This window comes from Callorhinchus milii, unplaced genomic scaffold, assembly GCF_018977255.1.
Source record: "Callorhinchus milii isolate IMCB2004 unplaced genomic scaffold, IMCB_Cmil_1.0 Scaffold10, whole genome shotgun sequence".
Taxonomy (NCBI): Eukaryota; Metazoa; Chordata; class Chondrichthyes; order Chimaeriformes; family Callorhinchidae; genus Callorhinchus; species Callorhinchus milii.
The window spans coordinates 15925081-16054480 of record NW_024704751.1 but is presented as its reverse complement, the minus strand read 5'-3'; the positions used below and the strand labels follow the sequence as shown (position 1 = coordinate 16054480).

Genomic DNA, 129400 nt, shown 5'->3' with positions numbered 1-129400 from the left:
CATGGCAATCGGCAATATGTGACAGAGAGCGAATGTAGAGCCACTGTGAAATGTGTGAAGATTTATTCAATCATCTCATAAGACAATCCCCCGCCCCCACCCGCCGCCGGCAAAACTTGTTTCTTCACTATCCCAGAATCCTGCCTTTCAATATTTGGGTTTTATTGATCGGCGATGTCGTGGTCACGAACGGCAGGTCATTTGCTGTTGGTTCCCTTACCCCTCTCCCCCCCCCCCCCCCCATCCCTGTTTATACCCAGCTATAGTGTGTAAGGTATCTGTTATTGATTGGTTACAGTATATGCAATGTTAAAAGCCCGTGTGTGTTGCAGAGCAGTCGCAATCACATATGCAACAATTACCAGAGTTGAGCCAGGCCTGACCGAATCATCTCTGGTTTATCTGAAACGGGACTGGTACCTGGAGGGGGAATGGGGGAAGGGCGCGTGTCGGGGGAGGGTGGGTCATGTCCGGCGGGGTGGGGGAGGGGGAGCTGAAGCAGAAGCAGCCTCTCCTGACTGGTTGTTCAATCATGGCAGAGATTTTAATTTCTTTCTCCAGGTCCCTCTCTTTACCAAGAATGAATCGGTCTCCATTTAAACGTATTTCTCTCCCCCCGATTCTCCGTGCCCTTATTCACAATATTAGCCCCCTGGGGACTCTTGTGCAGCGACGTTTGATTCTAGGCAGCACTGTTAACAACTGAGCGATGGGATAGTGAGGGGCTGAATCATAACAGTCAGACAGGTAAATACAGACTGCGCACCTGATGCACACACTGATGCCTCCGCCTCTTGATGTTGCTCCTGTTCAGACTAATTCCATCCTGGTTTGGAGAGAGGGAGAGGGCACAGAATGAGTTGAAACAAATCCCTGGGAATTGATGTTATTTGGTCAGACCTGGCAAGGAATCAGCTTGTGTTGGAACTGGTATTTTTTTAAAAAAATAATGGTTTTAGACTTATTAGTTGGTGTAAAAGCTCACACAGTGCTTGAACAGGTTGGAATCTTTCCTTTAATATATTTCTGTTTATTTTTGTATATTGTAATGTATGATCCTTACAGCAATCAATGACTCAGGATAATGAGCTGTACTCAGGGACTGTATGAAGGTGTTTGTTAGACTTGTAGCGTGTCTAGTTTATACTCAAAAGTACAATGTACAACTCTTTGGCCGGATCTACCTCTTGAATTTTGTATGATAAGTTTTTGAATGACCTCTAATAATAGACATTCCTTTGTTTATCCGCATGTGTTAAGTTGTCAACCTGACTTCAGGGTGTGTTTTTATTCCTGATCTTGCTGTGTCAAACAGTCCTGGGTTTAAGGGAGTGCAACAGTTAAGATTATTCATCTGTTATCCATTCCACCCAAATTAGTTCTTGTGTGGTAAGAGAAATCGAGAGAATCTGCAGGGATTCATAAAAGGATTTGGAAATATCAAACCCTACAGGTCCCCGGGATGTGCTTTGAGTCGGAATTCTGCTCAGACATTATCTTATTTCCGGCCGCGATGGACTTAGCTGGGAATTGAGAGCTTGTCTAGGCGTGTGGCATACACAGAGTGGCTGTGTGGCAGAAATACATTATTAGCTGGTCTGGTGAAGGGTTAAATTCTACCCCTTGCTCAGTCTGTCATTGTTGCACTCTCTTCCCCAAATCTGTACAAACTTGGCTGTGTAAGTGCCATTATGCAATAAGTGGAAAATGTCTTTAGCTTAGCTTTTGTGGTGAGGTATGAAACCTGCAGTACACGGTTGTTGATGGAGGTCTGACATTCTGCTACCCTTCAGCCTGCAAAGCCGTTTGTGGTTTTCAAATCTAATGCCTTGGCCAGAATGGTGGAAATTACTTAAAATTCAGACTTCATATCGAAACCGGTTTCTTTTCAAAAACTTTGGGGGAACTGGCTTCTAAACTGAAACCAAACAAGAATTTCCCACACTTCTGCACCAACGTGAGATTCTCGCAGGCTGAGACTAGAGACGAGGCGGAGTGTGAGACCTCCGACTGTGTAACGAAAGCCAGTTTTAATGCCCTTTTATAATTTAGTGTAGCTGAGAGTGGACACAAATTGTCTATGCTTTCAGTTCAATTAACTATACAGATCTACCTCAGAATAGGTTTGATGTTGCTGTGATTAACACACAGAATTGTGTTAAGCAATAAGCAAATTCCTTGTGTTCCCTGATCTTTTAGTTGCTGCTGTGAATAAGATGGATGAATTTTTTTGTGCTAGTCTTGTATGTATCAGTATAGTTACTCACTAGAAACCCTTCTTAAAATGTGATATTTATATATATCGTGTTCACTTTTTTTAAAAAAAACATTGTTTACAGATCGATGGATGGAAAAACCCAAACCATATGAGATTGTATAAAATGACCATTGACAGGAGAATGTAGAAGTGTTGTTTACTGCTAGTAACCAAAACGGGGCAGCCTGGACAGGCAGAAGCGGCTGTTTCAGCCTCGAGTCCACAAAGGGCAAAAGCCCTCAATCATTGCAAGCCAGTGAGCGGTCAATAACTGTAACCCATGCGTTTTGGCAGAAGTGAATTATAACGAATTGACTTGAAATGAATATTGCATTAAAAAGAATTGTGTTTGTGTATTTCCTTTCCCCTCCCTTTATCTTGTGATTTTATTCTCCACTCTGTCCGTTAACCTAAAACCGCCCCCTGAAAGGTGTTTGGCCAAAACTCAATGTTCCGGGATGTGTTGGTCTAATCATTGGGTAAGAAAGGTATGGCACCTTCCTACACACAAATGTTTTAATGAGTAATTGTGGTCAAGTCTAGTGACTTTTCTGAGTTCCACATTTGCCCATTAAGTGAATAACAATTTCCTGGGTGAGGTGGAGGGGTGGTTGTTGACCAGGGCACTCGATGGAAGTCCTTTCTCTTTTCCAATGGAGTTGAAGGACTTTTAACATTCAACTGAATGGGCATAGAGGAGACCTCAGTATGAAATATTAACAGACACATAGTGCGGTGCTCCTCACACACACACACACACACCCCTGCCAAAGTAATGGGTCAGTAGGTCAGCCTGGACTATGCGCTCAAAGCCCAACTGTGGTGGTGTCCTGCTGGTAGTCAATCTGCATTACCATCAATAGACAGTAGAGGGTACTAACACTTAACAAAAAGACTGTCTTCAATAGTGTAGAGGTTCATCATAATCCAATCCATAATAAAGCATTATTACATTCTCTAATAATATTAATAATAATAATCCTTGCATTTGATATAGCGCTTTTCACGTCGGGAGGACGTCCCAAAGCGCTTCACAGAACACACTGTAAAGTGAATTGACTGTATATTTGTGGGCGAACACGGCAGCCAATTGCGCACAGCAATGTCCCACAAACAGTCATGGATTGAAAATGACCAATTTATTATTGTTTTGTTTTTTTGGAGGGATTATTATTAGGCTCTGTGTGGAGTAAGGAAACTTGCCCAAGGTTTCGCCCTGCCTGGAATTAAACTCAGGTCTCTCGCTTGCAAAGCGAGTGCTCTAACCACTGAGCTACAGGACTCCACCATATTGTACAAATAGTGCATGAAAACTCATCTGGTTTGCACTAATGTTTATCAAAATTTACAATAATTATCCTAGTCCTTTGATGTGCCTGAATGATCAAAAATCAGCAAAAGTGCTTCAAGTGTAGTGACCACATTATTAAAAGGAATGTGGTGACCCAATTTATGCACCCCACAAATATACTCCAGGCAGTAAGCCTCATATGTCCTTCCAGGGCGAGCATTCATATTCTAATAAACATCTCTGGAGTTTCCATGAATAATCTTTGGTTTGGATGCTCTTAAGCGTGGTGATGGGTTCCCACATGTGTTAGAAAAAAAACATAGTCATAGTCAAGTAGAAGATTGCAGGATACAGAGTTAGGAACTTCGTTGTCGGGTCAGGGAATGCCGTTGTAAGCTATTTAAAAGGTGCTGAAAAGTAATAAACTGAATAAGGCAGGTGATCAATCAAGAGTTTTATTTGAAATCACATCAACAACAGTTGACCAGCAGAAAATACAATTATTTTAATTAAACAAGTTACATCAATAGATGGCAGTAAAAATGATGAGCCACCGTGTCATTCTCCTCACATCTCTTGCTCTTATTGGCTCTGTTCTACATGCAAACGCTGCCCATCTTTATACAACTTTTTACATGCAATTGCAGTTTAACTGGAGTACGACCTGAGGATGAGTTTCCTGTTTTACTGCTAATGTTATGGCCCCAATCTATTACGTGTGTATCCTGTGATTAGATTGTTCCTTGTTTTACAACAGCTCCTTCCCTTATCTCATGTGAATTATTCCTTATCTTACCTGACCTTTCTTTCCTGATTGTTATCTGATTCACTAGCATTTTACTTCAGCATTTTAGTTTTGTCCCATCTTGTTTTGTGTTTTATCCTTGGCTACGTTTGGTGCAAAGCATTGTTGTTTGGCTCATGTCAAATAGATATGCCCTTCTGACATATCTTACACAACTTGCATTTACATAGTGCCCTTCATGTGGGGCAGAGTCTCAGTGTTTAACAGTGGTGGAGCCTGACTGAGGATGGAGGTGACCGTAAGCACGGTTGAAGAGGAATGTCTTCCAGATGTGATCTAAAAGAGGGGAAGGATGGGACATGGTGGAAGGTTTGGAGGAGAGAGAGTTCCAAAGCTTCTGGGCGTAGTGGCTGAAAGTGCGGCCATCGATGTTGGAGGGAACAACAACAACTTGGATTTATATAGTGCCCTCCACGCCGGGTGGCGTCTCAGAGCACTTCACAGTAACGGATCCCGGGGCGAAAGACAAGAACACAAGAATTAGGAGCAGAAGCAGACCATTCAGCCCCTCTAGCCTGCCCCGCCATTCAATAAGATCATGGCTGATCTATTCTAACTCCAGCTACTCGCCTTATCCCCATATCCCTTAATCCCTTTATCCACAAAAAATCTATCAATCTCAGCCTTGAATATGTTCAAGGACTGAACACCTACAGCCCTTTGAGGTAGAGAATTCCATAAATTCACTACTCTCTGAGAAGTTTTTCCTGAGGCTCACCCCTAATATTAAGACTGTGACCCCTGGTTATAGTTTCTCCAACCAGGGGAAAAAGTCTCCCATATGTATTCTGTCGTGCCCTTTAATAATCTTATAGGTTTCTATAAGATCTCCTCTCATTCTTCTATATTCTAGAGAATATAGGCCTAAATTGCTCAACCCATCCTCATAACTCATCCCCCTCGTGAGTTCTGGAGGTCAGAGCCAGCTGAGCAGAGGCCGTGGATTTTGGAGTAGGGAGGAAGCAGGTTATAAAGGGAAGGAGGTGCCAGGGCATGAAGGGATTTGTTGACGTGTGAGAGGATCTTGAAATTGATCCATTCTCTAATTGGGAGCCAGTGGAGGACTAGGAGGAGGACTGGTGTGATGGGGACGAATGTTCAGGAGAGAATGCGGGCTTGGGAATGATGGATCAATGTGGAGTCCTGTAGCTCAGTGGTTAGAGCACTCGCTTTGCAAGCGAGACACCTGTGTTCAATTCCTGGGCTAAACCTTGGGCAAGTTTCCTTACTCCACATACGCCTAATAATAATCCCTCCAAACCAAAAGAATTATAAATTGGTCAGTTTCAATCCCCGACGGTTTCTGCGAAGCTGCTGTGCGCAATTGGCTGCCGCGTTTTGCCCACAAACATACGGTCAATTCACTTCACAGCATATTCTGTGAAGCGCTTTGAGGCGTCGAGAAGATGTGAAAAGCACTATATCAAATGCAAGGATTGTTATTATTATCAAAATAGAGGTGGGATTTAGTCAATCTTATGAGACACAAAACTAAGGTCCCATCTGCCTGTTCAGGTGGATATTAAAGACCCCATGGCGCTACTCGAAAAAAGAACGGACTTTCTCCCGGTATCCTGGCTGACAATCTCCCAAATAAAATTGGTCACTCACTCCATGGCTGTTTGTGGGACATTGCTGTGCTCAAACTGGTTGCCGCGTTTCCTTCACAAAATACACAGTCAAATCCACTTCACCGTTTATCTTGTGAAGCGCTTTGATACTTCTCGACGACCTGATAAAATGCTCTATCAAATCAAGATTTATTATTATTATCATTGTTATTATCCTGTGAAGCGCTTGGAGACATCTCAACGGTGTGATAAGGTGCTACGTCAATTGCGAGGAGTTTTGTTGTTATATCATAATCTAAGCATCTCAATAGGTGTCTCTGGAGCTAACAGAGAGAGAGAGAGAGAGTAGCAAAAAAACGAAAAAAAAGAAGAATTATCTGAGCAAATGGCCCGCGGGGTAGGGTGCGGCCCGGGGGCCGGCGCCCGCCTGTCAGCTCCTCCCTCCCATCAGCACCCAATAAACAAAATAAGCAACTGGGGGTTAGGGTGATGGGGGGTGGAATCAGGTCGTTGTTACCCCCCTCCCCTCCCCGACACGCACACACACACTCTCTCCTTTCGCCCAACGCCTCATTACTGTCAGTCTCGTCCTTTAATTTGTCGCTTTAATGACATTTTATTTCGAATTAAATTTCTTGATCTTATTCTTGACTCCGATGCCTCTGAAGACTGATCAGAATTTGGGACCACGCTGGTGTGTGTGTATGTGTGTGTGTCTGTCTCTCCTTCGCTCAACTTATGCTTATATTATATTATATTATATTATATTATATTATATTATATTATATTATATTATATTATATAACTTACATAATAAAAAAACTTTAAAAAATATATATCATCATTAAAGAACCGCTTCAGTTAAACGGAATCATGAGATAATAACGATGCAATCTATATTCTAAGCCAATATCACCCCTTTAGCGGAACCCGATTCAAGCGTTCGTATTCGCAAAAAATCGTTGGCCAACATGGGCTATTCGTAAAATATAATATTTTTTTTCTTTGACCCACTAACGATCGGCGGGTGATTGCTTGAGGAAACGTGGTTGAAACTGCTCGGATTTGAGTTGCACATGAACCACAGCAACGAATTTACGAGCCCCCCAATAAATAATCGATCAGGATAATGATTAATTGATTAACCCTTTAAACGCCCGCAGCCTATTCCCCTGTTTCGATTGCTATACGTCAGTCACTTTTTTTTTATTTCGATGAAACCCCGGGTTCCAGCCGATTTGCTGCAAAAGGACGAATTCCGTTTAAATAATAATAATAATAATAATAATAATAATAATAATAATCCTTGATAAAAAAACTGGCCACAATCTCAGAGATGACACAAGTCGCTCTCAGTCTCACTGACCGCTTGTCCCACCCGGTGCTTCTCTCGCTTTGTACTGACCCCCACCCTTCCTGTGACACCCTGACCCCCACCCTCCCTGTGACACCCTGACCCCGCCCTGTGACACCCTGACACCCACCCTCCCTGTGACACCCTGACCCCCACCCTCCCTGTGACACCCTGACCCCCACCCTCCCTGTGACACCCTGACCCCCACCCTCCCTGTGACACCCTGACCCCGCCCTGTGACACCCTGACACCCACCCTCCCTGTGACACCCTGACCCCCACCCTCCCTGTGACACCCTGACCCCACCCTCCCTGTGACACCCTGACCCCCACCCTCCCTGTGACACCCTGACCCCCACCATCCCTGTGACACCCTGACACCCCCCCCTGTGACACCCTGACCCCCACCCTCCCTGTGACACCCTGACACCCACCCTCCCTGTGACACCCTGACACCCACCCTCCCTGTGACACCCTGACACCCACCCTCCCTGTGACACCCTGACCCCCACCCTCCCTGTGACACCCTGACACCCACCCTCCCTGTGACATCCACCCTCCCTGTGACACCCTGACACCCCCCTGTGATACCCTGACCCCACCCTTCCTGTGACACCCTGACCCCCACCCTCTCTGTGACACCCACCCTCCCTGTGACACCCTGTCACCCACCCTCACTGGAGAGAAAAATAACCTTTTTTAAAAAAAGATGAATTAAAGAGTCACATTTTAATTCCGTTGCAAACGGAATAAACGGCCCAATTCACCTTTTCACCTCAAATTTGTAATTCAAACGTTTTACTGACTCAGTCACTCTGTGGACAGACTTCCTCTCATGACCATAGGGGGAAGAGAAGCTTTGAATTTATTAAATAGGAATTTTTTTTCGTTAAAAAAGCCCATCACAGTCTCGTTCTCTGTGGGGTGACTGACTGGGGTGAATTATTTGACATTTTTAACGAAATTATTCTTTGTAACAATAATCATTTTATGTGAACCATTTATTTCAAATAATAAATAGATTGGTATTAGTGGTATTATATTACACTTAATTGAAACGACTTTAGTTAGAGAGAGAGACTGACTGACAGGGGAACGAAGCTTCCAGTTTCTCATCATAAAAACTTAGGGTTTTTAGGTAAAAACCACGCGCAGGTTGGAGAAAAATATTACATAGTGACTTTAAACTGAGTGAGAGAGATAGACAGAGAGATTCAGAACGAAGGAGAGAGGGGGAGTGAGGGATAGACAGATAGACAGAGAAAAAGAAATAGATCACAGAGAGAGGAGAGAGAGAGTGAGACACAGACAAAGACACACAGAAAGAATGAGAGAGAGAGAGAGAAGTTACAATTTTATAACCACTTATTCGTACCTCAAACCCTTCTTTTTTTTGTCCTAAACAAAATCATGAACTCTGACAAAACTAAAGACAGTATATTTAAATAAAATAAATACCGTCACTGCCGCCCACTGAACGGAAATAGAGAGTTTTATTCTGGGGATTTATTTTCTGGTTATAATTTTTCTCTGATCTATTTCCTCAGCTCAAATCCTGCTCTGAAATAAATCTGTTAAAGAAAAAAAATCGTCTCTCTGACTTCACTAATCAACCAACACCATCCGATTATCTCTCTCTACCGATAAATGTGATGGTCAAAGGAGTTTAATCTCAGAAAACAGTTAATTATTTCTGCATATTAATAGTAAAAGCAAAGTGTACACTGTCTCCACGTGTTATATACCAGAGGATACTCCGACAGACACACACATTTATCTCAAATGTATAAATATATTTTAAATGATGTCAAATATATAAAATATATGAAGAAATATCTCGAATAAACAGACAGAAAGATCTCAGTGTAGTTGTCACAGTGATGTCACAGTTGCTTTCTTTCTTTCTTTCTTTCTTTCTTTCTTTCTTTCTTTCTTTCTTTCTTTCTTTCTTTCTTTCTTTCTTTCTTTCTTTCTTTCTTTCTTTCTTTCTTTCTTTCTTTCTTTCCTTCTTTCTTTCTTTCTTTCTTTCTTTCTTTCTTTCTTTCTTTCTTTCTTTCTTTCTTTCTTTCTTTCTCTCTCTCTCTCTCTCTCTCTCTCTAAATACAGGATAAATACAGGATAAATACAGCACCCGAAATAAAGTGTGCGGGGACAGTCTGGTCCAAAAAACAAATACACAAATAAAATCCAACTTTACTGCGTGGAAGTTAGAAATCCAATAGGAAAATCCCACCCCCCCCCCAAAAAAAAAGATGAATTGCAAACCTGCTCAGAGAGCAGAGCCAAACCTGGCTGTGTGCAAAGAATAATAAACCTTCTTCGAGGTGGCACAGGTTTTGTTTTTTTTTATTCCGAGGAAAAAAACAGGGTTTTGTGCCAAACTCCACGCTTGTTTATCACACATGTGTGTGTGTGTTGTGTGTGTATGTGCTACATAAGCACAAGTGTCCTGGGCTGAAATGTCACACTCCAACACGTGCCAACAGGAGCCAAACTGTCCTGCCCTTTGGGGGGTGTGTGTGTGTGAGTGTGAGAGTGGGTGTGAGGTGGGGGTGATGGGGGTGGGTGGTGGGGTGGGCAGAAGACCCCATCTGTGAAATCCAGCACTGGAGCAACTCGTGCCCAAAGCAAACAATCTCCAGCAAAGGGGAAAGGGAATGTGACACAGTGCAGGAGGTGTTGATGTCAGGGAGGGAGATGTTTATGTATAATCAGGGATGGTCAGCTTTTATAACACGAGGGGCTGGAAATCGTTACCAGTCTCCATGGGGGGTGGGTGAGGGGGTGGGGGGGGGGTGTGGGGAGCACTTTTTTAAAAATGTTTTTAAATCCGCTACGTTTATCGGGGATTATGACTGCTTGGCCCTGCTTGTTCCTTCCCCCACTCCACTACCTGTCGCCTCCACTCAACTGGCTCCGGTCTCCGGCTTGTCCCTCGTGCCCCCCCTCCCCCCCCCGTTCCACCATTGGCGGCCATGCTTTCAGCCACTACGACCCAAAACTCTGCAAGTCTCACCCTCAATCGTTCCCGCTTTCCACATTTACAGCCTTTCCTCTTCGACCGTACTTACAGTGACCACCCCTCCTCACACCCACCCCCAGCCCCAGCTTTGCATCAGACTCCACAACTGTCTAGCACTCTGAGACGCTATCCAGCATGAGGGGTGCTATATAAATGCAAGTCGCTGTTGCGGTAAATATTGCGGTGGCATTACCACTGCTAACAACTTAATAACAGTAACAATAAAGAAACAACATTTTTTGGGGGAGAGAGAAACTCCATTCTCTTTTTGAATAGTGTCATGGAATCTTTAACGTCCACCTGAACAGGCAGACGGGTCCTCAATTTAACCTCTCCTCTCGGGACTTTTCCGCTTATTTCCTTACAAAATGATACCGTACAAAATGAGGCACCTCACAGAGGCAGTGAAAGAATTTGTTTTGAGGGTGATCGGAGTAAAATTTAAGTGAGGGACCTTTAATGTGCAGCTTTGAATAGGTGCAAATTATATCAATTAAAGCTTCACATTAAATCCAGGGACCTTTAAAGTGCAGCATATATAGGTGCAAATTTAGATTCCAGAACTGCTTTGGAAAAATGAGATCAGTGAGCTCTTTGCTCCTCACAGAGTGTGGTATTTTCCCGGTTAATGGATTTAATGTCAACAACAACTTGATTTACATAGCGCCCTTCACACCGGGTAGAGTCTTGGAGCGCTTGACAGTGCCAGAGACTGGCCCCGAGCCAAGCGAAGAGTGAGGGGTGAGGTGACCGTAAGCACAATCAAAAAGGAAGGTCTTCAGGTGGGATTTGAAAGTGGGGAGGGAGGGAGGGGGCAAGGTAGAGGGATTGAGGGAACGTCTCATCTGAAGGACGGCACCTTGACAATGCCAGACTTTTCCATCACTGCAATCCCATCTGTTGCTCTTTACTCTCTTTCTTTTTTTATATTCATCCAAATCCATTTTAATTACCGCTGTAGTAAATCAGGAACAGTCCTGTTTTCATAAAAGTCAAACTCTCGTTATCGTCTCATTTTTTAGTGATCTTTCTCCTTTACCCCCTCAAGAACTTTCATAATTGTAAAAACCTCACTATGCCCCCCTCACCCGCCAGCCTCTGAGTGGAGATATGACTGAATTCACTCTGTAGTGCGCGTCTTAGGGCTGTGACAAGTGAGGTTACAATTATAATCTTTGCATTTGATACAGCGCCGTATCATGCCACTTAGACAAATTCACTGTTGGGCTGTAAAGGTTTCGGCTGCGTGGCCTGCGGTCGGTTCACTTTACAGTATATTCTGGGGGCGCTTTGAGACGTCTGGAGGATGTGGGGGAGTGCTGTGTCAAAGCCAAGGATTAATATAATTATAAATGAATGAGTTAATGTGGTCTGGGAAAAAAAGGACAATGGCTAAGGTGATTAACTAACCTTAGCCATTGTCTAAGGTTAGTTAAAAGACTAAATGATTAACAGACATTTGGATTGAAAGACCGCATTGGAACCTTGTCGGTCTGAGAACGCTTCTTGAAACAAAGAGAAACAGGAGATACTTGTGGCCACTTATTGTTTAACATTCTCAGTCAGGATAACGCTATTATCTTGGCTGTGACAATGGGAAAGAAGTTTAAAGGTTTAAGTTTAAGATTGCTAAAGTTAAGATAGCAGGGGATAAAAAGTTTGAGAAACCAAATAGGAGTTATTGAGAGATGAGAACATGCCGTGTCTCCTGGCCAGCTCCCAGGAATGGCGAGTGGTATTTCTTTATTATTTGTGTTGTCCTGCATTTTTGTAACTGCTGCATTAAGATTTCCATTGGATAGTTATATCAGGTTAAAATAAAAACCCTTTCGAATGAAACATAGTCTGGTCTCGGTGTAAATTACAGAGAACCCAACACGACTGTGATTTTTGGGGCGAAAGGCGACAGCCAATTGCACACAGCATTTGCCCTGGTGTGAAGGGCTGGAGCAGTGTGTGGCAGCTGAGAAGTGTGTGGAGGTGTGTTACTGAGCTCCAGCCTGCGGTCACTTGCAGCAGTTAACTGGTCAGTGTTGTTCCTGACACTTGGCCTCTTGCTGTGCCACTATGGCGTAGGTGTTGGAAGTGCCCGTGTCTGTGCTCACAGCTGCATTTGGCTCCAGTGTTTACATCTCGGTGCCAATGCAGCATTCCAGCTGGTCAGCAGCCAATCCGAGTGCAGGGAGCAGCGTGGGGGGGGAAAGGGTGCCAGTGAGCTGAGAGAGAATAAAAAGAGAGAAGCAGAGAACTGAGTAGATTGAAGGAGGAAGCGACTTGAGTGCAGCTTAACACAGACTTCCAGAAGCAAGATCACAGCTATCACCAGCAAAGGAGAGATGGACCCTTCATGTGAAATGCAGAGAGCTCGATGGACAGCACCCATCGCCCCAGTCTGTCACGACCTGCAATGTCAATGCAGAGTGCATACAAGTCATCCGGCAACCAGCGCAAGGTGAGACCTTTGCTCTCCGCATGGGCATCAATCGTGACTATCAGTTACCAATGTTTCATTTCCTCTCCAGACACTCTGTAGAAGTTGCGGCAATGCCATCTGTATTGAAATCAGTCACTGTTGTTACAGCGCATACACTTCAGATGAGAAGTTAAACTGAGGTCCTCTCCGCCTGTTCGGGTGGACGTCGACAGTCCCTTGAGACGATTCAAAAGAAATAATGATAATAATCGTTGCATTTGATATAGCGCTTTATTAAGTCATTGAGACGTCTCAAAGCGCTTTACAGAGTATACTGTAAAGTGAACTGACTGTATATTTGGTGGGTGATGCAGGGCTTGGCTGTAATTGTGTGTCAGCCCACGAGCAAGTAATTACGGACATACTTGTGCTTGATCCAGGGTCTTAAGCCGTTAAAAACATCTCACAGCGTCTCACACACAGTTATTTACAATATTATAAGACAATGCAATGGTTAATCCATGCCAGTCAGGACTGAATGACGACAGTGATTAAACTGTTGTTTGTGGTTTGACAAGCAGAGGAAGTAGGAGGGGGTTGGGGGCAGGAGAAACATCCTTTCTCCTTCCAAATAGTGTTGCGGGATCTGATGTCTGCCTTAGTGGGCAGACAGGTTCACAATTTAATGTCTCATTGGAAGGAATCACCTGGAATGGCCATGAATTCCAATCCCAATTTAGAGGTCAACCCCAGAGTGTTCTGACTCCACAACAAGAGCTCGACTAAATGACTGTGATTGACAAGACAGCAGAGTGAGAGATTTCAGTGCTCAGGCTGGTTGTGGCGTTTGGGATCTTCTTAACCTTGACTTTTCCTGTTACTGTCTGCAGGGCTCCTGGTGACATGTGGAGACCGTGGCTGAACTCACTCCAAGACACTGAAAGAGGACCTCGCAGCCAACTCTCAGCAGTAAGTCTGATACAATCATTCGGTTGCTGTAATATTTAGCCTTCCACCTCCCTCCCCCACGTCTGTCCCCTCCTCCACCCATCGTTGGCAGCTTTTTATCACTAACCACAGGGATCTGGAACATCCTCTCCAAACTCCTCCACCTCAAAATCCTTCTGTTGGTTGGGCAATCGGAATGACTCCATGTTCCCATAGTTTTAACTCGAAGAGAAGGAGTTTCTCTTTCCCGGTGTCCCGCCCAACATTCCCCCCCAAATAAAATCAGTCATTTGTTCATGGCTGTGTGTGGGGAAATTAATGTACACAATTCTGCTAACGTTTGTCTACAAAAACACAGTCATTCCACTTTGCAGAAAATCCTGTGAATCGCTTTGAGATGTTCTTCCTACGTGATAAGGTTCTATACCAAATGCAAGGATTATTATTATTATTATTAACTCGAAGTTCTACTATTACAGATGTCCAGTTATCTTGGAAACCATGTCCCTCACTCATCAGAGGCAGACAAGAGCCCAGTATTCCAGCACCCAGTCAAGTAAGTGACCAAGTGATGACTTACATCCTGTGGGACGTCCTCCTGATGTGAAAGTCGCTATCCAAATGTAATTTGTTGTTGATGTTGTGAATGGACAATGATGAGACTGCGGTGGGTGAGGAACCCAAACCAGATCTCAGCGCGGAGTCTATAATAGATTGTGTGTGGAATCAGACAAATATTTGTAAAGGAAAAATACAAAAGGGGATGAAAGGGGAGGGAGGGTCTGAATGGAGAGCTCGCTCAGAGAGCTGGCAAGATGCATTGAATGGCTTCCTCCTGTAGTGTGAAGTTCTATGCTAGTTATCAGTTGCTTGCTGGATTTTTAATGTGAACTGTTTTCCTGCAGAATCCTTTGGCCGAAATCAAAGTGCTTTGATTATATGTATGAAGATGCCGCCAATTTGCTGGCCAATTACCCTGCCCAGGCAACCATCTCCTTCTACGAGGAGTCTGACAGCAATGAGGAGAGCGAGGAAGACGAGGAGAGCGAGCACACAGATTAATTCACGGGACCTTTCCTCCACCCCTGCTCTACTGTACAGACATAAAATGATTTACTTGTAATAAAGATTTTTAAAATGTATTTATGAAAATTTAACTTATTTTACAAATAAAAACCTTATAATCACAGCTGGCTGGACATTGTATCAAATGCAAACTATTATTTATGATTGATGCTCACTAGATCAGACTGCTGTCAGCACTCTTGAGATAGAACTTAGCATCATTCAGGGGAGAAAACCCAACGGACCAGGGTTTTAGCCTGTCAGACCATTGTAGGTGCAACCTCCACATCTGGGTTTGAATTAATCCGTAGAGAACTGTAGCTCAGTGGTTAGAGCACTCGCTTTGCAAGTGAAGAAACATGAATTTGATTCTCGGCAGGACGAAATGTTGGGCAAGTTTCCTTACTCCATATGCCTCTGTTTACCTAGTACTAAGTAGAAACTCAGTTGTTAGCCGATTGGCAGATCGCTTTTCCAGGGGTAATAACTCCTTCCAAAAAATTATAATAATAAATTGCTCACTTCAATCCACAACGGTTTGTGGGACGCTGCTGTGCGCACTTGGCTGCTGTGTTTCGCCCACAAAATATACAGTCAATTCACTTTACAGTATATTCTGTGAAGTGCTTTGAGACGTCTCAAAGACGTTATAAGGCGCTAAATCAAATGCGAGGATTATTATTAATCGTTTGAGCTATTGGCTCGGGCTGATGCTGAAAAGCAGTGCTGGGGGAAGCATCGCATTAGTGGAGGTGCTGTCCTTTGGATGAGACCTATGACGCTATTGGAAAAGAGAAATTAAGGCCAAAATCCTCCAGATAAATATCAGTTCAGGACTATCAGTAGGACCTTGTGATGTATTTTGGTCAATTAATTGCACTGTTGCTACACACTGCACAGGTTCCGGAATGCTTGTGCACAGCGACATCTTGCGGCAAGATACTGCACTGCCACCCAAGGTCTGGCTCAGAGAAGGAAATGCCATTGGACAGCGTCGCCTTGTGGTGAGAGAGGGGGTATTATTACATTATTTTCTTGGAACTTAATAATCCCAACAGGAACAGAGTTATCAATGACCCGATGACCGATCGATATTGGGACAGTCAAGGCTGAGTGCTCCGGAGTGTTTGGATTCGTGCTCTCACACCTCTCGACCCATTCCAACCACATTCACATGCCCCCCAAAAAAGCTTTATTGAAGCGATTAAAACATCCAAGATTTTATAACAGGTCGCACACAATAGCTGACTGAGCTCAAATGCTACAATTTAATTTTCTACTAGTCTGTTTAGGAACATCAACGTGATCTGTCTACACAACAATTCTCTCCCTTGTCAACTTTTTTGTCAAGTCGCTTCTGCCTGAATTTGCTGATAAAATCTACCTTCACCGCCTCTATGGGTATCGTTAACTGGAGCGGAACACCCGAGCAAAACCAGCCGACCATTCCGTTAATTAAAAGTGGGTCGAATTGGGTGTGGATTTTTAAGGAGTGGAGAACTGGCGGATTGTGACAGGCAACAACAGCATGGCACTCCAGACCCTCCCGCCCGTTAGCTGGGGTCGCTAGGTAGATCTACGCTTTGTGTACTCCTGGATACACATCTGGAAGTAGGCGTTGGTGTTTTGCTGCGGCTTGAACAGAATGATGTAGCATTTGGGAATGAAATACATTCCAACAATTCCGTAGGAGCTGCTGAGGATGACAACTGCCTGAATAATGGGGATATACCTCTGCGATGCGGAGAAAGAAATGAGTGCAAACAGGGACCAGGAGAAGATGAAGACAACCATACTTTGTGAAATCCATTTGCCCTCGTTGTAGTTTTTGGGCAAATCTTTTCCCAGGAAAGCAAAGAGGAAACAGAGCAAGCTGAGCAGAATGTTGTAAATATAGCTTTTAAGGAAGACAATAAACAGGTCACTGTTACAATGCAGGATTAACTCTAAATCAGAGAGGCTGTCTCTCCTCATGAAACTCGAAGGGTGGTTGATAAGCAGCATAAGAGAGTGAAAAACAGACACCATGGTGCTGAGCAGCACAAAGACATATTGGCCATTGTACTTTATCCAATAGGCATACGCTTTGGGCAGCCTGGAGGCCATTTTGAAAATGCACGCCAGCTGGAAAGATCTGACCAGGATACAGGAGAGGAAGACGGTGAAGCTCACAGCAAACACCGGCTGTCGCACCTTACAGACCAACTCACTGGGTAACCCAATGAAGGCAAGACACAGGAGGAGCCACTGACCAACGCCAGCAACATGACAAAGCACAGCTTCCCCCCAGCCGCCTTCACTATTGGGGTCTTCAGATTAACTATGAAAATAACAGTGATGGTTGCTTTGGCCAGGATCCCAGCGCCCGCCATGGCGCACAGGGCAATGGAGATGCCATCCTCCCAACGCAGGTAGACTATGGTCTTGTTGTAACACACACTGCTCTTCGAGGGAGCCCATTGCCACTTGAAGCACTCTACGCAATCTGTAAAACAAAGAGCAACGAGGCACTAGAGCAAACGGCCTGGAGAAGACAAGAACATACCGTGAGCTCTAACTCAGACCAGTGACCACTCCTGCTGGGATACTCCTTTTCCCTCACCACCACTCATCCCCCCAATCCCACTTTATCTGGGCCTCAGATAGGTACAGAAAGGAAAGAAAGACTGAGACACAGGCCGCCGCTGTTATTCAGAATCTCACTAGAGCCCAAACGCAGGGTGGGCACCTTGGAATCTCAGCCTGAACCCAGCACTTTGTGACCCAGAAACAAGAGCGTTGCCGACTCAGCAGTTTGACACAACAACAACAACAAATTACATTTGTATACGCTTTTCATGTCGGGAGGACATCCCAAAGCGCTGGACAATCGAAGATGTGCATCCGCTATTCGTAAAACCTGTAAAGCTATTAAATGCAAGGATGGGGGGATTTGGGTTCCCAGAACCTAGCGCTGGAGAGGACATGAGCTGCAGAGTTCTGAATAATCTGTAGCTTGTGGAGGAGATGAGGAGACACAAACCGTGGTTGCTTTCGAAGGTGTTCTTTGGGCAATCTGTACACTTGAAACAACAGTGGTGGAAACCATCCAGATTCTTCCTCTGACCCGGCTCACACTCACTGGAGCACTTTGAGGTGGGCATCTGTTAGAGGAGATGGTAGAACAATAAAAGTTATCAAATATAATACTAATTAACCCATTCCATCCAGTGCCTTATGGTGATTATTTCTGTGGTGATTATCATCGCCCAATGATGAGATGAAGAGGGGGGAAAAAAATTGATCTGTCTTTTCCTGATGCATTTGGATAAGGGAAGGACAGCAGGCAAATCTCAATGACTTTCTTCTTGACATTATCACTGCAACTTTAACATGCACCTGGTACAGGCAGCTGGGATGTCAACATCTCATTAAATGCAAATATTATTATCTGAAAGACAACCACTACAACAATGCAATTCTTCCCCCAGTACTAGACTGGAGCATCAGGCCAGGCTGTGAGATGCAGATAATCTACCTGAGGGAGTGGGTCTGATATTCTGTCCTGTGTATGGGTGCGTGTCTGGATGCACGTGACTGTGCTTACCAGCGTGTGTCTGCGTGTTTCCGTGTCTGTCTGTGGAAGGAGTAATGTGAAATGTACCTTCTTTAGACCAGGCGCCCAGGTGTTAAAGGGCTGGTTGATGACCACACGTCCTGGGTTAGGGGTGTAGGACCCGATCACTCTGAAGGGATCAATTGAACTTTTGTTTTCCCAGATGATGATATTGTATCCTGTCCGCAAGTTCCCATTTGCGTCAAAGTTAATTGTTCTGTTGTGAAGAGTGAAGTTTACTCTTTTCAAACTCTCCAGGAGCTGAAAGAGAATGAGGAGCGTTAAGTTTCTTCCAAGTTATAATAATAATCCTTGCATTTGATATATAGCGCCTTATTATGTCATTGAGATGTCTCAAAACGCTTCACATAATATACTGTAAAGTAAATTGACTGTATATTTTGTGGATAAAACGCGGCAGCCTCTTAAACACACCTTTAATTCTGAAGCTCTAACGTTCCTTTATGAATTACATTAAAAAAGAACAAATTTAAAATAAAATCTGAATTCAACAGATTGCCAACTGCCATAATAAATGTTCTGAAATGTTTTGGTCACTCAATCCACCACTATTGCTGTGCGCAGTTGGCTGCCGCATTTCACCCATGGAATATTCAGTCAATTCACTTTAAAGTATATTATTTGAAGTACTTTGAGATGTCCTGAGGATGTTATAAGGCACTGTATCCAATGCAAGGATTATTATGTTTAAAAAGTAAGTAAATCTAGATATTGAGTCGAGAGAGATGGTGCCCCAGGAAGCTGGTACTGTGTTTTTTTGGTCTGATACATATGGAAACCCATCACCGTGCTTAAGAGAATGAAAACCAAGCTGAGAATTCCATGCATCCCACCTACACATGGAAAACACAGAGATAGATTGTTGGAATGCGCACTCTCTCCCTGCTTACTAAATCCGGAAAGTATTAGGCGCAGGTTGGCAAGAGGTTGGGGACCCCAGAGTGTGCGTTGGGGTAACTGCTGGTGTCTAACCAGCTAAAACCGCATAGTTTGCCATCACTATCTGGCAAGCTTTCCCGCTGCTTGTCCAGCTAAGGACCAACGTACCTGTTATAATAATAATCCTTGCAGTTGATATAGTACTTTTCACGTCTATTCGACGTCTCAAAGCGCTTCACAGAATAGACTGAATTAACCGTATATATGTGGGCGAAACGCGGCAGCCAATTGCGCACAGCAATGTCCCACAAACAGTCATGGATTGAAATGACCAATTTATTATTGTTTTGTTTTTGGAGCGATTATTATTAGGCTTGTAAAGCAAGGAAACTTGCCCAAGGTTTCACCCTGCCTGGAATTGAACCCAGGTCTCTCGCTTGCAAGGCAAGTGCTCTAACCACTGAGCTACAGGACTCCACTGTTAGGGTTTTAACTTGCAGGGTTAACAGGAGCTGAGTGGGATGACTCCCTACACCCAGTGACTGGTCACTTGGTAACTTCTGCTTACCTCGGATGGGAGGAAAGTCCTGGACTTGTTGCATGTTCCTGAGTCACAGTTGAGGAGCTGGTGTAGAGAATGAGCCACAGAGTAGACGGCGGAATACACGTTGAAGGAGATTCCCCACTTGTTGGAACCAAGTATAGACTGGACCATAGCATTAGTGAATGACTGACACTCAATGCAGGTTTGAGCACAGCTCTCAGCAGACGCTTGGGATAGGTTTGATGGACTCAGGCTCTGGGCAGCCAAAGCATTAGACAAAAAATCCTGAAAACCGGGCATTTGTCCCTCCCTAACAGCAATGCCCAGGATTAACCCGACTTTACTGATATTCGGAATTTCTGAAAGGATGTTGTTTGCAGAGATGGCCTCACTGATAATCCAGACTTTGTCTCGGATATTTAACTCAATAGCCGTCTGAAAGTACATGACAGTCAATTGAAGGGTGGCAAACAGAACAGTTATGTTGACCCTGCTGCTGTCAATGTGTTTGATCACTTGAATTATCGCTTCCTTCAAAGTGCCCTCTTTTGCCTTGATTATACCTTGGTAAGCCATGCAGATGTTCCTCTCAGATGCCAATGTGGTCACCTCGTGCTTCCCATACTGTCCGTATTGATCGTCGCTCCCAACTACTGCGATCCAGTCATACTTGAACCTCTGGATCAGTAGAATTATGGCCTCCGCTTGGTTCTTGTCGCTAGGAATGGTCCTCAGGAATGAGGGGAAGTACACTTTGTCACTCAGCTTCTCGCTGGATGCCCCATAGCTGATCTGCAACAGAACAATTTTGGCTCGTGGTGACTCTCAGTGTAACATCAAACTCAGCAACGTAACAGGAAGAGTTTGGAGGACGTTCAAGATTTATTGTCAAGCAACAAGAACAAATTACAGTTGTATTAACGCCTTTAAGGTTAGGAGACATCCTGAGGCACTGGACAGTCAGGGATTTGGACCCGAGCTGGTGGTTGGGATCAGGAGGGGTGGAAGGCGGCGAGGATAGGGGTAAGATGGTGACTAGGTCTTTAATAGGTCTTGAAGGAGGCAAGGAAGGGGGCACGGTGGAGGGACTGTAGTTCGAACTGGAAGCAGACAGTAGTTGAAATATGGAATGAATGGTGTATCTATTTATTCAGTAAAACGCAATCTAGTGGCATTGTTCGGAGCTGGCAAAATCCCCATCAAATCGACAAATATTTCCAGTGAAGTGCACCATTTGTGTTGCTAATTCAAGATTTAATAATAATTATCTTTGCATTTGATATTGTGGAGTTCTGTAGCATATTGGTGAGAGCATTCGCCTTGCAAGTGAGAGGACCCGGATTTGATTCCCTTAAAAAAATTTGGACATTGAATCCACAATTGTTTAACTGTTTCACCCACAAAATATATAGTCAATTAATTTTACTTTGAGAGATCTTGAAGATGTGATAAGGAGCTATATCAAATGCGAGGATTATTATTATATATTATCACCTCTTATCACGCCATCAAGAGGTCTAAAAAACACTGGAATTACTGTAAAGTGTAGTGACTGAGCATGTTATAAGAGGATGCGAAAGCCAATTTACGCCACAGATGTAAATGGCCGATTTTATTAGGGGGGGGGTTTGTCGGCCAGGACACTGGGAGAGAGAAAAACAGCCCTAATGTTTATACGAGAGACAATAATTCCTTCAAAAAAAAAATAACTTGGTCACTCAATCTGGATGTGAGACACTACTGTGAGCAATTGGCTGCCGCATTTCGCCCACAAAATAAAGTCAATTCACTTTACAGTATATTCTCTGAAGTGCTTTGATACATCTTGAAGATGTGAGAGGGTGCTATATCAAATGCAAGGATTATTATTGATTGGTAGCAGCGTAAGGAGTAACTGCATACAGCGTAAGGAGCATCAGCGTACCTGTGGAAGGAGAAACGGGTGAAGAATGTTGGCCACGATGGTAGCACCATCTGAGCTCCAGGGTCCGATTATGGCAGTAACACGTGGCTGGTAGCCACACAGATTGTGTGTTGCTCCCGAGCTGGTCTGTGCCCTTCTCAGCACGAAGGCAAACATTGCCTTGATGTATATGGAGGAAGTGCAGTCATCAAAGATCTGGTAGCCCAAGGTGATATTTGGAAGGAGATGAGTGGCATTGTTTATCTCCTCAACAGCAAACCTCATGGCTTGGAAGATGCAATATGACGCTCGTAGAAAGCTAAAGGAAATGTCAGAGACTGAATGGTCAACACAGCTCAAATCCTGGACAAGTTGTGGTGCCATTGACTGACTTCAATATTGAAACTGAAAATTGATTAAACAGACAATAGTTTGCATGGTTTATAAACTAAATAGTTTGCATGGAGAAACTAAAACCAGGGGTCACAACCTTAAAATCAGAGGCCAGCTTTTTTGGCACTGAGTTGAGGAAGAACTTCTTCACTTACAGGGTGGCGAATGTATGGAACTCGTTACCCCAAGGGCTGTTGACGCTTAGTCCTTGAACATATTCAAAACTGAGATAGATTTCTTATTGCAAAAGGGATTAAGGGATATGGGGATAAGGCAGGGTCAAGTTATCAGCTGGAGTTAAATTAGAAGATCAGCCATGATTGAATGGCGGGGCAGGCTCGAAGGGCCGAATGGCCTACTCCTACATGTTATGTTACTGTTATAAAAAGTTAACAGCACATTTGGTCCATCTTTTCTGTGCTGGTGCTCATTCCTACTGGAGCAATCTACACTTATCTCATTCTCCTTGACATTTTATGTATTTCTTGATTAATATTTTCTCAATTTCCACCGATTATGGTCAATTATGGTTTCTGTGTGGAATCAAAAAAATCTTAAAGTGCCCCTATTAGCTTTTTCTTTATCGGCAGCAGCTAAGAAAATATCTAAACAAATGATTAAGGTCAACGGAACTCTCCCATCCGGTACTGTTTACATATTAAAATCTACATTTCCTACATCCATATTTGTTCTTCCCAAAATAAAATTAACCCAAAATGATTCTCTTTACAAGGACAGGATGTGATTTGCATTTTCTTTACACAGTAAAATGCATTCAAGTGGCGCTGTTCAGAGATATGCAATTCCCATCAAATGGACAAAAACTTCCCATAACATGATATTTATGATAATCCAAGATTTAATATTAATTGAGTCATTCAATAAAACAATTGAAAAGGAATAATGTAAAAAGGGATAAGAGTCGGATCAAGATAATTGGGATTAGAGAGTTCCAGTGGGGGAAGCGAGCACTAACACAGACACACTGCACCCAGAAAGCAGCGGTATGGGATTAGAGTGGAGAGCTCCAGTGGGGAGTGAGCACCAACACAGACATAACAAAAATATGATTCTAATGACCTATGTGCAGGCTGTGAATATTTTATGATTCTACATGAATAATTGCATCAAAAATTGTGATTACTCCATTCTCTACTTGAATCTCAGTTCAATTCCACACATCACATTTCCTTCACCATTAAGTTAAAATGCTACTTACTTTTTACAGGTCGGAACTATGGGTCTTGACAGAGTGCTGAAAGCTTCAGTGTGAATGGGGAACAAACCTCCAAGAATATAGTCCCCAGGCAGCTCAAAGTCTGTGGAGGAACTGTCCCACTCTCCGGCTGTCTCAATGGGTCCAATAAAGAGCGATACAGTGAGCAACACAAAGCACCACATGGCTCTTTAACGGGAGGATGGAATATTTAAGACTGAGTGGCTTCAGTTTCCTAAATTATCGTGAGACGTTAGGGTTAGTGAGTTGCTCTGCTCAACTGACAGACCAACTGAGAAATTCTCACTTAATGATAGGAACATTTGCAAGTGATTTGTAGAATGCAAATTGTAGATTACGCTAAGTCACATGAATTCAGCTCCAGAACCTTGGCTCACCTCCTCCCCCCCCCCAACCAAAAAAATAAGGTGTTATATCTTATCCTGCTTCGGATAGATTTTAGTGAAACCTGTAATGTGGAGCTTAAAGTGCAGTTAATCCAATCATTGGAACCAACAGTGAGAGGATTCTGAAGAATATTCTCCAAATCTAACAACAGCAACTTGTGCCCCTCATGCAGGGTAGACTCCCAGAACACAGAAAACAAATCTAGGCTCAGTTCTCTATGGCACTGTGTCCGGCCCCACTCAGATACCCTCATCCCACCAGGAGCAAAGGTCATCAGCTGCTTCTTAGAGTTTAAGGATCATCATTCAACCTTTCCCAGGGATGAAGTGAGCATTCCAATACATGCGAATTTCTGTCTAGATATGAATGTCCATGTGCAAGGTGGATTTACTCCTCGTTAACACAACCACATGAAATGCAGATTCTTGCACCCTTTTTAAAATCACTTTACAACACTGGAACCCCAAATTGCTCAAGGATAGAAAGTATTCAGTCAGACAAGTACTCTTGACGAGTTGAGTTTTTTTTTAATGAGGGGAAGATGAATTACAAAGGATGCAGGAGTCATTGTAATTGCAGTCAGTTCCAAAGGGCTTCACTGGACCGTAGACTGATGTTCCTTCAGAAAGCAAATCATGAATTCTATCAGCTTCTGCATTTCTTCCAGTGTCACAGTGTTGCAGAGAGAGACACAGATCCCTCTGACAGAGCTAGAAACCAGAGCAGCAATCATCAATGGGCAGCAGACACTGCTTACACCCACCTACAGGCTAAGTGGAAATTTGGGCAGTTATCCAATTCTGTCAGTTATAGAATATTATCTTATGATGAAGCACACAACTCAATAGTAAGCAGCAGTAAAGGTACTTAACCTACCTGTGACCCTTTAATAAAATCATGCCAAGCTCCGCAGCTTTAGCAAGGAAGCTAGATTCTAGCTCACTGCAGCCATTAGCACCTCCAACCCGAAACACAACATTCATTCGGCTCCTGCAGTTTACGTCAACAGGACACCTGCAGGTTAGATTGTGCGTTATTGATTCCTCAGGGCAATGGTGAGATTTGAACAAGAAAAAACATTTGCATTTTATAGAAAACAAGCTTTGAGGCCTCCTCCTAACATGAAGGGCATTATCTAAATGGCACTCATCACATTGAGACTTTTCAAAGCTCTTCAAAGTTTAATCACTTGGAAAATGCAGGAGCCAATTGTATCAGCAATGGTTCAGGAACAATCATGAAGTGAATTGACCAATTTATTTGAAGGGTTGGTAATTGACCAGGACACCAGTAGAAACTCCCTTCTCTTTTTGAATAATGTCACAAGATCTTTAAACGCTCACTTGAAGGCCAGACAGAGGTTGGGGGTCTTGGTTTAATATCTGTGAGAACTTACACATAGAATTCATTAGAGTCATCAATCACACTGTAGATCAGCCTGGATTTAGCAAGACTATTGCTCTCCATGGCTTCTGTGCCGCCAATCCTCTTTATCCACTCCAAGACTAATTCCATCATGTAGATACTGTGTGTAAAATAAAAAAACAGTAGCTGAACAATAACAACTTGTACGTATATAGCGCTCTGCATGCAGGGTAGAGTCTCAGAGCGCTTAACAGTGGCAATCAACACAACAATAAAGAATTCCATCAGCAAGTTTCTTTTTCAAGTACCTTCTTCCCATGCAATTAATGTGCAATTATTCAAAATCCATATCAATTTCTACCATAAGTATTTCAAACTCTTGCGTTATCTTGGGCTTTGCTCCCGAGAATTAACTGATGGCAAGAACCAATTCTAAGAAATTTCTTTCTCAGGCAGACCGGCCATACAGGGTAAAGGCTCTTACCTATAGCACAGAGGAGTGTTGTGGAGACTATCTGCATGCTGTTTGTAGTCAAAGACTATGGGGCAACCACTGAGCGCAGAGCCTAGAAGATCTTCTCGCACTATGACCACAGTGATGCCAGCACAACCATTGCTCTGACCATCGGCAAATATCAAACCAAACTGTGGGGAAAAAGAGAGGATGTTCAGGACAGTTTTAATAATAAAAATAAAACTGTTTACAATGAACAAACAGACAAGTTGGGAATGATAAATGGTTGCCAAAAAGAGCTAGACAAGACCCCAGAAATAAACCTTCAAGGAATAGGTGATGAGAGAGACGGCCAAGAGCATTTTGGGGAAAGTTGGATGGAACAAATGAAAGAATGGTCAAACACCAGACATGATTACTATGTAGAAAGTTGGAACAAGCCATAAAGCCAAATGCAATTATTAATTTTGCACTGGAAGCACCATTCCACTGTAGTTATTGGTCTCAATTCACATCAAGTGTTTTCAATCCACCTGCCTTTGAGACATCTATTGGCTTTGACAGGAAGTTGGAGGACATATCACAGATCAGCACAGCATCTCTGAAGTCAGGGATGAAGTTGATCTCCACACCACTGATGGAATCATTGGCGCAGTAATACAGGTACGAGGCGTCCACACTCAGACACCAGCTGCTGGGCTCAGGGATTTCTGAAAACAGAGAACATATTCCGATTTGGAGTGCTTGTGGATTTGGTTGAGATCCAGCCTTGAGATTGGGGGAAGTTTGGCCCACTGTAATTGCTATCACTGCACTGGATAGCAATTACATGTAAAGTAATTTGAGACACTAAATCACTCAGCCGCAAATGGCAAACGCTTGAAAAATAATGTTTTGGTCCAGTTGGGCAGGAAATTGGTTGAACGTGGGGCAAGGATGGGTACAACCCAGTGCCAGAGCATCAATAGCAATCCAACTTTTAAAAAAAACTCAGATCAAGCTAAGATCTTTTTTCAACTACTTACTACATTTGTATATCAGCCCTCACGCAGGGGCGCTATGCACGCTTAAAACAGGCCAGCTGTCATTTACAAAAGTCCTGCCGAAAGTGTGAGATTGGCAAAGGATACATTAGTAGTGAAGATGTTGGTGAGAGGATGTGCATCCCACCTTTTCAGGGCAGTGATCTCCCAGGAGGGAGAAGCACACTCGCTCGCCCAGGCACTGACCGAATGAGTTACTTAACATTCTCGGCCAGTGTGGGCTGAGATCCCAGAGTCTCACACCTCCGCAGTTTCAGCAAGCCTCACTTGTGTAGCTATCCAGTTCAGCATGCACGATGTTGACTCTGCCATAGTTCCTGGCCTCTTTAGCTGCCTCGGCCGAGCAGACGCCCGTGACTACGTAATCCGCACATTTGTTGTCTTTCAGACCAATAAGGTTCAGGGGGACAGCGCTGAACTGACCCCTGTCGCCTCCTTGCAGGAACAGCACCTTGTAGTTCTGGGGGATGTTTCTGTACATCGAAAGGTAACAATTGGTTATGACACGTAGCCACTAAATTGGCTGAACAAGGATTGGAGAGCGATGGAGATATGCCACTCACCCTCCACATTCAGTGGACCCCTCCCCAAGAGAACAGAGAGAGAGAGCATCTTATTTCAATAAGATTATTTCAAATCCCTTACGAAAGCTAGTGGGCAGCGACATGAGGCAGGTGGGAGGGGAGTTAAGCAACAGGAACCCTGTCAGATATCCCAATCTGAGGAGTGTTGAGATTAGAAACAGCAGATCTGCAACCCCGCCACCTCCCCCATCCCATCAACTAAAGCAGCAGAGAGCGGGAATTGAACTCACACCCACACTCTCTGCTGCATCTAGCACTGGGGTTAGTTCAGGGATACTCACAGCATTTTCTGCAGATTGCTCCTAACCTTCTCCAGGATTTCAGCGAACTCTGCAGATCGGTGGCTCAGTTCTGTTTGACAAGGAAGCCTTGGTTAGATAGCAAAGGTCCATGCGGCTTGCTGTGGTATAGCTGTAAGAGCGGGACTGACCTAGAACCCCGATCCCAAGTCCGCGGTAATCTAGGAGATCCTTCTGAGCTTCAGCAGCACCTGATAAGAGTCAGATCCACCAAAGATACAGAAAACAACAACTTGCATTTATATAGAGTCTCAGAGCACTGGTACACAGAAACAAGAGAAAAACATTGGTTACTATATTTTAGGAGCTGGTCGACAAACTCCCATGAGGACAACAACAAGATTACATCTGTATAACACCTTTCAAGTGGAGACATATCCTCAGCTGGTCCCAATCCTGAGATCAAGCCATCGGGTGGACAGGTAATTAATGGGCATCCAAAGCAGTGATATCTTTATCAAGCTAAATAGCATTTTAATTAACCTGTTTCGATTCAACAGAAAAAAAGCTTCCAAAGTTTGCTTAAACTTCAATTTATATATTTTCCCCAACCCTTCCGCCCCACCATCTCCTCCCTTCCCCATCTCCTCCCCCATCTCCTCCCCTTCCAGAGGCAAGGATGCAGAAGTCTTCATCGTAGAACCTTCTAATTAAATAAAACACTGTCCCTAAAGTGGTTAGGTATAATCTATCATATACACCAGCACATACCGACCCCATCACCGCCCAGATAGTGCTAGCGGCTCACACCTGCCTGGCGAGGGTTGGACTAGGACAGGGGCAGAGGGTTGCAGACATCACTCTGCTCCCAGTTTATCAATAAGAACATTTTCGGATGCAAAGTCACAGACACTCACTGAGTGGGGAAGCCTCCAGGTGCCCGAGGAGAAGCTTAGGAGTGTCTTCTTGACTGCCATTTGTCGGGATGGAGTTTACAATTGCACACACTCTGTCCCTTCACCAATTAAATCTCAATCATGCTTAATTTACTTATACACACATCCAAGTGCCTCTATTGGACGTTTTGATTTGCTCTCGTTGGGAATGGGTTGGCTTGAGCGCACCACCTGTTCCCTATTTTGCTTTGACCAGGTTTGAAGGGGTCCTCCTTTTAATTTGTTAGGATTTGAAGGTTAAAAGCATCCCTCAAAGTGAGAATGTGACAGGCAGATGGGAATGGTATTCTTAGCTTAGTAACTGGTTATGAAGTCTTATGATGTGGTGTCTTGGACAGGAGAGTAGAGACCAAGGCTGGTCAGCCCATTGTCCCTTAACTCCAGACAAATACTTTAATCCCAATTTAACTTGATGTTACAGATGTCATATAGAATCAAGGAGAATAAAGCCAGCCCTCTGTGGTGGTCCAAATGGCCTGGCGAGTCTACCATACTCCATTGGCTCTGCTGATGACAGCAAAGCCAGCCTGGCTCAGTGACAGGAATTGGAAGGGCAGACCCCTGGGGGCAGGGAATCCTCCCTCTCAGCTCCTGTTAACTCTGCAAGCCAAAGCCCTTGCTGATAGGGTGGTCCCAGCTGGGCAAGCAGCAGGAAAGCTTTCCATTCAGGGCTCTCAATAGCGAGCTATGCGGTTTTAGCTGAAAAGACTCCAGCAGTTACCCTAACGCACACTCTGAGGTCCCTAAATGGCCAACCTGCACCTAATACTTTCCAGAATTAGGTAAGTAGGATACAACCCTCCATGGTTAGAATGCTCCATCTAACAAATATCTCTGGAATTTCCATGTGTAGCTGCACGTAACTCTCAGTTTGGTTTAAATATTCTCAGTTTGGTTTAAGTACGTTGATGGGTTTCTGATTGGGCCAAACACCCAATTGGCCAAAAACAAATTGATGTTGCAGTAATGCAGATGTATCACCAGGTAGCAATGGAATAGAGTTTCTGCTGCAAGGCTGGTGGTGGATAATGGGTAAGTGTTAGATTCCAGAGGGCAGCTGATACCTTGGGCAGCTTTGGTTCAAAGATTAATATGTCTGGACTTTGCCACACTAGCATATTGGGATCATAGTGTTTATGGTAGCAGAAATTTATTTGTAGGGCATAATGATTTCAAAATAAAACTAAATGCAAAATACTGCAGATGCTGGAAATTATAAATGGAAACAGAAGTTGCTGGGAACACTCAGCAGGTCAGGTAGCATCTATGGAGAAAGGAAAGTGAGTCAACATTTCAGGTCCATGACCCTTCGTCAGAACTGGGGCATGTTGGGAGGGAAAGGCTGTTAGCCCTTAAATGCCTCTCCCTCCCAACCCTTACAATCTGCTGCTTCAGGGTGTCTGAAAATATTGTTCCAGGTTTACTTTCTCAATTCCATTACAAATGTAATTCTACCACTATAAAGTTGCCTCTGAGATCTCTCTTGTCAAGGCTGACAATTTTCTCTAATCTACTCCTAGTTGTTCTCCTCTGCACTGTCTCTTGGAAGAGAATGAGATTAAAAGATCTGCCATAATTTCAAAGTGTGTCACAGGTAATTGCTGTCAAGTGACGTAGCTATCTTTTGTAGGTGAATATACAGTAGCTAATTTGTCCAAGATCCTGTACACAGTCCATTTTATCTGGAAGATTGTGAGCCAGGAAACTCCTTTCTCTTTTCCAACAGCATCATGCGATCTTTAACGTCCATTTGGTTAGACACAGTCATGTCTTAACTACTTACCTCCAAGTGTGCTTCCCTCCGCCATTCGTGTGCAGGAAAGTCAGCCTGGACTATGAGCTCAAAGACCCCAATGTGGGTCTTGAACTCATAATCTCCTGGCCTAGATATGAGATCGTGACTGAGTGAGTCATATGGCCACCACTTATCTGTGTGTGTGTGTGTTGATTATCGGCTGGAACTGTAAATATTTTCTTTATCTTTAAGTATTACAATATCAACGGTGAAACAATCAGCTTCCTTTTAGGTGAAAATGGAAAACCAGAGCACGAGTTTCGTTTCACTTTACTTTGCGGATTATTCTGTGGCACCGATTGCGAGATATTATGATTGTGCTGCCAACAGTCCAGGTGTATGGGAAAATTTACTAAATCTGTGACGTTTGCTTATAGCCACAGAAGAGGACAGTGAATTGCACAAGAATCATTGCGTGAAATCCAGGTTGATAATTAACCAATTATACATTCAATTTCACCAGCTTAATTGCCCCCAAAACCTTGATAATCTTGTTAAAAATTGTCCGACAATTTTTTGCCAAGCTTTTAATCATTATATATGCAACAAGTCTGAGGTACTGTGTGACAGGTAATCTTTAAATAGCACCAGGATAGCTGTGTGTGGGGGGAGAGAGAGGGTCGGATGGTTACAGTGACACCAAGTTACACACAAGGGCAGTCGTTGAATGCGGCTGTGGGAGTGGTGGGTCGCGGGGAGTCCAACACAATATTAATTTACATTTATACAGCACCTTTCACTGAAATAGAATATAAATGAGTATGGTTAAAAGGCCATTTAACCATCGCCTCCTCCTTCTAACAGATGTTACCCAGTCAGCGCACAGAGTTTTGTGTGATCCAACCAAGGTATTTGAACTGTAATTTGAGCATTTTCTTTTATCATTTATTCCATTGTTTCTCCTCTAACTCTCATTCTATCCCAGGATCCGTGACATCGCCCTCTCTCTCTTTCTCTTCTTTCCTGCACACTCGACAGCTTTTTTGAACCCCAAGCTTGGCGCATCTAAACCCCTTCTAAACATACTTCCCCTCCCTCCCCGCTCCCCTACATCTCTCTTTCTTCTCGACCTTGGTTTCTCAACATTTGTTGCGTTAATAAAGTACGAGACATGGCATTGGAAGGATAATTAGTTTATTTATGGTGCGTCACAACATGAATTACAACAAGAATTTTGCTGTAAAGTGAAAATATGATCAGAAGGTGCCTGAATTTTGTAAAGAATTTTGTAGGTGATAGATTGCTCCCAAACAGACTTCATTAGAAACGAAAAAAAAACTGCTTACAACAGAGAGATGACGATTATAGTGCGTCGTCTCCTCTTGATTAAACCGAGGCAGGTATGTGTTGGATAGCCAAGCTGGTGTCCTGGCTTGAAGGCTATTTGTGCAGAATGTAATGGAGGATTATAGAGAATCCAGAGCTCAGGACCAGGGTAAAAGATGTAATGGTCGCCGAAACTGGCCCAGCATCTGTGGGGCGTATCGTTGGGGTTGCTGGGTTACTTATCCATGGCTTAGTGTTATTCACTGCTGGTGGCTGAGTGACATTCCATGCTGGTGTAGATGTCTGAGTGCCATTCCATGCTGGTGTTGGTGGCTGAGTGCCATTCACTGCTGGTGGCTGAGTGCCATTCACTGCTGGTGGCTGAGTGCCATTCACTGCTGGTGTCTGAGTGCCATTCACTAATGAAGCTACAGTAGCTGACGAACTTGGAAGATTGGATGCCTGCAATATAAGGAAGTAACAGTGTTAATGATAAAATTGGCTGCCTCGTTCACTTACAAATACAGTCACTGCACTTTACAGTAAATCCTGTGAAGTGCCTTGAGACAATATTTTACATGAGAGGTGCTGAATAAAACACAGGTTGTTGCTGTACATTAATTAGGTCAGATATTGCTTAAAAATTGTGGTGTACACAGGACAAGAGAATATTCTCTCCTTCAATGGATCATTTCAAAGCTTCTAGTTACAACCTACCAGAAGGGTGATGAGACCGAGCAGGCTGACGGTAAGCTTCATGATTCCTTATGCTGAGTTGAAGGAGCACTCACTTTTGTAGCTTCCTTCTCTAAATGGCTGTGCTTAAGTGGCAATTCAAAGGTTGTCAGCCTTTTTATTGGAGCTTCCTGAATCAGGTGTTGTACTCTGGACAGGTGGGGAGAAATTCCACCTGAGGTTGGGTGGATTGTGTGTATTTACAGAGCTCTACAGCACACTGATGAATTCAGTCTTAAAGCTGGTTCTTAAAAGAAACATACAGGAAATATGCCTTCAAAATAAAGACTGTTTAATTCTACAGAATTTTATTATGAAGCTGGTGTGTGTATGATTCAATGAACTTTGGGAAAAACAGTTTCAAAGTTGACCCTTTTTGGAACGTGATTCCCAACTCGCTTTAAAGCAAGGATACCATTGATCGGTGTTTCTGCTAAGTAATTAAAAGGGTAGTGGACCTTTGCAATCTCGTGTTCAATAAATTAGAAATGCTGCAGAAATGGTCAATCCAGACCTGGGCGGGCTTTGTTCTGCTGAGGTCTCGCAAGTCGTATACAAATCTCTTCACGTCCTAGCACCTCCGTACCTCTCCAACCTGCTTACTCGCCACTCCACTACCCGTTGCCTCTGGATCTGGCCTCCAGCTCATCCCTCGTCCCCTATGCTCCACCATCGGCAGTCGCGCTTTCAGCCACGACTCCCTGAAGCTTTGGAACAATTTCTCAGAGTTTTGGACCCGAGTTGGGGATCGGGATCGGAGGGTGGAGGGCAGTGGGGGAAGCAGGGTGATCAAAAGCATGGTTGAAGAGGAGGGTCTTGAGATGGATCTTAAAGGAGGCAAGGGAAGGGGAGAGGTGGAGGAACTATGGGATGGAGCTCCAGAGGGTGGGGGCAGAGTGGCAGAAAGCTCGCCTGCCAATAGTGGGGTGAGTGAGGTGGGGGACGTGAAGCAGGCTGGAGCCTGCTGAGCGGAGGGAGTGAGCAGGATAGTAGGGGGGTCAGGAGGTCGCAGAGTTTGATACTCCATTGACTTGGATTTGATACTTGATTGATCTGCGGTCATTTCCCAGGCTACCGTGATGGGGCAGGAGTTGGCCTCAGTTAGTATCCCTTACTACAAAGGGAGGGGAAAAAGATCTCGCGTATCTACTCCCTAGGAAAAATTCTTTCACGTACGAGGCCTTAAGTCCATTCACATGACATTTAATATGGATAAAATTGGGGGAAAAAAATTGTCAATGTTAATTTGGAAGACTGTTTTGTATGTTTCATGAGAAAGATTTTTCCAAAGCTCTGCTCGATTTTAAATTTCCAAACAATCAACTCGAGGCTGCGAACCATCTTGAAATATTCTGGGGGGTGGGGAGGAAAAGGAATAGATTTAATTTCATTTTCCATTTCAGTGAATTGCGTGATACCACCTAGGAATCAAACTCCAACCGACATTTACACTCCAACTGATTAGATTCAGCATTGTCTAATCAGTCAGAGACTCCAGTGCGCTCTCTCTCTCTCCCCTCCCACAAAACCTGGCACATTGCTATCCAAGACTCCCCATTAACCCACGAGTTGATGGAAAATTGGTCCTTCAATTGGTCCAGAGTCTCATTGGCCCATTGTCTCTTGGTGAGAAATGACAACGGACCTAAGACGATCTGACCACACTCCAGGACGGCGAGGTGTTATGGAAGAATCTGAAGTCTTCATTCGGAAGTTAGTTTAACTGCGGTCTTTTTTTATATATTTTTAAAACAAATTTATTTAAATGTTATTTAAAAAAATTAAGAATGAATTTAAGAGTCTTCCACAATTCTTGAATATGAAGACAATGGACTCCTACCCCTATCCTCCGATTCCCTCCTGACCCCAACCCCCCTGCTCAGGTCCAAATTCCTGACTGCCCAGCGCCTGGGATGTCCTACAGAGGTGACATGCGCCATACAAATGTAATTTTCTGAGACAGACCTGATTTGCTCCCTCCTCCCCATCACCTCATGCATATTTGTCTTCCCAAAGCTGCTCTTTGAAGCGTATCACAATGGTTGTCATTCCTGAAAAATGTTAGGTTAATATTGGTCAATAGGTTAACGAAATGTCAGGTATAAAATTAACTCCCAAAGGTAACAAGTGCAAATTTTTTAGTAAAGTTTTTGGAAAGTTGCAACTTATCGCAAAAGGAAATGCAGTTTGAAAAATGCAGATGACAAAATTACATTTGTATAGCCCGTTTCACATAGGGAGGATGTCCCAAAGCACTGGAAAGATTGAGTTAATGAAAAATACAAATAGATTGAATTAGCTCCCAGAGCTTCCAACTTATATAAAACCTTGCCCATATTCTCTCCCACACAGGCTCCCCACCCCCATTACTCCGTGCAGATATCAGTGCGGATACCACACTGTTCAAGTTATAAACCAAGTCCCTTGCAACTACCACCCATAATTTATGCTTCTTATTACCATATAATGTCAATGGAAAATAAGTGCAGTTACCTTTGAAACTTTAACAACATGATTAACTTCCTTAAAGTTAAAAAATAACACAGGCAGTGACAAGGAAGTGAAAGGCTATTTTAATGATCTGAGATTTTAATTGGATGTTTATGTGGATGTTTATGTAATTTATCTCACCCTCTAACATCTCATCCAAAAGATAACACATTCAATAATGCAACACTGCCTCAGTGTATCAGGGCTGGGCTGTGAACCCATTAGCATCCAAGGCTGCACTCTCCACCTCTCAAAGCCAGTCAGGAACCTCGGCGTTTTGTTCGACCCTGAGCTGTCCTTTCTCCCTCACATCCGCACCACAACTGGCACCGCCTTCCATCACCTCCGGAACATCGCCAGACTACGGCACTACCTCACCCCTCACGCTGCTGAAACCCTGGTTCACGCCTTTGTCACCTCAAGGCTGGACTACGGGAACTCTCTCCTCGCCGGCCTTCCCGCCACCTCCCTCCACACTGCAGGTCATTCAGAACTCTGCAGCTCGTGTACTGTCCCGCACCAGGCTTCGGATCACATCACTCCCACCCTCGCTCGCCTCCACTGGCTCCCCATCCCCCAGAGGATTGATTTCAAGATCCTCATCCTCACCTACAAGGCCATTCACGGCCTCGCTCCCTCCTACCTCTCCAACCTACTATCCCCTACCTACCCGCCCGTACCCTCCGTTCCTCTGGCTCCGGTCTGCTCCACGTCCCCCGCCCCAACCGCCCTACCATCGGTGGTCGGGCCTTCAGCCTCTCAGCCCCCAGGCTCTGGAACTCCATCCCCCAGTGCCTTCGCCGCTTCCTCCCTTTCCTCCTTCAAGGCCGGTCTCAAAACCTTTCTCTTTGACCGAGCCTTCAGCTCCCCTCTCGACTCTCTTCCCCCTCCTCGCTCCCTCCCTTCCCTCCCTCACCCTGACCATTTCCCCCCTCCTCGCTCCCTCCCTTCCCTCCCCTCACCATTTCCCCCCTGCTCGGGTCATGACCCAACTGTGCAGCGCCTTGGGACGTCCTCCTGACGTGAAAGGCGCTTTATAAATGGAATCTTGTTGTTGTTGTTGTTGTAGCCACATATAATAACCATCCTTGCATTTGATATAGCACCGTAACACATCTTTGAGTCTCAAAGCACTGTAGAGAATATTACTGTAAAGTGAATTGATTGTATTTTTGTAGGTGAAAGCGCACAGCAGTGTCCCACAAAGAGTCGTGGATTGAGTGACCAAATTACTGTTATTTTTTGAAGGGATTATTACACTCGAAAAAGCGATCCACCAATCGGCTAACAACCGTGTTCCTGCTTACTGCTAGGTAAAAGGTACGTGGAGTAAGGAAACTTGCCCAGTGTTTCGCCCTAGCTGGGAATCGAACCCAGGTCCTCTCGCTTGTGAGACGAGTGCTCTAACCATACAGGACTCTAAGCTACACTAAGCTTCACACCCGGAGCTGAATATGCCTCCAGCTGGGACTAGACAAGGTTTGTTGGACGAGAATATTGCCTCAACATTTTCAACCTTTGGCTGCCTGTTACTTCAGGTCATTGACGCTTTTGATCATTGGAGCCTTAAAACGCAGGTAACAGTGATCTCTGTTTCTGCTGGGTCATTGAAAGGACGATGAACTTTTACAATCTCACACTCAATAAATCTCAGATCATTAAAATAGCCTTTCACTTCCTTTTCACTGTGTGTTTTTTTAACTTTTGGGAAGGTAATCATGTTGTTGAAGTGCCAAAGGTAACCACTTATTTTCCATTGACTTCATCATTACGATATTGCTTTTCCTGTTATCAGGTAATATCATGTGCTTTAAAGTCAGGTGAAGGTAAATGTTAAGGTATTTTTGTCTAAAGGAAGCTAGTTGGGAAGAAAGATCTTGCATCTAATAATAACATATCACACACAACAAAACACGAAATACTGCAGATGCTGGAATCTGGTCTCAGCAGGTCAGGCAGCATCTATGGAGAAAGGAAAGTGAGTCAACGTTTCAAGTCCACGACCCTTCGTCAGACTTGGGGCAAGTTGGGAGGGAGAGGTTTTTAAGAGACAAATTGAGAGGGGGAAGCAGGACAAGGATGAACAAAGTGTGCTAGTTGATGGGTTAACGAGGTGATAGTCTCCTAAAACATAAGGGGAGTTGTACAACAAAGGGGGGGTGGATTAAAACAAAACTGGGGAGAAAAGATTTAATAATGCAGAACAGGCAACACACCAGAGAGAGGCAAAGAGTGTCTGGGGTGATGATTGTAATGATAACAGAAGATAACTCTTCTGGTAACAGAAAGAAGGGGAAGCGGGGAAGGTGAGCTGTTATGGTCTGAAATGGCTGAAATTGATATTGAGGACAGAAGGCTGTAGGGTCCCTTAGCAGATAGATAAAATGCTGTTCCTCAAGCTTTCGCTGTGGATCATTGGGGACTATGGACAGAGAGGTCAGACTGTGAATGGAAGTGAGAGTTAAAATAGGAGGAGACTGGAAGATCAGGGTTGACCTTACGCACAAAATGGAGGCGTTCTGCAAATCGGCACCAATCTGCACTTAGTCTCCCCAAAATAGAGGAGACCACACCGTGAGCAGGGGATGCAGTATACTACACTGGTGGTAGTACATATAAACAGGTGTTTTACATGGAAGCTGTGTTTGGCTACTACTGTCGATGGGAATCCTTGGTCGAGGAAAAATGAGGACATCTCGGTTGCTCAGGCATGGAAGATTGCATTGTCAGAGCAGATGCGGTGGAGACGGAGGAACTGGGAAAATGGAATGGCAAAACAATAATATATAATAATTGGTGTCCTCTCCCGCACTAAACTTTGTGACCCCATCACCTCCATTCTCGCCCGACTCCATTGGATCCCTATCCTTCAGAGGATCCAGTTCAAAATCCTGGTCCTCACCTACAACGCCCTCCATGTCCTCGCCCCACCCTACCTCTGTGACCTCCTAACCCCCTACCATCCCACCTGCTTCCTCCACTCAGCCGGCTGTGGCCTGCTCCACGTTCCCCGACCCACCTGCCCCACCATTGGCGGGAGAGCCTTCACCCGCTCTGCCCCCAACCTCTGGAATTCCATCCACCAATCACTCTGCCTCGCCCCCTCCTTAGCCTCCCTCAAGTCCCGCCTCAAAATCCTCCTCTTCAACTATGCCATCAGTCACCCTCCCTTCCCTTCTCCCCCTGTGATCTCAGTTCGGGTATGAAATGCTGTATACTGTCCAGCGCCTTGGGACGTCCTCCCGATGTGAAAGGCGCTAAACAAATGTAATCTTGTTGTTGTAAAGATGAAGGTAAATGTTAAGGTACTTTTGCCTAAAGGAAACTAGTTGGGAAGAATGATCTTGCATCTTAATGTCCACCTGAACAGGATCTTGGTTTAAAATCTGCTCCAAAGGACAGCAAGTACAGCAATGTCAATGATCAGCCTGAATATCAGGCGCCTCTGTTCCTGGCATGATTGTTATGGTTCCTCCAAGGTTATTTGGGGAGCGGATGTGGTCTTCTCACTTCCTGTGGATGATTTTCATCCCAGTGTCGGGAATGCTGAGGGAATCGGCAGATCCCCCTCTGAATCAGATTTTCCCAAAACCTAGCTCCGGGAAACCCATTAGGAGTTAACTCCACAGATGTGCTTGTGCAAGGAGCCAAACTGGGAATGTTAAAATAAGATTCTTTTCATCTAGAAATGTGTTTGGAGATGATTATCTCATTGATCTTTATTGTGTTGGACTTTGGTACGTGAACTCCGAGGTGGCTTCATTTCAGTATCTTCAGTAAACACAGAAACAATGGAGAAGTACAAGTAAATGGCTCTAAGTGCAATTCGAGGGGTGGAGTGGTGGGTCATTGTGTACACATGGGGGATTAATGCTGATAGCTGTCATGAAATACTTTTTTCCACAAAGTCAGAAGGGTCAGAGTGGGGAATGCTTCCTGAAGTGGAACTGAAATTGGGTGATTTTCGGGTGGGGAAAGGAAAGAGGAAATATAATCCTATTTAAGTAGACTAACCCTATTTAACATTTGTCTTATCACACGCAATGTAACTTGCATTTGCTGTAACTTTCACTCGGGCACATTACTCACACCATATAAAAATAGGAATTGCTTTATGAAGCTCTGGAGAGCATGTAATACTGTTCTCCCCGCGAGTGGCGCTGTTATTGGGTCTACATTTACACCTTGGACTCCCAGCCACATTAGGGTCTGAAGTGCTTTCAGGGCAAAAGGCAGCAGCCAATTTGACAAGCAAAGTGCCAAAAACAACCGCCATGACGTGAATAAACAATTTATCTGGATAAATATTGACCTGCTTCACAGCATCGTCCTTTGGATATGACGTTAACCCGAGCTTCCCTGTCTGTGCCTGTTCAGGTTGACGTTAAAAGATCCTGCAATGCTATTAGAAAAGAGAGTTTCTCTCTCCCAGCCTTTTGGCTAAGATCTGTTCTGATCAGTTACTCCTTGGGATATGCATCTATCAGAAAAGTTCTGTTGAGGTTCCCTTGGGTTTACACGTCTGTAAGCAAATCTCCTCATAATAATGCATTAAGACGAAACTTAGGGCAAGTTTCCTTACTACTCACGCTTTGGTTTATTTAGCAGTAAGTAGGAAACCGATTGTTAGTTGATTGGCAGATTACTTTTCTAGGGTAATAAATCCTTCAAAAAAAATTGGTCACTCAATCCATGACTTTGTGGGACACAGTTGTGTGCAATTGGCTGCTGCATTTTGCCCACAAAATATACAGTCAATTCACTTTACAGTATATAACAACAAAATTATATTTGTGTAGCATCTTTCACATTGGGAGAACGACCCAAGGCGCCAATCAGTTTTTTGGACCTGAGCTGGGAGTCGGGATCGGGGAGGGTGGAGGGCAGGGAGAAAGGAGGCACGGTCGAAGAGGAGGGTCTTGAGATGGGTCTTGAAAGAGACAAGGGGATGGGGGATTGCGGGATGGAGTTTCAGAAGGTGGGGGCGAGTGGCTGAAGGCCTGCCCGTCAATGGTGGGGCTGGTGAGGCAGGAGACATGAAGCTGGCTGGAGCCTGCTGAGTGGAGGGAGCGGCAGATTGGTAGAGTGTTAGGAGGTCGCAGAGGTATTCTGTGAAGCGCTTTGAAACGTCTCGAAGACGTGGTAAGGAGCTAAATCAAATGCAAGGATCATTATTATATTATGGGAGGATGAGCTCCTGGCAGAAGCTGCCTTCGGTATTCTGTTTACTGGGATCAGTATTGCAGTGCTTCCGATGTGAGGGGTGTAATATGCCCTCACAGAGAGGAAGTGGAGACACTGAAAAGCAGAGCTCACTTGAGCACTTGGTCCTTGAGCGCGGGCCGGGCTTGCCCTGCTGGAGAGGCCATCCGGTCACCTGTTTTGCTCAGGTGATCGTGAGGACAGGTACCAGGTCCGCATTGTCCTTTGACAATTTGGGCCCCGGAGAGTTTAGGGGGAAAAGTGATGACTGCGAGGACAACCCCTCGTTCCCCTGTTGATTGCGATTCAGTCTACTTTGGTTTAAGGGGACGAGTGGCGACTATGGGTCCACCCACTGGGCAACAGTATCCCCACCATATGAGAGTTAAAGGGCCCTATCAAGGCAGCTTTTGATTGGATGGTGGGAGCCAGCTTTGATTGGATAGTGGGAGCCAGCCTTGATTGGATGGTGGGAGCCAACCTGTGATTGGATGGTGGGAGCCAACCTGCGATTGGATGGTGGGAGCCAACCAGTGATTGATTGGGTCGATGCTGTCTCCGTCGGAGGACCAATCATTGTGGCTCTTACTCTGCGGCTCAGCCAACCAGCTGTCAGCTGGCTGTGACCCTTAGCAACACAGTAAACAATGGTGTGGAGGCACTGGCGAGACCCAGGAGGTGGTTGGTGGGCACCATGAGCTCCCCGCTCTCAACACTGGGCAAACTGAGGAAGGTCTCCCTGACCCGACCTGAGGTGCAGCACAATGGGTAAGTCAAGCGAGCGCCCTCCTCCCAGCCTCCTCCAGAGCCTACCACCCAGCAACCAAGCTTCCACATACTACTACTAATCATAATAATGATGATGATGATGATGATGATGATAATAATAATAATCCTTGCATTTGATATAGCGCTTTTCACGTCGGGAGGACGTCCCAAAGCGCTTCACAGAACACACTGTAATGTGAATTGACTGTATATTTGTGGGCGAACGCGGCGGCCAATTGCGCACAGCAATGTCCCACAAACAGTCGTAGATTGAAAATGACCAATTTATTATTGTTTTTGGTTTTGGAGGGATTATTATGATGATAATAATCCTTGCATTTGATATAGCGCTGTTCACGTCTTCTCGACGTCTCCAAGCGCTTCACAGGATAGACTGTAAAAGTGAATTGACTGTTATGTTTGTGGGCGAAACGTGATGAATAAATGCTTTCTTCGGATCACCTAATAAATCTGTTTGGTTGCCGCCTTGGTGTGTAAAAGTCTATTTTGGTGTATTTATTACAGAAGGAGGGTGGTGCCATTTAAAGGGAGCTTCTACACAGGTAAGACAGTCCAGGTGGGATAGAGCAAGACAGAACAATAATAATTATTATTATCTATACATTGATACAGGTCAATGGGAGAAACTCCCTTTCCTTTTTGAAGAGGGATCTTTAACTGAACAAACACAGGTGTTGGGACCTTGGTTTGATGATGTAATCTGAAGGACGGTGCCTCCCAACAAAGCTGCACATTTCCCAGCATTGTACTGGAGTGTCTATACACTATATACACTATGAATTGAAACACCAGACGTGGCATTTGAAACCATTAGCCTTCTGCCTAATTGACTTCAACTGAGCCGGCTGATAGCTAGCAGTGTTTTCAGATACCATCATATTCCCTTCTCATCTGTAGCATTGTTCAGTCTTGTTAGTGTTAAATCAATGCCTCCATGTAACCCATGCTCTGCTCCTGTGAACCTGAGTTTGCCCTCAGCTTTGGGTTATTATGAATAATCAGTGGCACGCGATCCCTGCCTTTATCTAGAAACTGGGATCAGACAACAGAATTAGCTGTGGGACTTTGCAACTTTGAGGCTCAAAAAGAGAATTCAATTTAGTTTTAAAAACACTCAAAATGGAGTGAAATTTACAGCACTTGCGATAAGCGTCACAGGGAACTGCAGATTTCAGCCCACCGATAATGCAAATGGTGAAAATTCTAAACTTCTGTCAGTGGGTGCAATGTAGTGTCAACATTGTGCACTCGATGTACTTGAACTTTGTGTTGCCTCCTTCTGCAGAGGATGAGGCTGCATTGCTGAGTGAGATCTTGCCCCGTGCATCAGTGTCGCCAGCCTCTAGTTCAGTGCGTCTCACCCCGACTCAAAAGCCAAAGGCTAAAGGTATGGCCCACTGAAGCAACACTTGGAAGAGAAGAGGGAGGGTACTGATGCAAGTTTTGGTGTAGGAACTTCCTGATTTCTGTCTTTCAAAATGAGAAGTTTGAAATTCTCGACAACATGCCCATCATGTGGGATTTTTGTCAAGTAATTATTTGAAGGTAGAAGCGGCACCTCCACACTTCTGCCCTTTTAGAAATATAGAAACAGGAGTAGGCTATTCAGCCCCTCTAACTCTTCTGCCATTTTATAAGATCATGCCAGATCTGCACCTCAAGTCCAAGTTACCCGCCCTTGCCCCATAATCCCTTAATACCCTGACCTAAGAAATATCTATGTGTCTTGAAAATGTGAATGGATCCAGCTTTTCCCAGACAATCTTGTGTTCCTATGTCCCCCAACTGTGTTTGTGTATCTCCAGACACCAGTCCCAATGACATGGAGCTGATGTCCACCATGATGAGCAGATTGACTGAACTGGAGCAGAGAGTCCGAGCCCAAGCTCGAGAGATCAGCTCAAAGGTAAGGAAGATTCCCAATGAAGCCCTTTCCCCAATTGTAGCACTGAAAAAACAATACTTGGTTTGATGATAACAACAACAACAACTTGCATTTATATAGCTCCCTTCACATGGGGTAGCGTCCTGGAGTGCTTCACAGTGGTGGTGTCTGACAGCAAACCAGGGGGAAGGGGGAGGATATTGCACACATCTCAAAATGTTTCACAGAGCTTTTCTGTAAACCATAGTGACTGTGTATTTTGTAGGCCAACATGGAAGCCAATGCTTGCACAGCAATGTCCCCTAAAATAGCCATGAGGTGAATAATTATTTTTTTAATCTGGAAATTGTCGGCCAGGACATAGGGAGAAATTTTCTTTTTAAATGTGACATAGGATTTTTTCATCCACTTGTACAAAATTAAACAGGAGCTAAACACCTCACCTAAACCGCAGCGCCTCTGACAATGGAGGGCTGGACAATGAGCTCAAAGTCCTAACATTGCACAACATCCTGACTCAGAGTCGACAGCATGAGTGACATAATTCATTCAAATACAAGTTAGATTGATTTCTTTTGAAAAATAATATTTTGGGATACAGTGTATTGAGTAATTTGAGACATGACATATGGTAAGTGTAGTATACTGGAAAAAACAGGTAACTTTGGATCTTAAGGTTCCAAAGGTTTCCACTCTCTAATCCACACAGAATTAATTGCTGTCGACAGCACCATGATTGTAGCATGTGACTACCAGGGTGGTAAAGGCAAACCAGATGGACTTTGGTCATTTTTCATCTAGTAGTTGCTATGTTCCAAAGTATTTGCTTCAACAGAGATTAACTGAGGCTCTCTTCTTTGTAGAACAAGGAAATCACTGTTCTGGAGGAGAAGGTGAAAACACTGCAGCAGGCCAAAGGTAATCACATTTTATTGTCCCAGAATGAAGCTGATTGACTTTGCATCACTTTTTACAACAGACATATAAAAAGAAAACTGCGCCCTCTGAAGCTCTGACCCCATCGTGTCTGTGGTAGTGCTCGTTTCCCCGGACTTTGGTTAAAAACAACCGGTTTCCAAATTCAGTTTGGATTTGGGATTTTTCCACAATTGGAACCCAGCGAGACACCTGGGTTCAATTCCAGGCAGGGTGTAACCTTGGGCAAGTTTCCTTACTCCACACGCCTAATATCCTCCAAAAAATGAAAACAATAATAAATTAGTCATTTTCAATCCACGACTGTTTGTGGGACGCTGCTGTGCGCAATAGGCTGCCGTGTTTCGCCCACAAATATACAGTCAATTCACTTTACAGCATATTCTGTAAAGCGCTTTGAGACGTCGAGAAGACGTGAAAAGCGCTATATCAAATGCAAGGATTATATTGTTGTTATAATTGTATGCCGTCTTCAATCTTATACCAAAAGGATGCCACAGGTGGAGACAAAGTACATTGTCAGGTTCAGAGGCAGGATAAGGAGACAGTGTTACATTCAAATGATTTGTCACTCTTTGTTTTAAACCCCCCCCCCCAAAAAAAAGTTGATGAGCCCAAAAGAAAGCATGAGCTGGAGAAGTACCTGCAACTTCAGAACCAGGTGTGGGAAATGGAGGTAAGAGACTGCGCGTTGTTCAACAATATATTGAGGATGAGACTCTAAAGGCTGGGTGATGGCAGCTGGGAGAGCGGTGTCCACCTGCACTGTGCGTGACTAACTACAACAATTTGCATCTATACAATGCCCCTCATGCAGGGCAGCATCACAGAGTGCTTGACAGTGGCGGAGCATGGTTGAGCCAGAGGGAGGAGTCGTAAGCACAGTCGAAAAGGAAGGTCTTCAGGTGTGACTTGAAGATGGGGAAGTTGGGGGCAAGGCAGAGTGATTGAGGGAATGTTCTAGAGTTTGGGGGTGTAGTGGATAAAACACGGCCACCGATGGTGGAACAGAAGGCATGAAGGCCAACTAGGAGGCCAGAGTCAGTTGAGCAGTCATTTGAGTCAGTTTACATTCAGTGATAGAGAGCCAGTGGAGCCTGAGAAGGACTGGTGTGATTGGGTTACAGAGTTTAGGGCGGACCAATACGCTAATATTTTTGAAACTGTTTCTTCTAGAAGTTCCTAAACGATTACGGGATGACCTGGGTTGGCGACCAGGGCGACGAGAACAACAATGAGGACACGACTGAAGAGGAAGAGGAAACGAATGAGATAATCCTGAGCAACGGAATCTGGCAACCAGGTAAATATTGCTATGTGTGGGAAGTGACTGGGTCAGCTGGGTGAAAATCGCCATGTTTCTTAATGGATTCAATGTGATAATTATGAAATGTTGTATTTTTTTGCACCTCACGGTGGGACAAAGGCTAAATGCTTTTCACGCATCTATAAAAAATTAATAATAACAATCCCTGCATTTGACGCAACATTTTTTTCATGTCATCAAAGCGCTTCACTGAATTGACTGTAAAGTGTACAGACTGTCTATTTTTGAGATGAACAAACTCATGCTCATAACTCATCTCATTGCTGCCCCATTGTCATTGTGCTGTGATTCCTGCCAACTCGCAGTGAAATAATTTACTATATTAACACAGCTGTGTGTGTGTGTGTGTGTGGCACTGCTGTAATTTCACAGGCTTGAGGGAATGCACTGAGGTGGAGTCCTGCAACTCAGTGTTTAAAGCACACGCCTTCCAAGTGAGAGACCTGGGTTCGATTCCCGCCAGGGCGAAATGTTGAGCAAGTTTCCTTACTCCAACGACTCTGTTTAACTAGCAGTAAGTAGGAACCCAGCTGTGCCACATTTCGCCCACAGAATATCCAGTCAATTCACTTTACAGTATATTCTTTAAAACGTCTCAAAGTCATGATAAGGCGCTATGTTAAGTGCAAGGATTATTAGGAATGTTGTTTTAGAAAGGTGTACCTCACTCTGATTATGTCAGGAAATGATGGGCTTCCTGGATCCACAATTGAGCAGGTCCGCTCTGCATGACAAGAGCGCAGGGTCGGGTGTGAGGAGGGCAGTTTCGGGACAGTTGACTGCGAGTATTTCTTTATTTATTGTGCGAATTGTGTAAAGAAAGTGTAAGCCAAGCATGTAAAATTTGTGGAAACTGAGGTAGTCAGGTGGGTATTCATTCGAAAATAAATTTCAAAGGGCAGAGAAAATGTCGTCAGATAAGGCAATAATTTTTGTAGAGGGGGGCGAATGCTTCTGCAGTGGGATTTATTGATGCATCCAGCAGAGAAACAAAGAAGAAAGGTACTATTTACTTTGGTAAACCATTTGATTCCTGATGAAAAACACCGTCGTGTCTGACTGTCACAAAGAATGAGCTGGAAATGCATGATTCTGGAGTGTGGCTTGCCACCTCACAACCCAACACCACACTTTACTCAGCGAATGCACATTTCACAGAGCCAAGGCTGGATTAACATGGAGGAAAATCTCACCTTTAAAACCAAAAAAAAATCAAGCATAACTGCTTACTCTACTTCCTCAGTGCTTGAGCTGATACTGATCATATCCAGAGAGGAAGCCCTTGGGTTCTCAGCAGTCCATCCCACAGCTGAATAAGGGCAACTCATGGATTACTCTAATCTTGCTGGGTAGCTGTGCCCTCCATCCCTCCAGGTCACTAACTGACCGTCAGCTCTCGGGAGGAGCAGGCTGACCACTGCCGCGAGGAAGTCTCCCACGTGGGGTAAGTTTAGACGTTTCCACTCATCACTTGTCCTATATTCACAGAATGTTATAGCGAGTGCGTTTCTCTACATCAGCCACCTACCTAATCTAACCCACTCTCTTGCTTGCTCCTAGTACCCTGTAACTTTCCTCTTTCTCGAGGATCTATCTGATTCCCTTATTAAATAAATTGATGGTCATTGACTCAACTCCGGATTGTGGCAGAGAATTTCACATTCCAATTGCCCTCTGTGTAAAGAATTTATTTACAAACTTCTCTTAAATTCCTTTTGCAAACTGTCTTTACTTTGTCTCATGCTCTTCATTCACACAATGACTTCCATCATTGATCCATCCCTTGCTAATGTGAGCGCCTCGGTGTACGGACGTCCTAGGGAAGACTGTCCCAGGTCCTTGTCAGATATCTCGTGGGTTTATCACTTTGTCCATGTTGATATGATTGTTCACTTTCTCTTTGGGACATTGACTGACTCTGTAGTGATGGCCAAGAAGTCTCTTACTGCATCTCCTTACTCTTCAAAACCGGTTTTCCCCTTTGCTTTTACTGAAAGTCTTCACTTCTGTACATGTGCTTTCAGGCCGGAAACAAAACATAAACCCATAAGACACTTGTTTCTACTTTGGATGTTAACCATATAGTATCACATCTCGTTACAGTCTGCCTTACTTTCCACAGATTCCAGTATCCTTCATCTTGGTACCCAGAGCACCGTGGAGAATGTTAATCAACTAAACCACGTGACAGTTCCTGCCAAAAGTGGATCTCCATCCTTGCCTCCTGGAAGAAGCAATGAAAATGAACCGTACGATTTTGAAAGTGAGATTAGGAAGACACTGATAGCCCTCCAGGAGACTTCTGGCTTTCCATACTTGGAGGAACCACTTGTGCAGGGAGTGCAACAACTGCAGGATGGGATTAACGGCGCGATCCAGCAGGTCTCAGCAACCCTGAATATCCTCAACACCACCCTCCAGCAGCTCTTGAGTTCTCCTACACTCAGCGTCGAACCCACAGAACAGTCGAAGAGCCTATGAGGTCAACAGCATTAAGTCGGCACTGAGAAGACACCACAGAGCCTGGGGTTTGGGATCAGCCTCATTGCTCTCCTTTGTACTGTCTGTGAGGCCCATGTGTGACAGGAGCAGGAGGGGCGAGAGGGATCCTTGAGAATGTGGTCACTCCTGCTGATGGAAACCAAAATTTTTCAAGGAAAATAAATGCCTTGTTTCACTGCACTCGGTGTTTTTCTGTGTTTATATTCTCCCCAAGTCCTTTTGTAACCAAAAACCAACAAACGTGGATTAACTTTTTGATGCTTCTCTTTCCAACCCCCCCCCCCCCACCCAACCATTCCCGGTCTGTTCATTTCTGGTTACAAAGCTTCAGGAATTTCAGACATAATTCAAACCGGGCACTTCCATGTGGGAAACATCGGTGAGAAATTAAATCGAGGTTCTGTCTTCTTGCTCAGGTGGAACTTAAAAGATCTGATTTTGAAAGAGAGTGGGGTTGCTCTCTCCTGGTGATCTGTCTTGATAATCCTCCAGATTAAGCTGTTGCACTACTGTATATTTATACCAATTATAACAAGAGTTGTTGCAAATATCGACTCCTGCTGGTAACTACGTCTAGGAACTATGCAAACTAATAGTTGATGTCATTGGAGCGCTGTTCCCGTGGGTCGGAGTGACGTACGCCTGCTACAAACGGGGGGTCACTGTTTGCAAGTCGTGCAGTGAATTTCTTCTCATTTAGCCTTCGCCATTGTGGCACTGTGTGTGTGTGTTGACAGATGACACCATCCTCAAGCCGCCACAAATCGACTTCGATTTAATTCTGGAGAATATCAGAGAGTTGAACGTTCTGGCTGGCGAAGGGGAGGCGAAGGTTGAGCACGTGACCGGGGGAGCTGTGCTGAGGCGGCCTGACCCCATCCCCCTCACCCTCTTCAAAAACGGGATTGTCATGTTCAACGGCCCTTTCAGATCGTTCAAGGAACCTTCAACACAGGTAAGCAACCTTCTTCAATAAAAACTGAAACTTCAACACATGCAGGGGACTGTCTGATGCAGTGAATTGGAAACCTGCCCGTTCGGCAACAACAACTTGTATTTATACAGCGCTCCTCATGCAGGGTAGCGTCCCAGAGCGCTTTCACTTCTGAGACCTGACTTCAAATCCAATGCAAATTGATGGCATTAAGGTCTTTTCTGTGTGTGTGTTTCTCTCTCTCTGAATGGTTATAATACAATGGTAGCACTACACCTGGGCTGTGAACACCTGCTGCCTTCCAAAGACACAAGAGGTTTCGATGGAGGTTGTCCTTTGGCCCCTTCAACCTTTCACATATAATCCACAAATGTTTGTGGGCACTGCTGTGCGCAATTGGCTGCCGCGTTTCGCCCACAAAATATACAGCCAACCCACTTTACAATGTATTCTGTGAAGCATTTTGAGACGTCTCAACGACATGATAAGTTGCTATACATCAAACGCAAGGATTATTATTATGTTATTTTCCTTCAGCATTGCATGCAGGACTTCGCAGACGGATATTTCCCATCGGAATTGCAGAGCAAATTCCCAGACGGAATCCCATTCCAGGTAAAAGGAGAGAGTTATCAGAAATTTGACCTAATGGCTGTGACTCATTGTAACTGTCCGGTATTTGGAGTTCCTCATACTCGTGTACAAACCCCTTCACTCCGCTTTCTCCACTCAACTGGCTCTGGTCTTCTCATGTCCCTTGTCCCCTCCTATTATTAATCCACTTCCCAGCTTTCTCCTCAAATCCTGTACTATTTTTACTGCTCATCCTGTTGCCTTTTACTGCCTCCCTCATCAATCAGCTGCTTGTGAGAATGAATTCCCTGATGAGTCTCTGAGTGAAAGGAATGGGACTGAACCCTCTCGTTACCCATCTGTGGACCTAGAATGCGTCGCCGTGTGCTTTGCTCTCAAAGGTATCAGACAGGAGGGACGTGACGTTCCAGGAAAGGAAGCTGTACGCAGATTTCCCGGGAGTAGGGCAGACGATCGATGGCAGCCGTGTCTCCAGTGTTTCACTGGTGCAGTATCCCAAGGGAGTCCAGGTGACCAGCAAGTTGCCAGGTGAGTGGGGAATCACTCTCTGACACAATCCCAAAGGAGAGTTCCGTGGAGATGGCTCCGTGGAGTCAGGCTAACTGATTGACTTGCATCTGGTTTGACGAACATTATGCTCAGTCCTGGGCTCCCCTCTTTATGAGGGATATCAAAGCCATCTCAACGGAAATGGTACAGTTGAGATGCACTGGGAAGCGCTCAAGGACACTGTCCTGCGCGAAGGCCGTAATATTAATAGCAAGTTGTTGTTGTTGAGATGATCCCAGGCATTACTTATGGGGAGAGCAAGAGAGACTGGAGAAACCGGACTGTTTTCACTGGAACAGAAACAACTTGAGAGGAGACTTATGATGGAGTTTCTGTATTCAAAAATGATGAGGTGTTTGATAAGGTAAACGGGAGAAGAAGCTATTTTCACTGGGTGGTGAGTCAATAAGTAGAGGTTTAAGATTTAAGACCACCAAATAACAAACAAAAGAGAGAGGTTACGAGATTGGGGAGGGGGCAGGTAGGGCATGAATCCCCCTATCTCCTACACAGAAAATGCTGGTTGAAGCAGAATCCATAATAGCTCTTAAAGCCTGAGACTTTATTCTCTAACTGGCCTTGGCTGGAGTTTCTCCGAGGGACTACCTTGAGCTATAAACCTACTTTATGATTCTAAGGTAGCTTTTATGAGAATTTGGGGTAATTAAAATATATGTATTTTAAATAGTCACAGTTTAGGTGGGGGGGTGTGGTGAATGCTTCATTGCCAGATGTACTGTTAAACTGCCTGTTCGGGTGCATGCTAAAAGATCCCAAGATGCTGTTAAGACAGGTTTCTCCCAGTTTCTGTCCGACAGTTCTCCGGATGTATGGGTCATTCACTTCATGGCCGTGTGTGTGTGTTTGTGGGGAGAAACACCTCACTGTGCACAACTTGACCGCTGTGCTTGCCAACAAATACAGTCACTAAACTTGACAGCAGCTTGCCGTGAAGCACTTTGAGATGTTTGCAGGCGCTGTAACAAATGTAGGGAATTATTTGCTTTATCTGAGTACACTTCTCTTGTAACTTCGAAGGGCAAAAGTTGACGGTGGAGCAATTTCTTAGGAAGCTGCCCAGGAACGTGATCAAAGGTGGAAAAGTGATCGACATCAGAGAGGAGATTGGAGACAGCCTTCAGGTAATGTGACCGTGACTGACGTGTGGATTTACTGAACCTCATCTGAATAGATTAAACAGATTACTTTAATAATAATCATTGCATTTGATTATCACATCATTGAGCCATCTCAAAGCTCTTCACAGAATATATTGTAAAGTGGATTGACTTAATATTTGTGAGCGAAACACAGCAGTGTCCCACAAGCTGGTGGATTGAGGGACCACATTTTTTGGGGGGAGTGGGTGGTGGAGAGATACTTACCCACGGAAAACAATACGCCAATTGACTAATAAGCGGGAACAGCCATTGCATTACTCCAGAGGCACATGGAGTAATGAAACGTAAGGTTTTGCCCTGCCCACTATGCTGGGGCCTCCACCTGTTACAGGGTGAAAACACGCATCTGTTCCCAGACAGCATTAATCTTCACAACGTGGATGAGAGAGCTGATCCGGGGAGACTTTGTAGTTTATTATGTACCACGTGTTAAGCACATGCACAGAAGTGTCGTTAATTACTAACAATCACTGGATCCATTGGACTTGGGAGGTGGGAAATGTTAACTGTGGGTCTGGGGGTTGTTCTGCTCTGTGTGAAACTCCTCTAGATTCCTCACTGATGGGGTCAAATTGCCCTAATCTCACTGTAGGTTATTTCTGTCTCCCTTTAGGGTCAGTCAGGGAAAAGGAGCAACGGTGTGATCCTCATTGAAACCTCATCTCTCATCTCAATGAAGGAGAGGTACGAACAGGGTGAGGAGGGGCTGCCGTTTCCCTGTCAATTGGACCATAATTAATGTACGGACAGGGGCGACGGGAGAGCAGAAGGTGGGCCCTGGCATAGGGAGGGGTCTGGCAGGGGAAGGGCTGAGCAGAAGTAGGGTGGGGCCAGGGAGACTGTAATCTCTGTGGGAAATGTTAACCGTGGCTGAGCTATTGCCCTCTTGAGCATCACTGACCGGCTGCTGTGCACCTCCAGCCTCGTTGTTTTGGGAAGCTTCAGAAATTATCATGCGTTTAACACTCGCTCACTTTGTCCTAATTGGTCACAGGCTGAAGGTGAAGGAGAAGAATAGGTCATCACTGGATACCATCACCACGCTGAGGATCAAGTCCGAGAACGGCGAGCAGACGTACATTGCCAAAATGCTTTTCTCGGAAACAGTGAGAGAGCTTCGGCAGTACCTGGATCACAGCAGGTGAGAGGCTCAGTTGTGTGCCCCCAGCAACCACCATTTTGTTTTAAGACAGAGTCCCATTCTGCTCTGATTGGAGGAGATGGAACACAGCCGGAGACTAGGACAGTGCAAGTGACTCCGCAGCACAGCGAAGCCACTGCAGCCTCAGGAGGCTGCTGGAGGCAGAAGATCCATAGCCTTGTAAATTTCAACTTTTCAAATGATTTTCAAAATCTCTGACTGTCCAGTGCCTTCGGACCTCCTCCCAACATGAAAGGCGCTACACAAATGTAATTTTGCATTGTATTATTATTCTCTTTTGTAGATCACAGCCACTGGTAGATTACGATATTGTCAGCAGCTTCCCTCAGCAAGTCTACAGCGACCTGGACAAGACACTGGAGGAATACGGTTTGGTCCCCAATGCCATGCTAATGCTTCAGGCCTGCAAACACTAGCTCTGACCCCAACCCACATGGGTTACCTAAACCCACCCACCATTAGCCCACTTCCTGTTCATTTAAATGAGTCACACGCCTTTATTCCTGTGTTGGGTGAGACTCACTGAGAAAGCTGAGGGAAAAGGACTGGTTATGTGTCGCAAAGCCACCCTTGTGATTCCCTCCTTACCCCGAGTGCCAATCATTCTCTCCAATTCCCCCTTTGTGGCCGGAATTTTTTCTTTTGAGTTATGTCAAAAACAGATGTCACCCTCTTCCTCTCTCCCACATCCAAATATTACCTTTTTTTTTCCAGTCTCAGTTTCTTTCCCATTACGAGGCTATTCAAAAGATCGTAGAGTGAGAGATGAGCCGCTGGTGTTTCACTCACATTCCAAACTCCACCGCTTCCCGCATACTCCTGTTGTTCGCTCACTTACTTGCTCCCCAGAACTGATGTCAACACACAGAATTTGAGAAAAATAAACCTTTCATTCGATAAAGCGCCCTCGACGTCAATATTTTCATTCAATATTTTCAAGACGGAGGCAGATAGATATTTGTTAGGTCAGGGTATTAAGGGATATTGGGCAGGGTGGGTAACTGGACTTGAGGTACAGATTAGTCTTGACCTTATAGAATGGCAGAACAGACTCGAGGGCTGAATAGCCTTCTCCTGGTTCTATGTTTCTAGCACGTCTCAAAGTGTAGCCAAGGACAGATGTGTGCATGTGTGTAGGTAGTGATAATCATATTATTTACTCCCCTCCTGCATTGTAAACACACCAAGGAATTTCCACCCCCCACCCCTCTCCTGCCAGCATCGATTCTGGCTAAACCCATTTTATTCATCTATATACACACAGGCCCATTGCACTCTCCCCCGTCCCCACCCACTCCTAAGCTGGAGTTCAACAGCTGCTCTGCAGTAGGTTGGCCCCAGGTATGAATGAAACACGGAGCAGCTAATGCTGGGTTCAGAACATCTTTTAATATCTTCCTGGAAGACGATTATTGAGGCTTTGGCAGAAACTCCAATTAGGGTCCAGGCTGCGGTTGGGCAGGGGGCACAGGAGAGCGAGCAGCTGTCTGAACCCAGGCTTCAGCGTCACCTCGGCACACACAGGAGGAATCAAGGCGTGGAAACAGTTGCAATCTCTTAGGCCCGACATTGTACACACAGCACGCAGGCACCATCACAGACGGCAGCCAGCTCAGTGGACTATCCCTCCCAGGGCATAATGTGACCGCATCAGGCACTTCGCAAAGCCTCCCTGCACCCTAGTAACATTTCCAAACCCCCTGGGAAGACCTGGACCAGCACATTGCTGCCTCCTCCCCCTCCGTCTCCCTGCACAAAACCCATCTGCTCTGAAGCCCCTTCATTGCAAGACTTTTCTACACTAGTTTTTAAGCACCTGGTTTAAGCAATATGATGAGGACACGACTCCCTTTGAAGATGTTTAATGGGGGAGGTGCAAGAAAGAAGGTGTCCCGGGGATGGGGGGGGGGGGAGAAAAGTGGCGGGAGGATTTCTCACTCATTTTCTAGGATGGCATTCACAACACTAGATACTTTCTTATCGTTAGATGCTGCTCTAAGAGAAGTTCAACCAACATCATCTTCTTCATCACCAATGCCTCAAACACGACTAAGTCCTAATTATTAACAAGACTTACAACAGACTGAGATGGCAACCCTCAGGTCCCGGCAGGGCAGTAAAGAGCTTGGAGGGGAGGGGGCTAGAGGGACATGGTCCTGACAGGTGAGTAAAGAGTAGAGTCATGGTCCTGACAGATCAGTATAGAGTTATGGTCCCGATAGGTAAAGAGTTAATGTCCCAGCAGACGCGTACTCAACAGATAGAGAATCCGTCGCCATCCTTAGGGGTATCTACACTTAAGGCATTGCGCAGCACTACATTTTGGGGGGAGGCGGAGGGGATGGTAAAGGGTCGTAGTCCTGACAGGTCAGTAAAGGGTCATGGTCCCGGCAGATAAAGAGTTAATGGCCAGCAAACAACAAGTGCTCAGCAGAAAGAGAAGCCGTTACCATCCTTAGAGAAATCTACACTTAGCCTTGCACAGCACTACATCAGCACCGCATGTGGGAAGGCGAGTCCAGTCACTACTGTCCTGGGCTTCCCCAGCACTGGGCCAGGCCCAGGCCGCAGGTCTGAGGTCAATCCAGCTTCAGGAACTTCATCACCGTATCCCCTTCCACAGCCTCCACAAAATCCTCGTGCCCCTGGAAGACAGACACACAGCCAATCCATCCCAATCACTGCAATGGTTTGTTTGATACATCGACTTGCACCCCAACGCATGCATACCTCACACACACACAAATCCCCTCCCACACATACCACTCACTCATATTCCCTCCTACAAATACACAATGCAAACCCGCACCCAGTCACTCACACACACACATGATCCCCAACACACGCCTCACACGCACAACCCACTCACACACACTTTCTGGAGTTCCCTGACCAGCCCCCTCCCACTCCCATTTGAATGCCGTGATATATGGACCTTGTGTGTGTGCGTGTGTGTGTGTGGGTGGGGGCGTGAGGTGCTTACCCCACAGTACTGCTCCCCGTTAAAGATCTGTGGTGGACAAGCATCGGGAATCCCTGTTTTCTTCCTCATTTCCTCCTTCAGAGAGTTCTCCTGCGAGATGTCGATCAGCTCGTACTTGACCCCTTTCGCGTCCAGGACGCGGATCACCTCAGCCTGACTGGACTTCACCTGTGTCAGGACAAAATAGCAAGAGCGTTAACGAGGGCAGGGGCTAACTCTCTGCTCACGGTGTGAATTGCACATTAACAGACAAGTTTGTTACAGGGCCAGGAATGTCAAATCATCTCAGTGATTCATAGGACATTCCTGACTTTGTCACAATGATTTTGGGCACAGAAGTTTTCCCAACAGCCGTGAAGTGAATGATTTTATGTGTCTGGATGATTGTCGGCAAGGACATCAGGAGAGAGAAACTCCCTTCTCTTTTCCAATAGCATCACAGGACTTTTAGCGTCCACCTGCACAGGCACAGACAGGACCTCAGTTTGATATCACCTCCGACAATGAGGTGCTCGCTCCAGTCAGCCTAGACTGTGAGTAAAAGTTTCAACATGGGCAAAAACACAATCCGGAGTGCCGTAATGTAGTGCTTAGAGCACTCGCCTCGCAAGCAACAATACCCAGGTTCGATTCCCGGGGGGGCGAAACATTAGGCAAGTTTGCTTACTCCACACATCTCTACTTATCGAGCAGTAAGTAGGAATCTGATTGTAAGTCAATTAGAAGATCAGTTTCTAGGGGTAAGAATTGCTTTTAAACAAAATGGTCACTCATTCCACGACCGTTCGTGGGACACTGCTGTGCGCAATTGGCCGCCGTGTTTTCTGATGACAAACTACAGTCAATCCACTTTATAATATATTCTGTGAAGCGGTTTGAGACGCCTCAAGGATGAGGCGCTGTACCAAATGCAAGGATTATCATCATTATTATATACAATTTCCCTGCCTTTGCTCAGCCTGCTGAGTAACAGCCTCACAGCTCCGGCCAAGACAGACTTGGCTGACATCACGCCCTCCTCACAAGACCTTTCCCCACCCACCCACTGAGCAAGACTCGCTTAGAACAAACATGGCTTCCAGGCAAGTCAGCAGTTGAGAGACCAAATTCCCCAGTTTCCTGCACACAGATCAGGTTTCTCACTCGCTTCCTCCACTGCAGATGTATCCTGTTCCCCCACGTCTACTCAGGAGGGAACTGTGGCAAAAAAAACAATATCAGCCCTCACATTTGATAAGCGCCCACTGAAACATCTCAAAATGAAATCAAACAGGCACTGAAATTATTGGCAAACACAGCAGACAATGTGCACACAAACAGCTGTGACGATAAGGATCCCATTTGGGATTTGTCAGCCGGGATACTGAGCGAACGAGCGAGAGAAAGTGAAAACCTCCCTTTTCTTTTCCAATAGCTTTGCGGGATCTTTAAAGTGACACGAGCGCGAAGGATTCATTTGGAGGAAGGCATCTCTGACCATAATAAACGATATATATTAAAGATATAGCATCTCATCACATAGTTGAGACATTTCAAAGTGCTTTACAGAATAAAGTGGATTGACTGTATTTTGCAAAATGCAGCCCTCCCCCAGTACAGTGCTTGAGCTGAAGACCAGACTTTGGGGCTGGAACTCATGTCGGAGTGCGTCACAGAGCGTGTCTGGCAGCAATGGCGAGATGGACGCAATGTGATGGAAGTTGTCTCAAAAACCTAATAACCTTGGCCACACCGCCTTTGGAATCGAGCCAAAACCACTTACGAAAAAAAATATTGGCAGGAAGCTTATCCTCGGGGTGTTGTCTGCTTGTGTGTGCGGAGAGGGAGGTGGCTGAGATCAGGTGGCCAGCAGCCCCTCAGGGGGAGGGGAGTGGAGCGAGAGGAAGAAAACAAACAGAAACCAGTAAAGCTCTTCCAATCCATTGAGCCATTCAATAAAAGCTGACACTGATTATGCCAGGAGGCAGGAGGCAGATAATGAGGAATTCCCAGGACACATTAAAGTGTCATTTAACATGTCCCTAAATTCCTAGGAAGTGCACAGAGGCAAGCTGTTAAACCGGATAAACGTCAGCGCTGGGAGGCTCGGTTGCAATCGAACATTTTCTGTAAATGAGTTTAAATCCCACCTGATTCCTGAAGCCTCAGCCCTCGGGCATTCAGATCAGATCGCTCTAGGTCCGGGTCCCAGGCCACATGCCAATCTCCGCTCAGATTATTAGCTAAAAGATGACACAAAGTACTCGCTGCCACAGTCCTTCCTGCCGCGAATTTATTGCATTGCTGTATCATGGCGTCTTTTGAAGGGTTTAGGAGAAAGTTGCATGCTTATTTGTAATTAAGGAACTGAAAATATCCCCGGCCCACAGTCACAGGCAGAGCGTGAGGTGTGGTGCGAGGTAGTGATCTTTCCCTGAACCTCAGAAGACACGCGGCAGAGCGAGCCCCTGCCACCACTTTGATATTTTTTAGAGAATTACGTTACTATCAGCTCAGAAGCTGCTCATTCATCCACCCGATTCCTCTCCTGCCAGGAAATCTCTCATCTCAGCCTTGGGCTTGTTACCAGAGTCAGATACTGCACCATCCAGCTTCCCAATAAAAGCCTCCACATCATCCCCAAACTCAAAATCCTTTCATTTCCATTCAATGAAAGTTGTTGGAAAAGAAAAGGGAAGTTTCACTCTCTTAAGTGTGCTGACCGATAATTCCCCCTCAAATAAAATTAGTCGCTCACTCCATGGTTTCTGTGGGGCATCGCTGTGCGCTGATGTGTTTCGCCCACAAAATATACAGTCACCCCACTTAACAGCGTATCCTGTGAAGGGCTTTGAGCTGTCTGAACAACGTGATAATGTGCTATATTAAATGCAGCGATTAATTAATTAAAATTCCCCCAAAACTTGGTTAGTTCCTTGCTGATACCATCGATTCTACAGTTTCAAATCACCCTGTCGCTGCTGCACACGCCCAACGCTTCCTACGCTCTCTCTTCTGCTTTTGCTGACTTTATTTTGAAACTGCATCGCAAGGCCCCAGTGAAACACAAACCACAGCGTCGCAAATACTCAGAAACGAGCCACACAGTTTACTCTCCACGAACAGTCTTCCGCACCCGCCTACAAAAGACGTAGACCCGACAGCAATCACCCATCGAGCGCTTCAAGACATTTGGGACATTTTACGCACTGTATCAAATGATAATAACCCTTGCATTTGATAGAGCAACTTATCACGTCGCTAAGATGCCTCAAAGCACTTTGTAGGATATACTGGAGAGTGGGTATTTTTGTGCAAGTGCCAGAATTCATTCATCCATTCATTCATTTCATGGCTCATCTCCTCGACTCTTAAGTAGGAGGGAGGGAGGAAGGGATTTGCTGGGACAGTTTAAAGCGAGTTCCACCCGTCCCTTTAACAGAGACTACACAACGCAAAGAGCTCAAGACTTCGCACACACACACACACACAAAAATAACGCAATGAAATAACCTTTTTTTTAAAAAAAAGCATTTAAACACAATTACGGTGCATTAAAGTTGACACCGGCCGTGAGGTTAACACTGATGGAAAAGGATGGAAATCTGCTGCACAGACAACCCCGCCAGAGAGAAAGAAATAAGATTTTTTTCACCCACCACCCACCCAGTCTAAAAACACCCGAATACAATTACGGCTTCATTATGCGCTCTGGGTGTGTAGTGTAGTGCGTGTAATAATAATAATAATAATAATAATAATCCTTGCATTTGATATAGCGCTTTTCACGTCTTCTAGACGTCCCAAAGCGCTTCACAGAATATAGTGTAGTGTAGTGTGTAAATACAACATTACACACTGCCCCTCGGAGTGGGTGTTCTGTGGTGCAGTGTGGACCGGACGCGGCCCCCGCGGGGCTGAGGCTACTGTGTAACACGGCTTCAGTCCTCCATCGGATACATTCCCTTCTCACGGCTCTCGCTGCGGGTTTTGCGGGGACAGGGCGTTGTCACCCCCACACACACACACACACACTCACACACCCACACACACACACTCACACACCCACACACACACACACACTCACTCACTCACACTCACCCATTCATACACTCACTCACACCCACTCATACACTCACTCACACACACTCACTCACACACACTCACTCACACTCACCCATTCATACACTCACTCACACACACCCACTCATACACTCACTCACACACACACACACACTCACCCACTCATACACTCACTCACACACACACACCCACACTCACACACACACTCATACACTCACTCACACACACACCCACTCATACACTCACTCACACACACCCACTCATACACTCACTCACACACACTCACACTCACTCACTCACTCACACTCACCCATTCATACACTCACTCACACACACCCACTCATACACTCACTGACACCCACTCACACACACCCACTTATACACCCACTCATACACTCACTCACACCCACTAACACCCACACCCTCACACACACCCACTCATACACTCACTCACTCACTCACTCACACCCACTCACACACACCCACTCATACACTCACTCACTCACTCACACCCACTCACACACACTCACTCACTCACTCACTCACACCCACTCACACACACCCACTCACTCATACACTCACTCACACCCACACCCCCACTCCCCCCCCCCCCCCCCCCGAGGCATCTCTGTGAAACTAACCCATTATTTGTGGTCGGACTTCGCGAACCCCCCAAAAGGCAATGGTCAGTTTCACGGATGTCTCGTTATCAACGCTGCACTCTCTTCCTTTCTTTCCTTCCTTCCACTTTCTCTCTCACTCCCTCCCCACTCCCCCCCACCCCCCCTCCCCCCCCACACCCCACACCCCCCCCTCCCCACACCCCCACACCCCCCCTCCCCACTCCCCCCCTCCCCCCCCACACAGCCCCCCCTCCCCCCCCGCAATACTCACACCCCTGGACCCGGTCACTGTGGTATAGTACACTTTTACGCTCATCTTCTCCGCTGCGCTCTCTCTCTCTCTCTCTCTGTGTATCTCTCCCGAGCGCTCACTCACTCACTCACTCACTCCCCCCCACACACCCCCAAAGCAAATGAGAGGACAACTTCTCCATGTGATATAACAGTGCCCAATTGCACTCGTCCACTTGATCCACGTCAACCCTCGGGGGGGAGAGGGGAGGGGAGGGGGGGGAAGGAGGGGAGAGGGGGGAGAGGGGAGGGGGGAGGGAGGGGGTGGGGGGGGGTTCGTGTCTCACACGATTCAACGCGACCATCGCCCATCTCCCACTCCTTTGCTTAATTGCAACCCATTGCAAAAAAAAATGCAGAGGGAGACACTTTGCATTGGTCAAATAATAACTTGGGGAGGGGGGGGGGGTGTGTGGGGGGGGGGGGGGGGGAGAGGGGAGAAAGGGAGCCCATCAATTTAAAATCATTCAAAAGGGGAATTTTTTTTTTTTTTTAACAATTTTTTTACATGCAGAACATGGCCCTGGAATCCTCCAGCAAAAGTTTTCTTTGAAGCAGAAGGGAACTGGGCACATATTTTGAATATGTGTGTGTGTGTGTGTGCGCGTGTGGGAGGGGGGGAAGAGAGGGGTTGGGGCCGAGCAGACATTCTTTCCGAGAGCCGGCGCAGGCGGGCGCGAGGATAGTAATGATAATAATAATCCTTGGATTTCAATGTAGCGCCTTGTCGTGATGTCGAAGTTGTCTCAAAACGCTTCGCGGGACACACTTTAAAGTGGGGTTCGCTGCGCGCGTGTTGTGGGCTGAACGCAGCCGCCGGTTTGCGCACAGCGACGTCCCGCGCGAACAGCCGGTGACCCAACATTATTTGGGGATTTTTGGAAAGGGATTACTGCCTTCTCTTTTTGAAATAAGAGCGGTTAATTTGCTTACTTGTACTTGGTTGGTTAATCGCGCACACCACACGCCTTTTGTTTCCCCCCCCCCCGCCCGCCCGGTCTGGTAACGTTTCCTTTTCCCACTGTATGTATGTATGTATGTGTGCGTTGAGTGGGGGAATCGTTTCAATAACCCTTTCCCTGATCACTGCACTTGCTCCCCAGCCAATTATCTTACATTAGAAATATTGAAATTAGTTCCGTCACGGACTGGCCCAGTTTCCTCAAAGCTCCGAACTTTTTCAGAACCTAGAAATCACTCCCCCGCCCCACCCCCCCAAGAAAAAAAAAATGTGCAGGTGGTTATGAACTGGAGCACAGCAGATAGTAAGTTAAATCACTGGACAAGTCACCTTTCCAATGCCGCCTTCGCTGTAAACGCAGGTGGAATGACCCAACTCTGCAAAATTGTGAGAAGTCAATTCCACCGAGGAACAAATCCCACGACAGATTGCGCTTAATTCAGAGCTCATTGAAGGCACTTTTAATTTTAAAAAAAATTAAACGCACTAATTTGGAGACTGCAAGCGGAGCCGAAGGACGACCTCAAACCTTTCAGCAAATACAATCGGCAAATTGTGACATGGAAAGTTGAGAACTTTTCTCTTGAGAAAATGACTTCCAACAGTTCACCAGTAACGGAAGAGAAACTGAGCTCTGGTGTTGTGTCTTTCGTGCGGGATGTGATTAAGCGTAAAGTAAACACAGGCCGGTTTGAACAATTGCAATCACGAGGCACCTGGAGGATAACAGTAATGATCTTGAAATAACAGATTATTACTAAGGAAGGGTGCATGAAAAGTTCTGTCCACAAGGCAGGCAAGGATTAACGGGTTAATTTAACCTCCTGAAGCTGGGAGCAGGTCATGTAAGCAATTTCCTGCAGAATGCAGCTTGGTATTTTTTGGAGAACAGAAAACAAGTACGTGAAATTACAGCTGCAGCCTGGGTTATTTTAAATACAAATAAAAAAATCTTTATTTGCAAATACAAAGATAATTACAAGATGAAAATACAAGTATGAATCTGATATAAATAATTGACATCAAAACTTACAAAAAAAACTTTTAATAAAATTAGTATAAACCATTGTCCTTCTCAAGGCAACTCCTGCAAGATTAACCTCATGAGTCATCCAAATGGACGTAAAAACAGAGGAAATCCTCCTCCCTGAGCTGTAACTGTCTGCATAGAACACGCACACCGAGGGTCAGTCGTTTTAAAATACTAACACATTTGAATTATTCAGTAAATCCTGAAATCTCCATATTTTTCATTATGAAAAAAAAATCAAACTTCAGTTTGGCAGAAGTTCAGAAACTGGCCAGTTTTGCACCAAATCTCAAATTTCTGTAAGTCACAAAACTTGGCCTGTGCAGAGGCTGTAACAAATTGACTCTGCAAATTAGCACTGTTATACTTTTAAATATCAGATCTAGGGTACATCTCAAACCTTATGTACCCTTATTCATCCGTGAGATTATAATAAAGTTATCTGCAACAGCAAACTCCACTTGTGGTGTTTTCCAGCGGAGATGTATAATTTATGGCTCACATGACTGACAGTGCTCACTAAAATACTGCCCTTTTAAACAAGTTTTCCAAAGGATTAGATGCAGAATACAAACCTGCAACAGGAGGCACACTTTTCTGGGTTACTTTCACTCAGAAGAACTCACATTAAGGAAATAACACCGATATCAAAACCCACCTTAGGCACAATATCCTCTATACAATCTAGGTGGTCCAGTTAAACCCCAGAACAATAAAACGGAGTCAAGTGCTGCTATTTCTAAAAAAANGAAAGTTACTCAATTATCAGGAAATGCTGAGAGTCCACATTCCATTGTTTCAGATCAATATTGAGCTGAATAAAAAAATAAAAACTACATTTGCTGGAAATCCACAGCAGGTTAGTCAGCAGCTTTAAGAGAAATTAGGTTAACGTTTTATGTTTCTTCACCAAATACTGAAGGGCCAGTCCAACGTTAACCCCTTTCTTGCTGATGGACTTACTGTGGGTGTCCACTGTTGGCACATTATTAAGTTTAAATTGCCAACCACCCCACCCAAATTTGAGACAACAATTAAAAACATTACATTGCTGCTCTAGCTCAGTAGGTTGAGCCAACTTTTACTGCAAACATTTAGTGAACCTCAAAAGTTCTGTTGTTATTCCTCAATTTAATGCTATGCAATTTCGGGCTCAGATACTGTAATAACCTTGAGATGAAATTAGTTTGATGCGAGACAGTCCTGCCCTGAGTGACCAGACAGAGCACTTTACATTGGAGTCAAGCATAAGGACATACCTGCACAAGCAACTCATTCAACTTGTCTTTATTTCAGATTGTAAGAAAGGGTCAAGGCATGTAAACTTTGGCCATTTAGGACAATATACACACCACCAGTGCAGGTGAAGAAAGCATTGCTAAAACCTCCAACATTAACTCTGAACTAAGTCATTCCAGTTACGAAGGTCCAATTTATTGGATTCCACTTCTTTGGTAGCAAAAGAACTGCTAGTGACAATCAAGTCAGAATAAGACCTGGGATTATTGCTGAAAGTTTATTGATAACCCACTAGGTCCTAAGGTGCACGTGCATCAGCTTCATAATTAGACCTGGTCAAGTTCAAGTTTCATGTTGATATGTGACAAGGAACAAGCACTAACAGAGGGCCAGGTATCCGCTAGTTTCGGTATCATAAATATCATTGTTAATGTAGAAGCAGCTCCTGGCCAGAACTGCCAGTATGTGTTTGCACCATCCCATAAGGAGTCAGGGATCAGGAGGATGCTCTACATCTAGGGTGCTGCAAGATTCCTTCCTGTCCAAATATTCCAGGGTTTCAGGAAAGTAAAATAATTTATTTAGTGGTACCTGAGAGAGAAATAAACAACAGGCTTAAGTGCTATGCAGGAAAAGTTCTGATAAACATTGTTGCTTTGGTTAAAAAATTGAGTATTTTAACAAGGCTGTTATCCTTTCACGGTAGAGAAATTTACTAAACTTCACTGGAATACAGAAAGCTACTGCCAGACTAGTGCCCTCAGAAGAGATGCAGGTCTCACCTAACAGCAAGAATATCAGCTGTCATAAGATAACCATTGTGGCAAGTTTTTGAACTTCTTTCATGAACTGGTTTCAATCAAGGCATTTTTCATTGGATTGTCCAACACAAACAAACATTAAAGACCCAATACTTTAAATTCCCCAATCCCTACAAACAACATTGCACACATTCATTGTGTTATGCAGTTGTCTCCCATGTCCTGAGCATATCGATCTGATATGGTGGTCCTTAAATCATCAATCTCTCTGTGTAGCTGCTTGACATCAGCCAGCTTCTTGATCAGTAAATCCACATTTTGCCAATCCTCCTCTTCAGCGCTGAAGTGATGTATTGCTGAGGAAGAGAAACAAGCTCATACAAACTTTCTGTGTCACATCGTACGGATGACTTGAGGGGTAGAACAGGCTGCTAATTAATCTAGTTAAAGGCATTCCATAAATCAGGAAAACTGAACAATTTGGAGCTATTCTGGGAAGTGAATTATAAAAAACTAAAATGACATTCAGTTTTGACACAAAATAGATTATAAAAATAGTGATATTTAAAAATAGTAGTATTGCACAAGTGTGAAAAATACTTCATGAAAACTACAATGTTTGATTTTTCAGCTATGCTCAGAATGTTAGTCAGTGATGCTTTTGTTCCTTTATTTCTATTTCAGTTGCCAGATTCCTTCCTCTTCCATGCACGATGAGTGCCTTTGCACTACTTTCAATAGTATGTGCTCTGCAAGAGGCCAAGCTGCAGTGAGTGATAGTGTGACAAAGAGTCACAAATAGTGTAGGGGAAAGAGATTAGAATAGAGTTCAAGAGGGGGAGCTAACACACAAATGCACGGTGGGCCAAACAGCCTTCTTCTGAGCGTTAAGAGTTCTAGGAGGTTACATTGTGAAACAGTACACAATTAGGGACGGTGTGTATAGTGGGGCACACAGTGTACTTACACTGGATTCCAAGCAGCAAGGACAGGTTGGGATCCTTGCCTTGTGCTCGCTGTGCGAGGACGTTACAGATTGCCTGCAGGTCCGACAGACACTTGGCCAACTCTCGGTGCAGCTTCTCTGTGAGCTGAATGGTTTTGGGTGGCAACTGTGTGCTCTGCCCCACCCTGCTCTGTCCCAGCTGTTCCTGAAGGGTTAGGTTCTTCTCAATCAGCTCCTGATTCTGGGCAGAAAGCTGCAGATACAACAGCGCACGTCAAAACACAAGTATTGCAACAAAGGTTAAAAACACTATATTTTGCTAGATATAACAATTTTCGGAACACATCTGTCTGGAAAACACGCCTGTTTTAAGCAAGTGCTTCTTAAATTTTGTTAACCAAAATTGTAGACACTTAAGAATGTAAAAGAAACAATGTCTGATGTTCATTATCAGCAACTGTTGGTGTGAGAGGTTTTGGCGACACAGTTGATGACAGTCCAGAGTGTACATACAAGAGCCACTGACAGAAAATTACAACCCCCAACAGTCAATTCATCTCAACTTGCCACTTCAGTAGAAAGGAGCTCTTTGAAACACCATAATTTACTCTTCAGATCTCAGACTATTGTCCAACACCAGATGGCGAGCTTAATTTACATTCGAATATGAACATCTGAAAAATCTTCCAATATTTTTTTAAAAAAGGAACGCTTAATTAGTTTTCTCAGCCTATTCTCAGAACAAAAGCGAGACAGGTAGAATATAGCACTGATTGCGCGATTATGGAAATTCAACACTAAATTAATACAACGAAAAAATATTGCCAACTGTTCCATAAACTACAATTTATTTAAAAATATTGTGTTTGCAAATTTTGTCAGGGATCAAAAATGCAGCACATACAAAACCTCTGCTTCCTCAGATATTAACAAGTAGTAAGGTGATTTCTCCCGCCATTACTTAATCCTCAGATTCTCCTTGCATTTAGCATTTGGCCTCAGCGGCCATTCACCTCCCCTTGCTGAAAGGGATGGAGGGTTTTTCCGTACCAAGCTGGGAGCCAGCAGCACACTGACCAGAAACCATATTCAGCTTTGTTCTGCACATCATTTCATTCAGCCACAATGAGTTAAGACAGGCTACATAGCCAGCATACTTGACCATGTGCCAGCTGTGAAGCACCCTACACCAGCAAGCAAATCAGAGCCATGTCTAGCTAAGTGGATTAGCCCATTCTCTTTGCACAATTCCACACCGATGAAATTTAAAACTATTGTAATTAAAAGTGGGTTGTTTCACGCATAAAAAACATACCGTTTATTCGTATTTCAATTAATTTGTTAACTAACCCACTTGTCCTTCATCCAGCAAGACAGTAGGATGCAGGAAGCTGTCCACAAGTAGTAACTATTCTTAGTCCCAGCATTTTTTAATCTGCAGAAAACCAGCCTCCAAACTGAGACTGAATTTAAGAAATATTCAACAATTCATCAACAACAACAACAAGATTCCATTTATAGAGCGCCTTTCACGTCGGGAGGACGTCCCAAGGCGCTGAGTCATCAGACTCTCACACAAGGTGAATATCTGAGGTTTCAAACTGAGCTTGTCTCCTGCAATGTTGAACCGTGTATTCACTGCTCACCTCCTTCATGGCTCTCCTCAGTTGTTGTGATCCATTTTCCTTTCCTGACAACTCCTCTCGAAGATCCTGGCTTGCCCCCTCTTCCTGTGCCACACAATCCTCCAGGGACTGCAGATCATCATACAAGAATGATGCAAAGAGACACATTTTCTATGTTATTGGACAAACAATTATTAGCAACCAAACAAAAATGCACTGTAGGTTCCTTTTAAAAAAAGTAAAATACTGGTGAGGCAACAAAGACAAGTTTGTGTCTTAAATGATGTGTACTTCAAGCTACTCAATTTTGTACCCAGGTTGAATCTGTCAGTGTTGAGATGAACCCATTCCCACCGTTTTACTCTCCTAGTGTCAGCATGGAAAAATCCACAGTAAAAGCACCTTTTACAGGAAATTATTTATCTTAACCTCCCCATATTTCTCATACTCTCGATCCTTATAATGTGTGTGAGATGACAATTCAAAGTTCTCTTCTACAGACCCACGCCAACCACTGACTTGGGTTGAAACTGCCTCATATACATTTCAGACCTTAAAAGATAGAAAGGAGACTCCCATTCCATCAGTCTGGGTTTGATTCAACCAAGGAGAGTTATTAGTTCCTTTGAATTAGTCCAGTCAGTTGCATGGCTTGGAATTTCAGGGATCACCATACCCGTATCTGTGAGGTCAGCAGCTCCATTCTCTTCTGTTGTTTATCTATGAGCTGATAAGTAAACAGATACAATTAGTAAATCAGTAATAGTATCTGTCCCATGCATGCGTTAGCGCCACACGTGGAAGACATTAAATATAGAAAAATCAAAGTTAAAGAAAATTTATGCTGCATAAAAGAAAATATGCGCATTGGTAAACAGCTTCTCCCAGGGCTGTCCACCCGCTGCAAAAAGGATCCATTTCTTCAGATGCCTGGAATGAAGATGCAGCGCTCACCTTCTTGGCTCTCTCATAGTCCTCTTTCAAGCCGTCACTCTCACACTGCAGTTTCTCTACTTCTAGAATTGGCAATCTCGCCCCATCTTCCAGACACTTGGAGACCTTATCCTGAAGACTGAAGAGAAGAGCGATACCGTCGAATCACGTTAAATCCAAACTGTGTTTCCAGCAATAGCAACACTAACATTAAAAATCAACCTAAGGTTTTTTTACTGGAATATTTATTACTATAAACAACCCAGAACACTCAGCCTCCCAAATCTACTAGTTTAAAGCACTCTGGGATGCTACAAGTGGAGGATGCTATATAAATGCAAGTTGTTATTTTATAGTGATACAAGTTTTAGTCTCAGATTCATTTTTGTAGGTAAGGAATAAGAGACAGTAAATCCTGAAACACAGGTTCATTTACCTGTGTACAGTGGAAATGAGCTGTGCTTCATTTTGTTTCTGATTCTCCAGCAGGCTCTCCTTTTCCCTGCAGAGAGCGCGAGCTTCCCCCAGATTTGTCTCCAGATCCGTGACCATGCTCTGCAGCTGGTCACTCTTCAGCTCCAAGTCCTTTACCTGGAAAAATGAAATTCCATTCAGATTCATTAGAATATTTTTCAATTGTGGAGACAGAGAAGATAAACCATTTCTTGACAGCTAGATGAGGCATATATTGTAGAATGACAAACACAGGCGAGTTTATCCCCAAACCAATGCAGCATCTTAATACAGAAGAATAAAAACTCGGGGAACAGTGCACAGAATAAGGATTTATATATAAGGACAAGGAAGGTGCAACATATTAATTACAAAAGGTGCTAGAGTCAGTGCAGACTAATGCAATATTAATATACTATTATTAACACCAATGTAAATTTAATCCAGATTAACTAGGTAATTTAACACTGACCCTTTCACTTGTACATTATCTGACATCCCTTAGGTTTGCAGCTAACCTCATGCAACCTGAAGCACACATTATAAAATCCCCAGCAATACTTTAGAGAAAACCTCGGTCCTGGATTTGAGAGCATTATTATTCTACATCAAGAATGGTTTCACATAGACAGAAAAAACAATATCTTTTCATGTAAAAGAATATTGCAAAGGACTGCACGAACATTACGGTGGATTCCGAACAGAAAAATATGAGAAAACAAATTTCAAATAAATCTGTTACAGCATGGCAATACCGTTGTGCTAGCAACACAGGAGACTGTTACATAGCTACACATCTACATCCATTAACTACTTGTTTATAATCAATCATTTTGCCTGAATACATTTTAAAGATACAATGCAGGTACAGCAAAAGTGCTTTGCACAAGAATTGCTGGTGGATCTGTGCCAATGTTCAGTTGGCAATCAATGGGGAATGGATATCACTTCAAAGCTTTCTCTGTATTATATTCATGGCTTTTTAAAAATACTTTGATCTGTTGAGGTTACATTTCTCTTTGGTCTTGTATAAGTTCTGCTATTTTTCAGCCAGTTGTTTTGACAATAGAAAACATTGTTCTGCTCCACACGTTTTATCTTCACTGCTTTGTGGCACTGAAGTAACAGCATTCATTTAATCCCCTAACGACCTTCTTGTCTGTTTAAACAAAGAGCTTGAAAGGCAACAATCCCAATTGAGTTTCTAGTCCACAAAAGTATTTTCTGAGCATTTTTTGTCCAGCAGCACTGACACCAATTTTGAACCATGCAACAACAGAGCACTACAGCAAACTTCAGGGAGTAGGTTAGTAGACTGAACTTCTGGAGCAGAATAACTTTTCACTTAATACATTTTAAACCATTCTTAACCATTGCTGAAGCTTCCCTTTATTTACTAGGTGATATATCTAATTGGAACTTTGGGGAGAGACCAAAAAAATATTTTGTCTGGTGCCAGTTAATAGTCTACAGGCACTGAAAACAGGTCAACATACCCAGGGTCAAAGAGTTTCAAGGTCACACTATCAAATAGTTTCTGCTCTACCTGCTGGCTCTGCTTTTGGTAGTCGTCCAGAGTTGGCAGGTCTGCAAGATATCTCTCCAGGGTTTCAATTCTCTGCTGCTTCTCTCGGTTCTGCTCTGCCTCTTTCTGACACTTCCTTTTCAGGTTGTTGATGTGCTTGTCACGGCCTCGAACCTGTAGCAGTACAGAATGAGAATGATGAGCAAAGACTTGTTTTTTTAATACTTCCTTCACATTGCTAATGATAATAATAATTGGTAATGGTCACTCAATCCACAACTGTTTGTGGGACACTGCTGTGCCCAATTGACTGCTACGTTTCACCCACAAAAGATAGTCAATTCACTTTACAGTAACGCTTTGAGATGTCTCGAAGACGTGATGAGGCACTGTATCAAATGCAAGGGTTATATTAATCCTTTTTTTTGTACACAAATACAACAGCCATTTGCATCAGCAAGGTCCCATAAACAGCCACAATGTGAATTCAGTTTATCTGAAGGACTGCTGGATATTGGAAGAATTTTCCTTCTCTTTTCAATAAATATAAATGTAAGCATCTGGTTAACGTGGAATTCATGACTTTCTTCAACGGGCCATATGTACTACTGAGATTCAGCCACTTGGCGGCACCACAACACTTTAATCACTGTGCCTTGGAAATCAACGAGTGGAATGATAGGTGCACAAGGTCTGTCAATAGGATCTGATGTGTGATATTCACAAATTTCTTGTGAGCATAACATTGTCACATGCTGACTTGGGATGCGTGATTCACTGTTTGCAAACATCACAAAGCAAAACTGCAATTAACATGGAATACAGTTGGAAATATAAATTAGACCCCAATGTGTATCCAGTAGAAAGTACTTTTCTTTTCAATAAAACTCAAGAACAACCTACCTTCTCCTCCATTTTCTTCATCTCATCCATGTACTTCTGTGAATTTTCTTTCAGTGTCTCATTCATACGCCGTACTTCTACTTCAGCGGCTGCTAGTTTTTTCTCCATCTCTGTTTTTTCGTTACCCAAGGCCTCTGTCCGTTCTGCATACTGAGCCCGTAAGAAAACATTTTCTCGTAAAGATTCCTGTACAACAGAAAATTCACCAAGTTATGCGTTTCTTGTTTTTCTTTTCTCTTTGCTGGCTCTTGCTAGGATCCACAACATACACACATATGATCAGCTGGGTTTAGTCTTGAAGTGTTTAGTCATGTAGACCTCGTACCATCACCTTGCTCTAGAATACCATTATTTCAGTGAGTGGAGAAATTACTCTATAACCAGTTAGTTGTATTTAGAAAGCTGATGAATTCTGCATGCAGAGTTTGGCAAAGCAAACTTAGGCCACGGATAATACAAACATCATTTGTTCCCATGGAAGAGCAGTACCTGTAACCGAAGCATGTACACATCACTGAGAGGAACAGGATGTCCCAGCATCGCGCTGTGCATCTGCAGCTCAGACATCCTCATCTTCTGCTCCAGCTGATAGATCTGATGCTTCTGCCTGCAATTCAGAGGGAATGGTATGAAAAGCCCATGTAGTTGCAGAGGAACACACTTATTAGACTGCTGAAAGCTCACAATTCTCTTCACCCCTCTATATAACTCACCTTTCAATCACCAACTCCTTCTCTTTCAATATGCTCTCATTTGCTTTAATCAGTGGGTCCCATTTGTTAGGTTCCTGATGTAGAATGACAGATTGGGCAGTTGGGAACTGCTGAGATCCAGCATTCAATAACTATGGGAATAGGCAGTAAAGAATTGAAGTAAAATTAATACTAGTTGCAAGTGCAGTGTCCATCGGGTTTTAATTTGGTTTGTACCTGCAGTACTCCCATCTAGCACTAAATGAATGTAAGTGCATTACCTGAATGTGCTCCACTTGTAGTCTAAGGGCCTCAAACTGCTGCTGCTGCCATACAGTCAGGTCACGTGATCTTTCATTAGGCCGGGTATCAAAAGTCTTTCCGTGAACATGTTCCCTTAGCCACGATGGACCCACAGAAGTTTGCTGTGTTTGAAAGTCATAGAGACTAGCAGTTGTCGAGCCTCCAATATTAGGTTGGAAACAGGCCTTTTGTCCTAATAGACCACTGTTGCTTGGTACAGCCTTACTTTCGGGCAAAGATTTGTAAGTGAAATCATAGCAGTCTTTTGTTCCAGTGCCATTGACGTCTTGCGGTATCTCAGCCTTGCTGCAAGTCTGCAACCTGTGATTTGGCTCACCATAAAATGTGTCTAAGAAATCTGATTGATTTAAGGTTGGTTCAAGGTTAGGTGCTTCAAACTTCCTTGCAATCTCTTCCATTCTGAAATGTTCGATATTGGGATTTGATGAATGGTCAAGTACATTCAAAGTTGGTCTGCAAACATTCAAACTATCTGCAGGCAAGGTTCTAACATCAGTAGAAGATTCTCCACTAATTCTTTCACTAATATCCAACCCATTCAGCTTGGATAAGGAGGACCATTTCTTCACAGTCCTTTGGTCCTTCATATCTGATGTGTTAAAGCTCTGATGTACAGATGCAGAGCTGAACCCTGGATCACCTGGTGGATGAAGCCTTGACGGTGAATTACCAGAGGTGGAAGGCATGACATGGGCAGTAGGGATAATGGACTGTGTCCTGATGGGTCTAAATGAAGAACTTCCACTGGAGCTACAGAAATCTGAGGGAGAGAGAAATTCAAAATCTAGTTGAATAAAAATTATTTATCGAATGCTTTCAACATGAAGGATAACTCGGAACTCTGCAATAAGTGCTCAATACCACAGATGGCTCATCTGATTATGTGCAGGATAATCCATCATTTAATACAAACTCAGATTAGTTTTGTTGTGTTGCAAAATTAAACATCAAAAACACGAGAGCCAAAACTAATGGGGCAGATTATGCTAAACTAAATCCTGCACTGTTGGAAGCTTCTAATCATTACAGCATACAAGTAAATTCTAAGCGATTAATAAAATCCTCAGGTATAATAGAATACAATCAAGATAAGGTGCATAATTTTCTGAACTTCCATTTATCGGTTGTCCTTTTCGTTTCTCACCTATTGGGGACCTGCAGTAGATACAAAAACACAAGCTGCATGCTTTGTACTCCATGAGAGCTAATGTGTTCTATAAGTATTTTGTTTTAGGAAAAAGATACTAAAAAATTCTTGAATCCAGGATCTTAAAATACAGTAGAAGAAATAATGAGCAGCGTGGCAAATTACAGAGCACAACTACTTTTCATTGGCAATTAAAAGGGAAGGAGGTTGTATCCAGTCTACTAAACTGACATTAAATATTATTCAATTAGTGTAGGACAAACAAATCTTCAACAGTGACTGTAACTGGCTATGTGAGTCGCTTATAATAAAATTCATCTCGATTGGTTAGAAACATTGCTTGTGAATGATCACACATTTAACAGCACAAGCGGAAAATACAAACGCTACACTATTTTTAGAGGCTATCATCATGGGCAGGAGTTTCAAATGCGTAGTTTCAAATGGACTGGATTATTAATAGGTGACTGTGTCATTCCACTGAAATTCATTTTAAACCAAAAAATACTCTAAACACAAGAGTTCTCACTAACCTAAGGATTACATGGTGTTACAGCTGATTCACTCCACATACGTGAACATAAATGCCGACTTGTACGGTTTATGAAGAAATACTAATAGGCAGGTCATTAGAACACTAGTACTGACCAAAGCTACGCTATAGACCAAGGGGTGTAATAATGGGGTTTCACTAGCACTGGTAAGTAACAGAAACAAGGACAAGAGTGACTCGGCTATGCATAGAATTAGTTACTTAAGGTAATGTGCATATTGCTCCATTTATACTAAGGTAAATAGCTGATAGATTTATTTTTAATGTATTGATAGATACCATGATATTTGCAGGAAAGGTTATTTTTATTTTCCAGGAAGCCTGAAACACGTTTTCTGAAGTTCCCTGGCACCATTTATAATCCTACCATTGAATTTGATGCCAATTTACTTTTGTCATGGGTCCAAACAAAATCAATAAGCCAAATAATCCAATTTTAAAATAGAGCTCAACTTGATTGATGCCATCACTTTTACAATAATCTATAAATTTAAAATCTTTTGAGCCAGAAAGAACCATACATACTGCATGAAGCACATAGGTTTGAGAAGTCAAGACTGGTCTTCATTCTAGATTTGAACATATCCAGCACTGTACTAGAATTAAATGCACTAGTAAAATACTCACAGATTTCAGGTAGCTTGTCTTTTCATCAGTTTATACTTAGTAAATGCAGATAACTGCACAAAATTACCTGTTAGTGGCACTACTGAAAACCTGGTCCAGGAAAGTAAAAGTAATGGCTTCCTTCGCAGTATCAATTCTCAGTACTTCAGTTCCAAATTTAACTCGAATCATGGCCATCAACAGAATGCAGCAAAGCCCACTTGCTGCTTTTCAGTACACACCCAACGCTCTGCCATTAAACTAAGATTCAACCACAAAGTTGGAGAAGTTCTGTCTTTTAACCTACTCTGTTACTACAAATGCAAAAAGGCCTTTATTCCCATGGCTAAAGCTCCTTCTGCTCACTTGTTGGCTAGCTCCTTGTGCCTGCTAATGTTTATTCGATTAATGTTACAGTGCACAACGCTGGAAATTTGAGTAGATTGCAGATCTTATGACCACGGTGCATGGATTAAAAGCGGTCTGTACATTTTATCGCACCAAGTTAAAGGCAAGAATACATAAAGTTGGAACATTTACAAAGAGATGGATTTTCTCCATTTAAGTGAATTATTTTATATAATTTGAATTTGGTTACTCTCTTCTTCATTGCCATTACTTTTGGGGGTTGGGGGGGGAGAAAGAGAGAAAATAAAATTCTATGACCTCATACTCTTAAGAGTATGAAGCCTCGCAGATGTTTTCAACATTAACACTGCAAATTCAGAGATCATGTGTAAAGCAATGACATGGTATCTTGTGGAGGCAGACTTTACAGAGACCTATTGCACAGTGACACCATTCACTCACATTTTACAGCAAAGACAGAACGTGTATTTTTGTGTGTTGACTCCACTTAGCCCAAGTAAGCGCGTAGGGATATGCTCGAACCACATAGTCCATTAAAATAACTAATAATTGTAACCTCATATAACCATTTTAGTTATAATCACAAAAAGGGCAGTCAAGTCAGAGGTTTCACTTTTACAACTATTCTATTTTCAGTGCACATGTTTGTGTGAGAGGGGATGTGGTGTGGGTATCAGCATGTGGAGAAAGGTAATGTTGGGAGCCAAGCACTTGACGATTCAAGCTTCCAAATGCAAATATACTATCACAAAACTATGCCAAAACTATGGAATCTCGATATTTGTTGGTATTTAAATAGCATAATAATATTTAAAAAATAAAGGAAATACTGTAGGTAAATAGTTATTTTATTCACATTGATTTACTTCATTCATTGTTTTATTGTTGAAAAACAAAAGAACTGTAAACAAAAAAATCCCTGCAAATTAGGGTTAAAATTGTGAAAAGAGGAAATACATTTGGACAATTCTGCAATTTTAAAGAAACATTTTTTACACATATCTGACTGTAATAATCCTCACATTTGATACAGCACCTTATCACATCTTTGAGATGTCTCAAAGTTGCTCACGGAATATACTGTAAAGTGAATTGACTGTATATTTTACGGTGAAATTTCATGTATTTAACTCACCGTCTGTGCTATCAGAACAAGACGTTCCTAAGGCGGTATCCCAACTGTCAGCTGTGCTGGGTCGCCTTTCGATTCTATGCTGCACCCTTTCTGAACGCACCGGGGTTTGCCACTCTGTTTCAATGTAAAAACCTCTCTGGTCGTCTAAATCTGGATCAGAGAGAAACTGATATTAAAATGTAAACACTAATATTTTACAAACTTAACCATGGCATTTACCACATTAAAAACAAATATGAGTGCAGTACGTCACATCACATCGCTTATTATTGATTTTGAAACCTGTGAAAAACAAACCACAACTACTACTTGCAAACTACATAAATGTAGAAGAACTTTCAAAGCAAACATATTAACCTTATTCACCATTTCATATGTGAGTTAAAGAGAATGTTGTACTTTTAAGTTTACTGATAAGGTTGCACTATTGTTTTAGTCCAGCTGGAGACTCCAATTCTACGTATAATAAACGAGCTGCACTATAGAGAATGGGACATTGTTATATTTTTCCTTCCAGGAGGACAAATTTCAGGCTTCATTTGAAATATAATTTCTACAAATGCAACTCTAAAAAGGCATGTAGTTATATTTCTCCACTGATGAGTAAGCCAGAATCTGTTAATTTTCTTTGAAGTCGTGGCACACCTGATATTCTAGGAAGAAATTACTGTATAATAGGAAAAGCATCAAATACTACAGTCCTACATTGATCAATCACTCATTCATTCCAGACATCCAATATTGCTGGAAGAGTACTTTGCTTCTATTTAAAATGGCACTAACTATTTAGTTTAGCCTGAATATCAGACAGTCGTTACATTTCTCCCTTCTATAAAGTGAAGATTAATAATCATGCACTCCGAAGAGATTTGCAGTATAAGCATACCACATATGCTTGATCATTCTCACACCGGCTTTATGAAATCAGAATTTAATCACTGCATTCAATGATTACTCTAATTCCAGTTAAGTGGTTTCATACAATAAATTGATCAGATTAGGTGCAATGAATTCTTCAGTATTAATGAACTACAGATAATTAATTCAATGGGTGTTGACAGAAAGCTTTTGTAGAATTTCTATTTGCTCACTGTAAAATGCATAATTTACACTAACTACTAAGTGCCAAGATACTAAAATGGAAATGACAAGACATACTTTCTAACTACACTCTCCACAAAATGAAATCTAATTCCATTTTTTTGGTACGACAGGTCCAATTAGATATCTTCCTGTTGGTGAAAACTCATCTTTTAAGCATCAACATAAAAGTGGCGAGAATGAGTTCTCAGTACCAACATTATACCTAATAAATGAAAGGGGCCATTTTTCAGCACGATCACATAACAATTCAATGTAATTTTAAAAGAGGATCATTTAAAATCATAACATTGTACACATTTTTTAATTGAGAGCAATGTTGCAGCAAACCTAGTTATTAACATAAATGTTGAATTATTTACCCTTCTACCTGATAGGGAAAAAAAAGTTGAGATAATGAAAGCCTAGTGGTATGAGTAATACATCCTCATTCCTGCCATTCTCTTCCTTTCTCAGGCTCTGTTGCATTGGTAACTGATAGCACAGTACAAGAATACCCATACAAGAAGGCACAGATGCAATCCACCGAAATCAATAAGAGCAAATAAAAATAATAGGATCAAGTGATTTTTACTGAAAAAAGCTATGCAAGCAAATCATTAGCAAGAGAGTAAAACTATCCATGTCATAAAAAGTGTTTTTTTTTAAATGGGAACAGGTCATTTTCAGTAGCCTAGACAGAGATAATACAGTATTTGAATGCACTGTATTGCAATGAAACCAGATATTACTGCAGTTCAAATCATCAACTCATCTCATACCACAGACACAAAATCAATCCAGCTGTTACTATATTTTTGGCATTTGACCTGGGAGAAGGTTACATGCAATTTGTTTCATTTATCTTGAACATAAAATATTTCAATCACCACCTTTCCTATCAAATTAGGTTCCTTTCAATTGGGATATCTCTCAATAACTGCTCAATTGTTATCCATTTAAGGCTGCTACATAAATCACAGTTTTAGAACAGTAACCATGCAGTCACTTAATCATTTCAACATAAACAATGATCGCATTCTACTCCCCCAAAAATGCAAATAGAGATGGTTTAATACTGAAGTAGAACTATGGAAATGAACATCCCTTGTTATTAGTGAATGACCAACTAGTTTACCATGAAATGCCATGCTTGATTGAAGAACTAATACTCTGTGAATGTAAATTTTCGCTTGGATGAGATTTGCATTCTGTCAGTTCCAGTGATGGTTCCATTAAACCACACATGAACATAATTCAGAAACACATTAGCTTGCTAACCTCAAAACATTATTATACATTCAGTCAATCTCTTTTTTTTAATAAAAAGGTAACAATTGTCTCAATGCTGTGGTACTTTTACAACTAGGCTTGTTATGTTGGTCTGCCTGGAAAACTGCAAATCCTGTACTGAAGGCCTGAGACAAAACAGGCTCCCATTTCAGGGATTATAAAAATACAATGATTACAGTAATTTCAATTCCATGTCCCCAAAAACTATTTTCTATTCTCTACAAATGCACACATTATAGAAATTATACAGTTATGCTGGGGGAATAACGTTGCATCCATTAATAGAATTCATGACTACAATTAACTGGTACATTATGTAACAAAGATAAAATAAAAGTACTGTTTAACAAACTCCCCTGCTAGCCTAATGGATAAACACTGTGTGGTGTGGTATTGTGGCCCAGATTCAATGGCAAATTAGCTGATGTCTGCGGGTTTACAGCTATTACACATCAGGACTCACATTCAATCTAGAGGCGTTAATTCAGAAAGCAAAGGACACATCAAATTTATGAGCTGAAAACTTGACAAGAAATTCAACATGAATCCTTAAACTCTAACTTAATATTTATTACTTTTATTACAAAACTGTTCACACATTAAATCCTTTCCTGAGTGCATTTACAACTTGAGGGTCACTGTACAATATTATTTCTCCCTTGAGATGCATTATTAGTTATCATACACTCATACTACAAAGCCATTTCAAACAGAAGATATTAGTTCAGAATCCTTTGTTGTTGATACTTATGCTATAGAACATCAAAGAGCATGACTAAGATTAGGAAAGTCTTTACAATGTGAAAGCTTCACATAAGCACAAAAGACTAAGTCAAAGAGTTTACAACACAAATTATTTTTTCATGGTTCTGCCTCCAGGTTGGTCACAATACAAAGCTGACTCCACAACGTAAAGCACGCTATGCCAAGTCTGATAGATGGCAGAGCTTGCCAACGTTACACCATTAACGTGTTTGTATTTAAGCAGACGCTGGGTCATCTCCAATTGCCTGGCTAAATTATGTATTAGATGCTACACAAGTTAACAGTTAATTATTAAGGATAGATTGTGGATCTCTGGTTACCAGAGAGTGGAAGCAATAGAGCTTAGCAGCAAGCCTGATTTACTAATTTCTTCTAACAGAGAACGAATCACTTACACAAGGTATCAGGGTGGAATGCCAGCATCTTAACTACACACAACTGGCCTCTTACATTTACATCTGATTATAACGCAATGGCCTTTATTATTAGTTTAAGCAAGCAACCAGACTATAGCATGGGTTTTGATTTAGTTCCCCCGTACTTATTTTCATCAAAGGCCCTATCGTCGTTCATCACTGAATTGTGGTAGCAACTCAGTATGGTATGTTCTAGTCACTTCAGCCAAGACCAACAAAGTTCAGTGATTTGCTGATCCAAACTAAAATAGACTCATTCAAGTGTTGCACTAGATGACCTGACTTTGCATAGAAGACTGTATGTCGACAGTCAAGTCGTGAAATGAATGTCATTTTCTTTCATAAAAACAAGGATTGGCTGCATAGCATTCAAGTAGTATGAAATCGTGTCAATTAGCACGAGGAAAAATAAATATAACAGAACTCTACCTGGTGTGTTGTTTTGTTGGTGAATTGAGTCTCTGTACTTTCTAGAAGTGGCCATTTGAAATCAACTTGCCTGTTGGCAAAAAAAGAAAATAAGATCAATAACAACAACTTGGATTTATATAGTGCCCTCCACCCCGGATGACGTCTCAGAGTGCTTCCCAGTAATGGATCCCAGGGCTGAGCCAGGGGGAGAGGGAAGACTGTGACCAAGATCACATTAAGGAGCAGAAATTTGGAAAAAGTACAAGTAACAATACGGTATTTCACTTTGTGGATAATGCATTTCATACGTCTTATTAATTGTAGCAGCATTCTAGCAGCTGTAGTAGTAAAATAAAACCAGTCCCACTTTCATCTTTGCTGGTATAAATACATAGCTGACTGGAATACTGCTATGTATTCCCCTCTGCTACAGGTATGAATCTACACCTTATTGCTTGTTTTGTCCTTCACACTCTGTTCGGTCTCTCTCCCTACTAGCTTCCATTATAGTAAATTACCAGTTACTTCTGCTGCCAAATATCAGTGCTTCAGAGGAAAGAAAAATATCTCAGGAAGTTGGGCCTCAAATCTCAGGCAAGGCACAATTTTATAAAATGTGTTTTGATTGGTGGCTGTGACTGTGCTGTCCCTTGGTATACTAAAAAAAACTGAATGATTTCACTGTTATATTATTTAGTTTGAGAGCAGGATATGGCTAGAGATACAATTTTCAACATTCCTGATTGGATTAAAAGAGCATTTTACTGTAAAAAACTATCTTCCATTTGATCCACTTTTACATCTTCCCAAATATAGCAGAAAACCTTACTGTACTTACTATGGATTAAAAATACGAATGAAATAGATGGAACTACTTTGTACTATACAGGAAATTGAATCTCACCACTGATTATAATTTCAATACATCAAAGCAAGGATGCATTATCAAATCCAAATATTTTGATTTTTTTAAAGAATGCAAGGCTGAAAGTTATAATTTGCTATTTGTTTTAATTTTCCTCTGCATACCTCAGCATGCAAACCATTCTCAAGGACAGACAATCAAGCTAAATGCCAGTGACTGCTAATGTTCCTAAGCCTCCCATTAACTGCACTATAGAAATAGTATTCACCATGTAACATCACAAGTCAGTGTTCCAGTTGTATGACTCCATGGCACTCACTGTATTGAGATACAAGCTTTGCTTTAAAATAACGGTGCGTCCAATACATTCACTGGATTTTCAGCAATGCTTTTTTTAAACTAGATTAAATTGACTGGCAAATAACTACTCCATTGTGATGTTGGTGTGATTACAATTACTTCATCATCACCAGCTGTGCTTTCAGCCTCTCCTTTCTGAACAGTAAAGGTCTCTTCCGAACAATCAGCAGACCCGAATGAAAGGAAACTATTTCCCTGCATCTAGATTATTTGAGGAAAGACAGGCAAATTTCACTCTCTATCAATGCAAAACTTCTAACGTCCTCCCTGTTACAGGTTATACAGTAGCTAGTCATATGAAAGCTCACTGGGTTACTTTACCTTCATAAACAGCTGCTGAAAAGTTATCAGTTTACCTGCATTCTTAGCATCACCTAATCACATCCTCTCACATCATCTTCCAACTTTGGTCGTTCACCCAGGTTTATTAAAACATAAATTGCAAAGCCTTTGTCCTCAAACCATTCTGTAACCAGCTTGCTCTTACAATGAGATAATGCCTAAATAAACACAGATAATCTATGCAGCAACTGGCATTCAGTAGCTATTTTGCAACACAATATTAAAACAAACTCAATCACTGTCAGCCCTATCCTTAGATGAAAATACATCAAACGAAGTATCCAGTTGCATTTTGACTGTGTTGACTTGAAGGCAACCGTAAAGCCACAACAGGAGGAAAATTAACCATGGTGTTGAGTTGAACAAGTTGAAGAGAAACAGCAATTAAATCGCAAATCCAATTAACAATTTACAATATAGAAGTACACCTCAGACAAGTCTTATACCACTATCGCACTGATCTTTGGAAACTAGAAAATCTCTGAAATCAAGTCTCCAATGGACACGATACTGTGAGTGTAATGACTTGGGCAAATTCTAAAAAAAAAGGAAAACTGTAGAAACTTCAATTTCACCCCATTACTATCCTGAGGATGAGATTGATTCAAGCTATTCTTCCATTTCCTGTTCTTTCTTTCTGTATCCAAGACAGAATGTGGGCAAGATCACTTTTAGCCAAGAGCACTTTCTAAGAGGAATCACAGACAGTGATCGGAGTGGAAAAGATCATTGGGAAGTGATGAATGAGCTCAATACTGCGTTCTACCACTTTTTAAATCCCTGTGGATTTATAAGGGTGTGACTGATTTGTAGAACCCTCGGGGATATTTTCTTATATATGTTTACACACATATTTTCTGGCAGAGTTTTCATAATGACAGCTCATGTCACAACGTGCATTTAAGCGTTCGAATTACATTCAAGAGCATAATTGAGTAGTCCCACTGAATCTACCTAATGTACGTTTACAAGTCCACTCGATCTATAATGAAGTCTGAGTATGTTACACACATTGGCCTGAATCTACGTACTAACCAGAGGACACATACCAACATAAAGCATGGAACATTGTTCATTATCTTGCCCAATAATTACTCATCACCAGGAATTCCATTCCTTCTAAAGACACAAGTTCATCGGAAATGTAACTGGGGAAGCAAAGTCCCCGCCTTTGAAACTCCTTCCCTTAAACATATGGAAGAACAATGTTTTGTACAGCTGTGGCCGGAGGATCTTCTCTAACTGGGACTTCTCCAGTTCTAGGCTTGTCCAGGGTTTAAAGAGGTCAGAAGGGACAGTCCACACCTCCACCCCAAGGACTGTGCTTTTGAAGAGCCCTTGAATGTTTGTGTCAGCCCCAGCGCCGGGGGGAGGGGATCAACTGCTGCGCGCCATTGGCTGCCGCGTTTCGCCCACAACTATACAGTCAATTCACTTCACAGTCTATTCTGTGAAGCGCTTTGAGACGTCGAGAAGACGTGAACAGCGCTATATCAATGCCCGGATTATTATTATTATTATCGTAAGTTACCCCGAGCCCCAGAGTAAAGGCCTCAGTGTAACAGTGCGACTCTCCCCCAGGCTGTGCGGGGGGGGGGGGCAGCTTGGACTGGGAGCTCAAAGCAAAGACGGGGTAGGTTACAGCTCGAACCCTCGCCCTCCGGCCCCAGAGGCCGTGCCGCAGCCCGCGACCCAGCCCGAGGCTTCGCGAACTTTCCATACCGAAGGCCGCGCGCTGCCCCTGGCAACAGCCACAACACCCCGCGTCCCCTCCGCCGCCCGGTGCCCCCCCCCCCGCACCCAGGCCTCACTCACCTCAGGGGCCGAGCGGCCGGCGACAGTTACGGAGCGCCCGGGCGGGACTGAGTGAGGGAAGAGCCCGAAGGCGGCGACGGCTCCTCAGCCCCCGAGTCTGTCACCCGCTGAACGGCCGTTACCCCGCGCGCATGGCGCAACCGCGCTTACCCCACCGCTCAACAGCCCGCTCCCATTGGCCCGCCCGGCGAGGACCGCCGCCCCACCCACCATCCTGTTTGGTTCCTCCCCGCGTCAATCAAACGGTTCAGCTTCTGATTGGACGGATCGACCGTCAGTCTAAGGCTTCTCGCTGTTGATTGGTGGGATTCACGCACGACCCCGAGCGCCGCGCGCAACGCATCGGGTTTGGTTGCGCGGTGCGTGCCCTGATTGCAGCTGCGCGCGATTCAAACCGCGGCCGTAGTAACTGTAAGAGGCGGACACTCTAATATCCAACCCTAATAACTGTAAGAGGCGGACAACTCTATTGTTAAATAATAATACCTGCATTTCGTAAAATGCCTTATTACGTTGTTGAGATGTCTTAAAGCACTTCACGGAATATATTGCAAAGTGGAATAACTGCATTTTGTGGGCAAAATGCGACAGCAGTGTTCCATAAGTGCTAATATTCCCAAATGTACTTTAATAGCTTGGTGCTGAATGTTCAGATTCACATTCAACCATAAAGAGAAATGTTGCCTCTAAAGGAAACTTGGGCTGTAAGTGAGAATCCTGCAGTCCCTCCGCCTTGCCCCCTCCCTTGCCCCCTCCGAGTCCCATCTCAAGACCCTCCTCTTCGACCGTGCTTTTGATCATCCTCCTTTCCCCCCCCCCTGCCCTCCACTCTCCCCAATCCCGACCCACAGATTCGGTCCGAAAGACTGACTCTCCTCCCAACGTGAAGGGCGCTTTACAAATGCAATTTTGTGGTTATTATTTACATATTTATTATTTAGTTATTCATTTATTCGTTCATTTGTTGATTTACAGTGTATTTTTCATCTGAACACAGGTTTTACATACAGTACATATTGGATCCACAGAACTTGCCCAGGAGTCTGAGTGAATGACTCAGGGCTTGTTATTATTTATCGTCAGCACTGAATCAGTGACTGCGAACATTGACGGCAATTTCAATAAGCTTACTGGAACTTGCAGCACCCTCCACTCATTATAATTGTTTGGTAGCTTGTGACTGGGATCTGAAGAGTTACACAACTGACTGCAGAAACTCCTCTGATGTAGCATTGGTTACAAGATGACGTTTGGGAATTCCTAAGATTTTCCATGGAAATTCCCAGCTGTCTTCAGCCACTTTGGGGGCGTGAAGGGGTAGTTAAGTGGAGACATCTCTGGAGACATCCAATATGTGGCAATGGAAGAAGGGGAGCAGGACTCTGGATGGGAATTCCTAAGATATTACATGAGAATTCTGATGCAATGTACTAAGCACTGGTAATATTTCACAGCACGTAACCAGCTGGGTCGCCACGTATGCACCTCCGAGTCTTAATGATGAGCCAGACAGGCTAGACATTAACTATCTTTGGGTTTACTGCTGGCTTCAAAAGGCTGAATTTACTGCCTTCTCTAATTCACCAGCATGTGTACATACTTCCTTTTTGTGTGTATTTGCGTGCAGTGACTATGCATTTTCACACAAAAACACAGCAGCCAATTTATGTACGGAAAAAATCCCAGAAACAGCCATGAAATGAACGAGCGATTTGTCGGGATTGAGGAACAACAACAACAAGATTCCATTTATTGAGCGCCTTTCACGTCGGGAGGACGTCCCAAGGCGCTGAAAACCCAGGAGAAACTTTCTCTTCCTTTTCCAATAGTGCCAGAGGTGTTATTAACATCCACTTGAACAAGGACTCGTTTTAACATCTCACCGAAAGGACAGCACCTCCAACAATGTATTGGTGTGTGTCAGCCTGGATAGTGAGATCAAGTCTCGATACGGGTCTTGAATCCACAACCCTTAGACCCAGAGGTAAAAGTGCTGCCAAATGAGCTGAAGGTAGCCCCAGGGGGTAAACTGTCTCGCTAGTTGGTGGTGATCTCAACGTCACTCTCAGTCACACACAAAGAATTGACTCAAATATAATGGAAGAGAGATTACAGGATTCCTCCCCAGTGTGCCTGTAGCTTGGAGTTTATTCACAGTTTTACAGTATAGCCCTCTGAAAGACACGGTTAAACAGACATTCAGAACATAAACGGTACAACCTGAAATTACAAAGTCTTGAATTTATTTGTAAGAATAAAACAAAAGTTACATTCCATGACAACGCTTTCCATCCTGTTTGTTTAAACATGATTTAAATCCAGATCCCACGCCCAGGAGAGATAGGTAGTTGCACAAGCGCCCATAAAGCAAATTAAAACAAAACAGCTCATCATTCCAGAATTCACGACTGAGACACCACCACCAATTTATACATAAAATAACAATTATCCAACAAAGAGTACAGCAGCAACGAATAACCAGTCTGACAACACAGTTAGAGCTGTCTCTCAATGCAAGTAAGGAGAAAGCTGTGGAGAAAAATGCTTCGCTGGAGAATTAAGACATTTCTCTTCAGTTATTAGGTCATCGGTGAGGAATCTTTCCCTTTTTTCCCCCACAAAAGAAACTAAAATCCAAATGACAACATAGTTCGGTGACAGTGCATACACATGTGTGGACTTTCACACACCACACAGTACGCATGTCACGATCCCCATGAGCGTGTCAGAGGGTGTGCATGAGGAATGCATCTGTGCTTAATTAACACCATTGCTCGCTGATCATCACAAGAACAGGCACCATTTTACCCACCACCGGGACCTTACGGCACATACCCATCATCTGCCATCAGTCAGCTTCACGTCTCACGAACGCTCCCCCCTCTCGCCTAAGTATTTGTCCAGCTCCTTTTTGAAGGAGTTAATTGACAGCTGCTCTCGCTTGTTTCCTCTTTCATAACAATGATCAGCGAGTGCTTGCTCACTGCAGAGAAAAGGACCAAGGAGCAAAAGGAGTGCATGTGTGAGAGAGAGGTGAGAGAGAGAGAGAGAGAGAATGTATGAACAAAAGCAACCATGGATTTACGATGAAAAGCTTAACTTCTTCAAGAACATCAAAGCACAATCTGAACTCAGACCCCTCTTGCTCAGATTCATCCCAGAGCTCTTTTCACCCAGAATAGGCTCAGCAAACCCTCTTTTGTTGACGTCACTACACTTTATAAACACTTGGTTCTCCGTGAGGTCTTTTTGATCCTGGAGTCTCTCAGCATTTTCAAAGATAGTCTCGGCCATCGTAGTAAACGGAGATGGTTTTGACGGGAGACATTTCTCACAGTGTTTAGCGGATGCTTCTTCCCTTTTCTTTCCCCCACCCCATCCCCCCCCACCCCACTCCCTCTCCCTTCCCACCCCTCACAAGTATCTCAGGTTCTTCCAAAATTTCTGTACAAAAGCAAGCTCCTGTGAATCTCCGCCTCTCAGTGAAGGCAGTCTGCTCAGCACGAAAAAGTCCATAGTCTCTGCCAGTGCATGAGCAGTAATGGTCCTCCTCCCGGGGCTGTGTGTGAGGTGAGCCGTGGCCCGAGGCTGCCTCACAGTGAGGTGGACGGCAGCTTCCGAAGCTCCCTGCGCTGGGCCAGGGTCGAGGCCTTCACCGACTCCAGCTTGGGCGTTGGCGGGGAGCTGCTCAGAGCTGAGAAGGTGGCAGCCACGGCCCCCTAAACAAGGGATGAGACACAGAGAGAAGACGAAGAGTTAGTGACACCCAAACCAGGAAATTCTTCACGTTTAACACCCTGCTCTAACGCGTCGCACAGTTATTGCAGATCCACGTCACAATGTCTCATTCCCAACCCCAACTGGAATCGAACTCCAGACATCGGTCTCACTGCCAATCAACCGCAGGTGCCAAGAGAGCTTGGGCGTCTCTCAGTGAATGGCACAGAAAGAGGCCATTCAGCCCAAGTAATCCATGCCTGAGTTTATACTCCACATGAGCCCCCACACTCCTAATCCCCTCTATTCCTTCCTCTCTCATTTAGGCATCGAGTTTCCTCCTAAAGGTGCTGATGGTTTTTGAGTCAACCACATCTTCCAGCAGTCTTCATTCCCCATTTAGTAAAGGCTGTAGGGCAGTCAGGGGGAGCAAATGGGGTTTTACTAAGAGGTTGACGGGGATCAAGCGCCAGTGTAGCCATGGATGGCTGCTTTCTGGGCCACAACATTCTGTGATTCTACAAAGTGGAAGGAGCATAACAACCACAAATTACATTTCACATCGGGAGGACGACCCAAAGCGCTGGACAGTCAAGGATTTGGACCCGAGTTGGAGGTTGGGATCAGGAGGACTGGAGGGTAGGGGTAGGAGGAGTGTCTTGAGGATAAGCTAAAGGAAGATGAATCAGAGCAAGGCGCACCTTCACAAGCTGGATGTCCTGCCGGTTCAGCTGGTTCTGGGGCAGCTGCTCCCGGTTCACGATCCAGGAGTGTTTCAGGACCTGATTTGCTGTCAAACGGCGATGGGGATCCACGTGCAACATCTTGGAGACAAGATCCTATGAGCAAAGACGGATTTAAAGATACTTAGTGAGTCCCGGTTACCCCAGAGCCAACCTTCCAGTTACAGAGAAAATATATATAAATAATCCTTAGATTTGATACCTTGTCTTTCATGTTAGGAGGAAATCTCAAAGAGCATCTGCCCATACTGTAAAGTACAGTGACTGTGCATTTTGTAGGCGAACGCAGAAGCCAATTCAAGGCCATGAAGTTAATGACCAATTTTATCTGTGGACTGTTTGCTCAGTCCTGTACCGGGATAATTTTGCCACAATTGTAAAGGCTTACCCTCTCGTCAGGTAAAATCAGAATAATCGTTCTTTTTGATGTAGTGCCTTAACACATCATTGAGACAACTCAAAGCACTTCACAGAATATATATTGTAAAATGGATTGACTGTGTATTTTTGGGGTGAAACACGGCAACCGATTGCGCATAACAGGGTCCCACAAACAGTCGTGGATTGAGTGACCACTTTTGTTTGAGTGGGGGAGGGATTATTACCCCCGGAAAGCGACTACTACGCTATTGGTTTCTCACAGTTTAAAGTTGCACTACCTTTGCCGCTGACGAGATCTTATTCCAGTTTCCACCTTGCAAGGTGTACCGACCGCTGCCAATCCTGGCCAAGATCTCCCCTGGCGTGTCGTCTGGGCCGTTGGCAAATGGAGTGTACCTGGTTCAAGATGACCAAAGAGAGGCATTGAGTTTACTGGACAATCAATCAATCGCACGCTCTGGGAATTAGCTTTAACATCTCATCCACAGGATTCCCCCCAGCACTGGGCTGGAGCGTCAGCTTGGACTGTGAGTCCTCAATGTGGGGATCAAACCCAGAGTAACGTCTGACGGCAGAGGCCAGCGTGCTACCGACTGTGCCGGCCTCAACAACAGACAAAAAAATTACATTTGTATAGCGACTTTCACGTCAGGAGGACACTCCAAGGAGCTGGACAGTCAGGGATCAGCCCCCGAGCTGGTGGTTGGAATCAGTCGGGATAGAGAGGGGGGGAGGGTAAGGGTAGGAGGGGACCTCCCCATAGAATAATCTGACTCCTGTTCTTTTTAGGTCTGGATAAGTTTAGATACTGAAACTACCCTGGTGGAGTTCAATTGCCCTCAACTGTGTAACCGCGTCTCTGTTGCAGTACCAACAGGTGTCCCCTGATGGCGCTGCCTGACCGATGCGGAGCGCGGCGGCGCCCCCTGGCGGCACTGCACGTGAGTCCGGCGCCCCCTGGCGGCACTGCACGTAGGTCCGGCCCCCCCTGGCGGCACTGCACGTAAGTCCAGCGCCCCCTAGCGGCACTGCACGTAGGTCCGGCCCCCCCTGGCGGCACTGCACGTAAGTCCGGCCCCCCCTGGCGGCACTGCACGTAAGTCCGGCCCCCCCTGGCGGCACTGCACGTAAGTCCGGCCCCCCCTGGCGGCACTGCACGTAAGTCCGGCGCCCCCCTGGCGGCACTGCACGTAAGTCCGGCCCCCCCTGGCACTGCACGTAAGTCCGGCCCCCCCTGGCGGCACTGCACGTAAGTCCGGCGCCCCCTAGCGGCACTGCACGTAGGTCCGGCCCCCCTGGCGGCACTGCACGTAAGTCCGGCCCCCCTGGCACTGCACGTAAGTCCGGCCCCCCCTGGCGGCACTGCACGTAAGTCCGGCGCCCCCTGGCGGCACTGCACGTAAGTCCGGCGCCCCCTGGCGGCACTGCACATAAGTCCGGGTTCAAGGAATTCACAAGACGGTGCACCTTTGTGTCAATAATTTTACAGCATTTGTGAATGATTAGAACCATTGTACGGGCAACATCCCCCGTTGTAACTGCGCAAAATCCAAGTACCGTAACACCTGTTTGCTTACGCGAGGTCCACAAATGGCCCAACAATGTTTTTTTGTGTGAAACAAATCACAATTTCTCTACGATCGGCCAAACACATCCCACACCTCGATGAACCCCTTCAATGGCTCTTTTGTGTGTTACGGCTCTCGCCGTTGACACGGTGATGCTCTCAAGACCGATCGTCACTCTGTTTCACAGACTCAGCCAAAACTTTAAACAAAATCTTCCCCCCACTACCCCACCCCCCACCCGTACAAATAGACAGCCTCCCCCCAAGGCAAATCGTTCAATCATAATTCCGAACAACATTTGCGTTTGAAACTGTGCGCTGAGAACGAAACTCCCTTTAAAAGAAGTTTCAAATCCACCCTTTAAAACGCTCTCCTTCAGCTTGACAACTTATTTTGCTCTGATGTACCTGTCAGGCTAAGCGGCGTGTTTTCCAGGAGACATGGACCGCGTGTGTGTGGGTGTCTCAGGCGGTACGCAAGCTATTAGCAGCTATTCCACCAAATACTTCGCTCCCTCACAAAAGCTCCTTTTTTATATTCCGAGTCATTGTTTGATGCTGAGCTTCACATAAATGTGTTGGGACTGTCATACAGGAGCCGTTTACTCCCACACACTACACAATGCTCTGAACTCCAGCACCCGCTCAGAACAGGCAGTTACACACACAAACGCGCACACACACACACACAGACTTTGACAGGGGAAGAGGAGACAGGATCACAATGGAACTTATTGGGGAAGGGGGAGAGGGAGGGGAAGAGGAGAGAACGCAGGGCTATTCAGAGGTCTGAACAGGAGGAGGTAAACAGAGAGAAACTATTTCCACTGTGCAGCGAGTCCAAAGAGTCAATTTACAATCATCATCAAAATAAGTAAAGGCGTAGGGAAATCAAGATTTTTTTTGTTAACATAAGAGTTGTTTGCAATGAAATGTGTATGTTGTGGGCTGGGGGGAGAGCATTATGGTCTGTACAGAGATCTTGGGAGTTGACCCAGACGCTGATATAATTTTTTAAAAAAAATCCTTACAGTTGATGTAGCGCCTTATCGCGTCATCGAAATGTCCCAAATCGCTTCACAGAATATACTGTAAAGTGAATTAACTGTATATTTTGGGGGTTATCAGCGGAGAGACGCGACTCACCCGGACAGCATGGTGTACAGCAGGATTCCAAGACTCCAGATATCACATCCTTCATCGTATCCCTGCCGCTTCAGGACCTGAGCCGGAGACACACACGTTACTCTCATTGCCACACAGCCTGCTGCTTCTGTTCAATTCTGATCAAGAACATTCCGCCAAGATGCCAGTGATTAGGAAATCAACCATCATCATCATCATTCTGAGTGATTCACGGGCAGTGTGGAACCACTGAATGTCATCAGCACAGATGGGAGGCTTTAGCCCACATGCTTGCACCCCCACTGGAGCTCTCTACTCTAATCCCATTACCTGCTCTCTCCCCAGGCGGGATACAGTGACCTTCACTGATTCCCGCGGCTCCTCTAGGGTTAGTATTCCCCCAGACTGGGGGAAGAGGGGGGAAGGAGGAGGAGGAGGAGGAGGAGGAAGTGGGAGTCAGTGAACCTAAGAACAAGATCATCCCAGGTCTTGGCAGCGTTTGCCATCAGCTCTCCCTCATTAGCAGACGGATCGGATCAGGAATGTTGGGGGATTGCGAGAGATTGCGAGGGATTACTCCGTCCCTTGCAGTTCCCCGAGAGCAGCGCGAGGCCCACTGGAAAGAGCCGGCATTGCTAACGCGTGTGGCGGTGACAGCTGCCGCCGCAACAATGCAGCAATCTGCTGGGGCTTTGCTGTGTGGCACTGAGCCAGTCTGTCTCTCCATTAGGCCAGACCTCAGCCCGTGCTCACAACCTGGCATTTCCTCAAATCACAATTCATTAACCAACACCACTTCCCACTGCGCCCTCCCCAAACAGACACACACTGATATTTAATTTAATATTAATTAGGGTGGACAGGGAGTGAGAGGGAAGAGATCTATTTATATAGAGCTGCTTTATTATTAATAATAATCCTTGCATTTGATATACGATCAAATATATCACATCCGTCTCAAAGCGCTTCACAGGAAAAAGGATTGACTGTGTAATTTTGTGGGAGAAAAGTGGTAGCCAATTGCGCACAGTAGCGTCTCAGACAACCACAACCACCACTACTTGTATTTATAAAGCAGCCTTCATGCGGGATTGCTAAATCTCAGAGCGAAGTTTGACCCGAGACCGGGAGATAGAGATAAAGGGTCAAAAGGCCTCCAGGTGTGATCTGAAGACAAGCAAAGAGGGGGCGAGGCGGATGGATTGAGGCAGGGAGTTCCAGACAGTCGGGGTTGTTGTGACTGAAGCATCAAGACGTTTCAAAGTTCTTCCCACACACAAACGCCTGCAGCCTCTGTGGGTGTCTCTCTCTCACTCACGGAAGGCGCTCACCTCCGGGGCCACAAAGTTGGCCGTGTAGCACGGCGTCATGAGGAGCCCGTTCTCGGCGCGAAGCTGTTTGGCAAATCCAAAGTCACAGATCCGGATGGACTCCGGATTCCCGGACTCGTCTACGTACAGGATGTTGCTGGGTTTCAGGTCCCGGTGCACCACCTGAGGGAGGGCAAAGCCATCTTTATTGCTGTGCTTGAAAATGTGTAATTATATCAAATATAAATACATACTAGGCACACACACATATATAGATATACACACACACACGTTATATACGCAAACATGCACACACATTTATATATATATACACACACGCTCACACTATAAATATATACACAGATGCACACACACATATATATACACACACTATAAATATACACACACATTATGTACACACACACACACACACACATATATATATGTATATACACACACACACTAGATACACATGCTCACACATTTTCCATATATTTTTATATCGATAACAACAACAACTTGCATTTAATGTCAGACTCTGAGCAAAATGCAACATGTACAGGACATGAAGCCATGTGACAGGGAAAGAGTGAAGCGCTCACTCACCCCCTGAGAGTGCAGATATTCCACGGTCTTGGCGATGGTGTGAAGCAGGGTGCTGGCCTCCCGCTCGGAGAAACCTTTCTGGTGTAATATTCTGTCCAGGAGCTCCCCCCCTCGCATCAGTTCAGTCACTAGATACACACTCTTATTATCATCGTAGACCTGGGGAGGAGATAGAGGGGCAGAATAACTGCCACGGCTCACACTTACCACGATAGCGCAGCTCACACTTACACAGTGCGTTTACACAGGATAATGATTTGCAACAACAACAAATCACATTTATATAGTGCCTTTCATGTCGGAAGGATGTCCTTGCAGTGTTTCAACGAGACCGTGTGGATCACTGAGCTAGATATCGAGGGTGGGGAGGAGAACGTGGCCCAAAGCACAATCACAGAGGTCTTTAAGGAGGAGTTTTGAAAGCAGAGAGTGAGAGTGCGAGGGCAAGACGGTGGAGATACGGGAGGGAGTTGCAGAGAGCGGGCTAAAGCTTGGCGACTGATGGTGGGATGGAGGGGATAAGCAGACACAGACATGGCCAGATTTTAGCAGTGGGGGAGAGAGTTTAATTACGATTCAGACACAACTAGCTTCGGAATCTCAGTGTCAAGTGGAGAGGATGTCAGCTCCTGAACTTGTGGCCCTTTCTAGAGAGCGCGGCAAGGAGCACCCCTCCCCATGGTGGACCTGTCTGCACGAGGCGAGAGACACACTCACGTCTTTCAGCGTGATGATGTTGGGGTGCTGGCCGTACCGCAGCAGGATCTCAATCTCCTCCGTGGGATCTCTCTTGCTCTTGTCGATTATCTGGAGAGAAAAGACAAAGAGACAACGTGAGATTTAATTATAATATTATAATAATAATAATCCTTGCATTTGATACAGCACCTTATCTTGTCATTGGGCCGTCTCAAAGCACTTCACAGAATATATTGTAAAGTGGACTGTGGACGAAGTTGCACACAGCACTGTCCCTCAAACTATCGTCTTGGAGGGATTATTACCACCAGAAAGTGAACCGGCAATCGACTAACAGCCGGGTTCCTACTTACTGCTTGGTAAAGAGAGAAACTCCATGCCACAGGTCTTCCCCCCCTTCCCACCCTGCAAAAACCTGAGACCTTTGTGAAATACTGAGACATTTTGAGGGTGGATCAATCTATACTTATGGATTTTGGGACGAATCCTTTACTTTGGAAACCTTACCTTGACTGCGTACTCCGAGTTTGTCCCCTTGCGGATGCATCGCTTGCAGACAGAGTAGGAGCCCACTCCGATATCCTCCTTCATCTCGTAACCATCAGTTAGGGTCATGTTGCTGCCGTGCATTTGCTGGAAGAGACGTCACACAGTTTCACTCTCGTTCTCTGCCCCCTTCACACAGGGCAGGCTCTGACCTCCCCCACGTAGAGTAGGGCGACCGATTCTCACCTTCACTACAGGATGCAAGAGCGGATGGATGGGAACGTCCGACTTTCCTTCCTCTTTCTCGAGTCCAGAGTCGATAAAGCTGAAGCCACGGAACAGCTGGTGAGCACTGGCACTGGGAGGGACACCCGGAGAGTCTGGCGATTGTTTAATGACAAGAGCCATAGATTACAATACAGATTCACATTTATACACAATCCTTCTCATGCCAGGAGGATGCCCCAAGGAGCTGGACAGTCTAAAATTTGCACCTGAGCTGGGGGAGGCGGGAGGGGGAGTGGGGAAGAGAAATCACTAGAGGATAGAGGTCACTGAGATGCTGGCAAATCTGCAGACAAGGATATAGTCTATCGAGGTAGGATATCTCTTAAGCGCTTCATACAAAGAAATTAGGTGATTACAATGGCAAACACAGAAGCTAATGTGCATCAACATCCTTCACCACAAATAGCACTTCCAGTCCTCCCCCCTCTCCTCCCCCAACATACCCACCCAGACACAGACACACCAGAGACTGACTGACAGATACATACGAAAACAGATAGACACACAGACAGAGAGACACAGAGCTAGACAGTCAGACACACAAATGATATAAACCTTTTGGCGTTCGCTCTGTAAACTCTGGATCAAAATAGAAGGTGTCGTCTGGCCTGGCTACTGCTGGTCTGAATGGAGGCTTCATTTCTCTTCGATACAGTTTCTGTAAAATACAGATGTGTTTAGTTCCAGTCCTGATTTCCCCCTCCCCACCCACCTGACATCCTCTGATCACAGCTGAGCTGAATCTACCCTTTTTTTGAATGCTCCTCACTGAACTGATCTTATCTACGTCCAACACAGAGCAAAACAGTGCCAGTATAGGTACAAGCTGCTTGGATGGTTTTGGGACTTACGTTCCAGTCAATAGTTGCGAAGAAAAGATGTCTCTTGAGCTCCTCTGCACCATCCGTACCAGCTCCTGTTGGGCAACAGACTCAGGGTAACACAAGCCGGGAGACGAGACAGCATTCAGAATCCCGAGTTATTACCAACTGCAAAGTCTTTATACGGTGATTAATCATGTAGTCACTTGTCAACAAATCCCTTCACACCCTGGCACTCTCTCTCCCCGCTCCACTACCCGCTGCCTCTGCTCAGCTGGCTCCAGCCTCCTGCTTTACCCTCATGCCCTCAGCTCTACCATCGGTCGCTGTGCTTCCAGTCACTACTCCCCAAAGCTTTGGAACTCTCTCCCTCAATCCCTCTGCTTTGCCACCTCCCTTCCCTCTTTTACATCATGCCTGAAGACCCTCCTCTTCGACCGTGCCTATGGTCACCTCCTCTCTCCTCCTAGCTCGGCTTTGCGCAATGTTAAGTGTTCCGAGACACTGCCTTGCAGAAGGGCGCTGTATAAATGCAAGTTTCTGTCCAGAGGCTGAGGCCAGAGACTGGCAATAAGTCTCCGACCCCCAATCCCCCCCAAGGCCCCACCCCCAGAGAGAGGGGAGAAAACCTGATCTGAGCACGAGGCTGATATTTCCGATATTTACCTAATCGGTTTGCGGCGTTCCTCTTGAAAAGTGCTCGCAGCAAGCTTTGTGCTTCGGAACTCAAGAACTGAGGCATCCCCAGCTTAGCCCTACAGAGAGGGAGAACACAGGGAGGGTAAACACCTCACAGCATTCATCATCGCGTCAAAACAAACAACCAGGACAGGGCAGACTGACTGAGGGGTGAAACGACTGACACACGTGAACCCAATCCTGGCTTCAATGTCTCAGGTTCATGACTGTCGTCTCAGAAGTTTATAAATGTGCTGAATTTTAAACAGTGCTTTATTTTTAATTAATTCATTGACAATAATAAACCTTGCATTTGATATAACGCTTATTACGTTGTCGAGACATCTCAAAGAACTGGGGAAAATCAACTTGAAATCAACACGTGAATTTAAGAGATTTGCAAACTTCTGCACAATCGTAAACTTTTACTTTTTTTTTTGAATTTCAAACTTTTAACTTCTGGTCTTAAAGCCAGAATGAGTTTGGAATCTCAGGATTATCTCCCCACCCCCTGACTCCATCCCCTCCCCTGGCTAATCCCCGTCAATCACACAGGCAGCACCCAACCCGCGATGGCATCTCACTTCAGAATCAGTGTCATCGTCTCCTTTCGATCCTTCCCCTGGAACGGCAGCGAGCCGGTGAGCATTTCAAACTGCGGAGGAGTGGGAGGACAGACAGGGAGTCAGTCGGTCAGAGCACAGACAGAGTCGGGAAGAGGCGAGAAACAAACATTAAACACTTACCATCAGGACCCCAAAGGACCACCAGTCTGCGCTGTGCGTGTGCCCGCGACGGTTCACCACCTCCGGAGCCATGTACTCCACTGTGCCACAGAACGAGTAGGCTTTCTTCTCGTGGTCGATCGCCTCCTTGCTCAGCCCGAAGTCTGTAATGGTCAGACCCACAGCTAAATACCACCAGCCATAACCCACCCCATCAACCCCACTCCCAGCCCCTGCCCCCATGCCCCGCCCGCCACCACCCCCCATTCCCTGCCCTGGCCTCACGCTAACCACCAACCCCAACCCCCACTCCGAACTGTCCCCGTTGGTGCTCACCTGTTAGCTTAATGTGTCCCTCTTCATCCAGCAAAATACTGCCAAAGGTCAACAAGAGAGAAAATCCGGTTAAACATCCGTGAGCAGCAAACTTGGTTTAAGTGATGTGATGGAGACGCAGTGGTACGTTGTGCGACGCTGTGTGGTGCTGTGTAACATCACACGGTGCTGTGTGACGCTGTGTGGCGCTGTGTAACATCACACGGTGCTGTGTGACGCTGCGTGGCGCTGTGTAACATCACGCGGTGCTGTGCGACGCTGTGTGGTGCTGTGTAACATCACACGGTGCTGTGATGCTGTGTGATGTGACGCTATGCAGGGCGGTGTAATGTGACATGTTCGTGTTCTCTGTCGCACGGTTGCACTGAGATCTAACGGTGAGAGTTTTCAGTTGGCGTGTCTCTCCCCGTCAGCACTTACTTCTCGGGCTTGAGGTCGCGGTAGATGATGCCGAAGCTGTGCAGGTGATCCAGTGCCAGAGCCAGCTCCGCCAGGTAAATCTTCACATCTTCTTCAGTGAACATCACCTGCAGCGAGAGGGGGAGAGAGAGAGAGAGATGGAGGAATACCGTTCATGCCACTATGCCCGGGAGGTGTTGCGTACAGCCTGAGCTGTTACAATCAGCACTGGGAGGGGGTGGGGGGGTCCCACACAAAATGTTGTGATAGACCACAGCGACGGATGGTCCAGAACTGCTGATGACAACACAGCCAGAACTGAGCGAGTGATTCCCAGGAACGTACCTCTTTAGAGAGGCGAGTAAACAGATCACCTCCTCGGAGGAAGTCCAGAATGAGGTAGAGCTTTCCTTCGGTCTGAAACGCTGGAAGAGCAAAGACACGGGCGTAAGACAGTCACAGAGATCTCCATTGGCCGGCCGGCCCTAGCCGCTGTGAGATTCTACCCACGTGGCTCCTGTTATAATCGGTTTCTCTAGAGCAATTCTGCCCCAGCTCTAGGGCTCGATTCTCAAGTCTACCCGACTCAAGTCACCTTTCCTCCCTCCCCACGTTCAACTTCCATCTGAAGACCTCCATCTTTTTCCACACTCTCCCACATCCCCTCAGCTCCACCCCCGGATGAGCTCTCAGCCATGATTATTAAGTGCTTTAGGGACATCCTCCCAAAGTGAGAGCGGCTGTGTGTGATGGTAGATTTGTGTTGCATGATTGTAATGAATGTTGCCGCCCCCTCACCTGCCCACTTGCCCCACCCCTCTCCCAACTCCTCACACCCCCCCACCACTGCCCCCAAGGCGCCACCCCACAGACCCTGAGCCTGCCTCCTCACCATAATGTAACTTCACTATGAACGGATGATTCACGTCCACCAGAATGTCCCGCTCCATTTTAGTTCGTACACGATCCCGCACTGAAAAAAAAGTGGAAACAGAGTGAAGACTGGTGTCCACAGCCTCCTGCCACGTATCATCCATTACTAAGCACGTCACGCCAGCCTTACCTTTCAGTGTCGCTTTCTTCAAGACCTTCATGGCGTAGAGCTGGCCAGAGTCCGGCGGCTTGACCTTCCTCACCAGAAACACCTGCAGAAACCATGAACGGTCAAATCTCCAGAAATATGGATAAACCACAGATTTAACCAGGTTTGCAAAGGTTCCTTGAGGGTCTGGAGTGTGGGGGTGTGGGGGGATAAAGAAGAGTCCTCTAGCCTTGTGTGGGATTCTTCACTCTTCGTTAAATTATAATAATCCTTGCATTTGATATAGCGTCTTATCACGTCGTTGAGAACGTGCTTCACAGAATATATTGTAACTATATATTTTGTGAAGCACTTTCTCAACGACGTGATAAGACGCTATATCAAATGCTATCAACAACTTGGTTCCTACTTACTGCTGGGTGAACAGAGGAGTGTGAGGTGAGGAAACTTGTCTAAGGTTTTGCCCTGCCCGGGAATCGAACCTGGGTCCTCTCTCTCTCTTGCAAGGCGAGTGTGCTAACCAATACACTACGAGTAGCAGTCATGTTGAGCACAGCAAGGTCCCACGTCAGCCGTGAGGTGAAATGGCCCCTTCTCCCACTCAACAACCCACCCTCTCCCGCGAGCTGGTGTCCCGTGACAAACTGACCTTGCCAAAGGACCCCTGGCCCAGAACCTTCAGCAGCTCGAAGTGGGATGGGTCAGCCTTCTCGGAACCTTCCTTCACATGGTGCGTGATGTTAATCTCTTTCACGTTCCCTTCATCCTACAAAGAAAAGCAAGACGGGATTAATGCAAAACTAATTCAGGGCTGGCTGCCAGCTCAGGACTGTACTCTGCCGGGGGGCCAGGAGTGAGAAGCCAACACTTACTACAGAACGTCACCCACAGACGTGAGTTGTCGGTCCAGCAAGCTAGTCTGGGCGTTTTCTCTGTGTAGAACTACAGAAATCTACAGCAAAGCAAGAGGCCATTCGGCCCACAGTATCCGTGCGGGTGTTCACTCTGTAGTGTCTATCCTAAACTGAATTCTAATGCTCTGTTCTTTCCCCGTCCCCCTCCAATCTCCTGTATGCGGTTGCTCTTTAAGTAGCTCGAATGGCAATATACTTCCTCATCATATCACACTGCGGCCTGTCCCCACACCCTCTTTTCCATTCCTCTTTCTCAGGAACTTGCATGTTTCTCTTTAAAAATTATGAACTAGTCTTTGACAATAGTATGTGGCAGAGAATGCCTCCTCTCCCCTCCCTCTCTCTGTGTTCAGAGTCTCCTCATGTCTCTGCTCCCCTTTTTGCGTTGACTATACAAACGGTAAACTCCTGATAACTCATCGCTCCAAGAAAAAAAGGGTTAAACAATGAGTTATCAGGAGCGACGAGTTAGACATAACTCCATCCACGACTGTTTGTGGGACACTGCTGTGCGCAACTGGCTGCCAAGTTTCGCCTACAAGAATACACAGTCAATCCACTTCACAGTATATTCCGAGAAGTGCTTTGAGACGTCTCGACGATGTGATATCTTCACGCGATATCAATGGCAACGTCTATTACTGTTGCAATAATTATTAGAATTTTTTTCTTTAAGAGCAAAACAGGTTTCCACAGTGAGGCTCCGAGCTGCGGTTGCAAAGCCCCAGTGACGGGTAGTGAGAAATTCACAGTTAGTCTGAAATTGCAACACTCGCCATCTCTCTCTACCACCTCAATGATCCAGTAATTTCACACTTCTGGGTTTTGGCAACACCGCCCAGCCACCGCCCAGGCTCTCCCCCCTCCTCGTCTCCCTCCCTCATAAGTGTCAAAAATCACAAGCATTTCCGAAAGCAGCTCACAGGGAAAGGCAAAAGTTACTTTAAGCACTAGTTCTGCTGTAGAACCAGGTGCTAGTTTCTACTGTACTTTACAGATCCAATGAACGCTAAGCGCAGGAACAGACTCTTTGACGTATTAACTGGCTCAGTGGAAACACGTTCTCCTCTCGAGTCAGAAGGTTGTGGGTTCAAGTCCCGCGTCGGGACTTGGAATCAGGTAGTCAGTCTGAAGCTGACACTCCAATGCTGAGCTGTGTTTGTGTTGTATTGTCGTAGGTGGTGTACTTTGGGCGAGACATTAAATTGAGGTCGTCTACATGTTCAGGTGGAGGTTAAAGATCCCAAGGCACTACTTGAAAAGAAAAGGGAATTTCTCCTGGTGTCATGGGCAACAATCCCCAAATAAAATTGGTCACTCACTCCATGGCTGTTTATGGGGCATTGCTGCACGTAAACTGGCTGCCGCGTGTCGCTCACAAAATACACAGTCACTACCCAGTATATCCTGTGAAGCAATTTGAGTAAGGATTATTGTTATTATTAACAATATCAAGCGCTCCGAGATGCTGCCCTGTGTGAAGGACGCTATATAAATGCAAGATGTTGTTGTGTTAAGTTTGTTTGGGGAGGGTGAGTGGGGGTGGGGATAGGGGTGGGAGTGAATTAGCAGTGAATATAAACCAGGAAAAGTGGGAGAAAATCTTCAGGATTCATTGAAACGGTAGCAGGGAAGTTGAGGGTTCTTTAAATGTCCGTTTGAATCAGCCAGGGGGAAAGAGAGACAAGACTGATATCAAATGGACTTAGTGAGGGGGTTCATACAGCTTAACATGTTCTGCCCAGTGGGTAAACAACAGTTTGTACAGGAGGCGGTGATGGCTCACTTGCTGTGTTAGTTATTCCGTTCGAAGTGTAAACATTGGTGAGATTGGTGATGCACCGACCTGTTTTGCATGGTTGGGGTGTGTCGGGGGCAGGAGAAGAGGACGGGGTGGGGAGTTTCTGCAGTTGGCAAAGGAAAGTGTATTAAAGAGTGTGGCTTGGGTGTATATGTGTTGTGTTGTGCTCATGGGTGTGACAGTAACCACAGCCAAACATCACCAACCTGCAGGCAGCAAAGGCTGCAGCGAGTTCAACAGCAGACAGGTGCACACTGCTCGAGATTCCAGCAGTGGTAATGTGTTGAGTTATCACAACAACAAAAAATTACATTTATACAGCGCCTTTCACGTCAGAAGGATATCCCAAGGGGGTGGTCAAAAGTGAGGGTCTTAATGTAAAGAAATACTTCCTGATGTCTGCCATTTTCTTAAAAACACACCTCCTGATGTCCATCCCTTTCTTGCCCACCACATCCCTGAAGCTGCACTCTCTCTTCACATTGCCTTGACCTGCATGAATGTTACATGACAGGACATACCCACAACACACAACTCGTCACACCATCACACTGCCGCAAGAACAGCTGAATCTCCGAGCACAACATGTATTGCATGTTGACCCTGCCGCAATTGCTGTGTCAAGCCACCACTCGAAGAAACTATCACAACGCAATCAATCAATTGATCAAACAATCAATTGATCAATCGGGTCATGCACAACAAATCCTCTGCCCTGGAAACCTGACCAGCAGGGCTGTGTGCAATCTAGTACCTGTTCACAGCTCTCCGGACATGGGTCACAGTCAACAACCGGGTATTTCTTGCGACGGTGAAAGGAGAAAATCTTGAGCAGAGCAAACTTTCTCGACCCGTTGTCCATCACAATTCCATTTAGAGCAGCGGGGACGGGCGGCTGGAAGCAGCCACATGCACCGCCCGCACGGCATTCAAGGGCTACAGGCTCGCAGCAGAAGCAGAAAAGGATAGTTCGAGCGATCGCTCAAACAGCGCACAGGAAAGTTAGGTTTCCTGTGCAGAAACAGCACGCATAGATAACATCAGCTGTTCACAGAGTCGAGAGAAGCGATTGGCCAAGAGCGAGCAGGAGCCCACTGACGTCTCCGCTGTGCAACAGTACAGCACCTGGTTCGGCAATGAGGAGCGAGGCATTAACTGAAACCCCCTCCCCCTCCCCCCCAATATAGCACAGAGCTACCCTAGAGACACACACCAAATCTGTACTCCTCACCTTTGCACAGCTCCAGCAAAGCTACTTCGTCTTAGCCTTGCTCCAAAACATTGCACGGTATTTTTGGGGGAAAATTCTGAAATTACAACTTAATCGAAACTTTTTTCGTTTGAAGATGTGCGCTAAAACAGGCTTTCAAATGAAGGCTGGATTTAAGAGTTCTCCACAATTCTGGGCCATCTTGAAGTTTGTGGACAGAACTGCGCGATATGCTGAGACTAGGTGGAATTTGGGGTAATTTGGAGGTAAAGAGGTAATGGCTTCTTGGCCAAGAGGCCTGACAAGACGACAGAGTAGACCACAGACACTCAGTTTGTCTCCTGAAACAGGGTTAGAGTTCACAAAATAGTAACACACACTGCTTTCTGCCGCTAGACTTGTGCTCGCCTGGTCTGCGCCTCTGCATTGCAGTGCTTCGTCCTTCAGATGAGATGTTAACCTAAGTCCCAGCCCACAAGCAACTCTGGAGGCAGTGACACAGCATAGTAATCGTACATGGGTCACTGAATGCACAAGAGAAGGGGGTGGGGGGTGGTGGTGATTATTTTTAAGCGTGTGTCAAGAAGCAGACTTCAGAATCACAAGTTGCTGCGGGAGATCAGCTGTTTTGTGTCTCAGCACAAAAGGTCTCGGAAATGCTCAAACATGTCCGACAGAGAAGACAGCGAATCCTGGAGAACTTAAGTGCTGCATCAAAGAGGGTGATAATGAGAGATGTATCAAAGCTCTTGTGCAGGGGCGGTGGTGGCGGTGGTGGGAGGGGTTGGGGGAAACGGGTTGAATTGTCTATATTTATTGTTTCAATTCGCAGCACAGCCAGGAATCAATATCACCAGCGCTTTTTAGCTGTGAGTCACCTTGTACAAGGCACGAGCTTGCAAGCCATTTTGGCTGAGTCGCTCTTTCTAGAGCAAAATGCTGCAATTTGCAAAAATAAACCACGTCAGAAAAGCAGCTCCCGGTGGGCATTGCTGGCACAGTCACCGTCACGCTTGGCGGGTTGGGAGCATGCGTGTGCGCGCGCGTGCGTACGCGTGGACGGGAGAGCACTTACAAAAGAAGTAGCAGCACAAGTTTCAAGATGTTTTTCCCAGTGGGAAAACGGTTATCGAGTGACCTGGAATCCTATCCATTGAGAGACGAGGTGAAACCCAAGCCTTGGCCAGGCCTCAGTTGCAGCAGCCCTGCTATCGTTGTGCTCAGCTGTCCAGCTGCGTGTGGGGCATGTGAGCCCATGTGAGTGGCCTGCCCTAGAACCCTAGAGCGCTTGCAGATGGGTCTTCAGTGGTTACAGATTATTTCCGCGGGGGAGAGAGAGAGAGTCAGTAACTGGATGGTAGGTGATCACAACTAGGAACTGAGACAGAAGCGACCTGGCCACATCGTTTTGCAAGAGATTCCAAGAGAGGAGTGTAAGCGAAGAGTCAGAGTCGGAGAGGAAGGTGATGAAGAGGTAACAATCATAGGGGAGCTGAAAAGCGAGCTGGAACCAGCCAACAGAGTGTGTAAATTCTTTTTCCTGCTGAAATCGACAGCTTCTCTCTGTCCCAATGCAGGGCTCAGAGATAGGATAGAGAGTGTGGCAAACATTGGGGTCTTACCTTACACATTAAAGAGGCAAACTCCTTCTCTATCCCTGTGATTTCTGATTTCACCTGGATTAAGAGTCACAAAATAAAGTAGATGTAATTCACAGAGTCGCAGAGTCTAAACTTAGCTCAATGCTCTCCCACCAGCGAGCATTTCTTCTTCAGTTAAAGAAACTGCATCCAGTCTTCAGAGTTTCCCTACATCAGCCGTTCGCTGCCCCACCAACAATACCCACACTCCCTCCCACACCCCCAAAACAACATCAAGCCCCCCCACACCTAATAGCATATTGCCCCTCCCATTTAATTCACGATCCCTTTAATTCACAACCGAAACCATAAATTTGGCGAAAAATGTTCAGCTGCTGGGTTAAAGGGTTTCATGGCCTCTAACCACTGGATCACCCAGTATATTCCCCATTATTATCACCTGGATCCAGGACCTGCATTCAACAGGAGACAAAACTAAGACCTAGAACTAGATGTCTCTGTGTGTGTGAAAAAGAGAGAGAGACTCCAGCTGAAATAGCTCAGTCATTAAAGCTTGACACATCACTCTTGCTCAAACAGAGAGAGAGAAAAAAAAAGCTGCAGAAAGAAACTCAAGTGTAATCCACAGGACTCGGCGATCCCCATAAGCATGACTGGTTAACCAGATAAAACTACACAGCAGGTTAAAGTCTCTACACCCAGGCCCCCCACGCCCCAGTCCAAACCGCAGGCAGTAAAGACTTGCCTCTTGTAACCTGGTCTTGCTCCTAAACAATATCTTAAACATAGCGTTTCAGCAGCGAGCAGGCACAGGCTTGTCAGAACCCCCGCCACATCAGAACGGAATAAGACATTTTGCTATCTCTTCAACGTCTTTCCTCCTCCAGTAACATTCTGGTAAAAACCACAGAAGTGGCCACTCATCACCATGTGACGTCTCTGATGGTAGATTCTCAGCCTTAGTTCCTCAAATTTGAGTCACTGCTGAAGTGCTGACCCACACCCACACCACTCAATCTCTCAAGTTCACCCTTCCGTGACTCTGTCTCAAATCGCTGGGAATAATCTTTAAAACATGGTGTCTTCAGTCCTACAGTTTCTGCTGGTCACCAGCAAATTTAGTTACGGGGGAGAATAAGAGGAAAGGTGGCAAATAATAATGATAATAATCCTTGTATTTGATATAGCGCTTTTCACGTCTTCTAGACATCTCAAAGTGCTTCACAGAATACACTGCAAAGTGAATTAACTGTATATTTGTGGGCGAAAGGAGGTCCACATTAATTTAAAGCCACACGTGGCAAAAAAAAATTCAAGTTGCGTTGGCTTTTCAGAGAAGCTTATCAACCCAGCCCCCCACTCCCTCTCTCCATCTCCAAACAAATTCTGCTGCCGCTCCGGGGTTCAGGTCTGGCAATTAACAATGTTAAATGCGTTTGGATCCGTGGAGTAGATTGAGATGCTGCCAATTTTCCTCCACAGCTGACCAATGACCTCTAGTGGCAGAAAATCTGACGGAAATACAGGTTACAGATTTGAACTGAAACAGGCTCCTGGTTTTGCCAGAACAGACACTTATTTTGGTTCGAAACATTTGCAGCTATTTCACACACACACTCCTCCGCGCCCCTGGCACTCTGCCTCCAAAGACAAGATCAATCACAAACTGTTGTCACGGCAAATGCAATAGAAACGCAAGAGCCCGCCCCTCACGAAAGGAGGCTATGCACCGTCATGTGGATGTCAGAGCTGAACAGCTCAACAGCAAGGAAGCTACACCCACTAGGAAGATGCTCTGAGCCACAGGCTCCAGTCACAGTGTGCATTCACCATCAATCATCTCCATCATGGTGCCCTTTGGCGAAAAAGGGTGCAGCACCTTCCAAGGCCACACACAGCACCTCAGGTGGGTGCTCTGCAGATCGAGGTTCGTTAATGGTATGTGGTGGAGAGAGAAAGGCACCAGGTCCATCCCACAAAGAGCGGTTGGGGGGTGGTGGGGTAAAACTCTAGACAAAAGAACACCAAGGTCCATCTAGTTCGCCTCTACCATCCTGGTAGTTCCATCCTATGATAATTGAGATATTGATTGGGGTGAGAGGAGAAAAGGGGAATCTGAGAAGCCAACTCATTGCACCTTAAGGCAAGATCATCGGGGCGGGGGAGGGAGGGTAAATAGTGGAAGGAAATTCATATCAACTGGAATCACAAGGCAAACGGAAACTAAATCGACTTATTGGAAAAAGGCAATGATGACGATAATCTGAAAATAGAGAAGGAACTAGATAGTGACGCAGAACGCTCAGGTAAAGCTCAGTTGCGAAGGATTCACTTCCTCGGCTGTACGAGTAGTGTGACAGGTTTATTGGATCTCGTCAGATCTTTTAGTCCCATTTCCTTGACACTTCTTTTGTAGGGCTTAATGCCTCTCTCTTACTTCCCTTAAATTCACTTCCTTTAAATGTCTTAATCGATGCTGCCCTCTATAGTCAGGTTCTACATGCTCATGGCCAGTGCCCCCCTCCCCCATGTGAAGAAATATTTAATTGTAAGAAATAGAGCTATTTCTCTAATTGTAGAAGTCCAAAAAGCACTCTGACTAATTGACAAAGCTCTCAGTGTTAACTGTGTTTACAAGTGGCCGGCGCGGGGCGGGGGGGGGGGGGGGAGATGGGGGCAGAGAGGAGGAGAACCACATGTCAGTAAGCAGTTACTTCCTGTTAACTTTAGGAAATAAACCATGGTATTTGTGGAGGATCAGTCGTGTAGGTTTACAGGAAGTTTCTCCCATCTGTCAGGGATAGCGTACGGCTGCCCATATCTCTCCCTTTCTCCTCCCTTCCCCCCCACCCCCAAAACCCATGTCAATCAGCTCCAAGGGTTGAGATAACAGGAAGTGGCTTTGTAACCTGCCATAGCTGAGTTGGTGGATGTAAATAGCAGCACATTTCCTGCAGTGAGGTTGAGATGGAATTGATTCCAATAAAGCGTATCATTATCAACTAGACTCACGTTCCAGGCTGACCCTCCATCGCAGCGCCCCGGGGTGGGGTGTGGGGCAAAACATTCCCAATTGTCCGAGGCACCAGGCCTTCGGATGAGACGTTAAACCGCGGACCCGTGCTTTCTGGCTGTTCCCCGCTCAGTGTATAGATCGCGCGATGCGAAGAGAGAAGGGAGAATTCCCTCTCCTGGCGTCCTGGCCTCTGGATAAATCCTCCAGATAAAATCAGTCGGTCGCTCACTTCATGGCTGTGCGCGCGCGGGACATTGCTGTGCGCAAATCAGCAGCACCCTGTAAATCCACAGTCACTACACTCGACCGTGATTCCCTGTGAAGAAGTTTGAAGGTTACAGATACTATTAATAATCAGTAACTAGGGACGAACAATTACCCTGTCAGACACACCAGTCGCCATTACTGTGCACCACGAGTGACACCGCCCCCCCCCCCCCCCACCCCAATGTGTTATTTCTCGCTTCCCCCTCCACACCAACATCTCGGAACAAACAGGCTGCTTCACTTCCTCTGTTTCATGGGCTCCGTCTGCAACTGCTAGGAGCTATGAGGACACAGTTACGAAACTCTCAGCGAGCACAAAAACAGGAAGCTCCCGACAGCAACATTTGGCTTAGTATAAATAAGAAGGCAAGAGCTAACCTGACCCCCGGCCTCCTGCAGTCAGGAATCTCTCGTCAATATTAAATGATAATAATAATAATAAATAATAATGATAATTCTGCTGGATAAACAGCTCTAATGGCAAAATATCTCAGGATAATTCGCTGAGAATTGCTATCAGGTAACTGCGTAGTGACTGTGCCTTTTAGGCGAATGGCAACTTGTGCAACTGTCAGGCCCGCAGCCCTGAGGCTAACCAGCTGGAGAGTTTTTGAGGACGAGAGGCAGAAGGACTTTGGGAAGGGGTTTCTGGAGTGGTTGTGAGCTCGGAAACCAAGGGGAGAAAGCGGAGCTGAGGGTGGGTGGAGAGGGCAGGTGGTTGGCAGACTACATTGGGTGCAGAGGAACATTATTAAGTACATCATCAAATGCGGCTACAACACGTCAGGCAGTGAAAGCGAGACTGGGGATGACATCACTCTAGGAGGGAAGTGTGTGGGTGTTTGTTTGGCAGAGAGAAGGCCATGTTTACCAGCCGGGTGTAATCAGACCGCTGGCGTGGGCAATGCTCTCGGCACTTTTTCCTGGTTTGGCCCAAACCTCCAGCCTGGGGCTGGTTTTGGACATGTTCCTACTGGACGGTCGTTTGACTCCAAGTCACAGGAACTGCTGCGATTGATAAACCAGCGCTTATTGGGTCACTGGTCAAGGGCAGGTGCCTGCAGACACTGACACCAGCGGATGAGATGCTCAGCATTGAGCTCCCTCATTCCTCAGTGTCCCTCTGCATCACTGCCTTCGGGAGCTCTTCACCCACGCTCTAAAGTTCAGATCTAGCATCGGGTTATTTCTCGTTTACAATTGTGTCGCAGGATCATTAATGTCTAAATAGGGCACGGACCCTGGTTAATCTCACCCGAAGGACTGGACAGCATCTCCGACTTGGTAGCGTTCCACTCAGCCTAGATTGCGAGCTCAGACCCCTGGTGTGAGGGCTTGAACCCAACAACCTTCTAATCCAGAGGTGAGACTGCGTAAGACCAAGACAGGCTGAGAGTCAGAGATACGTGCAGAGAGGAAGACAGTTAGGGAGCTGCGCTGGACACAGATAACAAAGCCCATTGGGAATTAAAGTTAGTTTTACACTCACAGAAAAACACATCAATCGCAATATCCTTTGCTCGCGGTTCCTAAATGAAAAACATCAGAAGTTTAACAGCTAAAGCCTCACTTACCTCCATTCAGCTAAAGGCAAGAAGTGACTGAAATTATCTCCAGGAGATAATTAGAAAGGATATTCCTGGACACATGCCTTAATCTGTGCCCTCGCCAGCCCCAAATACCGGCCCGGCTTCCGACTGATACTAAAAACAAGGAAACCGACCGGATAAACCCAGGTAACGAGAAGCCGGGCAGTGAGTGCTGCTTGGACACAGTGACTGTGTGCAGCTGTTCAGCTGTCAGGATTCTGCCTGGCACGAGACCAAGAGCGAAGGGTCTGCCTCAACACTGCACTGCCTCCCTATCAGCTCAGTGAAACATTTATTGGATGCGGAAACCGGGATAAGTCTAAAACCACAACATTCCAGCAACATTCCTCCTCCTCCCCCCTCCACCCCCCCCACTGGCTTGTGCTAATCTGGTCTGCTCCTTGGTCCTCACTTCCTCCATCCCACCATTAGCGGTCTTCACTTTTAAAGCCCTCATTACCTCGGTGAGCTCTTTACACCATACCAATCTGTCTGCTTCCTTCATTCAGCCTGCTCAATTTTCCCCGTCCTGCCCACCCCACCGTTGGTGGTTGGGGCTTCAGCTTTTCTGCTCCACCCTCCATCCTCAAATCCCTCTGCCTCATCTCCTTCGAGTCGTCTCAAGACCCTCCTCTTTGTCCATGCCTTCGACCACCCTCCCACCCCCCTTACTCTCCACTCCTTTTGATTCTAACCCCAAGCTCGGGTACAAACCCTTAGCCTTCCAGCACCTTGGGACGTTCTCTCTGTAATATGTTGTTGTCATTGAGTGTTCAGCCACTAAATGCCTGCTCCCTTCCTGCCTTCAAAACTCTTGTGAAAAGCTTCCTCCCTCTCTCTACATTTCCAAACTCACAGCGACTTACACTCACAAAGGTCACTAGAAGTTGGGGTAATGCAGGAATCGACCATTGGTCAAAGGAGCTGGTTGAGGACTTTGCTGGCTCGAACGCCTGTCTATAAATGCAGCCTGCGCCCTGGATGATGATAACTCTAAAGCAGTTGGAGATGTTTGGAACTGATGAGGGACAATAAAAATCCATGTTCTTTCCTTGGCAAGGGCAGCAGAAAGGAAAGCATTCCGAACATGATGCTCAGTATCTCCCTGGAGGTGCAGGTGGACAGCTATGAAATCCAATCTCTCTGCTCTCTAGGAGATAAGCTCAGCTTTCCACGTAGAAGAGCTGCTTCAACAAATCACTCTGGGTTTTAATGACAGCGACGGGGAGGCTTTTGCTGAGATAAATGGCCGCCTGCTCCTCCATTAGCTGAACTACTTTTAAACTCTTGGAGAGAGAAAGTGTGTGAGCGTGGGTTGGGTGGGGGAAAAGAAACATCCTTTAAAGAACCGGCACTTGTTCTTGGACAGAAAGAGATGGATGTGTGAATTGCTGGACGCTTGCCCTGAGACACCATTTGGCACAATGTGTGCTTCCCAGTACTTGTAAACGCTTACTGACTGCAGTACCGGGTCCGAACAGCATGTGGTGCCTTAGCACTGTCCAGGTTTCTAAGGTCTTTCAACCCATCTGATCTCAACCTCTCAAGGTCCCCCACCCAACCTTCTCCTCATTGGAGAGTTGAGCAGTTTCTTTAACGAGTTCAGTTGGTGCCGGATTACGCAGGGCTCAGTTGGTTGGGATTGTACCATTCTGGATTAATACTTAGCTAAGAAAGCGTGGGAGTCAATCAAGACCGTTCCAGGCATTCTCCGAAGAGATGAACTTCATTCAAAGTTCAGACTTTTTAACTCCAAGGGAAATTGACCTGATCTTAAAGGAATATCAGTGGAGTCCTGTAGCTCAGTGGTTAGAGCACTCGCTTTGCAAGCGAGAGACAATGTAACCTGTTCAATTCCAGACAGGGCGAAACCTTGGGCAAGTTTCCTTACTCCACACAGAGCCTAATAATAATCCCTCCAAAGCCAAAAACAATAATAAATTGGTAATTTTCAATCCATGACTGTTTGTGGGACATTGCTGTGCGCAATTGGCTGCCGCGTTCGCCCACAAATATACAGTCAATTCACTTTACAGTGTGTTCTGTGAAGCGCTTTGGGACGTCCTCCCGACGTGAAAAGCCCTATATCAAATGCAAGGATTATTATTATTATTATTATTATTATATCAAACGTAAACAAGCCACCCGTTCAAAGCAATATTGTTAAGGCATAGAATCACAGAAAGAGGCCATTCAGTAGCTCTCTTCTCTAATCCCATTCATCTGCTCTTCTCTCATTTCTTTTAATATAGGATTTCCGCACATCCTTTATCCAAATCCTTTAATAAATGCCATAATATCAATTCTCCGGGATTCTGTCCTCAGCCACCTCAAACTTGATTCATTCAATGAATATTGTACAATTTCCTCTCACCTTTATGATCGCATATTTAAGCGGCTTGTTACAGGCTCCCAAGCTCTGTTGTTTCTGTAAATCCTCCTGTACTTTTCTATTTTCAAACATTTCTCTAGTGCCCTTATGAAAAGCTCTTAGCTTACGTAGGTTCATCTAACAAGGAGGCTAAAGGGCAGGTGTGTAATAAAACGCCCACGCAAGCACAAGGCCAGCCACTTCCGTTGTGTAATTATGTGCAAAAGCGCGTGAAGGGCAACTTTCCCTGCATGTCGGCACGAAAGGGAGTTCGAGGTTCATGTAAAATGAGAATCTCTCCAGCTGTTTGTGGGATCACACAATTTCAAGGCACAGAGGGAAGCCATTTAACCCATCATGTGTGCTTGCGTTCTGCACACTGTACACTCCCCTGCCTTTATTTTGCCTACAAAATATAGTCAAATCACTTCACAGTACATTCTGCGAAGTGCTTTGAGACGTCTCGGAGACATAATAATAATAATAATAATCCTTGCATTTGATATAGTGCTTTTCACGTCTTCTAGACGTCTCAAAGAGCTTCGCAGAATAGATTGTAAAGTGAATTGATTGTATTTTTTTGTGTGTGGGCGAAATGTGGCAGCCAATTGCGCACAGCAGTGTCCTACAAACAGTCCTGATAAGACGTGATAAGGCACTATATCAAATGCAAGGATCATTATTATTATTATTTTGTACCCCCACACCCCTCTCTGTGCGCGCACACACATACACCCTTTTATATTTTTCCTTTTAAAATATTTATCTACTTCCCTTTGAAAAGCCATTACAGATTCTGCTTCAACCAGTGAGCGGTCTGGTTGGTGGCTCCCCAGCTTTACAACCTGCTGTGTGTGTGTTAAAAGAAATTCGAACCTCTCCCTCTCTCTCCCTCGTACTTTTTTTTGGTAATGATTTTAAATGTGATTAAACAACCAGTGGAGATAAGAGTCTCTCTCCCTTGCCGGTTAGCGAAAAAACAACCTGCTTTCGGGTCTCATCTCACGTGACGGCATTTGCAGCCAAAGGATTTGAAACAATTTTTATTAAGCACACAAGCTGTGAAACAGAACGCTGGTTGAAGGAGAATCCGTAATAGCTATCAAATGCAAGGACTATTATTATTATCATCATAATTTTGACCCCAGTCAAGTGCCAACGGTGTAGGTGGCAGAATAGAAGAGACTTGAGGGTCGGTTTAAAGTTTCGATTGTGCTTTGTGGAGTGCAGCCAACACAGTTCACAGAGGAGCTGACAGAAAGCATTAGATGCAACGTCAACTGTGATCTGCACAGTCTCGACACTCATTACTCTAATCCCTCGCTTATACGGTCTGCTGCTGCTACAGCTGCAATGCGATGCTCTGCAAACGCATCCAAATGCATATTACAAGTTGCAGAATGCCCTATCGGGAGCATTTTTTTCAGGCAGAAACCATATTAGCTTTCAAAAAAACGGAACAAGATGAACACCTGAAAAGGAGCTACGGTCAAACTTGTCAAAGCGACCACCTCTATTCAACAACCAGACCTACTGTCAACAACCACCCCGGGCCAGATCTGGTACAGTGAGCTGCTCAGCATAGCGCTAGCATGTACTAGGAGTCTAGCAGGAGTCCTCACATGGACTCGCGGAAACACTAATGATTTGTATTTTATAACTGATTTATCACTTTATTAAAACTAGTTATTTATGGGTTTGTATATGGCCTGTATTTTTCTATAAACACTTAGAAATTCCACACATGCCAGCAAACCTTTACTCTGAGGCCATCCTTATATATATATCCTTATATCTTTATGGGCCGCTTTGGTCCAGTCCCATGAGTTGTTGTGGAAAACAGATTTGACTGTAACTACAGGGGAAAGGAGGGGGGAGAAGGGAGGGGGAAAGAGAACAGGTAAATGGGGCTAAAAGGATTGTTCTTACAAGAGAAGCACAGACACGATGGGCCAAATGACCTTCTTCTGTGCTGTAAATTTCTCTCATTCCATGTAACGAAGAGGTTTAACAACTGGACTCTGTGCTGCTCTGTGTTAGAAACGTGTGCAGCAAACATTGGGTGCCAAATAAGAGAGTCACGCCATAATGAGGAACTCAATAATGATCAACAGCCTTCGCATCTGACACAGCGCACATAGAGTCTCAACGTGCTTGCCGGGTAACTGCTGCCAAGCGTAGTGACTGTGTATTTTTGTAGGCTAATGCGCCTGTCGTCTTGTGCACACACACACACACACAGACGTGAAGTCAGGTCACAGCGAGAGAAATTCCACGTGGTTATAATCAATGTTAAATAATTAGCTAAGTCAATAATTGAGCAGGAAGCGCCAGGCTGGCTCAGTGTTAGTCAGGTCAAGGTGCAAACCATCACATGGCTGGTGAGCGAGTGCAGGGTTGACTGACACAGAACTGTCAGGCAGGTGGAGCATACCTCTCTGCCAACCTCTAAACATCTTTATGCTATTGGACCCTTACACAGTTACTACACTTGACTGCTATTCCCCTGTAAAGCGCTTGGAGACGTTCTGATGCAATGGATCAAATTGTGAGGATTATTATCTTTAGGTAATGATATAAGGCTCTGTATCAAATGTAAGGATTATTATTATTGGATAAGCAACATCTATAAAGGGTTTCCCAACAAAAAACAACCTTGCGACATAGTTTGGCTGCTCACTAGGGACCTTGCAGTGTAGTCTGCACTGTAAAAGGTTGTGGAGTTCTGGGATGCATTTGATCCCAGACCCAGGGTGAGATTAACACTTCAGAACATCCGCTGGCGTTTCCTTCTGAAAAGCTATTACCAGGCACAGCTTCTGCCTGCGTGAGGGGGGGGCGAGGGGGAGTCAGGGGCGGGAGTTGGGAAGGAGGGGGGATCCTCCCAGCTCTTCCTGATCAGAGTCCAGAGATGCTCACATCACAACGATTCCTCAATTCAACTCATTTGTCTTCCTGGCTTCTTAATTCACTGGGACTGTTATACGCAGTAACTTCCCTCCCCCCCACCCCCGGTAGCTTTAAAACTACAATCAGTCCCCAGGACATAAAGACGCTGCCTTAATCCTGCCCAGATCCCGGATAAAAGCATCTGGCTGACGGTTGAGGGTTCAACTGGGGGTTGGACCGCGTCAGATCAAAACACTCTGGGGTCAGCCGCTGATGTCGCTCTCCATTCATCTGCGATCACAGTGTCTCCTGACAATTGGCTGCTGTTCACACACACAGACCCAATCCCCCGGTGTTCCACAACACCAATCATAATATCGCAGAATTAGATATAAAAGAAAATTAATGCGGATCATTAATTCGTTTGCAGCGGGAGCAATCCTCCATAAACCAGCCGTGAATCACAGAAGGTTATGGTTAATCATAACATAGCAAGAGCGATTCCGACGTTCGATCCCATGCCTCATCACGTCAAAGCGCTACACAGGATTTTACTATAGAGTGTAGTGACTGTGTGTTTTATGGACAAAAGTGATCCGGTATAGAGACAGTCATACCCATCAAATCTGCTCTGGGTATTTCTCTCCACACGAGCCCCACCACACACACATCCTCTTGTAAGCAGGCGCGCACGCACACACACACACACAATCTCAGCTAGAAAGCCATATGGAGGTCAGGAGGGATTAGCTCTCATCCAATCCCAAATCCAAAAATTGCTCTCAGTGGCTAAACCCTCTCCTGTCTCTCACTCTGTTGACTGATGCACAGCAAAGATCACTGGGGAGGTTGGGAGAGCAAGAGTACCGCCAACAATGAGCCAAGTTTGTGGTTGCAAATAATCCCCACACACCAAACGAGCAGCGAGCCCTGAAAGTGATAACAATAACAATAACCAAACGTCTCAAAGCGGGACACAGGGAATTACCGTGCAGTGTAGTGACTGTATCGTTAGAGCATCTGGGTCTCATGCGCCCAACCGATTTAATCGGGGTGGGTGGTAGTGGGGGGGAATCGGCCAGGACACCGGGAGACACTCGTGTGAATTTTTCAAAAATATCCGAAACCAGGTTAACTGGGAATATTGGACGTGGGGATCTCAGGAGCATCTACAAGGAGTTGGGGTAGAGGCAGTGGTCACTGATATTCCTCGGCTTTTGCAAACATACACGGAATGGAAAATAATCCCTCTGTGTTTTTTCACCCCACTTTCCCCTGCACTGCCCCCGCCGCCGTCCATTTTCTAATGATGTTATGTTGGCCTCTGTTATCTGCTCTCAGGTCCACACCCTGTCAGTACACACAGCGCAGCGTACCTTTGGCCTGTAACTGAGTCACAGAGCCTCGCCCCGTCCGTTCAGCTGATAACTGGCAGCACCCAAGCAGCAGGAGAAGAACAGCCAACTGTTCTCAAAAGCACAATAACAAAAACAAATTATACTTGCATAGGGCCCATCAGGATGGAAAGACGTCCCAGGGCGCTGGACAGTCAGAGGTTTTTGGACCCGAGCTGGGAGTTGGGGTCAAGAGGGGTGGAAGGTAGGGGGGGTTGGGGATGGAGGGTGGGACCGATGGCACGGTCAAAGAGAAAGATTTTTAGACACGGCTTGAAGGGGGCAAGAGAAGGGGTGAGGCAGAAGGATTGCAGGATGGAGTTCCAGAGTTTGGGTGGTGGTAGGGAGGGCTCCATTGTTGGAGGTGAGACTGGGGTCCCATTTGTCTGTTCAGGTCCATGTTAAACTTCCCGCTTTGCTAGTGGGAAAAGAGAAAGGAAATTTCCAGGAATACTCGATATGTTATCCAGATCTGCACCTCAAAAAATTCCAGGAAATTATATAGACCACCCCACAAAAAAACAGAACTTTTAAATGTTAAAACGAACACTCGGAGTTCCCGAGACCATTAAATCTAGTTTTAACTGGGAATAGAAGTCATATTTTGCTTATTTCGCTCAGTGTTCTGGTCGACAAAATCCCCCAGAAAAAATATTCATTCGCCTCACTGCTGTGGGCAAAATGGTCGCAGGGTTTGCCTAGAAAATAGATAATCACTACACTTGACAGCAATTCCTTGTGATACACTGCGCGCTGGGATGCTACCCAGTGTGAGGGTCACTATTTAAATGCTTGTTGTTGTTGAGATACTGTGCCGCAATCAGAAACTATAAAAACTCTCCCTGCGACTCGCTTCACATTGTAATTGCTATGCCCCCACACGCCCGAGGCCTTTTGTGTACAGAACGATGGCAGAGTGTGGAACGCACGGAACTTTCTGGAGCGTCTCAGGAATCGAACATGCCTCGACGGGTGCTGAGAATCCACAGGACACAGGCCGGGAACCACACCCACTGGGACACCATCAGCACTGCCAACAGCTCAGGATTCGAGACTTAGAGATCGTCCTAACACAGAGATGGGCCACTTGGCCCATCAAGTCTATGCTGGTGTTTCCCCTCCCCATCCACTCACACACAACACACACACACACACGTGAATGACTCAGGCTTTCCCATGCTCTCTCTCTCTCTATCTCTCTCTCTGTGAGACAAAATTCCCCCCACCCCCATTACAAGATTCCTTACATAAAAATTGCTGATGGGACCATTACCGCAACTCATCTGGGTCACGTCTGGACACGAAGCAGTCTGTGAACTGCCCGAAGATCTGGGATGACGTTCCTGCTTCGAGCAGCGCAGAGACACGGACGGAGCAAGAGTGGGAATGCGAGTGGATGACAGCAGATTAGAGTTGACAGGGTGACTTGCGCTCACCATGGTCACTCCGCAGAGAGCAGCAAGGCCAGACAGTGACAAACAGTCCTCTCTCTCCCCGCTCTCTGCTGGCCTCCGAAACTCAGCACTAGCAGGTGACTCACTCACCAACACTCAGAGCCCTGGGATGTGTTACTTCACGTCCAGGTGCATTCATGTGCGGCAGAAACAGTGAGAGGACTGTATAAGAATAATCTTTGCGTTTGATGTCGTGCCTTGGGGACATTTCAAAGTGTTTAAATTGAACTATTAAAGACGAGGATTATTATTCCTTTGCCAAATTGCACCTGGCATCCGCCCACCTACCTGACACCCCACTCCACCCCCTCACTAGTGTCCATCTTGGACACTCAGATTTCATGTCATTTAGCTTGAAGGGCACTATATAAATACAAGTTGTTGCTGTTGTTTCAACTTGCATTTCACTAGTGTCCAGGTTAGAGGTTCAGCTGCTTGTTCCTCTTCACTGAGCGACCCATCCCAGAGTCCTGTCTGACAAAGCTGCAACTACATAAAGGTAAGGGCTGTGAGCCACATCCAGGAATCTGTTCGTTACTCCACAGTCTTACAGAGCAACATATTAGCGGGACCTTGCGGATCCCGAAAGCACATCCACAATGATCCGAATGTGAAAACTCTTGCGGGATCTTTAACGTCCACTTGAACTGGGCTTGAACGAGGCTTCGCGCTGACGTCCCATCCGAAGGATGACGCTGACAAAGCCATCAAAGACAAAAAAATGTCAGCCCAAGCTACGAGCTGAAAATTCCCGACATCAGTCTTGAACCCACTGCCTCGAGACCCAGAGGCGAGAGCGGTGCCGACTGAGCTGGGCTGACAATTAAGCCAAGCCGACGAAGGAGGAAGGCCACCATTACGGTGACGGCTCAATGCGTAGTTGCCAGCCCCATCCCGATCTGCTCTGTTACAGTGACAGAAACCGTTTCCATAACAGCGCAGGCAGTGACTGGATTAACACAGTTGCGATTGGACTCCACGCATTCAGTGCTCAAGCGAGGGGCAAGGAGCAGCTGCATGCTTTAGTTAGCCGGATGGCTGCAGTTGCTCATCAAAGCATTTCTTTCACTAGAACAAGGCTCAGTAATTTGGTTGCTTAATGCTGGAATTTCACTATGTGCAACCAGACCATGCTTGTTAATAAAGCTTCCAAATAAACTGGCCACTCGCATTTAGAGATGCAGCTCACTCCATCTGTGCCCTGTACAAAGTTTCCCTGCTGCAATCGGGAAAAAAAAGAGACAGGATATTTTCCCGGAGTCCTGCCTGCCAATGTCCCAGCTATGTTGGACCTTGTGGCACACGGGTTGGTCGCTGAGTTTCCCTACAAACCCTGGTAACCGGAGCGGATGGGCAGCCATCACTGTTTCACCACATGGCTCTAAGTTAACAGGGGAAGAATCCGACATTTGAAATGAAACAGTGGACGGAGCGTGCCAGGTGGAACAGAAGAGCACAGCTCCCTCATGGGGCAACAACAGCAACACCAACAACAGCCCTTGGGCACTCAGGAATAGTGCGGGGAGGAGGGCTGTAATTCCGGTCGGTGTTGTGCACAGCTGATGTTGGACGCTAATGGGATTTTCACTTTATAGTCACTTATTGCCAACATTCATTCCCATGTCCAACACCAACCGGAATATCAGTGAGCGGAATAGAATCAAACCACCAAGTACCATCATCCCAAATGTAAGACAGAGCAAGTAGAGACTGAAAACACAAGATCAACACCCGACCAAACTCAAACTCTAGGAGTATAGGAAATATTATCCTACCGGAACCTCGAGAAATTCCAGGAAAAAAATACATTGTTTTTTTAATCTACACAACCAGAACACAGAAGTATTAAAAGTCAACACAAGCATTCAAAGTGCCGGAGATCATTTGAACACAAATCTACAGCGATAACCGAAAATAAAATGCATCTTTAAAGAAAAAAAATAATACTTTTACTGGACCTGGATGTGAGCACTGAGCGTGCAGTGCAGAGGCATGCTGAGGGCACGTTGTGACTGTCAGACTTGAATGGGCGAGTTTGAATTCCACCAAATATCTGAATGCTTATATGCTTAGCTCATCACCGCTCATAACTTGCACTGCGCAGCTCACAGCGCCTGCTCAGCCAGACACCGTCACCAAAACACACACGTGCACATCAACGGGGGAGGAGGTGGGGTGGTCGGTAAATTCACAGACGTAAGTATCAAGGTGTACCATGGTCATTGAACCCTGCGCCCCTCACTAATGTCAATCCATCCACCCATGGAGCAAGTGAACACGTACATACACAGTCACGCAGCCACTGACAGAATAGGGAGAGAGCAGGGAATGGGATTAGAGTAGAGAGCTCCAATGGGGGAACGAGCACCAGCACAGACACAATGGGGAAAGAGCAGGGGATGGGGTTAGACTAGAGAGCTCCAGTTTAGCAAGCACCAACATGGACATGATGGACCAAATACCAGAGGAACATCCTCAAGAGTTTTGCCATTCAAGGTTCAGCACCTTGGGCGAGTGTCTCGTGGAAAGGCACTATCGAAATCCAAGTTGTTTTTGTATATTAGTTTGGAACAGTTGAGATCATTCTTTGAACAGGAAAGAGAGGAAGGGAACAAAAGTGACCTACACCCCCTCCCGGGGGGAGGCTTTACAGCCGCAAAAAAAACATAAAGGTCACCCTCTGAGGGTGATTGGAAAAGAAACATCCACACTCCGCAGTCAAAGAGAGGGTTCAGTTCAGTTAACAAACAGCAATAAAGCAATGTGGCAGTTCCTTGGATAAATTTTATGAGCAGAATTCAAAGGGCTTGTTATTTACATAATTAGAGGCGCCTGTAATTACCTTTGTGCCCACGCACTATAATAATTCTTGCATTTGATATAGTGCTTATCACGTTGTTGAAATGTCTCAAAGCCCTTCACAGAATAGACTGTAAAATAAAGGACTGACTGCGCATTTTTGGGGCGAAATGTGGCAGCCGATTGCGCACAGCAGTGTCCCACAAACAGTCGTGGATTGAGTGACTAAATTATTATTATTTTTTTAACACCAGGCGCGTTATACACAATGCCCAGCATTACACTTAATGCTAATTACAGCCAAATGCCTTTGAGACGTTGCAATGTCATGGTCATGGTGTGACAAACACCATCTTTTGCCTGGCTTCACTCAGCAGAAGACCCTGTGAACGTCCGCAGCCTTTTGCGTGTGTGCTGGCTCAGTGACTCGGATTAGCCATGGAGAGAGGCGTGTACCAGCTTAATAAAACGCCACTGTGTGTGTTTGCACATTGTCAGGAGGGTCAAATTACAAAGGATACCCTCAGACATGACAAAGTAAACACCCATAAGCCTCCAAAGGCTACATTACTGAGGGCGTAATCACAGCCCTCTCCAGAGCTAACGATGTGGGCTGAACACAGAAAGGCATCAGCCGCAGTCAGTAGCTGTTATAGTGCAGAGAAACCAGACACCATTCGAGGACCATCATTATTACCCATCTAACTTAAGGTATCAGTCTGTTGGAAGCACACTCGTCTCTGAGTCAGCGTGTCCCACATCAGGACATTAAGAGCTGACGCAGTGTTGGCGGTGGGGAGGGGAGAGCGGGGGGGGTGGGGGTGGGGGAAGAAGAGTGATATATTGTCAGAGTTGCATCCCGTGAAGTAGACGTAATGAGGTCCCTTTGCCAGTGGTAAGAGCGAGTGACTACCTGTCCAATTCTGAGATGCGTTTAAAGCTTCGCTGGCGATTAGATCCCGACAGGTTGTTGCAACAACACAGCCAGTACAGACGGCCACCATACGACAAAGGCACATTAAATCCACCTCCGGCCCAAAGTAATAATAATCTTTACATTTGGTACAGCACCTTGCACATCAGGAGGATATCTCAAAGCAGTTCACGGGATTTACTGTAAAGTTGAGAGACTGTGTTTTGTGGGTGTTGCAAAGATAGTCAGAGTTACATATGTTTTTGGATGTTCGAGACAAAGCCAGGACACTTGGAAAAGGTCTTGCATTCCGTAGGTGTTACTCATCTGCACCGGAATGTGGCTACATTTCAACATCCAGCAGAGGAAAGGGAAAAGGATCTGGTCGGGAGATTGAAAACAAGTACTTGTGTTTACACAGCGTCTGTCATACAAAAGAAATTGGCCTTTTGCTAAACAAGATCAATTGAAACCAAAGTCAGTGTTACTGGTGGGGAGGGTGGAAGAGGTGGGGGGGGAGAGGCACAAATGCAGCAAATAATCTATCCAGCGACGGCTCGAGGGGATGGTGGGAAATAATAATGATACTTGCATTTGATATAGCGCCTATCACGTCTTTGAGACATGTCAAAGCACTTCACAGAATATATTGTGAAGTGGATTGACTGTGTGTTTAGTGGATGAAACGTAGCAGGCCAATTGCCACAGCAGTGTCCCACAAACAGCGGATTGAGTGACCACTTTTTTTTGGGGGGGAACGGGAGGGATTATTAACCAAGGAATGTTACAGCATGGTAACTGGGGAAGGGGTTGGAATAGGGAAGACACAAGAGTTACTTAACACAAGAGTTACCACACTTTCCAGTAAATGCACAGATTGATATCTTGAGCAGAGTGAATCACACATGAGTGTCGAGTGTTAGCTGAGAGCACCTGCGCCCTGGGCCCCCTGCTCTGCGCTCGCTCAACATTCCTCAATACTCAGCCAAGCACGGAAAACATTCCCCACGACTTGTGCAGACAGGCTCCGAGGATTACACAACATTACAGCGCTCACACCAGCCGGCAGGCCTGTGTGCAATCACCTGACCACATCCGAAATTCTACCTGGTTTTAGCCTGCGAGACTTTATGGTCGCAATTTTTTTTAAAAAAAGGTTTAAATTTTCACACAACGGATGGTGGAATATCTGGAACTCTCTCCCTCCTTCAAAAGGTTGTTGTATCAATTAAAATTTTCCAGACAGAGGTGGATAGATTTTGGTGAGGTAAGAGTATCAAGGGATATGGAGCAGGTCAGTGTGAGCTGAGGTGCAGATCAGCAATGATCTAATAGAATGGCGCAACAGGTTTGATGGGCTGAATGGCCTATTCCTGTTCCTAAATTCTGAAATTGTGGGAAAATTGTCTTAATACAGAAGCAGGGTTTCCACAGATCTTTAAAGGAGCCTTTGTGCTGTGTGCGTGAGAGAGTTAGTAAGTGTGTGTGTGTGTCTATGCTTTGTGTTTATGACTTTGTATAGTGTGCGTGTGCACAAGTGAAAATGACTCCAAATCATAATCCCTCCAAAACCAAAAACAATAATAAATTGGTCATTTTCAACCTACGACTGTTTGTGGGACATTGCTGTGCGCAATTGGCTGCCGCGTTCGCCCACAAATATACAGTCAATTCACTTTACAGTGTGTTCTGTGAAGCGCTTTGGGACGTCCTCCCGACGTGAAAAGCGCTGTATCAAATGCAAGGATTATTATTATTATTATTATGACTCACAAATTCCTGAGCTAACTTATGTTTTTAAAAAGCTATCTCTGGCGATATATATGGGCAAGGCAGCACAGGACGGGATTATCAATGTTTAAATCAGGCTAATTGTTCTGTAGTCATCGATCTCTGGTTTAGAGATACCTTTCTTGCGAATCTCTGCAAGAACCACAACGATATACTCCTTGCCGCTGGGATGGCATTACAGGAGGGAAACAGCGTGTAGGAACGTTACTGAGCAGCAGTCGATAAACAGGGCTCTGGCACCGTTTAAAATTACCCAGCAACATCCTCCAATATTAATGCCTGTGCATTAGTGATAATGGGCTCTCCAGGACTGTATAGTCCTGGCCGCCAGCGAGTGGGACGCAGAGCATTACATCATCGGAATCAAAGCTCTCATTCCTTTTACACTCATGAGTGACTTGCGAGCTTGTCAGATTGTAAATTGCACATTAGACAGATATTATGTGAGTGTGCTACAGTGTCATAGCAATTACAGCACAAAGCAATGCCATTCAGCCCATCGAGAATATCCTGGAGCTCTCCATTCTAAATCCCTGCTCTCTCCCCATCATGTCGGTGCTGGTGCTCATTCCGTCACTGGAGCTCTCTACTCCAATTCCTTTTTATGGCTTCAGCATCAAACAACCACTAGTGACAAAGAGAGAACTGGATAGGTATCTGGGGAAGACGGGGTTGCAGGGTTATGGGGAGAAAGCTGGTGATTGGGGTTAGTGAAAGTGACTTGCTCTGTCAAAGAGCCGCACAGACTCAATGGGCCAAATGGCCTCCTTCTGTACCGTAACATTCTATGAATCTACGAATGTTCTGATAACCTGTGTGTTTAATGCAGTGATCAGTCCGTCACTTACAGGGGCCAGAGTATAAAACACTCGACAATCCACAGCGGTCACCCATACCAGCTTGACTGAATGGTAGTATTATCACAGTTTATATTGCAAATACATTGTTTAATCTGGGCCCAGGTTACAGTAAACCAGCCTGAAGCTTGACAAACCTAAACACGTTTGCGAGCAAACTCGGGGTCATGGCTTACTCAGAGATTTCACGGCCCTAAGAACACAGGAGACATTGCAGCGGCAACACAATGTCAGTCTGAGATATTTTAGTGGCTCACAAATGCATAAAAGCTCATCGTTTACGTCAATTGAGACTTTTAAATAAGCTCTTCCTATTGTGTGCTGCAGAATCGCTGTCATAGTGCAAGGTGGATGACACGCGTGTGGTGGGGGGATCTCTGAAAAATAACCTCTATTCACAGCACCGTCTTATTCAGTAATCCTTCCCCTCCCCACCCTCTCTCCCCCCCCCCCCAACTCGGTGTGTGACCCCCCACCACTGTGAGGCGCTCCGAGATACTGTCCTATGTGCAGGGCATGTGTGAGTGCAAGGTGTTGCGTTCCGTCCTCTAGAGAAAAAATGCAAGGATTCCGTAATTAAGACCGCGTTGTAACACAAAGCGTGGGTGAGATGGTAAGCAGTGTTCAGCAATTAATAGCCTATAATCCCACATATTCTGCTGGAAAAGCAGACCTCACTTGTAAAGATCCTAAAGAACATTTGGAATCCGCATTTACTTCCGCCGGGCAGCTTCGCAGCTGTGGGGTGATGTGGTCACGTTGGATTTTCTGGTATGAAATGTCACTCCAAATATCATCATATTTCCCTGGGTTTTCAAGCCATCTGTTAGCAACAATCATCCGTAAATGCCGCCTCCTGTCTAGTTAAAAACCCTACAAAGTACAAATTGGTCTCTCTACAGGGTATCCCGCAAAGCGCTTTGAGAGGTCTCAACGGCATGATAAGGCGTTGTATCAAATGCAAGGATTATTATTATTAATAACAAAAACTCTCATTCGGCATCACGACACACATGAAATAACAATAATAATCCTTGCATTTGATGTAGTGCCCACATTGGAAGGACAACCCTAAGTGGTATGTACTGTGAAATGGAGTAACTGTGCATTTGTGGGTGAACAGGGTTACGGCTCTGCTCAACATTCCCCACTCCCCCCCAAACCCACCTACACACATGTACGCACACACACACACCCAATTAAAGTCCCGTTCTGGATGCCAGCACTGATGATCAGTACCTGAACTGTAGGGTCTGCACTTTCCTCTGTGCCTCCTTGTCCATTCTGTAAAATGAAGAGAGAATAAAGAACAGGATTAAACATTCAGTGACAAGCACCAGCCACCAGCAAGCAATGCAACCCACCTGCCAGGATGATGCACACAACAATAACTTGCACTTATTTAGCGCCTTTCGCGTCGGAAGGACATCCCAAGGCACTGAAGCATCCTATACCAAAACATTCCATGAAATATTTAGCTGGACAGTGCTAAAATATGTACCCCCCTAGATGTTAACTTCAATCCCTGTAAAGACAGCTGTGTGCCCGAGCAAGAGAACACACATACACACACGTACAGATGCAGGCTGATGAAATCAGAAGGCTTCCTGCGTTACCCAGTGGGTCAGTGCCAGGTGGGAAGCCAGGTCAGTAACTTCAACCATATGTTCATTTCTGACTGTTGAATGCAAACTAACCAGTCAGATTTAACCATTTTTCCCACACAGCTGCTGCCAGCGTCGGCTTTTATGGGTTACCCTTTGATCAGTTCGCTTGCACTCTCGTTCTCATGTTCCCAATGTGACAATGCAACAAGAGAACCAACCTGCAAATTATCCTTGGGGACTTTCAGTGTTGTTCGTATTAATCCTCTAGATTCTAGACTCATTGCCCTCAACCGTACTGTAAACGTGTGACCGTCAGAATCAGAAAAACCTTTTATAGCACAATTGGGAACTATTCAACCTTCGTGTTAGAGATGGTGCTCGCTCCCCCACTGGAGCTCTCCCATTCCCCTGCTCTCTCCCCATCGTGTCTGTGCTGGTGCTCGCTCTCCTACTGGAGTTCTCCGTTCCAAGGATTAAAAGGTCTCGGGTGTTTTTGGTGAGAACCAGCCTGGGGCCAGATAGATGGGCAGGTGTGAGCTACTGTGACAATAGCAGGGCTGGAGGCAGAGAGAAAAAATAAACTGCCAAGCTTAACATCTCATTTGTGAGGTTGCACAAATTCTGTCACTCCCTCATTTATCAACACTGTAGCCTGGATTTCTTCCAGGTTACTTTAACTCCACAACTCAAGCTTTCCTGGATGCTTGGCGAGGTTTTATGATCTCCACTAGTGTTAGCACAGGTCTCTCTGGTAAAGATTGCGGGAACATCTGAAGCTTCTTAATGCAAAATATAGTCTTATTGATTCACAGAAGAAGTGAACAGCTCACTCCCTCTCAACCTCGGATATCTTTCACATCACGTCCCTCTCCATTTGCAGCACAGTCAGCGTGTCACATCAGGTCTATGTGAAACTCGCGAGATCGTTTTCCTGTCAGCTCAAAGAATCAAAGAATCGCAGGTGACAGATCCAGCTCTGTGAAACACTCGCATTCTGAAACAATTTCCATCGAATTCCGGTCAATACTACATAACAGAGAGTGCATCAGGTGATTTACAGCAACACTGAGCACCGCTCCGAGCCAAGCCTTCCTCACGATCCGATTTCTCCTCCGCTCCCAGGAGGTTGCCGATTCCATTTCAGTCTTTTAACACTCTATATCCATTTGTTCATTCCTCCCGCCCCACTGGTTGCTCACTTACATAGGAGACAGGAAAACATTCCCTGTATAATGTAGCAATTCTGTCTCCTTGATGCAGTCACCCCCTCCCACAATCCTGCATGTTTATGTCTATAGAGTAAACTCCTGTTAACTCAATCCTGGCTTAACTGGTCACTACTACTTAAGTCATCATGCTGTTAGCATTCTTCTTTTATTTGTTTACGTATTTATACATATGCCTCTCTGGATAACTTGTCACTGAGCCAGTCTCTCTTGGAATGATGACTTATCAGGTGTTTACTATACATGGGTATACACGCACAGGCACATATATACGTACACTCATACACACACAAACACATAGAGAGGCCAGCAATCCTCCAGATAAACAAGTCACTCACTTCACAGCTATGTATGGGATGTTGCCCTGCACGCACTGGCTGCCATGTTAGCACATAGTCACTACACTTGACAGCAATTCCCTGTAAAGTGCTTGCAGACATTTTGATATTGTAGGCACAAAACCAAATGATCACTATTTGCCATCCTGGCTCAGTCGCTCACACATTCTCCTCAGGATCAGACGGCTGTGGGTTCCATGTTAGGACCTTGGCTGACACTCCAGTTCAGTGCTGGAGGGATCACCACAATTATTGGAGGTGCCACCTTTTGGCTGAGAGGTGGTTCTGTGATTTGTGGAGAAACGCAGCTGCCAATTTGCCCTCGACAAAAGCCCTGCAAACAGCCACAAAGCCATCGTTGGCCAGGACACCGGGAGACACTTCTCTTGTCCAAAAGAATCATAGGATCTTTAACATCCTTCCTGAACTGACAGACGGTGCTTCAGTTTAACATCTCATTTAGGGGCCAGAGTCTCCTACAGTGGAGTTTCCCCCCCACCAAACCCCCCAGTACTGGACTACAGCAATCTCAAAGTCCCGCCGTGGAACTTGAAACTACAACCTTCTTGACCCAGAGTCGAGAGTGCGACTGACTGAGCTGAGCTGATCTGATAGCTAATTGTTTCAGTCCAGCACAAGCTCTATACTGTTGGCCAATAGCTCGAGTGAGCGCAGGGTAAACCCTGCCTCGGGCAAAGAACATTCCTGATTTTAAAAACATAAATGTAAAAAGTCTATTATTAATTAAATTTGTTCCCTGATCGCCCTCTATTGTCGAGCAGGGTAACAGCACTGCCCATGAGGTTACACAGAATTACACATACAGTATTATAATAATACTGGCATTTGATACAGCGCCTTATCACGTCTTTGAGACGTCTCAAAGCGCTTCGCACAATATAAAGTATAATGCATTTGAATCCTGCTCTGTGTTGCTTTAAATCATCAAAGCAAGGACAGCAGGTATGTCTCTCCCCCCCCCCCCCACCCCCAACCCTCTCCCCCTGTGAACCGAGGATGGACATATGTGGGCATTCAGCTTAACTGCTCACCTCACAGCCAAGCCTGATGTCCACACTCGCTGTCTGGGGTCTGGGCTGACAGACTGGGTACAACCACTCCAGCAAGCTCCCAGATGGCACTCGGTGAAACCCTGACTCAGCAACTTGAGCAGAGGACACGACCGCAGGAAACATCAGCAGAAAGAAAAAACACTCCCAACAAATTGGTGGTCATCAGGATCCAGTGTGGATTCCCAATGACATTAACCCCACCGAAGCCCAAGGAAGGGCAGGATACACTGAGTTCGGAACCAGCAGTCTTTTTGTTCAAAAAAATAACCAGATGGAAACTGACTTTAGTTAGTTAATCAACATCTGAGGAGAAGCGAAGGTTTGACAAGGGTGATTCTCCCATGTGTCCTCTCCCCAGAGATTCCTAAAACAATGGTTCATCCACTTTCATGGCTTTGCGTTGCCAATAACCACACAGTACAGTCACTGCACTCGCCAGCAAATCCCTGTGAAGCACTTTGAGGCGTTTCTCCATGTTACATGCACTGAACCAAATGGGAGATGAGCATAGGGACACAGGAATATACCCTTCAGCCTGTTCTGCCATCCTATTAGATAGAAGATCATTGCTGATCTATAACTCAACTCAATTTACCCGCCTTTGCCCCATATCCCTTGATACCCTTAGCTAACAAAACCCATCCACCTCAGTCTTGAGTATTGTGTATTTTTATAGAATTAAACTTCCTAATTAAGATTTTTTTCCCCCAAACTTTGGGGTTTCTTGATTGACGTCAAGACAGCACCAACGTTACTTGGTTTTATTTCAGATCGCTGTATTCCTCTCCCCACAGCTCTTGCTTTTTTGCATTTCAACTTCACATTTTTAAAAAAAAATAACACAGAAAGATCATTTTCAGGCTCATTTATCATTTAGATCAAGGACAGCCCTAGTAACTTCATGCCACACACTGCAAAGCAATTCATTTTTACTCAGGTATGTGTGTGTGCGTGTGTGTGTGTGTGTGTGTGTGTGTGTGTGTGTATGTGTGTGTGTGTGTATATGTGTGTGTGTGTATATGTGTGTGTCTGTATGTGTGTGTGTGTGAAATCTCAGGAATTATTTTCCGAAATCACACAGCGAGAAGATTTCACCCCCTGATGATTGTGTCTCCTGAAACTGCACATTCACAGAGAGAGGTTTGAAAGAGACAGAGAGAGAGACACAGACACACACACACAGACACACACACACACAGAGACATACACACACACACACACAGAGACATACACACACAGAGACATACACACACACACAGAGACACACACACACAGACATACACACACAGAGACACACACACACACACAGAGACACACACACACACACACACACACAGACATACACACACAGAGACACACATACACACACAGAGACACACACACACACACAGAGACACACACAGACACACACACACACAGAGACACACACACACACAGAGACACACACACACAGAGACACACAGAGAGAGAGAGAGAGAGAGACACACACACACAGAGACACACACACAGAGACACACACACACAGAGGCTCCAAATGCCAATGATTTGCAAACAGTTGACCTGTCTTTCCGGGTAATGTTACCTCTGGTCACTGGGAATGTGTCAGGAACAGCTCCCCCTTCTCCCCCTCTCTGCCTCTCCTCGGGTCCTCACCCCCTCCCCACACCCCCTCACCCCAACCCCCTCACCCCCTCCCCACACCCCCTCACCCCCTCCCCACACCCCCCTCACCCCCTCCCCACACCCCCTCACCCCAACCCCCTCACCCCCTCCCCACACCCCCTCACCCCAACCCCCTCACCCCAACCCCCTCACCCTCTCCCCACACCCCCTCACCCCAACCCCCTCACCCTCTCCCCACACCCCCTCACCCCAACCCCCTCACCCTCTCCCCACACCCCCCTCACCCAACCCCCTCACTCCCTCCCCACACCCCGCTCACTCCAACCCCCTCACCCCAATCCCCTCACCCTCTCCCACACCCCCTCACCCCACCACACCACCCTCACCCCCTCCCCACACCCCCTCACCCCCTCCCCACACCCCCTCACCCCCACCACACCACCCTCACCCCTCCCCACACCCCCTCACCCCCTCCCCACACCCCCACCCCCCCACATCACCCTCACCCCCTCCCACACCCCTCACCCCTCCCCACACCCCCTCACCCCCTCCCCACCCCCCTCACCCCTCCCCACACCCCCCCTCACCCCCTCCCCACACCCCATCCCACACCCCTCACCCCCTCCCCACACCCCCCTCACCCCAACCCCCTCACCCCCTCCCACTCCCACTCCCTCTTTGCCTCTCTCTGTGTCACTCTCTCTGTTCTCTCTTCCGTCTCCGTCTTTCTCTCTCGTCCTCTCTGTGTCCGTCTCCCCCCTCTCCCCCCTCTCCCCCTCTCTCCCCCCCCCACAGGACCCCCGGGGGGTCTTTACCTCTGTCTCCACCGGCACCAGGTCCAGTTTGGGCCACGGGGCTGCGAGGTGAGCGAGCGGCATAGTGTGCGGTGTCCGGTGTGCGGTGCGCGCGCTCCGGGCGCTGTGCGTCTCCCGCTGTCTCGGTGCTGCTCTCCGTCTCTCTCTCTCTCTCTCTCTCTCTGTGTGTGTGTGTCTCTCTCTCTCTCCCGGTCCCGGTCCCGGTGCTGATGCTCTCTCTCTCTCTGTGTGTGTGTGTGAGAGGGAGAGAGGAGCCGCGGACTCTGTCTCCGGCTCTCGGTGCGTAATACCGTCAGCGGCGCCGCCCCGGCGTCTGACACCCGGAGCCCGAGACCAATAGTGAGAGAGTGTGACTGACACTGAAATGCGGGAGGACGGACGGGTGTGAGTCTGACACCGACTGAGTGTGAGTTCTACTGTGAATACGTGCGGCAGTGACCCGCGGGGGAGAGGGTGTGGGGGGGGGGGGGGGGTGAGTGTGACACAGTGAGTGGGACTGAGTGAGTGTGAGTGTGACAGTGAGTGAGTGTGACAGTGAGTGAGTGTGACAGTGAGTGAGTGTGACACAGTGAGTGGGACTGTGTGAGTGTGACAGTAAGTGTGTCAGTGAGTCAGTGTGACACAGTGAGTGGGACTGAGTGAGTGAGTGTGTCAGTGAGTCAGTGTGACACAGTGAGTGGGACTGAGTGAGTGAGTGTGTCAATGAGTGAGTGTGACACAGTGAGTGTGACAGTGAATGAGTGTGAGTG

The 129400-nt window shown here is 45.3% G+C and overlaps 6 protein-coding genes and 1 long non-coding RNA gene across 12 annotated transcripts; 1 reads left to right on the top strand and 6 right to left on the bottom strand.

The window, feature by feature from the left end:
• Positions 1 to 16291: 16291 nt before the first annotated feature.
• On the bottom strand, positions 16292 to 21952 carry LOC103179621 (taste receptor type 1 member 1-like). Its single transcript, XM_042338608.1, has 6 exons — positions 21689 to 21952; positions 19789 to 20556; positions 18369 to 18581; positions 17748 to 17868; positions 16919 to 17210; positions 16292 to 16622 (listed from the first exon to the last, which is right to left on the bottom strand). Exons 1-6 carry the CDS (start codon positions 21950 to 21952, stop codon positions 16292 to 16294), a joined length of 1989 nt encoding a protein of 662 aa, XP_042194542.1.
• Positions 21953 to 24199: 2247 nt separating this feature from the next.
• On the bottom strand, positions 24200 to 30133 carry LOC103179542 (phosphoserine aminotransferase). The gene is made up of 9 exons (XM_042338607.1): positions 30109 to 30133; positions 27561 to 27620; positions 27412 to 27481; positions 26814 to 27019; positions 26041 to 26213; positions 25534 to 25694; positions 25081 to 25209; positions 24561 to 24698; positions 24200 to 24394 (listed from the first exon to the last, which is right to left on the bottom strand). The coding sequence occupies exons 1-9, from the start codon at positions 30131 to 30133 to the stop codon at positions 24280 to 24282; spliced, it is 1077 nt and encodes a 358-aa protein (XP_042194541.1). The 3' UTR covers positions 24200 to 24279.
• Positions 30134 to 31237: 1104 nt separating this feature from the next.
• LOC103179543 lies at positions 31238 to 32329 on the bottom strand. Its single transcript, XR_487989.2, has 2 exons — positions 32104 to 32329; positions 31238 to 31848 (listed from the first exon to the last, which is right to left on the bottom strand). It is a non-coding gene; the product is annotated as an uncharacterized LOC103179543 (long non-coding RNA).
• An 8114-nt stretch (positions 32330 to 40443) lies between these two features.
• Positions 40444 to 52573, top strand: ubxn11 (UBX domain protein 11). Of its 2 annotated transcripts, XM_042338635.1 has the most exons (14): positions 40444 to 40581; positions 41107 to 41144; positions 41888 to 41989; positions 42408 to 42508; positions 43351 to 43405; positions 44029 to 44099; positions 44600 to 44726; positions 47990 to 48207; positions 48724 to 48801; positions 49161 to 49308; positions 50368 to 50471; positions 51124 to 51194; positions 51505 to 51651; positions 51956 to 52573. In XM_042338635.1, the coding sequence occupies exons 1-14, from the start codon at positions 40508 to 40510 to the stop codon at positions 52086 to 52088; spliced, it is 1467 nt and encodes a 488-aa protein (XP_042194569.1). In that variant the 5' UTR covers positions 40444 to 40507; the 3' UTR covers positions 52089 to 52573. The 2 variants fall into 2 exon arrangements, with proteins under 2 accessions (XP_042194569.1, XP_007893084.1); XM_007894893.2 differs by lacking the exon at positions 41888 to 41989 and having other exon boundaries at positions 40445 to 40581.
• Positions 52574 to 53510: 937 nt separating this feature from the next.
• On the bottom strand, positions 53511 to 59725 carry sh3bgrl3 (SH3 domain binding glutamate-rich protein like 3). The gene is made up of 3 exons (XM_042338824.1): positions 59612 to 59725; positions 54656 to 54823; positions 53511 to 54317 (listed from the first exon to the last, which is right to left on the bottom strand). The coding sequence occupies exons 1-3, from the start codon at positions 59654 to 59656 to the stop codon at positions 54252 to 54254; spliced, it is 279 nt and encodes a 92-aa protein (XP_042194758.1). The 5' UTR covers positions 59657 to 59725; the 3' UTR covers positions 53511 to 54251.
• Positions 59726 to 61519: 1794 nt separating this feature from the next.
• cep85 (centrosomal protein 85) lies at positions 61520 to 82341 on the bottom strand. Its single transcript, XM_007894889.2, has 14 exons — positions 82181 to 82341; positions 78817 to 78886; positions 74834 to 74983; positions 70981 to 71783; positions 70721 to 70851; positions 70497 to 70614; positions 70008 to 70193; positions 69126 to 69278; positions 67563 to 67717; positions 67148 to 67265; positions 66870 to 66920; positions 66215 to 66322; positions 64590 to 64821; positions 61520 to 63978 (listed from the first exon to the last, which is right to left on the bottom strand). Exons 2-14 carry the CDS (start codon positions 78869 to 78871, stop codon positions 63815 to 63817), a joined length of 2424 nt encoding a protein of 807 aa, XP_007893080.1. The 5' UTR covers positions 78872 to 78886; positions 82181 to 82341; the 3' UTR covers positions 61520 to 63814.
• A 3229-nt stretch (positions 82342 to 85570) lies between these two features.
• On the bottom strand, positions 85571 to 128835 carry LOC103179538 (ribosomal protein S6 kinase alpha-1). Of its 5 annotated transcripts, XM_007894879.2 has the most exons (23): positions 128652 to 128835; positions 123209 to 123253; positions 102651 to 102704; positions 97753 to 97869; positions 97125 to 97206; positions 96954 to 97034; positions 96407 to 96486; positions 96083 to 96189; positions 95663 to 95700; positions 95348 to 95490; positions 95186 to 95256; positions 94590 to 94678; positions 93954 to 94018; positions 93658 to 93760; positions 93061 to 93194; positions 92836 to 92961; positions 92347 to 92436; positions 91630 to 91788; positions 91045 to 91206; positions 89735 to 89811; positions 87300 to 87417; positions 86599 to 86736; positions 85571 to 85899 (listed from the first exon to the last, which is right to left on the bottom strand). In XM_007894879.2, the coding sequence occupies exons 1-23, from the start codon at positions 128712 to 128714 to the stop codon at positions 85774 to 85776; spliced, it is 2268 nt and encodes a 755-aa protein (XP_007893070.1). In that variant the 5' UTR covers positions 128715 to 128835; the 3' UTR covers positions 85571 to 85773. The 5 variants fall into 5 exon arrangements, with proteins under 5 accessions (XP_007893070.1, XP_007893071.1, XP_007893075.1 ...); XM_007894880.2 differs by lacking the exon at positions 102651 to 102704; XM_007894884.2 differs by lacking the exons at positions 123209 to 123253; positions 128652 to 128835 and adding an exon at positions 107487 to 107595.
• Positions 128836 to 129400: the final 565 nt, after the last annotated feature.

Bases quoted from the DNA above. Each gene is read 5' to 3' on its own strand.
- sh3bgrl3 (XM_042338824.1), bottom strand. From the start codon at position 59,656: ATGAGCGTAAAAGTGTACTATACCACAGTGACCGGGTCCAGGGGT. The intron at 54,824-59,611 runs GTGAGTATTGCG...GTCCTGACACAG, and splicing joins CAGTGACCGGGTCCAGGGGT to GTGAAGTCCAGTCAGGCTGA. The intron at 54,318-54,655 runs GTAAGCACCTCA...TCTGTCTTCCAG, and splicing joins ACGGGGAGCAGTACTGTGGG to GGGCACGAGGATTTTGTGGA.
- LOC103179621 (XM_042338608.1), bottom strand. From the start codon at position 21,952: ATGAGGTTTGCTGTTGAGGAGATAAACAATGCCACTCATCTCCTTCCA. The intron at 20,557-21,688 runs GTACGCTGATGC...GTTCTGTTGCAG, and splicing joins ACCCGTTTCTCCTTCCACAG to ATCAGCTATGGGGCATCCAG. The intron at 17,211-17,747 runs GTTTGTGTCTCC...TTTGTTTTACAG, and splicing joins CACCTTCGAAAGCAACCACG to ATTGCGTAGAGTGCTTCAAG.
- LOC103179538 (XM_007894879.2), bottom strand. From the start codon at position 128,714: ATGCCGCTCGCTCACCTCGCAGCCCCGTGGCCCAAACTGGACCTGGTG. The intron at 97,870-102,650 runs GTAAGACCCCAA...TTTTCTTTGTAG, and splicing joins TTGCCTCTTTAATGTGTAAG to GATGAAGGGAACGTGAAAGA. The intron at 97,207-97,752 runs GTCAGTTTGTCA...TGGTTTCTGCAG, and splicing joins GCCAGGGGTCCTTTGGCAAG to GTGTTTCTGGTGAGGAAGGT.
- ubxn11 (XM_042338635.1), top strand. From the start codon at position 40,508: ATGAGCTCCCCGCTCTCAACACTGGGCAAACTGAGGAAGGTCTCCCTG. The intron at 41,990-42,407 runs GTATGGCCCACT...GTGTATCTCCAG, and splicing joins TCAAAAGCCAAAGGCTAAAG to ACACCAGTCCCAATGACATG. The intron at 48,802-49,160 runs GTAAAAGGAGAG...TTGCTCTCAAAG, and splicing joins CAGACGGAATCCCATTCCAG to GTATCAGACAGGAGGGACGT.
- LOC103179542 (XM_042338607.1), bottom strand. From the start codon at position 30,133: ATGGCGGAGGGAAGCACACTTGGAG. The intron at 27,621-30,108 runs GTAAGTAGTTAA...GACTCTTATCAG, and splicing joins GGAGGGAAGCACACTTGGAG to GTGCTGCTGAAGCTCAGAAG. The intron at 24,395-24,560 runs GTAGGTTAAGTA...TCTGGTTTCTAG, and splicing joins ATTTTATTAAAGGGTCACAG to CTCTGTCAGAGGGATCTGTG.
- cep85 (XM_007894889.2), bottom strand. From the start codon at position 78,871: ATGGCCACTTCTAGAAAGTACAGAGACTCAATTCACCAACAAAACAAC. The intron at 74,984-78,816 runs GTAGAGTTCTGT...TCTCTGATCCAG, and splicing joins CCAACAAAACAACACACCAG to ATTTAGACGACCAGAGAGGT. The intron at 70,852-70,980 runs GTAATGCACTTA...CTATTCCCATAG, and splicing joins TACAAGTGGAGCACATTCAG to TTATTGAATGCTGGATCTCA.